Below are 138,263 nucleotides of genomic sequence, written 5' to 3' on the forward strand. Positions count from 1 at the left end.
CTATGCAGTGACAGGAAATTTTATTAATAAATGCTTTGAAATAATGCTAACTAGCCAATTTGTAGACATTTACAGCTTTTAAGTATAGAAAGGACTGAGCATTCTGTATGTTACAGAGCATTCAACCTGCTGCTTGTTTTAAATAGGGGTGAAGAATATGTGAGTTGTTGGTTTAAAAAAAAAAAAAGTGGAAGATTTATTACTTTGAATCATTTAAATTGTGATGTGCCTATGCTGTCTTCCTCTCAAGATGATGTATCTTTTTTAGTCCAGATAATTATAACTGCTTGCATTGTGAAGCTTGTAGTGTAAGTATTCCTTTTTAATTATGTGTAATTTCTAAATGTTTTAGGGTGTGCTGATGGAAACTCATATCCAGCTCCAACATATTGTAACCCCATTCCTTGGAAACCTGTACATGTGCCTTCTCCAAAGGAAGACAGAGTTCTTACAGTGAAGAAGAGTAAGAGACCTGTATCATGTCAGTCACATGCATCTTCGCCTATGGTAATTTATAAGCACAAGAGCAACCCTTGTGTTGGATCCTTGTGCAGAAAGCAGTTATAGTACAGCAAACAAAACTATTATGATCTTGAGTGAACTGTGCCATAAATGTGAAGTTATATGCAATTATATGTCCAAAACAGGCTGCTTTCTTATTATTATTTCTGTGAACAGGTTTTGTGTTTACAGCTAACTGACTGATCAGCTTTTTTATATGGTTTTTTAATATGTTGCATTTTAGTAAAAAAAAAAGGCATATTTAGCCAATCATAATGGGACTGTATCTCAATACTAATAAAACGCACAAGATTATTTCTTCCTTTCCTCCTCTTTTGTTGGTGAAGGAGTTTTTTTGTGTATGTGATTATTCTTTTGGGCAAAGTATTACTTGGTTATTTTAAAGATGCTAACTTATAACAGACTTTAAAACAATTCTTAATGTGGAAGGGATTCAAGGCCTGCATGCAGTTGCAGGGCTGTAATGTCATTCATATTGCAGGGATATAGTGGGATAGCTTACATCACTGGAGTGCTGCAATGGATGGTTGCAGGCTCTTTGAGGAAGCACAGGCTGGCACAGTGAGGAGGAGGGAGACCAGGAAGAACGCATGAAGTGTTGCCTGAGGACCGATCATTAGCCAGCTGAAACCTAATGAATTAAGATTACAAAGGGAGACCAATGTTGGACTGAGCATCTGCTACAGACCACCTGATCAGGAAGAAGTGTGTGACATGATTCAGGCAGTTGGAAAAAGCCTTAGGCTTCTATCCCAGAGTTTCAGGGAGACTTGAACCACCCTGAAATCTGCTGGAAAGGCTACACAGCAGGGCGCAAGCAGTCAAAGGGAGTTTCTGGAGAGCATTGGTACCTTCCTGAACTTCCTGACGTAGCTGGTAGAGGAGCTGACAAGGGGAGGCTCTTCACAGAACTTGATATGATGTACAAACATGGGAGAACTGGCCCGGGACGTGAAGGTTGGGGGCAGCCTTGCTATAATGACCGTTGGATGGTGGATTCAGGATCTTGGAACAAGTAGCAGGATCACAACCCTGAACTGGAGAGAGAAGAGCAGATTTTGTTCTGTTCAGGATCCTGCTTGCAAAAATCCCATAGAGTATGGTCAGGGAGAGAAGAAGAGTCCAGGAAAGCTGGTGATTTTCAAGGTTTGCTTCCTCCAAGCTCGAGGATGGTCTATCCCAAGGAACAGAAGGTCAAGGAAGAGTGGCAAAAAAGCTTGTGTAGATGAACAATGAACTCCAGACTAAATGTAAATACAAAAAGAAAGCATACAGAAGGGGACAGCAGGAACAGGTGACCCTGATGGAATATAGGAACGCTGTCCAAGTGTGCTGGGATGGGAACAGGAAAGCCAAAGCCTATCTAGATCTGAAACCAGTGGGGGATGTGAAAAGCAACAAGAAGGTCTTCTGTAGGCATATCATTTGCAAAAGGGAAATCGGGAGAAATGCGGGGTCACTGCCACGTGCCACATTTTGGCATGTAAGTTTTCTAATATATCAATTCTGCTTCTAATCCTAATCGGTTTTAATTTCTTCACGGCAAATAGCGAAAAATACTGAACTACCTTGTGTCAAATTTATACTTAAAACATTCCTTGTGCCCTTACTCGGAGTGATTCAGTTTATACAATATGCCTATGATTGTTCTTTCTAGATAATACCAAATGCTAACAAGACTGCAACATCTCTCAGTAGTTAATCTTAATAGTTTATTTGGTTTATATTTGTCAGTAGTTTATGATATGAATTAGTGTGAAGCCTCACATATTTAGACTTTCACAAAGTACTTCACATTCACCTATTAAAGCAGTGCAAAGGACATTATGCAATTGAGTTTAATTTTTCATTTTACATTGTGAAGTCATGAACATAAAACTATTCATCAGAATGAAAAGAAAGCAAAAATGCTTTGAAGAGCAATCTATTCTTCTTCTTCAAGTCAGTTCTGTCATTTTATTATAATAGTGGCTAAAAATAACTGAAATCAGGACTGCTGTATACTACAGTTTTAAATACAAACGGAAGCCTGTTTTACTATTTGAAGATCTATCGTTTAAGCTGACCAAAAAGAGAACAGCTAGTACAAGTATATTCACATATGGTGGGTGCACAGGCTGATCTGATGCATTTCACTTATGCTGTCACTAAGTTATCTAGGCTCCATAGTGTCAGTGACAGGTCTGTTCTTGTTACTTCTGTAACAGGGTGTAAATCAGGTGCCAAACATGTTCATGCATATTGAATACACAACATGGGTTATCATTATATTAGTTAATGGATGTCTGTTAAGACCACCTGGTTTTCTGAAGCCTAGTATTTGTCATAGGGCATATAGAGTAGAAACTTGTTTTTTAGTGCTGTATTTATTTAACAGTTTATTTTCCTGTTATTCTAATTTGTAAATAAAACAAAGACACCTAACAGAGCTCTCATGACAGACAATAAAAAACCCCGAGCAAGGCCCCTGCCGTGACTTGACAGAATGTTCTTTTAATGCTGCTTATAGGTTATTTCCGTATTCTAAAGTATGTAAAGCTTTTGGTTCGCTGCAGGTTGTGGTGTTGGTTTTAGGTTTTTTGGGGTTTTGTTTCTTTTTTTTTTTTTTTTAAAGGCAGCAATAATTTTAATGGTTTGTATGCTATTCTGTTCTGGTGTTTATTCGATATTAATTTTACTATACACACTTAAGAGAAGTCTGAACTCCATAAAATATCTGGAGTGTCAAACTATGTTAAGCAGGAGAACATGGGCTTCACAGAAGTCGTCAGAACATTATCTTGAGGATATAGAACTCTGTGTCTGGCTTTTTCTATAAGGACCTCCATGATGGATTGGTGTGAAAGTAGCGGTTTAATGGATTAGCTGTTAATCTCTCCGGCTAACCTTGCCATGTAGAGATGAGATGTCTAGTGAGAGTCAGAAGTCTGACAGTTGTATAGGCTACCAGAAGCTCATTAGTGTTTAGATGAAGGGACAGCATTTTACCGTAATGTAAATGATTAATTCTGAATTAGCTGACAGAGGTTTCTTGAGACTGTGATTTAGTTGAAGAGCCATGTACAATCATGTTAGTATGTTCTGTAATAGTTTTTCTGAAATAGCATGTGGCCACCAGTATAGGTATGTTGGTGTAATTACCTGAGTGTCTGCTTATGACTTTGTATATGTTTTAGCATTTATTTGCTTGTAGTGACATAAAATAGCCCTTTAAAGGAAGATAAGCATTGATAACATTTATATTAACAGAGTATGAAAAAATCTGTGGCTTGATTCTGCTGTAACACATTGTTGACAAGATATCTGTTGGCTTGAACAGTGATAAACGGCAATTTAACAGGGGTTCCTATGCTAACCCAAATAGAGTTGTCCTTCAGGATTGCATGTCTGCACCCAGGGTGAAGGGCTAAATAGATCTTAAACGTGTATTTGGTTCAGGAATGGGAGTATAGCAGTAAATGTTGAAGCGAAGTAGTTTTCTTGCAGATGCTTCAGCCAGAAAAGTTGAACTACTTGTTGGAATTCTGGTTTAGAGATATTAGAAAATACTTATAAGTATCCAAAGCCATTTATTCTTTTTTGCTGCCAACCAAAGATAGTGGGTTTTTTCCACCACCAAATTTTCTGTGGAAAGGTTTATCCTGTCTTCAGAATCAGAGCAACATTTCATTTGAAGACAGCCAGCTTCAAGTGGACTTACGACCCCTAAAATAGCAGATTTAAGATGAGGCTGTTGCTTTAGCTTATCTACAGCATTGTAAATACAAATTTACAATTACAAATAAGGTTAAGGCAAGATACCTCATGAGTGTACACGTTGGCTCTGATTCAATCAACATGATGGTTTTGCTGAGCAAAGAGGACAAATATTGTTTGTATTTTTTTCCAACAGGATTTCAACCACACGGTAAAATGGTCTGGCCTTGTAGCATAATTTAAGACTGTGTGCTGCAGAAAGCCATCATTTCATGCTGTTGTGGCAAATAATTTACACCATTCTTTCTCAGATGTTAGAAAGATAAAATCTTAACATTTTTTTGTAGCTTAAACAACGTTCTCTAGCCTTTCATGAAGTGCTCTCCTGAATTTCTCTGCTCATGAAACTTCACAGTAGATCGAGTTGCAGAATCTCAAATTACTCACTAGAAACAGTCCAAGATCTTGCATCTTGATGTCCATGCTGCTAAAATAATATGAGACTTAACCCCAGCTGATTTTCATCTTGTTTTTGCAGAACTTGTGGCTATAAGAATTCATAGACCACTTCAAAATCCTGGCTGCTGCATCCTTGTAGGATTCGCGACCTTTCCTCCTCCCTGTATGTCAGTCATAAATAGTGCCGTGCTCAACCTCACTGTGAAGGATTACATCCCCTGTGCGCTTTTACAGGTTTTGAAAATTACTGTATAGGCGCTCTGTAAGGTAGCGTGGCTTTCCAGTAACTGACACCTTCACACAGATGTTTTGGGGTTGGAAGACTGTGAGCAGTAAGAAGTCAAAGAAGAGCGTATGACCAGCAAGAGGCCACTGTTACTGTAGTCAGCCTTGCATCCTTAGGAAGTAGTTCTGTTAATGTAACGTAATACAACTTCACTGTTGAAAGCTTTGTTACTGGTTCTGGTGAGGAGCCAAGGCTTCACCTGAACCCAATACTTGCATCAGATTCTACTAATGTGCTTGTTAGTGTAATGTAGAATTGCAAAAATTATTTCTTAATCTGTCATTTTGAAAACCAGATCGAAGAGCAGTCAGTAGTCCTGATATAATTTTCTCTCTGAGATTTTTGTGAGTAAATACGGAAGATTTCACACTTTATTACTGTGGTCAAAAGGTGAGCGTTCCAGCCTGCTGCGCCCTGGGCAACATCGTGAGCTGTGTTTAAATTCAGTAATGAAAAGGAAATCTGAGCACCCTGATCTAGTAAAGTGTATAAACATTTGATTAAGTATGAATGTGTTAGAGAGATCATTGATAAAGCAGGGCTGAAGTGGTCATGCTTTCCTGGATTGAGGCCTAGGACCTAAAGCCTATTCAGTTAGCATAGCTTCCAATTCAGCTATATAGTGCTATGCCCATGTTTTCACACGTTACTCATTTTATAATGATCTATTAGACATTTCTCTAAAGTGGTAGCTAAGTAAGAGTACATTTTTTGCAAAATGTGAAGACTTTTTTTTTTTTTTTTCTTAATATCTGGTCTTAAATGTTTGCTTGGTCTAACTTGGTGCCTCAAACAGGAATTGGAAATGTTTAATTCGCAGGCAAATTTGAATTTACAGAAAACTGGCAGGGTGGGTGATTTGAAAAGTAAGATACTTGAAGCTATTAATGTCAAAATCTATTTTCCTGTGCTGTGGGCAGATGCAAGGGTGGATTCGATTATGTTAATGGTGATGATATTGTTACAAAGGACTCAGACTTTCTTTCTTTTACTGAAGTCCCGACTGAAATTATTTCAGTATTATTAGTGCTAAACAATGGTAAGTGGTTAACCCAGCTAGAAAAATATCATAATAGGTGCTTTTGTGTATAGCTTCTGTGAAAGGTGGGTCTTTTGACTTTCACTTGTTTAAACAATGCAAGGTTGTGTGTTTTGGGATTAAGGCAACAAGTTGTTAATAAGTAACCCAGCAATGCCGAAATGTTAATAGATGCTAGAGTGTGTTCTCCATAACTTGAGTCTGACTCCCTTTTGCATTCGTATGTCTTTCTACCTGTGCTAAGGCCAAATGTTCTCTGTGTGTTGTAAAAATCACAACCCTCAGCACTCCCATAAGAGATGACGAGAGGGACAACAGCGTGGCATCCTTTCTGTCAGCTTGTAGAGCCGTCAGAGTCAGAGTTTGAATGGGCGGGTAGGGAAGGTACTTGGTGTTGGACTTGCCTGAGACTTGGACTTACACATATAACCTGTAGATGACAGGTACAGATGGGAAGGAGGGCATTTTGATTGAGCGGTGTTGCCTTTATTCTTATAGATATTCATGCTTTCTTTGACACTGCTGACCTCTGAGCTCAGTGTTAAAATTACCATGGCACAATAACATTATTCTAAAAGCAAAAACACCCTATAACTTTTATTATGCAATGCCACTGTATGTGACAGCACAGGTATGAAATCAATAATTTATAGGTCCTTTTTGTTGAGGTGGTGATCAGGGTAAGAAAAAAGCTTTTCGGTTTCCCCTTTACATTGACACATGCATCCGTCTTAAAGTAATAGTTACTGAAAGCTATGTAGAGTATTTATCAGTACCCAGGAGGAAAGCAGGATGACTAGTATGCCTGAGTTCAGAGCCCTTCAAAGATACCAGTGTAGATCCACACTTCAGCCTTTGCTAGCAAAACTCTGAATCAAGATTTAGAGGATGGGTCCCAGGAATTCCTGTGGTGTTCTTGCAAGCGAGTGCCCTGGTTTAAAGGGCTAACAGCATGGTCTTGTATTTCCACTGCTCAGAAGCCATTTCTCGCTCTGTTAGGATGTCTGTTCCAATTGAGTGTACCTCACAGCCTGTTGGGTTAAGCGATGACAAATGTATAAAAGGACATGCGAAGTCTGCAAAAACAATTTCCATAGCAGATGGAACTGCCGGGGATGCAGGAAACCAAGATGAAAGGCAGATGGCAACTGAGGCTGCAGCTGTGAATGGGCAGAATATGATACCTATGTTGCATTATTTATTTTGCATGACATAGAAATGTACACAATGTTGAACGGGATCAAGTGGGTTATGGTGCTCATCCAGCACTCTCTTCTAAGCCATGCTATGCACAGTTTGTTAGAGGTGTATCAAAATTATCCCAAGCCAAGCGTGACTGACAACAGCTTGAAATACCTCATCAGTAGAATCTAGGCAGTGTGATATTTATTAAGCCAAAGCTGCTGCGCTGATACAGGGTGGGATATTCAACCTTCTGGTTAGCGCTTGTTTATAATGTTCCAGGCTACTGCAGCTGACATAAACTGTACGAAACTTACTTGTTTCCTGGTGTGTACTTCATCCTCAGCTGGCTTGCCAGAACTTGGTGCTGTTTCATATCCAAATTCTTGTACTCGTCAGGAAGGAAAATGGAAGGGTGAGTCTGTTTATCTGTACCAAGGTTCTTGGTGTAGAGAAGTGGTTAATATAACCCCAATGAATTTAGCAAGGAAAGTGTTTTCTTACTGGTTTAATCTGTTAATAATACAAAAAGTTACAGGAACTATGATTTGAAGAAACTCTTTGATCCAGGTGCTGCTGATGTTTTTATCTTTTTTGTTTGTTTGTTTGTTTTTTCCTTCCTGTTTTTTAAGCTGAAGTTGTTATCAAACTATTTGTAAAGTCTGTGTTAAATGTTAATCCGTTAAATGTTGACCATGGAACTATTTTCACTGTCATATTGGTTAAGCTGAACAGCTTTGAAAATTGATAAGATTTTATGTAATCTCCTGAATGTAGTGGACGCACTGGTCATGTTTCATGAGATTCCAACACAAACAAATCTTTGAAAAAAACTCCCTGCTTTTTTGTTATTTCAGGTGGTCTGGGTGTGTTGCTCATACATAAAATTGTTAGGGTTCTTCTCAGACTGCTTCAGAGGTATAATATTTCAGGATTAAAATGCTTAAACAGGAGTAAGGCAACTAGGCTTCAACATTATGCCTTTTAAAATTATTGAAAAGTGGCATTGCACCTTTCAACTTACCCTTAAGCCTTTGATACTTTTAAAGCATAAACTTCTTGTAAAGCAATTCAAATGTTTGGTATAGTCACTTAAAATATTAATCTACTTCGTGCCTCGTTCAGTGTTTTGAATGGTGATTTATGGTTAATTTGGTGTCCTTGCCAGAAATTCACAGAATTTGACCTCCCTCGGCCATTTCTGTTGAAACTCTTGTGTTTTTTGTTGAATAACTTAAAAGTATTAATGATGCCAGAGCCATTGGCCTATAAAATAAGATATGTTTCGGTCTCTGATCAATGAAATTTTATGTTTTGTATGCAACCTAAAATATTTCCAGCAGAAGGGATTAAACATCTCCAGGTAATATATTCTCCTTTGGCCACTAGGTCAGTTAGCTGAATACTCATGGGAGAAATGACTGGAATTCACTGGTAAGTGCTGAACATTGGGAAATAAAGTGTTTTGACTTGTTTCCCAGAGGTTTTGTGAAAAATCTCATTTAATTGTCTTATATTTTATTTATAGTAACAAAAATTGGTTTATGTCAGAAGTTTAATGTTGGGTGGACAATATTCTAGGGTTTTGATCTTGATCAGGGCAGTTTTAGCTTGTGTGTGGATGCAGTTTGAATGATACTTTGGGGAAAGGACTGAGGTGGGAAAATACGGTTCCACTACTAATACTAAAACCCGCATTATTTTTTAAACTCTGTCCCTTAGCATCTAAGTTACAGTTATGGTTTTGCTGGACATAGTTGGTTGGCAGGGTATGAATGCATGGAGGGTGACTCATATCTGTGCACTGCATCTTGTGTTTCCCTGTGTGGCCAGCAGAGAGGCTACCTAGGAAGAGAAATAGGATTAATTAGCATTTGGACTTTATTTGCAATAAAGGTATTGCAATACTGTGCTGCTATTCCCTTTTAATTTTGTGTATGTTCAGGCGTAAATTATGTTTCAGTCCTGCATAAAAAGAGTTTGCAATCTAGACTTTCTAGACCAAATTGCTGGTAAACAAAAACCACGCCTCACAAGTTAATGATACGATCTACAAAGTGTATCCAGGGGTTGGTTTGTTTTCTTCTTCCTTCTAATACTATGGAGCATTTTGGTTCTGTTTTATCTTGAGACTTGTTCAAGAGTAGAAACATGTATGAAATTATACTTTTATTTGCATAAAGATTTCAAATGTACTTCTCTTGGAGTCTTAATATATATATATAGTACGTGTATTTTTATATATATGAAAAACATTTGGCGGAGTTTTAGTGTTGCTTTGGTTTCTTAACACAAAAGGGAAGTAAAATGAATAATTATAAGCTTTTGAATCATGATCTCAAAAAATAATTCTTGTCTAGGTGCGCATAGTGTGTAGAATTACATAGTATACTCTTTAATTAACAAGACAATATACAGTGGGTAAATAATGCTGTCTTGTGATGAAATCAAAGAACTTGATTTAAAACTCCTGAGTTATATATCTGACTCTGACTCTTTGTTAGATCTAGGACAAGCTAAGTAACTCCTCTCTGCCAAAGTCAGAGCATGTCTGAAAGATACTAGCTTTCATAAATTAGCACTTTTGATTGCCAGGTAAAAACACACATATAAAACAGGGTGTAGGAGGCTGGAATAGCTGAGTGATAAAGGAGACTTCCAATTGTCTGGCTTATTTTATAATGGCTGGCATGTACAGTAGTACTTTAACTGCACTGATGATCCATTGCTATAAGAGGCACTGTCTCAAACAGATGCAATTAAATATTATCTAGAAACCAGATCACTACGTGTTTTCCATGACTGTTTTAATTGTGTTTCTAAGCCAGAAGTGCTGGACATAAAAAAAAAAAAAAAAAAAACCAACAACAAAAAACCCCCAAAAAACAAAAAACCAAAACCAAAGCAAAACAAAACAAAACAAAAAAACACAAACAAAACCCCAAAAACCCAGAAACCACCCACCTTTGGCAACCAAGGAAATTATAACCAATTGTATGTCCAATACCACACAAATAAGTGCTACATACAGAACAGTTATTACTTAGTAAAAGTTTTCCTGTCTCTTACCAGTTATAAAACATGGTAACTTTTCTAAACTTTTAAGTCCACCCCAAATCCCTTTGGTAGTTTTTTAGAGAAAGAAAAAACAAAAACCACAAGGCAAAAAAGAAAGAACCGCTCAACCAATCCCATATGAAACCTTGACTCACTGCAGCCTGAGGCGTAGTTTAGAATCCAGCTTTTATGGAAAGACAAGTTCTTCCTGTTGCTGCAGAAGGGAGGGGAGGGATGAAAGTCTGTGTCATGGATTTCCAATGCAACTTGATTTACAACGTCAAGGATAGGTCACAGCGCTGTGTGCATTCAGGAGTGGGCTTAAGTGCTGGTTTTTTCCTCAGGTGATCGACTTTTGATATGCCTCAAAGTGGGTGAATTTTGAGAAATTGCTCATCAGTTTAAATCGGATGTACATTTCCTAAAATTTATCTCAAGTAATCGGAGACAAAGGAAAAGCGAACATACTTGGTTCCAGTTTCACCTCACCTAACTTTAGACACCTGCCTGGTAAACTACTCCCACTATGTTCTTTTATATCAACGAATGCATGTTAGCATGCTTAGGGTCCAGCAATGGTCTCTGAAAAAGGCAAATTAATCTCTGTAAGTGTCTGTTTCTTTCCATTGTGTGTATAGCTACTGTCTTGGAGGGTATCTACCACGGAGGTCTCTGCCTCTTGGTCAGGTTTATCCTACCTGTGCCATTTCAGCTCACAGGTGCTGTAGCATTAGCTGAGACTTGAGATAAACTGTGTCTGTTATTACTGTCACTGTCACAACTTCATTACGAGTCTTGGTTTCGGTATTTTTTCATTAAAATCCCGTATTGAATTATAATCTCACGTTCATTTAAAAAAAAACACCACCACCACCTCAAAATAGTATGAGAACAGAGGAAGCTTGGTGGTATGATTTCTAAACTAATGCCCCAATACTTTACTGAGAATCAACTCACACATTTTGCGCTTTTTGGTGAGCAGTGCTACTAGTCAATCCAAACTAAATCTCTGTTTGTTTGGGTGCCAGTTCCTCCCAGACCTAAATTGCACCAGTCTATCAGATTGTAGCTGTTACTGGGTCTCATAGCTGTCATTTGCGCTGTCAGATGGAGACAGCCATGGAGCAGGTCTTAGAAGTATGAAGACATAATTTGCCTAAGTGGTTGTGGAGGTTTCTGGTAGGACAGAAGAGTTGCTAACAGCCCCATATGCTCAGTCCTTATGGAGTTTTCAGCATCACTTTGAGCAGGACCCAAATTTGTCACAAATCAATGAACAGTACGGATTGTGCATAATGAGGCCAGCAGCATTGTATGTTGCAAGAAAAGCAACATAACAAAGAGAAGAAACAAAAAAGTGTCTCCTCTTTACTCTGTAAAATTGCACACCCTGCAAATTGTCTGTAAAAGGAGTTTGGAAGATTATTGTTGTCAAGAAATCTGTATGAGACTCGTGAAGCTCGTGCAGTTGTGACGATGAGGTAGGTTGCTGATGACATGCATAAATTGTCAGCATATAGTTTACTGATGATAGTGCAGTATTGAGAGTTGTCATATGTGAAAAAACAGAAGGGTTGTTATGAAACCTAATTAACCTACTTATAAAAGAGATATCTTTGACAGCAGCGGTACAATACCCTGTATATCACCCTTGGTTTTGTTCACCATCACCAGGACTGTTACTCACCAATCCTACTAGATTACCTAACTATCCATCTCCTCACACTTTCCAGCAGCTGTGTGAACACCTTTAAAAATCCAGACATGCTGCAACTAGTGAAATGATTGGGAATTTCTGCGAAACCCTGGGTTAGGAGCCTCTGGCTGGGCTGCGATACAAGAGATTTGTCAGAAGTAATTTGATATGTAACCATAACTAATGATGGAATCCTAATCAATGTGAAGAAGAAACTCATAGACAACTGAAGTCTCAACTCGAGATTTACGGGATTTCCTCTTCTTTCAACCCAAAATTTTCTCACAACATCACAAAAAGCGAAGTTCACATACCAAAAAATCTGAAACTACCAGGTCAAACGTAAGCAATTAAACCTAAGCAATTAAAACCTAAGCAGTTTAGTAGGTCAAGGATGCCTGACCCAGCAAAAAGGCCAGCCAATGGGTAATGCAGGGCTGTCTCTGACTCAGCAGACGGCTGCATAAAGTGTAGGCGGAAAGACCGAGGGGTCTGTTTTCAAGGGGTTCTGACAAACAGAAATTCCTTCTAAGCCTTTCCTCCCCTACTAACATAGACAGTCTTGAACATAACAAGAATTATGTGGTTGGAAAACACCTTTTTTTTTTTTTTTTTTTTTTTTTCCCCCTGAATTTCTTGCATGGAAAAAATCTAAAAAATCCTGCCCCACTGCTCCTTTGTTAAAGAGTATTTCTTCTTCATGGAAGATACACGACATTACATTTGTTTTCCTTTGTATGTTCAATATATGCTACATATTGTGTAGAAAGGTGGATGTGAATTTGTTTAAAAGAAAAAAAAGGAATTTATAAAGACAATTATGTAAATAAGTCTGACTCATTTTCCAGTTCTGAGGAATCTGAATGTTTCTTATCGTTACCAACCCTTGCAAACCTTGATTTTTTATTTTTATATATATATATAAAATATATATTTTAATTTTGATTTTGATTATATTTTGATTTATATATAATCAAAGCAATATATTGATATTTTTTTTTAATCTCCATTTTTGGTTATGATAATTTGATAATTTCAACTGTGATTTGAAAGGGTACGTTTCTGTTTCTCAAATGTGATGAATGTGTCGCTGTTACGTCTTTCCTACGTATTCTTCCACACATGGTTTTCTGGCAGAATGTCAGGAGTTCTGCTCTCTGAACTAATTTGCTTGCTCTTTGTTTTATTATCCCCAAGAAGCAGGTTTGATCTATTTGAAGCCGATGATAGTAGATTGCTTGAACTGTGTTTGCCAGGCCCATAGGGAAAATAATTAGCTTGATTTTTTATTGATTCAGGGATTCAGCTGTTCCAGGTTTTTGTATTTTTTCTTTTTGTCAATACAGTTGCGGAAAACTTGTGTTTCCTTTAAAAAGAAAGGAAGGTTCAGGCATCTTGTGCCATGTGCTTCATCACAGTTTCTGAATTTTTATTGCAGTAAGTGTGGTCTGTAGTGACAAATGTGTCGGGTGTCTGTTTAATGGGTGGGATGTAATGCCTGACCTGTGCTGTCAGCCAAACCAGTAAACATTATTTCTCTCTTCTTATGGAACCAGGTCTTAACTAAACCAAGAACCTGCTAAAAGACCAGAACACTGCAATGCTACAAGCCTCCACGATTAGAAACATTACAGAATCAAACTTCGAACACCACCCAGAGACATCGATTAAAGGGTTTACCTTCTCTGTGTCAGGGGAAGGGGCAGCTGCAGAAGCACCAGCTGAGGTACGCATTTCCTAGTGGAACTGGAGTTTTTCCTTTCATTGCTGAGTGGAATGCAGGATATGGATACAGCTGGGTGTCTGAGATCCCCCACAGGTGGGGTTTGATGGAACACCTTTCCGCTTGTTTCTTTTCCTGAGAACTTTAGGAATTGTAAACATACAGTGAAGAAATTGTATGGTAATTATGCTGTTCTAGCAATGATCCTGGAGACTTCACTTATCTAATAACTAAACTCAACACTGTTTTGTTTGCGTAATGTTATTTTACTTGCAATATGTTTTTCATGCACTAGATGTCTTGATGCTCTGTAATATTCCGGACGTGGTATGATTCTTGGTAAACTGAGTCTTGAAAAAGAACCTGAGACATACCAAGATAGTTGAATTTTTTGGAACCATACTTGTTAGCCCAAGTCCCACCCATCTGAGAACCTTTTCTGGATTTAGGATCTAGAATGTATGTTCGTCATTGCCTGTTCTGTGATGGGGGATATGGCTACACAATTGTACCATGTAGCAGTAATTTTGCTTTTTAGGAAGGAATGCATACTTTTTGAATCTGAGAATGATTCTGGCAAACCAAACAATCCTCGCATCAATGCAAGCTCTGCAATGTTTGTCCAGTTCTGAATCCAGTGGAAGATTAATGTTACTGCTCCCATTAGCTTTAGGTTTTTATAGTATGTAATGGTTCAGCTTGATTTAGATAATAAAAAGATTGCAAAGCAAATGATGCAAAGAAAATATCGGTTAATCAGTGCATTAGGCAAACGTCAAGGAGTTTGACTCTAAAGAGATTTTCAATATATTCTGTTTAGATGGAAATACTGATAGAAATGAGTGTGACTTCTCTTTCATCTAGTTGAACTCTAGGTCCTAATGGATCTTTACGTTCTCTTGTCAGTGTTGGAAGCTCATTCTCCTCAACTGCTTTGAAAAGCAAATGTTTCATCTTCAGGACGCAGCATATTGCCTGCCTTCCAGGACTTCTCTTGTGGACTTGACTTCTTAACCCCTTAATCATATTTTCTTTATCTCTTATTTCTCCTCCCCCAAGGAAGTCTTGATGTTACAGGAAGGTAAGGGAATATGAGGACTTACCTTTTGTCCCTGTATCACCAGACCAGTGTAAAGGAGGGGTGCAACAATTAATGTACAGTCAGTCATGAGATAAGAACGAGTTTGGCACGGTCTTAACTACATATATAACGAATACAGTTATGGGTTTGCTTTTGATTTATTCAGGAAGGTAGTATGCTTCTCAGAGACGTTGCATATAAAGTTTTGTGTCGATATACATTCTTTCAACAAAATTTTTCCCGACTTCTTCAGACTAAGGAGGCAACTCTTCAGTCTTGCACGAGGTTCCTTTCATTGTTTGCATAAATCTTAGTCTGTGTGTTTTAATCTAACAAAGGCAGAGAGAGTTGATATTTAATTAGATTGTCAGATGCTTGATTTTCACAAAATATTTTATAAAATGTGGAAAGAATAAACTGCTATGGAAAGCAAGAATTTGACCTTACTGTTCTTCATAATGCTGAATGTTTATGCCTGGCTAAGTATTTACAAAAGAGCTAATCTGCACATTTTAAACAGGTTCGGAAAAATTAAAAGCAGCTGAGGAGAGCAGTTCAATATCTGGCAAAGGATCTGGCTGTATTTTCCAAAGCGTATCTCACATATATGATATACATGTGAAAGATAAGAATTTACATTCTGTGCATTAGATCAGCACGATGAAGGTAAAATGTCAAATCTCATGTCTAAATTTTTACATTTGTCCTTAGATCACAAATATTCAGGCTCCAGCTTGTAAAAACTTGAACATGTTAACATAGGCGTTAATTGTTTGTCATGTTTTTAAAATGTAAATCCTCATCTTGCATTGCCATCACTCGGAAGGGTGCTCACTGTCTCTAAGAATGAAAACCATGCTGTGGAGTTGGGGATCTAGCCTCTGGCACACACATTCAGGTAACAGAGGGCAGGAGACTTACCCCACTCAGCACTGTAGGGTTAGCCAGGGCTCTGCAGCATCCTCTGCTCCTGTGGCTACATGCTGTAGCTCCCTGGAAGAGCTCAATGGCTGCGAAGCTCACAAAATCCAGGTGAATGGAACCTTTGGAAAATGTTCTTTGGGTGATGGTTTACTTGATAGAATGAGCAAAAGGAGCTACAGACGTGCAGCCCTTTATTGTGCTCCCTGAATTCTTGGGTCACTGTCAGCCCTCAGCATTTCTTCTGGCTTGCTTTGTGCATTTCTTGCTCTGTTTTCCAGCTGTTGTCATGAGACATACAAAAATCCATAGAAGAACATGCTGTTACTAAAAAGATAACTTGTCAGAGTGAAAGGAAGATTTTTTTTTTCTCTTTGACACTGCTGTCAGCACATCTTTATATTTGATACTGGAGGGAGGAGGAATGTGCGTGGTTCCTGAGATCCAAGTTCCTCAGCAAAGGAGAGATTCATGTAAGAGACGGCAGGTGTCTGTTCTGAAATTTTGCATTTCAGGGGAACCAGATGCTTTGCAATGGGCTCTGCCCTTGCACTTCTGCACTGCAGGGTCCCACGGGGCCCATTCTTGACAAGCTCATTCAGATGCTACAGGTTAATAAAAGCCTCATTCCAGGTGATTTGGGTCTAACAGCCAGACAATTCTACCAATCTACATAAAAAGAGGTACGCCAGTAGGGCAAGAGAAAGCCAGCTGCCAATGGAGAGGACTGAGATGCTATTGTAGGTATGAGCCAATACTGTTCCAGGGCAGCTTCTGTAAGCACAAGGCTGCCTTCAAATGCAGCTAACAAAGCCAGATGCTGGCACAGTATCGTGTACCTATGCTCCAAGGAGTGCTGTATCTATTGGGAAAAAGCATAACTGTGCCAAATTTCAGTAAATGTTTCTTAACCAGGCTAAACCTGAGTTGCCTTTCCTTCCCTGACCTGTCTTGTTCAGTGATGTCCCACCCGGGACATGTATAAAGGTAGTATGTGTTGTTTGTTAATAGGGTACATGGCATGACTTCTCTGCATTACGGTTAATTTTTAGTTCACAGGATACTGATATAATCAAAATTGTTATGAAGAGTGGCACTGTTATTTGTTGCCCTCTAGCACTTAAGAAAGCATCAGATGAATAAAGGAAAAATTTTCCAAATTATCATTTTTCTGTGTCTGAAGGCAGATTTTTTTAAGACAGGAAACTGAGATTAATTTTAGAAAGAGGCCACAGTATACAGAACTAAAATATTTTGCTAAAATCAGAAATTACAGCTTTTAAAGTCTTGTGTAGATAATTCAAAATTCTGGAGTAAGATCCCTTTGCTGAAGCTATGAATTAAACTTGAACGTTAAAAATTAGGGTTGAGCAGAACTTTTGTGTGTTGTTACGTTTTGTACTTCATCAGGACTCCAAAGGGAGAAAATGATACAGCGCAGGGGAACTACCTCCGTTCTGAAGAAGAGCATCTTAGTTCGGTTTCCTTTTCCCTTTTGTACAAGTGTTTGAGAACAGCTCCGTGGTTTGATGGGATGGGAGAGGAGACACATGAATGAATGGTTTTGGAAAGATCAGCATCATCCTTCATGTTATAGGGCTGGGTAGATGTCAGAGGTGAAGGATTTCTGTCCTGATCGTGTTAAATAACTGGGTTTTCTATTATAATTACTGACTTCAGAAGAAATACATTGCAGCAACTGTTCTTTCTGTTTCCCTGCAGAGTTGTGTTTCTGTGAAATAACGCTGAGCAGTGTTACGCTGGCAGCATCGTCAACGCCGCCAGCGGGAGATGCAGTACGAGATGGTGAAGCAGCGTGTTGGTACAAGGGGCCATCAGCTGGGGTCAGCCTGCCGTACGGTCTGCGCCTCCTCGTGTGAGCCGTGGTTAGCTCTGTGCATTCGGCTTCTGTTTTGCGGGTGTCACCAACAGAGAAGAAAGAAATCAATATTCTGGGTGGATGATACTGAAATCCAGAACCAAAACACCAAGCTATCCCTGTTAACAGAAGCATCCAGTCCACTGACTTGCGTGGATTTAAAGTGAGGTCGTACAAAGAAGGTATGTCTTTATGGTGATCCTGTTTGCTGAGGCCTGTAGGAAGTGGTGGTTTATACTTTTAACCCCTTCTCTGGGGTTCGGTTTGAATGGCCTCTGCTTGTGCTCAGTGATTCTGGTCAGATGAGCCTGGATCCTGCCCAGCAGTATTCCTGGCAGGAGTTGACCTGAAGGAAGCAGTACAGCGAAGTATGATACTGTGCCAAAACCAACTGTTGTAACGGTTCATCCTCTGGCCACTCTATATCTGTGCATAACAAGTGCTTTCATTTTTATGCTTGAATTCTTCATGCATTAAGAGACATTTTACTGTTCTCCTCCTTGCCTCTGTGGTCTGGCTGCCAAATCTCACCTTCGCTGTTAAAACTGTTTGCTTCAGATAAAGACCTATCCAGCAGAGCATGGCAAAGTGCACACAGGTTTGGTGTCTTTTACCTGTTGATTTGCCCACCTCTGCCAGGATCTTTGGTAGCTTCTGCTGGAAGAGTCGTGTAAGCATAGCTATGTAGGTACGTATGTGCTCAAGACCTAGGAAGAGGGAAAGAAAAACTACCTTACATAGTTCTTGTCATGCTTTTATCTTTATTCATTTCTCTTTATTCAAACCTTCTAATGAAGTAAAGGTATGTTTAAAAAGAAAATCTTGTTAGTGTTGCTGCCAGCGGTAGGGCTTTCAGCTAGGATGGGATCCGGATTTCCGTGTACGTCTGTAGCACAAAGGCTGTAGGTAGCACCAACGGTGTTAGGGGGCAACAAAATTGACTTTTCTGACTGTGTGCCTGTCTGGAAGGCCAAGGGTGTTACGAATTTTTCCTGCAGGGAAGACAGAATGGCTGTGGATTGAGGAGTCTATAAGGCGATCCCATTCATTTACATGGAAAGTAGGACAACTGGTTTTCCTGCAAACAGGGTAAGAGTAATAACCAAAGGTTGCCTTGCTTTCAGCTGTCACCCTCATTCAGCTAGCACCAGACCCAGCAACTTTATCAAAGTTTTTCCCTTTTATTCACACTGCCACGACTTTGGCAACTGCCTAGATGTTGTCATCTTTGATGCAGCTGTCCTTTTCCCCCTAGCTTTTTCCTGTCCTGGTGTCACAGTTGCACACCCTGTTAGAATATTTCCCGGGAAACGCCTCTACTAATTCCTGAGCAAACCTGAGTACACTTTCTTCGGCGTGTAGGTGATGTGTCTGTGGTTCGGTTTGGCCTGGCCATCTCGACCATTTAGTTTGGATAGAGGGTGCCGTTGGCACTCATAGTTTGGACAGAACTTTGACTGGGCTGGTAACAGCTACTGAACATCCTGACGGAGTGTACGTGTAATTCAGATAGCCGTGGCCATCGTCCCCACGCTGCCATAGCTTTGTTGCCTCAAGTTAGTGTGTATTGGCATATCATGCCACCTTTGTTTATCTTTGCAAAGATCGCTATTTCTTCTCAATAGGTATCCATCCTGGTGGCATTATGCTCTGCATATAGATGTATAGGAAAGGGTCCGGTCATCTTCATCAGCAGCCATATAACCTGCAGTTTAGGTTACTGGGATTACACATACTCTGTTTCTACAGTGATAATTGGAGTGTAATGGATAATATCACTTCAGCTAAGGGCTGGGTGCAGATTCTGAACATGTTGATAACATCTCTGTAAGAAACTTCTTGTTGAAACTGTGTTGCCTGTACAGTTTGAATAAAAGTTTTTGAACTGCTAGTTTCAGGCCAGCCAGAATAACTCCATATTTCAAAGATGTTTAGAAGAGAAAATCTGCTAAAGCACCTTCCTTTTTGAGGTGCAAACGCGATAGGAGAAAGAGGGAATGCCTGCAGCCATTGACACTGCCTGCTGAACTGATTTTGACCATATAAGCTAATAAAGTTCAACTGTGAACGCTGTTTAAGCTTGTTCCAAAAGTGAAGTCATTTCTGGCATCTAAAGTGAGTCCTTGAAGCTTTAAAATCGTGGCTCTGTAAACTGGGTTCTTCTGCATTACAAATAAACTATTAGCATGCACCATTTAAGACGTGAACATGGGCTGTTTTGCTTCAACCCATATGCGCGGTTCAGAAGGTCAGGCATTACCGCAGTATCTCTCCTGTTATTTTAGGGCTCTCATGTGTTATGGTTGGCCCTGATCACATGGCATTTGGTTTCAGTTATTTTTCCATGGGTTTGGCTTTTAAGAATAGACACATTACAAGAAAAATCCAACAAGTGGTAAAGTTCGCAAAGACTGAGGGCTGTGATTGCTTTTAGACTGGAGCAGTTGAAAGGAGATAAGCATCTTGTTCTAAGGACTGTGGCTGTTTAATCTAAATATAGTGTATCTAAGTTACGGGTAACGGGGAGAGCAAAACTTCATGTGGGTTATGGGGTAGGGGAGAGGCAGAAGGAAAATAGAGGCAGTTAGTTTTGTAGTAGCCCTTACCAGCTTTATTACTTGGACCAACTGTTGCTAAATAATTTGAAATTTAGAGGCCAAATGTGAGAGAAACAGTGCTCTTCGTTGAAGTCAAGTCCAGTAATTAGTTTGATAAATAATACAAGGAATGGAAGAGGGATTCCCTTCTGGTGAAAATGCTGACCGTTTGATCCCCAGCTGTGGCTCATCATTTAAACTAGTGTTTTCCTTGTTTCTGTGGTTTTTACTGTAAGAAGTTTTTCCTAACCTCTGTATAAAGACCTGTGCAGCAAATGTAGGCACCCTTTGTTTAAAGAGTGCCTGGGGGGTAGAGTAAAAATTCCAGGGGCTGCATTTCAAAATGTATGTGGCTGTTTAAATGATCAAGTACTAGTAGTATTAAAAGGAGTGTGTGTCTTCTCTGTTGTCTCAGTACTGGAAATTTGCTTCGGGGCTTATAGGCTGGCCGTCTAAATGATGTGGTAAGATTTTTTTCAAAACCAGGAACTGCTTAATACTTCAGAAAATTTATTTGCCTCGGCCTCATTCCTAAAAATGCTTTTGAAAACAGAATGAAAGGCCAGCCTGAAAGAAGCGTATTTTGTGTAGCTGTGGATCGGTAGTGACTCTGTCTGGCTGCTGATGCAGAAACCTTAGAAGGCAAGGGAGACCTGAAGGAATGTGTGCTTAGGTCTTTCAGTCATAAGGAGGAGCGTTACATACACGTAAATCCAGAGAACGCGCAATTGTGTGAGGAACTGTGGATGTGTAGTCCTGAAAGACTGGTGGGTGTGGCGGGGTTTATTTAAGCTTTTCGTATTCTGCGGGACAAATCACTCAACAGAAGGTTGATGCTGCTGCCCTGATGCTCATGGCTGGTTCGTGTCTCACAGGAGCACGCCCGGAGGTCGATGAAAGGCAGAAATGCTTCATGAGAAGGGTCTCTCCGCTGTCTCCTACACCCCCTTGTACTTGGTGCTCGTGCTCCAGGGAAGGTGTGTTCTTGACTGGCTTTGTTTTCGTGTAACTAATTTTGTTTAAATACACATAACAATATCAACAGCCAAGATTTGTGTTTGTGGCAAAATTTGCCTCTTTTGTCGCTGTTACTCTAATCCACATGAAAACTTGATTCAATAATGCACTGTTTTGGTATTGTAGATTCATGGTACTTCCAGGAGGTTGGATGTGTGAAGATCCACTCATGGTTTATAATAACAAGAGCATAAATTTTTGAAGACATCTGACGTCTCTTGGATTTACTCTACGCACTTGTCTTAAAATGGTTGGAGTAGCCATACACTTAAACATGATACAACTTCTGCTCCGGAGAAGAGCACAACAGAGATCAAGTAGTACATCTACTGTAATATCTTTGTTATTATCTAAATTATCTAAAGTAATTAACATCTTTAGCTTCTCTCATTGCAGTATCAGACTGAAATTAGAGATGAAAAAGTTGCTGTCCTGGCCAAATACAGAGATGTAGTCTTTTTTACTTTGTACGTTAACAACAGCTTGGATGTGTTCCTTACCAATTCTCAGTCCTGACTGTTGCTCGTTGGACTTGTGTCACCATCAGAGGGAATTACTGAGTGAAAACCAGTAGCGTGTGTCAAATGGTTGAGCAGAGTAACAGGAGCTCGTCTGCGGTGGCGCTGGAGGAGCGCTGCCCTGAACCCGAGGGCACTGCTGTGTAACGAACAGTAGCTGCACCGTCTGAATATTGCTGATGAGAGCTCCACAGTGAAATGAGGACTAGAACTACAGGAACATAAATATTTCCTTGCTGTCTAAGGAAAGTAAGAACCAAGATTCCCAAAAGAATGTCTTTTTCTGATTATTTTTTTTTATTTCTGCGTAGTGTTGCCTAGTTTAACAAGGACTCAAAAGCTGACTGATTTAACTAAGGCCCCATTAAAATGGATTTTACTCTGGGTCACCTAGAGTTTAAGAAGTTCAGGAAGAAAGCAGAAGAAATATTTTTGTGTGTGCTTTCAGCACGCCTCTGCAGGGGCTCTGAGCGAATGAGCCCTTGTGTATGAAGGGCCGGATCCCTTGGACAGAGCCCGTGAAGCTGGGAGGGGAGAGAGGTACCTTGTTGTTAGTGGCAGGAAAGCTATTATTTGTTATCAGGCAAAACTTAAAAGTACGTAGAAGTCTCCAGAGAGAACGGGGATGTGAAAGTAGTGTCACGTTCATTAAGAAGTGTTTATCTTCTGCTTTTTTCCTGCTTGGCGGTATGAAAGTACAAAGACCCTTTCTCTTGTTTTCTCCAGTGTATTTTGTTAACCCGCGCCAATTCCAAATGATTTTTTTTCCTATCTTCTCGTGGTTTGTCTTCACCTTAAGAGAATTCCACCAAAAATGAAACACAAAAAGGCAAAAGGAGATAAGAGACACCATCCTATCTTCTCATAGCTGTCTTCAGTTTCGGGAAGGGATAGGTACCTGTGGGACTAGTTTCCTTAAGCTGAAGGGAACTTCCATTTGCATAGTGTATATTTGCAGTGGCTGAGGAGTCTGTGGTTATGGGTCTCCAGGACAAAATAGGAGGAATAAAAGCAACCTGAATTCTAGAAGTCATGGAGTTTTAGACTTTATTTTTGACCAGGATCAACTCACACTGAGAATTGTCCCCTTTTGTAATATGGTTGAGGCACAAGTTTATTTTCCTGGACGTTTTACTTAAGCCCCAGTGAGGAAGCGAGCTGATCCAGACTGAAATAAGCACTGGGCACAATTACACAGCACCAGCTCCAGCGGGGCGGTTCGGCTGGTCTTGCAAAATCTGGAATTTGGATAACTAATAGATATTCCCAGCTCTGATTTCCTTTGTGATGGTGGCTATAAATACTGCTCTAGAAAAAGAATGTTTGCAATACTTGAATACTGAGGATTTTAAAGTTCTATTTTGCCATAGGTATTGAATCTCTAAAGATTCTCGTTTTTAAGTATTTAAGTTTGTAGTATTTAAAGATTTAGTGTGAGGTGTTCTATAGACTCGATCCTCTTGATTTGCGTTCAGAAAAGTGGATTTTCCCTTTTCTCTGTACAGGAGAGAAAATATTAGGGCTAAAGATAATGGGCCAGATGATGAATTGAGTCTAAACTTCTGGTGTCTTGGGATTCTGGGGGTAACAAGGGGCCAGCAGGCACCTCTGCGTGTTGAAGCAGTCTTCAGATGTCTTGCTGAAAAAGTATACATTCAGTGTCAAAATTGGGAATAGTTTAATTTCTATAAATTGTGTTGTACAGCTGCTCAGGTTGGGTAACTTTGAAGGTTTGTTTAATACTAGAATCAGCACTCACAGTGATTGCCTTCCACAGCTCAGGCTTAGTTTAGGTCTAGCATGGCAAGGGATGTGGGAATGCGACCACAGAGCACGGTGCCTGCTATGCCAGGCATGAGCAGGGTCCCCTGTGCTAGAAATAGTCATGGGAATGGCAGGGTTGTTCTATTCTTTTGTCTTGTATGAACCACGGGCTATTGCTGGTTAGAAAGTTTCTGACAAAATGAGTCGATTCACTGAACTGGAATTGTTACCAAGAAAGATTCAGCTAGATGAGTCTCCTGCTTAGAGGATCTTTGGGTTAAAAAAAACCCCAAAAACCCAAGAAAAAAACCCCAACAATTTAAAAAGGCCCTTTGACGTTGCCATTCTGACATTTTCTCTTTTTTCTATTCCGGTGTTGAAATGCTGCTTTTGCTCAGATAAAGGAGGTCAAAATCTGAAGGAAACATTTCAAAAGCATGGGAAGCAAAGCTGCTCTCTCCAGCCGATCTGTTCATCCTGCATAGTTTGCGGATGTTTTTCCCTCCAAATTTTCAACCCCTTTTGTGGCAAGGAAAAATGTTTGAGTTCTTAGAGGCTGACAGGTTAGGAAAACTGTTTCCCTTGCTGCTCCCCCTGTAACTGTACAGCCCTTGTTGGAGACTGATAGTGCTGGGATGGCAGCCAGGACCGAGGCGGTCCGGGGGCTCCGGCTGGCAGCAGCGCTGACAAAGGAGCTGCTCTGAGATGCCTTTGTTTTGCTGTCATCAATGTCCCATTGTCTGCCAGGATAATTGCCCAGTTAATCCTAACTGGTGGGATAATTGTATAAAGCTCATGTCCAGTGTAAACAGGAAACAATAGACTTTCCTTATCTTTGATGGGCATGGAGTTCCCTCGACTCCCATCAGCCTTCCAGGATTGGCCCGTAATTGTTTACCACCAGGCAATGTGGGGTGACAAATTAACTTCGGGGACATGGGATCAAAGCCTAATCTCCTTTATTATTCAGGTGAAATCCCTAGGTTTAGGGCTTAATTTTACTGGATCTAAGGATTACTCCTAGTTAGACTGTATCCTATAGCTACAGCTGTCCAGCTGGTTTTTCTAACTTTGAAACAAATAGTTCCAAAAGTTCATGCTTTAACAAGTCTTTTCTCAGTTCTAATAGCAGTTCTGCTACTGTTAAAAGGTAATTTTTTTTATACTCACAATAAAGAGGACAATTACTGAGTAGTAATACAGTTTGCAGTATAAAAATCTTAGTATTACTATAGCAAATTCTCCAGCACTTGGTTTATATAGTGATTTTTAACCAGTCACTTAATTGATTACAATTATGAGAAGCAGTTCTAAAGGTAAAGTGTCTTATAGTAACTAAAAACCATGGGTAGTTTTTCCTCCTGTTTTAACACTTGAGATTTAAGGATGGGATTTGCTTTGCATTCTGGCGTTGGATATTGGTGCCCTGCAGCACCAGTGGGGCTGTTTGCTGGCTCCAGTGGGGCTGTTTGCTGGCTCCAGTGGGGCTGTTTGCTGGCTCCAGTGGGGCTGTTTGCTGGCTCCAGTGGGGCTGTTTGCTGGCTCCAGTGGGGCTGTTTGCTGGCTCCAGTGGGGCTGTTTGCTGGCTCCAGTGGGGCTGTTTGCTGGCTCCAGTGGGGCTGTTTGCTGGCTCCAGTGGGGCTGTTTGCTGGCTCCAGTGGGGCTGTTTGCTGGCTCCAGTGGGGCTGTTTGCACTGCTGAGTGTATCAACATGTGGCTCGCAGTAATTGTTGCAAGAGTTAGTGTGTGCAAACTGGTAAAATGTTGGTGAAAAATCAGACTGGGAAGATAAAGTCTCACTTTTGATTTTGGAGTTGAGTAGCACAGAACGGCATGAGCACATGTGCGGTCAGATGTTGGCCTGTGTCATGAGTGAGGGGGATGTGGTGGAAGCCGCCGGTGCACCTTCCTTACTGCCAGTTGCTTTGCTCCGTAAAGTCTCGCGTATTTCCTAGGCTTGCTAACCTCCAGGGAACCATGCTGGAAGTGTTGGCAGTAAATCGGGCTCTGACTAACAGAGAGCCACTGGGCTCCCTAGCCTTGAGCAGCAGATCCTTGCACGTTCTGATTTAGGTGATGCAGTGTGCACAAGGTCGCTGATAGTCTCTTCCCTCCAGTTTTCCAGCTACAGGTTTTGTGGTGGGTGGAGCTGAGCCAGTGGTGGAAGCGGCAGGGACATGCCTCACGGTCGCCCGAGGGCACTAGTTTAATTTGCCTGCAATTCCCACTTACGTTAATGGAAAGACATCTCAAAAATAGCTGAAGAAAAGGCATTTTAACGGGTTATGTAAAACCTCCGGATGACCTGGTATGTTAGGAAAGACTTTGGCAAGCGGTATAGAAATGTATCCTTTCGTCCTCAGACACCCTTTCCTTTCCCTTCCAGGGAACATCTTGTGGGTCCACAGAGAGTACTCCACTATTTATCAGTTTTGATTTTTCGTTAACCATGTTATCCCCTGTTCCATCCTTCTGGCTGGAAGCTCTGTACAGTGCTTCGTACACTACAGCTTGTTTGTTCCCATAAACCTTTCTGCCACCTTTTAATCATAAAAAATTTGGTTTCTTGAGTCACCTTAAAAAATTCCGGGAGTGCATCCAGGAGAATCAGTGAATCCACATTCCCGTCATCCATCCTTTTGAGGATTTTGCTTTACAATGCAACCAGCTTTTGAAATCTGTCGTGCTGGGCAGATCAACAAATCAGATCGACATCTTTGGTCATTTAGCTGTTCCCAGTCACTGTTGACAGAATGAGAGTGTGGGCTGCTACCTGTTGGGTAACTTTCTGGAATAAGGTGGATTTTGGAAGAAACGAAGGGGGTTTTTAACCAGCAGCACAACTCCAGTGAAACACTGCCTGTCAGGCAGGTTTCTAATGGTCTCTGGCCCCTTTCTCTGTCCAGCTCCTCCATCGCCAGGTCACTCTGAACGGTAGGTGACCTTCCCAAGCCATAGAAGCTGCATTGCCAGGGTTGTGCAGGAGGCAAGAACTCAGAAGCCCATGGCCTGGGCTGGGCCAAGGGTCCCGGCTGAAGCAGGAAGGGAACGGGGAGGTCTGGAAAGCTCTGACGGCCACTGAGCAGTTCTGAAATGCCGTTTTGTTAAAGCCTCTGGGTTCCCAGGCCAGCAGGCCACAAAGCTGCATGTGCAGTTAACAGTTTAGTTTCAGGAAAGAATTAGCGTTTCATCATATGTATGTACTTTGTCAGATACCTGGAAAATTTCCCCCCAAAATGGTGTAAACTGGAAGTCTTGAATGTGAGAGACATGCAGCAGTAACCAGCTGGGGAGAAATAGTGCAAGGTGCACTTGAACCTAAATTTCAGAAGTAGAACTTGCTATGCTAGTTTATGGCTAGTACTAGGATTTGTCCTGTTAGTCAGCCCACATACTTTTTCTCGTTCACAGCTGTGAATAAATGAAATTAAACATTCCATTACCATAACTTCTGCAAAGGATAGGCAGTAAATTAAGGCTATTGGTTTCACAGTATCTGCTGCTATCAGTTTCCTTGCTTTTCCCTTTCTGCTCTTTGTCTTTTCTGTTGCTGTGCTTGCTCTGTGAACTGGCAACCTGCTCTGTACAAGCTTAACATCGGTCAAAAGACATTAGTTCTGACGATGGTGTGTCTGCAGACCTTCCCACACACGGCTGCGACTGCCATGGCGTTCTAGGGAAGAGCCAGTAATATCTGGAGACCTTATTTAGGCCTCCTTGATGAAAAAAAAGCTACTAGCAGTGAACAGGGAACCAGGAGAGATGTTGAACAATAGCTGGGGCTATGTCCCAGCAGGGGTAGGTCAGAATCGGCATCCCCTGGCACTGTGTTCACACCTCCACAGCGCAGTGGTACAGCAGGGAAACAAGCTTTGCAGTTTTGCCTCGTGGATGGCTTTCAGACTTGGCTCAGAAAGGTGCCTCCTGGAACATGTGATGTGAAGCCTTACAAAGCCAGGCTGTGCCTGACTACAGCTGCTGGTGGAACGACTGCTGTCTCTCCTGATCTGCAAGCGTCGTTGGAATTTTCAGCTGCCTATTGCTGATGGCGTTGCTTTCTCCATGCGACTGTTTAAGGCTTGTTTTCCATGCTGATGCTCTTGGGTTCAAGCTTCCAGCTAGAAGTCAGACAACAAACGTTTGAGAGGAAGGAAGGACTTGTTGCGCTACTGCTCTAATTGCATGCAGAAGATGTAGGTTCAGGTTCTGGCTTTGCTACAGATTTCCGATGTGACCCCGCACAAACGTCCCGGTACATGAGTTGCCATAGCAAAACAGAGATATCGTTTCCTTCCTTCCACTGCCTGTCTCCCATACAAGCTTTTGAGGACAAACATTTTTACTGACAGTTTTACAGAGCAGTGTGTGATACAGTGTGGTCCTGACTTTTGGCTGGGGCCATGAGCTGCCTCCACATTACCAATAATAAACAAAAATAAAGCAGCCTTGTTCTGCAGTGATGACAGTCCTGGACTGTTGTCCAGGCAAGCCTGATGAGAAGCATATGCAGTGTCTAAAAGGTATTTTATCTCTTATTACCAACTCCCTGGCTCATCTAGCCTTCCAGTTATTCTCATGTAAAGAAACAGCAGGGCCAAAAGCCAGCGAGTGAAGCTGTATCTCCCTCCCTTTGCTTCTTGAGTGGGACATGCAGAAGTAGCAGCTGCTCCTCATATTCTGGCATCACGTTGATGCCCAAGTGCCCCTAGAGAGTGATCCCCAAGCCAGGGATGTGAAACCTGCAGCTGGACTAGTGTCTGTTCCTTCAGCGTGTGCCAACAGACATGACAGGAGGTTCATCCTGACCTGCATCTCCAGTGGGGGATGCACAGAATCAGCCACATGCTGGGGGTCATCTGTGAGGTGGGGACTAGGAACGGGACCATCTCTTGCGATGCTGCCCTGAATGCTGCTTTGGGTGTCAGCCGTGAGTGCATTTCCCGTGAGGTAGGTGTCAGAGTCTGTGATGTTTTAAACTGCTACAGAAAAACAGCCTTAAAAATATGATCACATATTTATCCGGAAACGAACTTTAAAAATATGGTGTTATGGGCAAGTATTTCCAGCCGCTGAGAGGGGAAAATGGCAACTGACCCCTTAGTCCACGTAAGTAGCACTGGCCTGGAAGTGAATGAGAATGATGCCCTGTGCTCTGAGGAAACTACGTAGGAAGAACTTTTTTAAGACACCTGTTAACAGTGTCTACACCGGGCACTTCTGTTAGACTGCTCACTTCTGTGGAAGATTGCAGGGGTCTCGGGGAGTTCTGTGGTGCGTAACGCAGAGCTCTGAGGGATTGATAGCAGGTAGGGAGCAGTTTGTGTTGGTCTGGTGATGCCTTAGCAAATACGCTTCGTTGTAAACAAGCCCGAGGACAGCTACCGCTGGTATTGGAGTGGTGTCTCCTAATGGCATGGTGGGATGCTAACAGAACAGTAATTCACAGGGAGGAGTGTCCTCTACAAAATTACAATGTCTCCCTTTTAAGCTCCTGGTATGTTTCTGGAGGTTTTCATCAGCCAGACGTTGGCACAATGTTGTTTATCTGAACTGAGGAGACCGCAGCTTGAAGTGATTGGAGGCCATTAGAGTTACAGCAGAGGGGAATATTTTAGGCACATTTGGGGGCTTTCAGAAATATGTTGACTAAGGAGACAGCACTGTGATCAGGTTCCAAGAAGAGCATATAAAAAACCTTATGAATTAAAATTAATTTCTATTCTGCATTTCTGCAGAATTTCTTTTCTAATAAAATGAGACAGGGAGGGGAAGATGCTTGCTTTTTAAGTAATTCCTGTCAGATACCTCTGCTGCCTTTCCCACCTGCCCATTTCCTTGTGTTTCCCAATGGGTAAAAGATCTCTTGCCCCTGCTGCCTGCCTGTGAACTCGTCACTGACATTCCCTCTCAACTTTCCTCCATTTTCCTTTCTTTGCAGTCCTCATCCTCCTTTTTCTTTCTGGTTGCTCTATTTCTTGTCCCTTTTTGCCTCCCCCTCTATATCCAGCATCACACTGTTTATTTTTGATTCTCCCTCCCCCGACGCAGGGGAATTCTTTCCACTCTGCTCCTTTCAGATCTACCTATGAGTGAATACGCTCTCGTCAAGGAGTCGTATTCTGAAGTGTTTGCTGTGCTGTCAGTGTTCCAGTTAATTAGAATTTCTGTAAAGGCTGTTGGAAGTCAGTTCAGTGCTTGAACACCTGTGACTTATGTACAAAAGGTTCTCAGTCATTCAAGTTCATATGACTAAAAATCATATTGTTAAAGGTCTTTGCAGGATCTGTGTGGACTCCAGGCCAACCGTAGACTTGCCACCATCAGATCCTGAAGCTCTCAGAGCTCTGGTTGTCAAAAGAGCCCAAAAGTAAGCGCTCAAGGCCAGGTTTCTGAAGCTCCATTGAGTTGTCTAACCGTCCCTGAAGCGGGAGCTTGCCTTCGGTGCTTGTTGCTGTGCAGTTGGGTTTGGTTACCTCGTTTTTCAAAGCTCTGTTGAGAACCTCTGCTTCCGTGTTTGTTGCAGAATCCAAACTTCACGATGAATCAATGGTAGAAGCCAGAAAGTGGAGGAAAAGCAGAGAAGAATGCTGTCACATGATGGCAAAGCAGGAAGGCAGTGCACGGAACTTGGTTCTGAGCGGTTTGTGACAATCAGCCAGGCACACAGGTTGGCCGGAGTGATTCCTTCATCTTCCAAAAGCAGAAACTAAGTTTGTGTTTAAATGTTGGATAAAAACTTTGCAGGAGCATATGTGCATTTGTGTGTCTTGACAAATAGTAACCAGCTTCCTGAGGAAGAGCTCTTGCTCCCAAACAAGCACCATGGACAACTTTCCTTACTCCCAAAGAGAGATATTTAACAATAAATTAATATTTACAAGGTGGGGTTCGCTCTGAAGTAAGAAGAATTAGATTTGTTGACCGTCCATGGGAGGATACTTTTCAGCTTTGAATGTGTTTTGCTATAAGATGAAATATACAACTTTTCTATAAGAAAGTTGTCAGTTACCACTGGATCAGTCGTAACTTTATTAGCCTTAGAACCATCCAGTGCTATTTGGAAGAATCTGCTTCATTTTCTATCTGCACATCTGCGTAGCAGCTGCAGGCACATACTTCCCAGGGGCTCAGTCTAATTTGTAGAATTACAGGGGTTGTGCCTGGCTATAGAGAAGGTCTATTAGTGTTGCTGATGTTGAGAATTTAGGCTTGATGCCTTCCACATGTTTGTTTTGTTTTGTTTTGTTAGTCTTTTTTTGGGTCCGTAATTAACCCTTTCAAGAAATTTTTCTTAAAGCAAGGTAACTATTGTATCATCTAATTCCTGATCAATCATTTTCAGGAGGCCACGGTTTGATACCGTGTCCTCTCAGAGTTTTTAACAACAGTGTCAGATGCACCGTGAACTCAGTTGGATTTTTTTTCCTCTCTCCCTCTTTCTCTTTCTTTTAATTGCATACAGAAATCAATTTCTCCGTTCCTGGAAAGCAGCCACTCTTAGAGAAATAACAGTTGACAGAAGAAGTGTGTAGGAAGCACGCAGAGAAGAATAGATCGGCCAAATTAAATCCTAAAAGGGACTTTGGGACGGCAGAGTGATGTTGACCAGATTTGAATTCGGTCAAGACACCAAACACAAGGCTTGGCTACAATATTCACCAGCCTGGTCCAAAGTGATGTGCAAGGCTGAGTTCTTTGCCTGCGGTAAATCAGCAGCGGCAGGGTCAGTCCAGCGGGCAGCTCCATGCAGATGGGCTCCTCGCCTCTCTGTTTCAGCCCAGCTGAAATCTACCATATGTTTATGTTCTGCAAGTGAAAAGCATCACGGGGGGAAAAAAATAATCCAACAAACCAACAACTGAAAAAAATTTTTTCCATTTTGGAACCTTTGGACAATATATCTGTTGTCTGGGGTCTGCCTGACCAGGGCTACTTGCCAGACTGGAACCTCAGAAAGAAAAGTGCCACCTACTGAATAACCGCTGCGGCATCCTGCCCTCTGCTGCGATAGCCCAGCCCCTCCGCTCCCCCAACGCTCCATGTCAGACACGGTCAGCGCTTGCAGGAGCCCTAGAGCTGAACTTCCAAGTGGGAAAAACATTGCCCTTGTGTGTGAGCTGGGCAGTATCGCTCGGTTGTCTTGTGCAAAGTGAAATGAGGCTTTTTAAAAATTATTTTGCTGAAGTTTGGGATTTGCTACCAGGAAAGAAATTGCAGCTGCGAAGAAAGCACTTTGTGTCAGGCTAGCTCTAAAAACATCAGCCTGTAAACCTAAGCCAGTTCTTTTCCTGCGAGATCTGCTTTTCATTAATCTGTGTTGATCTCAGTTGTTACGATACCTTCCCAGCGCCTTGTTTCGCTCCTGCCGCAGGGCCTGGGTTCCCGGGAAGAGCCACGGCTTGCCTGCCAGGTTACGGCCACCCGGTGCTGTTTGCATCACACCGAGCTGTCACAGTGCAAAGCGTGGTCTGCCGGCAAGTTTGGCACGAATAGCATGGAAATGGGATTCAGACAGACTTGGTGAGGTGTCATGAAAGCTGAACGTAAAACAGTCCAAAGAAAAGATTTGTTAACGTTTCCCAGTATTGTGGATGGTAAGTGTCATTGCGGAAAATAAATCTCAGTATTTTAATTGTTCCTCCGTTGAGAAGGTAAAGGCATATATTTTCTTCACCCATGAGATCAGGTTTATAGCTTCAGAAGGCTGTCTGTAGGGACAGGTGTTTGCATGGAGCAATGTGAGCAATCTGTTTCAAGGGAAAGGACGTGGCCTGTAGGTGTTACGCAGTTGGAGGGAAAGGTGTTAAGACGTTATTTGCAGGACCAGCAGCTGTGCATCATGGAACTTATTATTACATCCAGACTTTCTGTGACCATTCCCCATATGGATTCACTTCCTGTAAGGAATACAGATAACTTTTTGTATTTTCTAGTTAAAAGGGACTTCACAGTCTTTATAATGATCTAACTTGACTCTTGCTCTATATTTTCATATTCTCTGTATTACTTTCTCTTCCATTCTTTAGCTACACAGACATGTATATGTGTAAATTTTATTTTAATTTCATTGATTATGTGATTATGAAGAGGTAATTACTCAATCACAGAAATTTGTTTCTGGAATGGTCATTGAAACTTTTGATGAAGGAGGGAGCAAATTATTTTGTTTTCATCACCCAATTCATGCTTTCCAGTCAGCTTTCTATTCAGTGTGCCACAGCTAGTGAATTGTTCAAGACATTATTGAGGAGATGGTTTACCTGCTTTTTTTATGGGAAAAGGGTTTTTAATTCGATTATCTAAGCAATTTGATAATGTATTTCAAGTACAAAGGCAATTTTGAGAAAGTACTGTTCATTAACTGTATGTGGACTAACGATACCTGACATTGATCCGAAATCTGTTGTGCAAGATCCAAGTGCACTTCAGCCACGATTACCATAGTGATCCTGCTGAAATAATTGATTAGACTCCCATAATCTTCAGCGGAGCCAAGAATTCGTCTTTGAGGTCTTTAAGCCCCTCTTGCTCTGTTTCTCCTTAACATGTGCCCTCTCCCTTTCTGTCTTTCGCCCTAAATTCCCCAATCTATGTTTACAGGCTTACTTCCATCAGGAAAATGCAGCTATTCCTGTTCAGCAGCTTGCAGCGGTGTTTGCTAAAAAAATTAGGAGCAACGTAGGAACGGGGTATCAAATGTCCTAGGTGGCCTTAAAACTTTGTGTTAAACATTCAGAATATTTTTAAAGAGTATTTTGACATTTGAAATTACACTGCCTTTTCTTTGCTTGTGTTCTTTCTTCAAGCCCATAGTCTTATTCCTGACAAACTGAGCTAATTCCATAAGAATTGCTCAAGTGCGTGAAAGTACATGTTGGCAGGTGCGGCTGGAAGCTTGCCACGACATAAGTACCTACAATGGATTTAAGACTCTCTTGCCTACAGTTGAGGGTAGTTTTATTATTGATTTAGGTAAGAAAAAATATCAGGCCCAATGAAATAAATTAAAGATGACTAATCACATTTTTCCTGTTCGTTGTTTACCTGGCATTAATCATCTGTTCTTTAACTATCAGCTCATTATTTTATATTCTTTCAGCTGAATTTGTGCAAAAGAGATATATTCTCACATGCTGCGTAGCCATCTGTTTGCTCTGGCAAGTTTTGTAGTTGTGCCTTTCAGGGGGCTGCTGTGATGTTATGCAAACATGCCTGTTGGTTTGCTACACCGCCTCGGTCACCGCTGCAGCCGTGTTCTCTGTTCCAGCTCTCACATCTGTATCTCTGACTGTGTAACGTCCAAACTTAGGCCAACTCCATCGTGATTTGGAGAACTTCAAAACGAAAGGAAAAGATTAATGGTCATTTAATAACCTGTGACCAAAACTCTCTGCTTTGGTTGTCTTCATTGTTTAACATCAGTTGATGTATGTGTGAAAGAAAAAATGAAGTAATGGGAAGGAACTTGACTAAGTCAGGGGCTGTTTGGAAGTCAGATGCATTTCTGGTTTAGTGAGGGCCCGAAAAAGTAGCAGATCTGTGGGAAACGTGAAAATATGCGCATTAAAGCAAAGGGAGTCTCCATTGGTCAGCTTGACTAAAATACATGGGAAGATTATGCAGTGCTGCTTTTGTGGTCTGGAAAACAAATAAACATTGGGCCACATTCTTAGCACGTGCCTGTAAGCATAGCCCTTGAAGTCCGTGAGGTTACACCAGTACATTTGAGCTGAAATCTGCCCCACATACAGATAAAAGCGGTGATGACGGGTCATTTTTTATGACTGCATAGGTCCAGTTCAGGTTTCTGAAAAGCTGTGCTGTCACTACCAAGCACCTGCTGCCTTTTGACAGAATGAATAAAGGGATACAGGCTGCAATTATTATTATTCTATGGATATATTTTTTCCTACTCTCATATTGGTAGTGATATTGCTTGGATTTTATTTTTTTACTCCCCCTTTTTTTTTTTTCCCCCCTGCTAACAGCAAACTACATAAATGGATGCTTCTGCTAAGCTCGCAGTCCTGCAAAACTCAGCAATGGACTGCCCCAAACCCTGCGGTACCTGCTGTTTTGGGACAGCTCTTCAGTGATGGGTGCAAGTAAAATTGTTGGTTGGGAGAAGGAGAAGTCTCAGGCATGCAACAAAAATAGAAGAAAAGGTTGCCGTTTGGCTTTGCGCCACTCTGGGACAAAGTACTGCAGCACTTCACGATGTTTTTAAGGAAGTAGCTTTTTCTAGGTGGTTTTGAAAACAAAGTTTGAAGGCACTTAAGGCTTCTTAGGGAAAATTTTGACATTGGTCATGTGGTGCAGTGTAAATCAGGAGTAACTCGACTGAAAAAAATAGGGCCATGGTAGGAGGTACTGCACATTTTGTTTTTGCAGTATTGTATTTGCTAGTATAGAACACACACTTGGAAAGAAATATTACAGTGGCTTTATTTCCTTTAATAAGTATTGGAACATGAATTTTCTAGGGTGTTGTTTGTTTTTTTTATGTTGTGTTTTTTAAAAAATGTATTTATTTTCCAGTACTTCACTGTGGGGCAACCCATGAAATTTCTCAGTGAAAAAGTGCTCAGGGAATTCTAACAAGCCCCACTGGATAGCTGCACCAGTGTGCCAGGGAAAGGGTAAGGAGCATTTGCATTCAAAGCAAACCTTTGTGACATCAGGAAACATTAATTGAAAATTTAGTCAGATTATTGAAGGTGCGTGGCCTCACGAACTAAAAGTAGTTGAAGAAAATCAGAATTTTTGAACTAAATAGAAGAATATAGCATTCTGGGGAAAATACTGGCATTTGGTTTGCTTTAATGTTGGATCGAGATAGTCTTTTTTTTTTTTTTTGTCACTGTTGAGTCTGGATCTGGAATGCTGTTGTCACATCAGTGAGCTTCAGAAAAATGTTAGTAATCTGAAGCAAATTCAGGCAGAAGCAATACTATTCTTTTGTTTAAAGGCAGGGAAGAGTTCTTTTGTAAATGCAATAGAAAGCCTGTATTAATAGTTTGGCTAAAACACAGTTAATATTTTCCAGGTATCCATCACATGAATATATATCAGGGAGAATGACTGTTTATTTTTGTCTTGTTTGTAACTATTTGCCTTAACAGTCTCCGAGACAGAGGGTGATTTTTGCAAACTATTGAGAAACTGATATTAAAGTTTCTTACAAAGGTCTTTCTCTCCAAGGAGTTAGCTGTGGCTGATCTCGTGCACCTTGCAGCTATACAGAGGCAATTGTTAGACAAGCGTTGCCCTCCACCGGGAGAGGGATCGGATGGATTTGGGAAAAGCCCCTCCAGCTCCTGCTCTGTGTGTCTGAAAGCATTTCTTCTCTTAGGATGATTTTTGGGAAGCACAGGGCTCTTGACACCCCTCAGTGGGCATCTCCAAGTTGTCCCTAGGAGGTTTTGTCCTCACTGGGTATAAAACAGGCCATATGTCTGCTCCTAAAACCAGAGCAGACTCTCCACTGCTGCGTGCAACTTGTTGGCAAATTGCTGTGCCACCAGGACAAATTTGCTGGAATCGGTGTGCAAATGTCCGTGGCAAATCTCCAGACTTACTGAAACTTTCCTTCTCATATAATTCACAGCAATTCTTGAAAGCTTCCCAACTTTTTCCTATGTTGCTATTTTTATTTTGAATGGGAAAGGGGGAAAGAGCATATGAACAGTACCAGATGTAGACACCTTTTATGTAAAATTATACTCTGCTCTTCTAATAGCGCACAGAGATGAATTCATGATATGCGTTGGCATCACTATACGGGCTGCATTCACAGCCTGATGTGAAATTGATTCCAAACCAAACATTGGTATTGCAGCTGGGAGAAAATGCCTTGGTGAGCTGTCTGTGTACAGACTGCATTTGCAGAATAATGATGGCAATGCCTCGCCTACCATGTTCACTTCCAAAAAACCAAGATAGCTTCCAATTTTTCCTAAGCCTATTTTGGGAAACAGCAGTTCTTGGCTCTTCAAGAATCCGTGCTAGGAACTTAATTGGCTCATTAGAAAGACTAATTTGGCAAATCAAATCATAATGTTTTATCCAAGCTTTACGGTTTAATTTAATTTTGAGTAATTTTCAAGGCACTTGGAAAGCCAGCTGCAATCAAGGATGTTGTGAATGGCAGCTCCAGGCACGCTGGGGAGCTGGCTGCACCAGCAGCAGAGGCCTGGACTGGTTCCTCCCCAGCGTGTGAGGAACAGCACATGGGGTCCAGAGCACAATCCCCAGCGGCTGGTGGATGAGACCTTCTCTAGAGGAAGACCCCTTGGCGGCAAAAGGCATCTGGCAGCTCGGTTGTGGTTGTGTATCTGGATACAAGGGCTCTCCAAATAGCACAGGAACACCTGAAACAGCGGCAGGCGATGGCCTGATCATTCACCTGTGGACACAGATGCTCTCCCTTCCCTTTGCAGTTCACCCCGAGCTGAGGCTGAGGGGTTTGTAACGTAAACTGCAGGTGTTTACTGACCGTAACCACACCGTGTTTTGAGGACTCTACAGTGAGCCCACTGGGGTCAGACATTTACAACTATCAGCTTCTAAACCACTTACCGGAGTCGCAATCCAGTGATTGTGTCTGATGGACAGTGGAGTTGTGTTTGATGAACATGCCTGGTTTGAGCAGTTTCCTAATATGCTGTTCAGTTTATACAGCGCTGTACTCATCGCTTCCTTAAATTGCAGCTGCCTTTGTACCTGCTACGTTGACATGCGCTGTATGAGCAACCCTCTGCAGGGGATATTGCCATTTAAACCAAGAGCTTGCATGTTTCTATCTGTTCGAAACTCCTATGAGTCTAAAGCACTTTTGATTAAAAGATATGTAGAAATTCTTGGCTCTCAGTAACTACATCTCTCTCTCTCTCCTTCCATTTTCTGGGAGGGATATTTCTACATCACCTGCTGTGTTGGCCCATGAGTCCTCCAGTGGTTTAAATGATCTGGAAAATATATTTCAAGATAAATCTGTTACAGTTTAGTTGATACTGGAGTTTAAGTAATAGGCAAGCTAACGAAAAGAGTGGTGGTCACAGAGCAAAACAAGTAATGGGTGATGGCTTTTTTGGTTCGGTTGTTTTTTTGTTTGGTTGTTTTGTTGGGGTTTTGGTAGTTTGGGTTTTTTTGGTGGTTTTTTTTTTTTTTTCTTTTACGCCAACACTCAGGAGGAGACATTCACTTCTGAACTACTTTGCTCCATGTATTAGAAAGAACAATGTGATAAGATTTAACTGAGGAAGACACTGGGTGTTTTCCCCAAACAGGGCAAGTTCATGGTTTGATGCTGGTTCCTGTCTGAAGTGAATATTTAAGCAACTGAATGGAGCATTTGTATAAAGGCAGCTTCTTGAGCATCCAAAATACTACATCTATTTGTAAAGTACTGGCAAAGGATATTTGAAGTACTTAATATTCAGTGATACAAGTCCCTGCAGTAACAAGTTGTTTGTATCTACAATTACCATGTGGAGTTGAACCAAAGACCAAGCAAAGCTTTCCGTGCCTGTAAAGGTTTATGCTTGTACTTCTTTCTTATTTTAACAGAATTTTATACAGCAGATGATGGGCACTGTGTATTTTGGAAAATGAAAGCAATTACCGCTTTAATAAACATTCAGCAGAATGTGATTATTTCAGCCCACCTGCAGGTGACTTTTTTAATCCATAATGCAAACAGTTACAAAGATACTCTAATCACCTGCAGGAAAAGCAAAACAAACAAAAACACAGTAGGAAAAGCCAATTTTTGATTAAGCCAGTGGAACTGAGACTAGCCAAAGCAAGCTGTGTGACACAACAGGAATGGAGAGGCCCGGTGCTAGGTTAGCCTCAGGAAACTTACTGGAGTTTGCAAGTAAATTTGGATCCAATATACTCTTTGTTAACCACCCGTTCCAGGATTCTCAGATGTAAGAAAAGTTAACCTCCTAATTACAGATGGGATAAGATACCACGCTGTCTCTTTTAACAACCCTGACTTGAGTACGGTCAGGATTTCAAAATAGCTAAATTTCTGGGAGCTGGATATTGGTAAAAGGATGATCTCACCTGGTCTTCTCTTTTCTTCCTCTTTTCTTTCTATAATATGGCAACTTTGAATCTTCTTATGGAAGTCTCAAAAGTGCTGACTCGGGCAGCACCCTCTGACATAAGTAACTGTGTGGCCTCGTACACATCGAGAAACTTTGCAGTTTCCCTGTTCTGTAATTTTCCTGGGCTAAAGAAGGAACACCACAAATATTCTGTCTGGGAAGGTAGTCTGGTCCTGTTTTTGCCAGTCTACGTGTTCCTTTAGCATTTATGTCTGTATCTCACTACGTATGTCTACAGTGGTACCCACCGTACTGCTAATGATGGCAGTTACTTTTGGGACTATGTGATTAACTTGTAGTGTGGAACAGCATCGCTAGGGCAGCCTGAGCCATACTCATAGCTTTGTTTCTCCTTTTATTTTTTATTTATTTTTTTTTTTTACTCATAGCCTTATTTTACTCTTCCTCCATGGTTTTGTTTCTTCTTTAACTCATATGTTGCCATTTCTATATCTTTGCACTGTGATGTGGCCAAAGTTTAGAATAGGTATGTACGTGTTGATTTTAATCTGTTCTCGCAAAAGGTCTGCAATTAATTTTGACTCAGCATTTGTTAAATTTTATGCAGTCTATTTCTAAACACCTCTCAAAGCTACGCTAACTTTTAAACAATGCTCATTTTAAAAAGAAGAATGTTACAGACCATGCCCAGTTGGTACAACATTGGAGCTAGGTATGATCCATCCTTTCTCATTGTAAAACACGTAGTTTGAATATGATTTAAGTCATAAACCAAAGTTTATTCGTCACGTTCTGAATGGTTGCTGCCTACTCAAAGAACGTGTTTGCTTGCTTGTAGCCAGTAGTCTCTTAACTGCTAATATAGGTTGCTGTCTTGCCTGTGAAGACTACAGAGAGCACCTCCTCAAGCTCTGTGATCTAACGGGAAGGTGAAGCAGCCGGTGCTGGAGAGCAGTGCTGCTCGGGCAGCAAGCCAGGCACAGCCCCAAACTGTGCTGAGTCACAGGAGGCCAAATGATGGGCTCAGACTGCCACCCCAAAATGTTTGGCTTTTCTGTGTTTTCTCTCATGTGATTTGCAAAAGCCACTGTGCCAGCACATCCCACTCAAAACCCGAAGTGCCAAGCCACCGCTCTTGGAATGGCAGCATCCCTTAGCACCTGTGTTCTAGCCACAAGCATAAAGCTGAGACCCCTGGTGGATCCCAGCACCTGATCACCTGAGCCTGTGAACCGCCATACAACACGTAACATCTGTGTAAGCCACCAAACTTTTTTTTTTCCCCATGTCTCCCAGTGCCCCACACACCACAGAAAATTTGGTGATGGCTTCATTGCTAAAGCAAGGACTGCGACAGCACACAAGAAGTCCTAACTGCAAAAGGTCACGCAAAGGCTGGTGGGGGGACTGAAAAACATGGTTTTTTGGAGACTGCAAGCATCTTAGGTCCACAGATATTTGTTTGGCAGGTCTGACAGTGGGAGGCGTAGCTTGCCTCCTGCTCCCTCTGATATGGAGGAAAAATTCTACAAGAGCCCAGACTGGGTGCTCAGTAAAGCTTTGTACCATTTGCTAAACCACATGTAAGTGCTTCATATAATTTAAAAAAAAACATTGACTTGCTTCAGGACGATACTGGTTGTGTGTGTTTTAAGCAAATAAAAAATACTGAGCTTAGTTAACAAACACAAAGGGGTTAAAACTTAGTAGCGCAGCACATTCTTTGGGGAAAAAAAATGTAGGGAGGAGAGCTGTGGTACCTGATTTGTTTATTTTTGCAGCTGAGGTTTTTTCCTCTTAGGACCCAGTGTGCCGGAGCAGTGCTCCGTGTACAGAAGGTTCATTTACAGTGGCAGGCAGGCAGCTGCGCTCTGAGCTCTGTTCAGTTTGTGTTATGATGGATGACTTGAGTGGGAGACGTGAAGAGTGAATTAACAGCTTTAGTAAAAACACATTGTTTGTCTTCCCATTGACTTTCCACTTTGCCTTACCTTGCTGTCTTACCTCCCTCGGGTCGCCGTTCTCGTCTGCCTTGCTCTCAGCTTGTGTCTCCTGTCTTTCAGGACTGCTTTCCTGCCTTGTTTTTGTTGCTGGGCTTGCTTTCTTTGTTTGTTTGTTTGTTGTTTTTTTTCTTTTCTTTTTCCCCAAGCTAGTTTGTTGAAGAAATTAGAAATCATTGCTTCAGTTGCCTGTGGTCTGGGTGGAGGCATGCTTCCCGGCCAGGACACTGTTCTCTGTGTGGAGACCTCAGGAATCCAGCAATGCCCCTGTTGGTGAATAATTCATATCTGGAGGAAGAGAAGCCTTCAAACACCTTTTCCAGCTGGGTCTGTCTTAAAAGGCAGCTGAGGGAGGTTGCCAGCACCTTCCACTTGCTTCCCAGTGATAACTGGTTTGGCTCACCAGCCACAGAAGGGGTTTAGGCTGCCCCTTAGCAAGTCCCACTCCGGCTTACAGCCAGCCACCGAGTGCAGGCAAGGCAGGGCAGACCTGTCTCTGGAGAAGACAGCTGGGGAGGTAGAGCTTATGTGAAGGGTAGTCAGGCTGTTAGGATTGTCACTAGGAATCTGGGAGGCTGGTGTGCAGTATCTGTGGTAACAGAAAACCATCACTGTCCCGCAGAGGAATGCCCTATCGGGTTTTATTTCTTCCTTTTTCTTTCCTTGTAGTACCTAGACATGTGCTATAGAAGATGACTAACTCTTAGTGGGGAATAAAGTGAATTATAACACCCCTAACCTGAGATGTATGGAACTGGAAGATTTGCATTCTTGTCTTTGTTTATTTAAATGTTGAATGCCACAGAAAAATAGGGACCTGAACAGATCCTGTACTTTCTTCCCCAATGCAATATTTATGTATCCCATATAAAGCCCATATCTGGCTTTATTCTTGGACATCTGCCATGATGAACACCCTGTAGTCTGATGCATTCTTGGCTTCCACTATTCCAAATGTGAGAAGTTTTTTCTTAAGTTTCTTAATTCTTGAGTATGCTGTAATGAAATATAATCCCCGTTACTTTTATTCATGACATGTCTTGAGAACAGATTTCCTTTCCTTTCTGTGACATCCTTTTATGTTCTTTAATATAATATATTTTATATTATTTATACACTGTATATATAACATATGCTATACATATTATATATATTAATGCAACATAATAATAAATTATATTTATTTTATGTTCTACTTAGCTCCTACACTCTCATTTACAGGTTAAGCAGTCCAAGTGATGTCCTGGTTTTCATCCAACTTACATCCAGTCCAACAGCTCCTATTCTTTCCTGAAACACAACACCCTGAAATTAAGTGCTGAACTCCATCTGAGTGGGCTGGAAGTGACACTTCTCACCGGAGCCCAACAGATTGTACACTGCCTATACATCCCAGTGTGACGTTCCCCTCTTCCAGGTCTTCCTTTACCCAGCCTGTAGTTCCCTGGTTGGTGTGCATGAGGCTCTTTGTTCCTGTGTACTCATAGCACCTTGCACTTGTTCTTACCGAAGAGCAGCCTCTTCTTTAAGGTATGCCCTCCAACTTTTGGTTGCCCCTCCTTATCGTCATGTTGTTTGTCAATTAATAACCTCATTGTTCCACTCTCCTGACTGTAGGCTACCTGCTCCTAGTCATGTAGTCATAGGAAAAATCCTATGGCAATCCCTGGCAGAGTCCTAGCTTCCATTTACATTTAACATTGATAACTTTATCTTTTCCTACTAATTTTGTACCTGACCTATTACATTTTAATCTAGGACATGGTTGGTTGGGTGGTGTATTATAAGAGAATATGAAAAGCTTTACCAAAGTAAAACTATGTGATATATTCTCTTCTGCATACCCACAAGACCTAATACGCTGTCATAGATGAAAACTAGAACAGTTTGATGTTATTTACCCTTAGCATAGGTTCACACTCCCTGCCGCTCATGGAGCTCTTTTTAGTGCTTATAAATAGAGTGTTCAATTACATGTGCCAGTGTATTTTTGATAAATGAAGTGTGCTGTCAGGCCTGCAATTTTTTTGCTCCTTTGTAAGAATAATCACCATTTTCACTCTTCCGCAGTTTTCTGCTATATTATTAATCCTCCATAGATTTCCACAGATAAGCAATTGCCATGGGACTCTGAGATTTCCCAAGTTTTCCTAAGGGTTTCGTATATCTTAGCCTGAGTTAAAAGTATTTGACTTACCCAAGTACTCTCTACCCTGTTCTTTACTTGTTCTTGCCTCTTAGGATTACCTAAAATTGCTATTTAATTCTGATTTACCTTCTGAAATTGAGTGTATAAAAAAGCTTTAAGTACTTTGGTCTTCTCAATACTATCTGTCAATGGATCTGTATTGGCTTAGTGGACAAACATTCTTCTTAGAATTTCTCAGGTTACTACCGTATGTATTATGATATAAGCTGCTGCTTTGTAGGGACTCATTTGCATGCTTTAGGATAGGAAAAATATTATTTTTTCTTATCAAAAGCTGAACTAATAATGTATTCACTAGCCAAGCCTTAAAATCTCAAATACACCAATATTCATGGGGGCAAAAAAAAAGAGAGAATTTGTAACCTTTTCTGTGTGATGTGGGAGTGTAGCTAAACACATGTAGACAATCAATATCTGGGAAACAATTGTGTAGCTGACACACTGTTTGCTTATTGTTCTTCATCCAGGGGTTGGCGGATCGCTGTGTCAAATCACATTAACTACAACATTAGCGCTGTGTGTCAATTTTGAAATCTGATGGGATTCAATTCCCTCAAGTCGGATGTACACTGAAGCAGAGGTGGGCTGTGATATTTTTAGTTTATTGGGTAGACATGGACATGTAGTGCAGCATCCCAAAAGATGAGAATTGCAGTGAATCACATGGGAGTCTTTTGCTGCCAGGCATAAGAGTGTATGTGAGACTACAGCAAATGAGGTGTTGGTTAAGTTTTGTTATTGCCTGCTGGGCCTTTGGTGTCAATTTAATAATGAAGCACTGAACCAGTAATATCTGTGAGGGAAAAGTAGTACAGCCGTTGAATTTTCCTGCTGGTGACATGACTACTTGTCTCTTTTACTGAATCATTTTTGCTGCAGTTTGGGAGTGTGCACATGAAATTAGGCTGCAAAGAGAGCAAATATACCATTAACAGAGCTGAACAGAGAAGATAACTTAGCAGTAACTTGTGAAGTGACCACTTCTGATGACAGTGTCACCTGCATATATAAGCTGAGTCTAAACAGTAGCTGAAATATATATATCTTAAGAATGACCTGGCTTTCTTCTTTTCTTTTTCTTTTTTTTTTTTTTTTTTTTTTTTTTATAAATCTCACATGAAAGTCAAACTATTTCAGTTACAGTCCTACTGTTTTCAAATTAATTGAAGTTAGGGCAAAAGGATACTCAAAGGTGAAGTTTTGGTCTTACTTTTTTGGTTTTTTTTTTTGTTTGTTCTTAGGTAGCAGAATAGGTAGATGGTTTCTATTTAGTATTTTATTATTTATTAGGAGAGCATGTGAAAATGAAGAATTTCTTATCTGCAAAGCAGTAGTGATCTCTTTTTCCCATGATCATTAAAGCCGTGTGAATTTGATTCTGTAAATGTGGCACTGAAAAATAAACAGTTCCTCCTGACAGATAGTCTAGTTCAGTAGAGAAACTGGTGAACACATCTTTTCGAAATTGAAGTTATGCTTTGGATGCTATGTATGAGGCTGTTTTCAAAACTGTGTGTTTTGAAATACGATGAGTATAAAACTAGTTGTAGTTACTAATTACAGTTTGTCTTTCGGGAAGAAAGGAAAGGGCTCTGATGGGCAAGGCACTGTACAAACTCACAGCATCTGCACAGATGTTATCACAGAACCATGGGCCGAAGGGATTGGGAAAGATCAGAGTTTGTCGTGCTGCCCCAAGGCAGGATTAAATAACTATCCCTGAAAGATGTTTGTCTAACTCATTCTTGAAGGCCTCCAAGGATGGACACTCCACAGCTTCCCAGGACAATTTTTTACTTACTTTTAAGTGAAGAATAACTTGAGTTATTTACTGGATTTATTAGTTATTCAGTTATTTTATGAAGTTTACTGCTTCACTACTCATCCTGTTAGAGAACTTCTTTCCATCATGTTTAACATAAATTTATTTTATTACAGTTGAAGCTTTTTATTTCTTTTCCTAGCTACCAAAAATATTGGAAAAGAGATTATTTGCTCCCTCCTGCAGCAGCCTTTGAACCCTGTTACTGTAGTGCTCCTTTCCTCTATCTCCTTTCACTTTTTGGCTAGGTGACAGAATTAATTCAGGCTCTTCTGGTGTCTTGGCCACGCTGGGCCTCTGCTTGCCCTCTCGTGGCTTTCTCAGAAGTCTTCCCTGGTACCTTGCTTTGCCCAATGTGGAGCCGACGTGGGGTGCCGTACCAAAGCAGGATGCTGTTCTTCAGCCGGGGCATGGCGATGGTGAAGGACGGCTGCGTGGCCGTTGGCTCTGCTCCTCTTCACGTCCTAGTGAGGAGTTTGTTTTTTTTGTAACAGATTCCGTGGTTGACTCATGCTGGTGTGATCCATTACAACCTCCAAGGCCCATTATGAAAAGGAACATGCCTAAGCCTGGCTAATCGCTCCCTACTTTGGATTTGTGGAGCTGATTAATCCTCCCTGAGTGCAGTACTTCTGTTTTGCCCAGAGAGACTCGAGGTGGATTTTCCAGCTAGAAGAGGGTTGAGGTAGGGAAGAATAAAGTTGCTTAGTCAAGATTGCCCAGGGAGCACGGGGAAGAGCCAGGAATCCTTTCTGACTGACCTCCGGAGGCCTCATCTGCAGAGGCTCCTCCCTGGGTTTAATGGAAAATCATTGAGTTGGACCCTGAAAATACAGCAGTCTCCAATACGTTTTCAATCTGACTTATTTTCACTCATTGCTGGTTTTATGGCCCTCACTAACGAGACCCAACGAGGCCAGCCCTTGCCAGCCATCTATCACAACTTCCCGTGCATTTGCTCTACACATGGCACTATTTATAACTGCGCACTGAAGGCAGAAATTGTTAATATTGTAACATGTAAATGTTGTGTGAATTAGTAGCTTTTGCAGGCAGACAGCCCGATTTTTGTCCTGTGATTAACAGCCGTTCTCTGTTTTCCTTAATGAGAAAACCAGCCAGGCACGTAGAGCCAGCCGTTGGTATTTGTCGTGCTCCTCTCCGGCTATGTGTTGAAGGAAAGAGAGGAAAAGTGGGAATACCATGAAACTGGTAAACTGACTCTCCTTTAAGAAAGCTGGTTAGCTGCAGAGTTTTCAAATTGAGTTTCCCCAGGTGATATTCCAGAGGGAGTTGTTTGGTGGTAAGCGCTCCAGAATACCTGGCTGTTTCATGGAGTTCTTTCATGGGAACAACATCCTTTAGGAAATCTGAGCAGTTACCTAAATGTGAGGTGCTGAGTGATTTTTAAATATACAGTGCTTAAAATAAAAGTTGCAAGCAAGCAAAAGGACCAGGTAACAAGTAAGAAAGTTGGTGTGACAACGGACGAGGTAGGCATAAAGCGGGAATACAGTCTGCCGGGTAGGACACAGCAGCATATACAGCTTTGTTGTCTGTGGTGCTGTGGTTTGAAATGTTTAGCTTGAGTCTGATGCTGGTGATTAGAAACATGCTGTTTGTTATGGAAAGAGCCAAATGCACTCTATTGTATTCTGTTCTGGTTTTTAAACTGCACCCATCGTTGTGGTCACCAGCTTCTTGAAACATTGAGATATTTTTCACAGCACAATGTTTTTCTAAGTGTTATCTAGCTTTATCTGTACAGTTGCAAGTGGTTCAAGTTATACCTGCTGTCAAGTTGCTGCTTGTCTTCTCCCAGAATATATGGATTCTGGATTTACAAGGTTTTATTTGGTTTCTGGTCTGGAAAAGAGCTTTGCTTGCAAGTAAACCATTATTTAAAATGCTGCCAGGGCTGCGTACGGCCTTTGGGGTGTAAGTGTGCTCAGGTAGGTAGCTCAGCTACAGGCAAAGGTTAGAACGCAAGTGAAAATGGTCACACCGGCCGGCGCTTTGCAGTTTCATTTCTTCTATGGTGTAATGAGACACTTTGGCTCTTGTGTAAGTTCATGTTTCCATTTGGGATGCTAAAAGAGCCCTGGTGTATTAGATGCAGCTGCATAAAGGAACAGATCTATCCCAGAATTTGGAGGATGAATCTTGATACAGTTTCATTCTTCCAATAAAAAATACTACATGTTTGTGCTGTATTTATCCTCGGTGACCATGAAAATTCTTGCCAGGCATTATTGTCTCCATGCTTTCTGAGGCAGAAGTCTGGCCAGGTGTAAATTTATCACTGATGTTCTAGCTACAGCTAAAACCATGGCTGCCCTAGTCAGCGCTGTGTGTCCTTGTCACCTTCCTGTATTGCTGCATTGCTTCTGTGCCCTTTCGCTAGGGAGCTTCCACAATTGGTCTTTAAACATGCAAAAGGAAGGAGAAAAGGGACATCCATTTAAATGATTTGTGTACTACTTAATGATGCTTGCAGTGTTCCTGTGTTCTGCACCTCATGTATATTAATTAAACATCCCAGTGTACTTATGTGATTTACCCTTGGAGTCAATGAAAAAAACATCCCCTTGATTTTAGCAATCTCAAAATATAGCTCACTGGATGACATAAGTTTTTCTTGATGTTCCTGATTCCCAGCATGGCTGTAAAACTTGGATAAAAAGGAGCCAGAACCTCTAACCGCAGCATGCCCTTCTAATTAACTGTTTTTCAGTTCCTATTTAATTCGTTCCCAGCTGAGCACTAGACAATAATCTCAGCACTAGAAAATAATTTTAACACTACAAACTAATCTTTTTTTTTATTTTTTCAATTAGAGGTCACATTTACGAAAAAATCCAACACCCTGCAATTTTGTACTTGCAATCTGCTGGAGGGTACAAATAAGTGAATTTCGATTTCATTATACTTGACAATGCAGTCATACTCTCCTTTTGATAACTCAGGATTTACTGCTAAAATAACTGGGGAGATAATGAGAGGCATAGTTAGGTGCCAGTGCTTTTGCCTGATAATGAGGAGGGAATTAAGCTTTTTGTCAGTTTGCAGTTTTCTAGTTTGGCCTTGGCCTTGGCAATTGGCACATGTGAAGCAGATAAACGCTCAGCATTCCCTGCGCTGCCGTGCCCTGGGCTGTGCACACCATGCACCCCTGGAGCTCCTCCATCCCTCTTTTCTCCTCTTTTGCTCCCGCCACAGTTTTCACATCTGCCACGGTCCAGAGGACCTGGTTGGTATTTATTTTCTTCTCCCCTAATCTCTCTCTCTTCATTCTCCCTTCTTCTTTCCCCTCCTGAATGCCAAACTCTAAACCTTCATTTTCCACTTCACTTTGACTTCACCTCCCTCTTCTCCTCCACCAGCCTCTAGCCGGTCTTCCCTCCTGCCTGCTGCAGCCTTCTCTGAAGGGCAGCGGTGTGAGCCTGCTCCTCCCTTCCTCCGTCACCTCGGTGTTTCTTGCTCGCTGCAAAGCCAGTCACTCAGCATGTCAGCAGGTTACTCTCCTGTTAAAAGGACAGGACGAGCACACGTGGTAGATGAGACTGAGATGGAAGTGGTCCCTGGCTGACAGTTTTTAGATCCATTGGACGGTTAAGATAGAGCTAGTTGAAAGTATTGGAGGTATGCTTGTTTAGATACATTAAACTTTGTTTCTCCTTGCTGTTTTCTGAATTCCTGCTGATTGTGAGCACAACCTGGTGCTTTGGCATGGGTCAAATCTGAAGACCAGGCTACGCCTGCCAGGCTGCATGCATTGCATACATTGCTGTTTGTAGAGGCTGGGCTGGTAGGTGCGTGGCCATTAACAGACTGTCAAAGTAGTGTTAAAATCTAGTTTTAGTAGTGTAATTTTAATCCAAGCCAAGTCTTCTGCACATTTTGACCGAGCAGTTGACCTAGACCATCCCTGGATTTTTCAGTTTGGTAATTTTGACAAAAAAAAGCCCCGCAAACAAACCAAAACCTTGCAGCCTTTTCAATGCACGCTAACCCTTTCTATGCTCTCTATAGAAATACATATAAACTTCTGACCTCTCTATAATCTTTTTTTTTTTTCTCCACCACACACTCACTCTTTGCCAAATTTCCAAATATGATTGAAACTTGTAAAAGCTTCACAGTAGTTTTATTGCAAGAATACTCACGATTGGCTCTAAAAGAGTCAAAGCTTAAAATAAATGTTAAATGTCGATCCATTGGAAGTCAGTAAACCCCCTGTGTGTTTTTGCACTTGTATGTTGAAAGCATTGGTGTATGTCTTCTGGATGGGCATACCTTTCATCGTGCTGATGATGGAAGAAGGTATGACAATATAGCAAGGTATCATTGCGCTAATAAGCACTTGAAAACAGCTCAACAGGGTTGTGAGGTCTGTGAATGGCATGGGAGGTGTCTAAGATTTGGTCTCATAAGGAGGCCAGGATTTGGTCTCATGAGGAGGCCAGTATCTGGTCTTATGAGGAGAAGAGGATCTGACCCTACAGGCTGCAGCTGGTGGTCTGCAGGACCCTGAGACCATGGACCCCCTCCTGGTGCCTCCTCGTTCTCAGGGACCTGAGCAGGGCAGCTGTGCTGCGGCAGGCACAGCATGGTGCTCTCTGGGTTGTGGAGAGAAGATGGCGTGTGGCCAGTTTCTGGCTCTCTGCTACTTTACTCCTGAAGCAGAGGGGCTGTCCAGGTCACCCTGCCCACTTTTGTGGGGTGAAGGGGCAGAGGAGGTGGGAGGTGAGGCTGCTCGGGTGGACGGGGCAGGTCGGCCCTGCGGGCACTGCGTTTCCTGAGGGTGCTGGCATGGCTGCTTCAGTAGCGCCGGGTGCCCTGCACACGCGAGGTTACAGCCGTGCTGCAGCAGCACCACGCTGCCCACTGATTGCGTGTTCGGGTGGGTGTGCGTGTAAAGGGTGGGGAGAAAAATCATTTGGCAATGTGTTAGTGAGCTTCCCAGATTCAGATCTGAGCTGCTGTGATCAGATTCTGCAGTTAGAAGTGTGGAAACTAGCTAAATCTGCTAAAAATCCTGCTATCTTCACTAGAAGGCCAGTGAGACCACCTAATCTCGAGAGCCTGCCATCGCCTTGTGATTATATCTTACAGACTTGGCTGCTCCCACATGGAAGAAATGCCTCCGCTCAGATTTGGCTTCGGTTCAGATGCCAGTTCTCACGAGGGCTAAATTTACATCTGGGTTTGAACAGGCACGCAGTGGGCCAGCAACCCCACCCAGCCGTCATGTTTTCACCTCAGCGTGGGGTGAGAAGAACAGGGCTCGCTTTTTCCCTTCCCGCTGCTTTTAATTCCCTGGCTGCTCGCTCCCTGAAGTGGATTGCAGGTGTTCGGTGGGGCCTGGGCTTTCACCGTGTGGCTTGCAGTCAGCGCTGGCCCGGGCCGGCTGCAGGGCTCGGCCAGGCTGCCTGAAGGCTGGTGACAAAGCACCCGTGGGCATCAGCCGCAGTTGCACCGCCGTGTTGCACGTGCCATTTTCCAACCTGTAAGCGCTGCCGAATATTCCTGCCAGCAGTAACACAGAGAAAGCTGATTCAAAAGCAGGCTGCGAGCCCCCGGGAGCCCTCATGGCCAGCAGGTAGAAAGGATGAAGGGGTAGCAATAAGGAAAAGAATGTTAGTAAAAGAATAAGAAAGCAGTTTCCGCCTCAGAATATAACCGGTGATTATAATGAAGACCAGAGTGGTGCTGGTGAGAAGATCATTTGCACCTCCTGGTGGCAAATAATAATAATAATATTAAAAAAATCTTAAAAAAAAAGTCCAGATCAGCTGTTCATACATTTACTATGCTATAATGAGTCTGCTCAGAATAACCTGTAATAAGACGGCAGCAAAGTCCTGAAAACTATGTCTTATAGGAATGAAAATTAGATATAACAAAAGCAACGTGTTCAAGAGTTGGAGCTCTGCATGTCACTTGAGAATCAAAAATAGAGCCACGAGAAGTGGGATGTTCCTTCTAAAAGCCAGACTTCCAATTAAACCGTCTGAATACTCATATTTTCAGGGTTTATTTTGCAAAGGAGCACAGTGATGCAAAGCAAACCCAGGAAATTCTTGTATAAATGTGCAACACAACGGGCAGTATGTGTTGTCTGCTGTTTCACCTGCACTGAGGCAATATACCTGCGAATATAAGACAGCAGAAAAATGCTGGTTGCATTAGAATAGTACTCTGCAGCCTTGGCATCGCAGCTCCAGGGATGGGGTTTGGCTCTGAGCTGCAGGCTTCCAATGTGTCTCTGGCTCCTGGGACTCTGTCTGCCATGTGCAAAATTTTGCCAGGTCCTTTTTGAAGCTGCAAGATGCCGTTGTAGTAAGTCCCAAAGAAGGTAATAAGTACCTGTGGAGTATGAATATCTCTAGGGACTCCCTAGCAGTGTGTTTTCATATTCTTCTTGCTGTGGGTGGCCTGAATACTGCCATGAAAGAACTTAAGTTTTGAAGTAATCAATCAGATAACAATAAAGTACAGGACTTTCAATTTCTTCAGACATTGCAATCATTGTAGTAGCTGGACTTTTGAAAATCCCCCTGATGACAGTTGTATTGAAAAATGGTTTGTTTTGTTTTTTTTTTTTTTAAAAAATAATCCTCCGCGCCCCCATTGTTTTGATCTTCTTAAACTTTTATGGGTCTCCAAGAAGTTAGGAGGGGCTGGTAACTGTAATTTGGAAGCGTGACTTGAAAAATATTCGATGTTCAATCCCAATTGTGTAAAGTTAGGGCAGAGTGGAAAGGTATAGACGTGAGCTTTTCAGTCGGGTCATAACTCATCAGTCAACTCAGTAGTGACCTTGCAAGCTCAGTAAGAAGCTCGCTTACAGGATGCAAGCCTTTGTTGATGTTTTTTAATGTAAATGAGACAAATGATTGTGTAGATTTCTCTCTGGGTTTCACAGCTTGGGCTCACAACTGACCCGATCACCACTGAAAAGCCAGCTGATTTATGCTGGTCATGGGATACAATTCTTGGGATGCCGTAAGTATGCTTGTAAACAGGGGGTTACAATGGAAAGAAAAACGGTTTTCCTATTATAACTTTATTTTGGGCACTGGTCTAAGCGCCATCTCACGTACAGTATTGTTTTATAGGTATACCTTTCAAGTAGAGACAAGGTCTCCAAGTCACTAACAAAGAAACAGGGTGAGGTGGTTGACTAATGCAGGCAAAACCTTGCATCTTATCTAATCCTGCCTGGAGAGTGTTGCTAAGGACTGCGGTGGTGCCACACACATGAGGCTGGGCAGGGGCCTGGGAGTGTCTGTGAGCGCTTGGTAAAAGCCTCCTTGACTTTTGGGCGCTGGAGGGATGGCTGAGCTGAAGTGCCAGTTTAGCGCCAGGTCAGTTGGAATTCACTGGAAAGCAGTAGGTGAATGAATGCACCAGGTGGCTCGGAACTGAAGAGCGTATGGTGTGTTTTAAGCTTGGTAACAAGCTTTGGTTTGTGGAAGTTGACTACAGTTTCTGCAGCTGCAAATATGGATGCTCAGAGGATATTCTCATAGGGAGAGAATGTGCATGCTTTAGGAAAAAAAAAAAAAAAGGCTCACGAGCCTCCACTCCATTGCTGGAGTCAATTGCAAGAGGTGGGACAGTGAGATCACTTGCTAGAATCGGTTCCAGCAACGCGATGTTTGGCAGTACAAACGCCCACTCGTCTATAGTCGCTGAGTCTGTCGCAGGGTGCTGGGTGGCACCCTCCTCGCAGGGGTGCCTGGTGTGTGGGAAGAAGGGAGAATGTCTAGCAAGCTGTGTTCAGAGCCTTGCTGCCTGGTCCTCCGCCCCCAGTGCGGCTGGCCCTAGCCACAAACTGCAATGCCACCGTCCCTGGGGTCGTATCCATACTGAGCGTCACAGGTACTGGCAGGCGGCACTCAGTGCTGTGTGGGAAGGCTGCCTAACCCAGCTCCTTCCCAGCCAGCACAGCTCGTGACTTTCATACTGGCAAACTCCAAATGTAAAATAAGACGACGTGCAGCAAGGGTCTGGAGTCTCCTTGGTCCTTTGCTCGCTGCTTGGTGTGCGCAGGGCCACCGCTGCCCAGTGGCAGCAGCAGTGCCAGCGGCCGCCGGCAGCTGGGATCTGCGGTACCTGGTGTATTTGGGCTCTTCCTCATAGGCAGCAGGGCTGTGTGCCCTGGGTCTCAGGGCTGCTTCAGCCCAGCTTCTCTCGGCTTCCTGGTGACCTAGGTGTCAGAACACCTTTGAAATGTCAGTCTGTGATCTTGTGGTGAGCGCACGCTGGAAATGAATAATGTTTTTCGTGCATGATTTGTATTTTGTGCAGTATAAAAATTGATGGAAATTTTTTTGTGTTCAACAGCTCCAGAAATACCCACCAGGAAACAGAGTTTCTACGGAAAAAGAGTGATTGCTTTTATTATGCATGAGCACAAGGACACCTTTCTCCAGTCTTCCCAAACAAACTTCTCACACTTTATAGTTTCTATGTGCCTGATATTATAACATTTATATTCTTTTAGAGCAGGTTTTGGGAACGCATGGCATTTAGAAAGTAGACAACATGTACAGGTCTATATAGCTGTATGCACTAGGAAATATTTACAGAAATTTCGTGTTATGTTCTGGTAACCGTAACTGTTGACCAAATAGCACCCATTGCAGTCATAAGCTAGCTGGTTTTAATTCGGCCAGGATTTGATGCCAACAGGTGCCCCAGGTTCACAGCCTGAGGAAGGGCTGCTCTCCTTGCACTGTGCATCCACAGCTCACTGTAAATGCAGGATTTGCATACACTGTACCATCCGCTGCCAGCACAATTAGTGGTAATGTGAATGGCGATCTTAAAATAGCATATGCTGAAAACATATCTCTGCAGACTATTTAGCAGGAGAATTTCATTGCAATTTTTTTTTTTTTCCAGGTAAAAATCAGTTTCTGTGTTTACAGCTGATAACCAGGTTAGCATCATGATAATTTCCTAAATAGTTGACGTGATCTTCTCTGAAACCTTAGAAGCCAGTCATGCTTATAATGAACAGCAGAGTTTGCCTGATGTTTTATATAGTCTATTTAAGGTCATTGTTATGCTTTAATGTTTTGTTTTGCTTTTTAAAACAAATAGCACAGGCTGGAAAAGAAACATAGGGGTTCCTTTCTATACTTGCTACCTGTTCTGTTCAACAGCATCGCACTGACAGATGAGCAAGCTCTATAGGAGCTAAATCTGCTTTAAATAATCGTTCAACGGGAAGTTGCTAATTAGGATCTGAAGTTAGAAATCCTATCAAAGAAAAAGTGCTTTGTGAGGTGGACAGCTGGGATAAGTGGGACATAAAAAGGAAGGCAGGAACTCGGGAAGTTGGGAAGTGCTTTCTTCTGGGAGTTGAATGAGTCAAGAAAGTCATACTCGGGTGGAAAAGATGGAGTGCAATCCTGAATACTAAAATGCATGAGCAATAATGTCGCCTTCTGGATATTTACAGTAATCTTTCTGCTATTCTCATCATTGGAAAAACCTCAGCTGGACTTCTCTGGCGTTGCAGTTCCAGAGGATGTGGACCAGTTGGAAAGAGCCCAAAGAGAAGCACAATTAGAGGTCTCGGATGTGACCGAGGAGGTAAGAGCTAATCGTGTTACATGTTTCAGCTTTTAGAGGAGAAGACTTTGGGCAACATAGGGGTGATCCTCAAGTATGCAGGAGGGCAGGATCAAGCTGTAAAAAGGACAGAAATAGTCTTTCCTAAAAGCCCATGGTTTATTTCATAGGACCTTTTGATCTCGCACTACAGGAAGAAAGATATAGGTTAAAGAATAGCGAAAAGCTTTCTAACAGTAGAGTTCTAAATGGAAATACTGGAGTTTCTGTCTTTGAAGGTCTTTAAAAACACAGTAGACAAATCTGTCATGAATGATTTAGGTATAGATGATCCTGCCCAGGGCAGGGGGATAGGATAAATCAGACTACTTCATATGAGGTATTTTCTTTCCCTGATTTTCTGTGATTCCACATTGAGGTTATGCTGACTTTACATGTGTTTGGATCAGATCCATTACTCTTGTCTGAGTCACATTCCAGGACAGGATTTTAGAAAGGGCTTTGAAAAACTTCAGTGTGATTTGGGTGCCTGCTTCCCTTTTTATCCTTTTGAGAATCCTAGCCTGTGAAAGTATTCTTCCAGCCAAAGCCAGATAATTTTCTGTATGTTGATATTTAAGTCCTCTGGCTAAATCTTTGTTTCCATGAAATGTTTCTGCCTGCTCCAACATGCCCTTGTGCATTAAATTGCTATTTTTCTGGATGAATCATGCTGAGAACATTCAACATATCAAGCTGGGTGTAAAAATGTGCAGTCAGAATGTGAACTAATCAACAGCAGCTCTTGTATTTCTTCTTTACGTGCAAAAAGGACCATTTCCAGATCTCTCCACTGGCTCTGGGTAACCCAAATATCTGAGTGAACAATAAACTGACCCAACCAGCAGACAGCCCCATGGGAAGCAGAGGTTTGGCAAAGGCTTACTAATCTAGCATGAAAACAGAACAGATTTTAAATGAATAAAGTAAACAACATTGTGAAATTCTGTTGATACTTTCTTATGAGCTGTGCATAGCGTCTGTGCTTTTTGCCTCATCCATGCTCTCTGTTGTCTACACATTTGGACCTCCTGTTGGCTGCTGCAACTGTTTTTCTGGTGCTCTTTGATGTCCCCTCAGTACTTGTCTTGTGCAGTGTTGCTCCATGGATTTCTCCAAAGAGTCTTTTCCATCTTTCTTCATGTTTTACATCAAGAATGAGGAGCAAGTTACATTGGGGTTAGGAAGTCAAGTGACTACACTTAAGTGCGAGCCTAAAAGCTCCACAACTGAAATGTGCCTGTCCTCTGCATAACAGCCGAGGAGCAGGTTATTAACCCGGGAGCCTGGTGTGCTGCTGCTTAGGCGAAGGGACTTGAGTTCATATTACTCACAAGTGTACTTTCTACACAAGAAAAAGAGGGAGTAGAGTTGTTCCTCAGCCCTTCTTCTCAAGCTGGGTCTCACTTTGGAGAGGGCACGCCTAGGGCAGGAGAAGAAAGAGGCACAAGCATGAGTTGGTTGCCCTGTGAGGAAGGGATGTTAAAAGGAGAGAGTCTGCTTGCAACTGAGCCATTGAAGTACTTGCCAGGGCGCAGGGTTGAACCACAGAGGACCTGTAAATTGGGTTTTCCACAGCCTGAAGGAATATGAGAACCATCAGCTCATCATACGAACCACGTTATAAAAGAAAAAAAATATTAATCTGTCAACTACAGATCGTAGGCACTTCAGAGCAGAAAGCTGTTCTGAGCTCACGATGATCTGGATCTCACACCTAGATGACTTATGGCTCTCAGTCTGGGAAAGATTATTTCAGGGAAGTTTCCCTCTTGTGCATTCCCTGCTTGTCAGTTGGATGCCTTCCCCATGCCTCCCTTGCCCTCTTTCAGGAGAACTTCACTGCAGGCACCTCTCTGGATTTGCTGCATAAGGGAGATGTGGGGAATGCCTGAAGACCACTGGAGGTAGGTGCACTTTGCCAAGCCCCAGCCTGCAGAAGTCCCCCTGCAAATTGGTGCCCAGACTGTCACTTTCAGCACTCTCCACTGTTCTGTAAGGCTGCTTTGCTTGCTTTTCTCCTGTGCTTTGCAGACCTTCCTGTGCTATATATGCTTCCCTTTCCTCTTCTTATCATGCTATATAGTCCTTGCTTGCATCAGCTTCCCGCTTCCTTATTGGTTCTTAATCCAGTTTAACTCCTCTTTTTGCTGTTAGTGGTTGCCTACATATTCCCCTGTGGGCTCTTCTGGCAACACACACTTTGAAGCTCAGAGCTGCGCTGATCAGCGCCCATGCGGTGTGCCAGGCACGCTGCATCTCCCCCAGCTCTCGCGCCCCAGAAGCACAGGGCAGTGCCTCTCTTGCTCTTTCAGGGCTTGGGACAAGGTGTCCCTGCACGCCTGGCCCACCGCTCCCTTCAGAGCGGCCAGCCTTGCACGTGCCCGCTTGGTTTTTTCTTAAGCCTCCGTGCCCCGGCGTTGGCGGCATCTGTGACTAAGTGTCAGCCCCGTTGGGTTGTGGTGAGGCAGGCAGGTCTAACTAGCTGCCTGACCACAGCCCGTCTGCCCAAACACGAGGCTGGCCCGTGAGCCTGCCTGGCTGCCCAGCGGTGCAACCAGAACCCCACCAGCTGCTTGGGGCTACTGGGTGCTGCTTTGAACCCCAACCACGGAGGACTGCCCGGGTCCTGCTTCCTTGATGGTTCTTGCTCCCGCTTGTCCTGTGCCTATAGCACAGCATCCCTGGCTGCAAACAGCGCTCCTGCCCTCCATCAGGCTCCTGCCCTCCCTCCAGCCCTATCTAACCTTAACACAGGTTCTGTACATGGATGGCAGCCGACGACCTGCAGCATGGTTAAGCTCTCCTGATGTTCAGCAGGGAGATGGTTTAAAGGGTGAACCGTTATGTGCCAGAAAACACACTGCTGTGTGCTCCTCCAGGAGCCGTGGCTGTCATCACCCTCGCAGCGCTCGCTGTGACATTGGCACATGACCTATGCTGAGGTTGGCATGAAAACTCTTGGTCTGTCTTTCCAAATCAAGTGGCTTTGGCCTGCTTTCCGTTACACTGGCAGCACCGTGGCATTGGCACAGCCAGCCCTGCTGCTCCCCTGCGGGGGTGCAGCCTCGGCCAGCACCCCAGCAGCAGCTACCATGCTGCCAGTGCTCCCACCCGTGTGGCCTCCGGACCCCAATCAAGGGACCACGAGGCTCTGTGTAAGGTCATTGTCTCTCCCCAGGACAGCCTCTTAGCAGCTGGTGGCAAGATGAGGACACCCTGGAAAGGGGACTGTGACAGCTCCACAAGACAGTGTCTCCAAGCCTTGAAGTCCAGGTCGCTGTTTGATCCGGCAGCAGTACTGGACTGCTGCACTTACAGACAAGTCCTAGAGACCCTGATCTCATCCCATAGCCTCAATTCTCATGAACAAAATGTTTATTTAACTTGCTACTAGATATTTCATTATCTTGTCGGTATTATTTTATCTCTTAAAGTCCATTTTTTAAATTTAAGTTCATGCAATACAGTATTTTCAAAATGAAATGTCCTGACTTTTCAGGACAAAATATTGTGACTTCTGTGGTGAAATTATTTCTCCAAAATTATGTATTCGTGAAGGATTTTGCTCGCTCAAAGCTTGCTGTTAAAGATCCTTCTTTCTAAACACTTCTCCCTCTGTACTGCTGGGCAGAGAAACTAGACAAGGTCAAGCTTTAAGTCTGGGTGGATTCTGGTGTCCTGACTTCTGCAGATGTTTGCTAAATCAAGCTGTAAGCAATTCAAGGAAAGCATCTGTCTTTGTGAAGCACAGTATGTCTTCATCTGCTGCTTGACCCACAGCCTTTCAGAATATAGCTCCTTTCTCGTTTTTCTTTGGGTGTCCTCCAGCTCTACTGTATTTTCCATTTCATCTCCTTCAGCAGTGTGACTAAGCACCTCTTGAGGCTTAGTCTATGACATGGTCAGTTCATTTGAGTTGATATTTTCTGGGAGTTATACAGCTGGACTCTGGTTTTTAAGTTTCCCTTTACCCAGTAATTTTTTTTCCCCTTGGAATAGCTGAAGGAAATGCACACAAACTAAAATCTGCATGTGGTTTTACTTGGAACACTTAACGAGAGGCATTGATCTATGTGTTTCTAGTCTGTTTCTACAACAAAATGTTATTCTGAATTCTGTACAGACCTTCCCTTACATTTGCAAAAGTGAAGATATTTGGCAATTACAATTTCAGCCAGAAAGCAATACATTCTGAGCAGTTCTGGAACATCATATTCATGTACTTTCCTCTTTCTGCCATCCAGATCCTCTTTTAATGAGGGAAAGACATTGGTGGTCATGCTTTGTGTTCCCAAGGTGCCTTGGCTCCCAGAAGCTCTCCCCATATTCTCTTCCAGGCTTTCCAGGCGCGTTAACAAACATCCATTGCTGCATAGACAGAGGCAGCCTTTATGGTTTTTGCCATGATTAAACTTGGCAAGATTGACATATTGGATTTAAGAGAAAGAGTCTGGGTTAAAGTGCAGGCTGGACTACCAGGAAAAAGCAGGAAAAAACCCCAGCCCCAGGCAGAGCGAAGGCAGGTTGACTGCTGGAGGTGCAGTCCTCTGCTGCCCCAGCTTGGGCTGGATGGTTTCAGGCAAGCCTACCTTTGATCTCAGACTCTCATGGTTGCTAAACTTTACTCACACATTGATGTCAGTAGGATTATGTGTGAGGTTAAATTAGATTAATAAGTGTTTGCTAAATTGGAGCTTTGGACGTGCTCCTGGAGAGCACACGAAGGACATTGTTGTGGGCAGCTGGAGTCACAGCCATGAGTCATGCCACTTGATGAGAAACAAGGAGCATCTGTTAATGGCAGGTGCTCTGAGAGCAAAATAAAGTTCAGCACAAAAGCCTGGTTTCTCATTTCTTCGGTGTACCCAGGCCCATTTGCTTCTGATTAAACCTGTTTTTCTTCACACAGCTGCGATTTCCAATCACGGTACCCTGGGGCACCTGGGTGCTAACATCCCTGGTGTGTGCTGGCTTCTCCCTGCAGTTTGCTGACTTGTAGCTCTGTGGCCGGGGAAACTGCAGCCTTCCTCCCATCAGTGGGTAAGTGTGTTTGCCTTATCCATATCTATACATCTGAGAATTTTAAGTAGTTGCTCCACGTGTTTTTTAGTCGATCAGATTTGTGCTGTACTGTGCATCTGAATGGAAATTTGCTGACTGTGTTTGGTTTTTGGTCTCCAGGCACTCGGAGAGCTTGGCTATTCCTGTTAGAGTTCATGGAGAAAGATCCTGCCTACTTAAAGTCAGCGTTGTTGGCTTCGATAAATCAAGAAAGTTTGTGCATTAAAGGATTTTCCAGGTTGTTTGTTTTCCAGGCTGTTCAGAGCCTCCAGAAGCGTTTTTAGTTAGCATGTAACAGTCAGCTTTTAATGTAGGCTGCTGTGAGATGGAGGAGGAGATTGAGCAATGTGTGAAAGGCGGTTTACTTGTTCTCCCAGAAAGGACTCAAAATAGCAATTTGTGGTTTGGATGTGAAGTGTGAAGAGGTTATCTGACTGACCTGGGATCACGCAGGGTCTCTGCAGTAGGACTAGAAAACATTTTGCTATCTTCCAGTGCAGTGCTGCACCTAGTGATGTATGGAACAGCAATGAACCCTTCAGTGACCTTTATTACAAAACCAGGCTCTTAGGTACCTTTCTCCTTTTTCTGAGTTTTTGTAGGCTACTATCACCATATTCATGTTCACTGCTTCTTAAACCGTGATTTATTAAAGTGGTATTAACTAATCCAAGAGCTACTGAGAACCTCTGCTCAAACTAGCAAATGCTTTTCTTTGATTTTGGATGCAAGTTAATGGAGCCATGAGAGACTGGTAATACTCTGAGCGTCTATGGCTTAACCACAGAAGTGTTATACCTGTGCTATCCTGCTCGAGGTTTGGTGTTCCCTAGTGCTTCAAGGACTGGTAGGAAGCCGAGTTGGAATGGCAGGGTTGGGTGGTTGTTGCGCACAGGGCTGAATGTGACCTATAGGCAATGTTGTTTTGTAACTTCTGAGAATGCAGATGGCAAGGCTAGGGGAGAGGAAACTGTAGGATGGGTAAAGAAAGTGGATAATCTTTAGCTGGGCTAACAAACTGCATATCTGCGATACAAAGCTGAATTTCTTCCCTCTTTCAAGTGGACTTGTAGTGTAAATGATCAGGGAAACTTGGGTCGAGGCTCTGTAAAGCACCGTATTTGTCATCTTGCCTTTCTACTGCGTTTTTTTTTGTTTTCAGCTGGGAGGTATAGCACCCCAAAATATGATCTCCACCTGTTAGGACAGCACTTAGTGGTAGAAACAGATCTCCACATGATTTGCACCAAACTTTGTCATAAAAATTCATACGCTCAAAGAACGAAGCATTTAATTTTGAATGCTTGCAATGCAAAAAGCAGACTTTGGGGTAGAAAAGGTATCAGAGTGAGTGTATTCACCAAGAGGTTCACCACGTTTTTTCCTCGGTATGGTTTCAGAATAGCCTAAGACCAAAAGAGAGGCCCCCGTAACTTCCCTGCAGCAGGCTCCTGCGGATGCAATCACAGCAGGGGCTGACTGAGGTGTGAGCCCTGAGATGGTCTGTAATATAGTTATCGGAGTCTGGTTTCCTTCATTAACCTTTGACCTCCAAATACCTGGGTTGAGACATGGCAATGTTGTTTGATAACAGAAGAAAGCACAGGGGTAGTTAAAACTGCACTCTTGGTTGTCACCGCCTTGTTTACCTAAGGCGTGTGATGATGGTCAGGGGACAGGCGTTGACAAACATTAGAAGGATTTTTTTCTGAGGAAAAGCTAAGCATGAGAATAGGGGGGATGTGGCTGAAGATGAGTTTTGCTTTGCATATCTTAGCAGTGGGTTAGAGAGGATGGAAGTTGGAAGTGAGACTTTGGCTATCTAGTTATCTGAGGAAATAAAAGATTTACTCTTCTCTGACCTATATTTCTGGTAAGATGTGGGTTTGTGGGTAAATTCAGACTTTTTCTTGTTGTTGCTAGCAAATGCAATGTTAAAGTACACACACAAAAATTGCTGTTAGAGTAAGCCAGAAGTAGCTGTATCTCCATCAGAAAAATCAGTTCTTTGATAGTGGTATCTTTGTAGCTTTCTCTCTTCCCCCTTTCCCCTTCACATCTGGGGATGTGGTTACCCCTCACCTCTGTCAGCTGCCTCCGCTCAGGGAACCCCCTGGCAGGCTGGAGCAAACCGGGCAGCTCCACGTTACGTGACTCCTGGTCGCCTGTTTTGGGTAATGAGGAAGTGTCCAGTACTCCACTTGGTTTTGGGTAGTTACAGAGTCCCCTTAGGCCCTATGACATGTGATGTGGAGTAGATTAATCTCAGGACTGCCCTTTTCCATGCTGGATCAGTGCTGAAAGCAGCCAAGACTGGGAATCACAGTTGAAATCCAATAGTCGAAATCTCCCAAGGTCTTTGGGAGATACTGTCTTCTGATTTTTATGATTCACATCCCTCCAACCTGAGTGAGGTGACAACATGGATTTGGGTAATCTGTTTTCCAGGATTTTTCTTAAGTAGTCAGAACTGAAGTAATACTCTCCAGAAAGCATCAGTACTCTGTAGTGGCTGTTGGGGAGAGGATGTCAAGTAGAAATCTTGAGAACTTCTTTCATGTTACTACTCTTTCATCAAAACTTCTCATTAACCTACCATTCAGATTAACTTGCCATTGACCTAATTTTCTTATGTCTTTTTAAATGATGTTGCATTTCACCCTGGAATGAAGCACAGTGCTGCTAAAACTCTTTTAATTTATATTGTGTTTGACAGAGCAGCTCTGATTTTTGGGTGAAGGTGTTCTTGCAGTTATGTCGAGCTCTGTAAGGAGTTTACAACAATCACAAAAGCAGTGAGATTTGAGAGATCAGATTAAACCCCAGGAGCTGCCGTTAAAGCTCATTGAAGCAAAGGGCAGGGCTTCTGGTGACCCATTAATCTCTGCATCTGCCCCCGCATACATGGGAGTTTGGAGTTTGCAGGAAGGTGCATGCCCTATGCCAGGAATGAATAGTATGTGGTCTTGACAATGCATTTAGCCTCCTCCGCATGCAGGAATGAGAGCCCAAGTAGCTTGTCCCTTATCTTATGTGTTTGTCCCTTGCTTGTCACCCTGTCAATTGCCAGCGCTGCTAGTCTGGCTCATGTTTTAGATGGCCTCTCGACCTTTGACTGTTTAGTTGACGTGTCTGCAAAATGATGCTTTTGGTAGAGTTTTTGCATACTTGGGATCTGAAACAGAAGGAAAAACTTAGGGACTGAATCTGAGGTGTTGAAATGAGTTTGTTTTTTTTTTTTTCTCAATCAAAAATTCTTTTTATGCTATATGAAAATGAATAAAAATACATGTTAAGCCTTAGCTCTTCGACAAAACTGCCCAAGAAACCTGTAAGAAAGATTTAATGAGAATGTGTTGATGAACATGTGTTCTCTTTGTCTTTAGCCCTGAATTAATTTCTGGATTTTTATTTGTCTGCGTGGGGATTGATAGCTCTCTTGATTTAGAGGTGTTTAACATTGCCTTTCAAGAGTAACCAAATCTGCACATCTGAGGTAGCATGTTCTCCTCCAAGTCAGAAGGAATAAATTGTTTAACAGCTGCTCATTCTTCGTTTACTAACCAGTACATCCTAGATGAAGATTTTCAGTATTTTGTTCTGGATTGCTTAGCCACATCCTTGTATTTGGTCAGGTTCCTGTGTTTAAGTGAACCGTGTTGCATTCAGCATGTCAGCTTCTAGGACAGTGTTTGAAAGAAACAGTTCTAACTGTTTTGAGGCATACAACATTCAGGTCTGTTGAGGGTATCGTAGCATTGACGGTTGTCTTTCAGGGCTATAAAACGTTTGAAATGTTTTTGTATGGTGCTATGTACAGCAACTGATGTGCATTTAGAAGGCATATTTAGAATAACATCAAGTATTAAAATAATGGCTTTGAAAAAGCTGGATGAATTTTTAAAACGTTATTTTGCTGTGAATTGATCTTCTAGAAATTTCCACAGGAGTTACGATGCCATTAGCAGTGTGCATTGTGTCAAGGAGGTCCTGAGCACCATGAGCTTGCTGTGCTCTTATCAGGGAATAGACAAAATGGAAGCCTTTCCTCTTCCCTGGATGCACTGAAGCATTTAGAGTTAAAATGTTCTAGGCAACTGCTAGAGAAACATTCCTCACTGTGTGCCACCTCTGTGAGCAAAAAATATGAGCCCAAATAAAAATATGAGGCCAAATAAAAAGCAGAGTATTCATAATGAACAGTCTCTTAAATATTTCCCTTTTAATCAAGGTCAGAAAGTATTTACTGTATTCGCACGTGCCCAGGCCTCCCCATTGTCACACCTAACTGTTGAAATGAAGAAGCGTTCATGCTATGGCATGGTGAGATGGGAAACAGTCGTGGTTTGGGATGATACAGGCTAGATGGGAGGCCAGCAAGATATATTTAATTTCAAAAGATGATTTGAAAAACCAGTTTCTCAGCGATACCTGTAGGGGTTATCTTCCTTCTGGGCACGGTGTAATCAAACGTGCCACAGTTTTTCCTGCTGTTTTCTTGTTTGGAAATGGACATTAAAAAGCACCGTATGGCTGAACTTCCCTTTGTACTGTGTCGTGAAACAAGGCAAGGAGATTGATAACGGAGTTCAGTTGTCTGAAAATGCATTTCAGTGAGTTTTTTTAAGACAGACGTATTTTCACATCAAGTGAAAGCAAGTAATGCAGGACGTTTCAGACAGAAACCTGCATGGTAACTGCAGGTGAAAACTTCTGAGGACCTTCTTTGACACTGTTACTCATATCTCTGAATACTAAGATGTAGCAGTTCACACTAGCATCGTGCCAAGCATGTGAAAATGAACATCTCTGCCAGCGAAGAACTTCAGTGTGTGTGTGTGTGTGTATATATATATATATGATCTCCTTTTGAAAGCAAAGCCCCAATTACAGGTGTTCTGTTATGTTGTTGTTTTTTTTTTATTTATTATGCCATGGTTCTCACCTGTTAGAATAAGCCATTTAGAGAAAAAAAAAACCTCAGAAAATACAACTTAAACTGAATCTTTAAATGAGCCAAAGAAATACTTAATCTTGAAAACCAACAAGAACATGTCCCACATCCTTGAATTTACAGACTGATTTTTTTTTTTTTTTTTTTTTTTTTAAAACTTTGAAAGATTAAGTACTTCTTTCCCAAATACTCACCCGAAAGTACTTTGTGGGAGAGCCAGTTAATTGTTACTGCTTCAGGGAACTTTAAGTAAAAAACACTGAGGCTGTTTTAATGATCTTATTGCTGAAAATATATGGTTCTATTGTCTCTATTTTGCATGCTAAGTCCCGAGAAAGTTTTGAAGGACTGTGAAGAACAAGGTTATTACAACTACCTTCACTGGAATTCTGCTTTATTATAACAGTTGTTCGAAACTGTTTAGGCAACTGGGAACCATCATAAGTTTTAATAAAGTTTAATTAAATTCAATTAGGTTTGTTGCTTCTTTGTGCATTTAATTTTCCAACAGATAAGATATATAGATAAATATAAAAATGTGTACGTATGCTGTATCTATATATAGATATACAGATATATCTGCACACACAATTTATGGAATTACTAATAAGTAATTAACACATGAAAGTTGCAATATATAATTACTACCTCCCAAGTAAAAACATAATAAATGTTTCTGAAAGGTACTGGACAGGTCATTCTGTGTTGTAATAATCCCCCAGGTATGGTTTTGTACTCGGATGACAGCTAGGTATCGTACAAATAACACATAGCTGTGCAGTACATACCTGTGCCCATCTTGCCGTCTCCTTTTCTGATGATGAAGTTACCTGAAGGTACCAGCCGGTTGCAGAGATCCAGGTGGCACCGCAGGTTCAGGCTCTGAGGCACGTTTCTGGATGGGCGATTTAGCTGCAAGTCTGTGATGGGAATCAAGCAAACGGCATAGCTCTGCCTCCTCACACTTTCTGCCTGCAAACAAGATGGTAGGAGCTGAAGAAAATCTTTCTAGTAAATAGGTAATGTGATTAACTGGTGTACAATTCACGGTCAGTCTGCAGAGGGATCAAAGATGGGGAATGGGACATATGGACAAAAGCAGGCATGAGCCGCTGGCTCCATGGGGCGGTTGTGCTGCTCGCCTTCCCGGCCAGCCCAGTGTCGGGCAAGCTGCAGCACTGGGCTGTTGGGAGACTAGGAGTGAACTGATGGAACGTTTGGAGTTCGATGTTCCCAAGCCTCCTCATCTACACCCAGAATCTAAGGAGAATATAGATCATTTGTTCTCTCTCAGCCTGACTGCTGATGAAAAGCAGTCTTCTACTTTCATGTGTTAGCCTGCAGTGAAGGGAAAAAGAGTTTGTGCTTGAGTCCAAGTATAGGTTTTTTAATTTATTCATCAGCTGAAAGAATTAATGGTTATAGTTTGTGAACATATTGAAGCCTCAACTAGTTGTAGTGTTTGGTTTTTTTAAAAAAAAAAAACACATTATGCAATATGCCAAGTAGAAAAGTTGATTTAAAAAACCCACAATAATAAAAAAACCTTCCCAGAGTGATGAAGACTGTTATACAGGGCTGTCATTTGGTGCCAACGTGATTTTCCAGTGATCTTGAAAACAAAGAGTGAGGGAACACTGAACAGTAGGCTGTCTCAACAAGTGCGCGTGTGAAACATGTTTTTTCTTCCCCTGCCCAGTCAAAAGCTCGTGTTATTCACACACCTTTGGGGCAATTATTTGAAAAGTTATTTAGCTCCCTGTGCGTTTCTCATCCATGGATGTTTCCAAGGCAGTTGTGGGCAGAATGCAGCAGGGCTGGGAGCAAGCTGCTTTGTTTGCTGGCCGCTTAGGGTGGGCAGAGCGATGGCAGAATGATGTACAGCTGTGGGGCACGTGGTCGATGTAATGAGAGGGGTAGGCGGTTAATAAACACATGAAACCTGGTGCAGTGATGCTGTAGAAATGCCAGGCCCGCCTGAGGTGTCAACACACCAGTTTTAAATTTTTAAATGACATGCAAGTGTCTTCTTTCTATACCCAGTGTATGCTGGGTGAAAACAGCTGGGTTTATTTACAGTTGGTTTCCTTTCCCCACTGACCCCCCAATTTTTTTATCCTTACCAAACTTTCATCGTGGAGACAAGGAGCCTTCAGTGAACCTTGGAGAGCAAAAGCTTTGCCCTGAAACTCATGGTGTTACTGGTAAGCTTGCTCTGGTCCTGGTGAGATCCTTGGAGCAGAGACAGTCTCAATTTTTGGTGGTGCCAAAGCCTAGTGCTTCTGTCATGCGAAATGTAATTCTGGTATGTTAAAGGACCAGCTTCTCTGCTTTGAGTCTGAAGAGATTTTCTTGTAATAAATAACTCCTCAGAGAGGTGGCACTGGCCTGAGTGAACTAGAGAGAAATCCAGTTTCTGCGGCTCCCCTAAATGTGGGAGTGTTGGTGCTTGGCCAGCTTGGTGATGTGAGCTGCACAGAGGCATACCTGGACTTTCCCCAGGGGCAAAAATGCACTGCTTAGCTCCTGCTTAGTGAAATGTGTGGTGTCAGGCGTTTGCCAGCACCGTCGGCTTGGATTGCATCTAAATGCATCCGAAGGAACAAGGACGTGGTGGAGTCGTGCGGCTGCTGGCACCGTGCCTCTTGAGCCAGTGCCTGGGGTTCAGCTGTGGGGTAAGGCTCCTGGCTTCAGCGGGGCTGTTCTGAGCTTGCAGGTGCAACGCCTGCTCCGGTGCCTTGATGCAGAGGAGTCCCGGCTTCCTCGGGAGCTCCCGCGGGGAAGATGCTGCAAGACGTGTGTTTGTGAGCATTGAGTGGGATAAAGTAGAACAACGCGGACCCACCATGGGCCTTTCTGCAGCATCTCTGCTGCTTGCGAGGGAAGCTTTGTGAGGGCAGTGAATGCCCTCCAGTGGCAGAAAATAGGTAAATAGGTTGATTCCGTTTGTTTTCCATAACTGATAACTAATTGGTGTATATAGTCCAATTCCAGTTTATAGCTGTGTCCCCTTACAGGGTAGCAGTGCAGTATTAGTGAGTGTCCCTGTCTCTGGTCTTGCAGTTCACAACAGGGCGCAGCAAAAAGCTTAAGCTCAGCTGAGATCTTTACTTTTACATAAGGATGAATGAAATAGTTACTTTTATATAAGGCAGTGGGCCTGAGGTCAGTGAGAGGATGCTCTTACTAACAACCTTGTGTTGCTGAAGGTCATGTAATCAGACTGTGCAGCTTCAGGAGCTGCCTGTTGATACAGTCGTGTTTGCCGGAGCATACACCGGGAAGGGGGGCATCCAGCGTGCTGCAGCCAGCAGGCAGAGATGGGGAGAATGGGAAATGTGGGGTCTGAAGGCGTGAATCTCTTCCACAGAGAGGTTTTACGCAAGTGTGGAGGTTTTGTGTTGGTTTTGATTGTGTTTTTGTTTTTTAAATAGTGCTGCCATAATGTGTCCAGGCATGTTTGTGGGTCAGAGCAATTAAGATTTTTCTTGCTAGTTTACAATGTGGAAACATCCTTTAGAGGGCACTGAACACGCTGCAGCCTATTTGCATCTTTGTCATGGAATAATCCTCTGGTAATACAGAGACCACATGGGGTGGAAATGTACTTGATCCACCCTGCATGTCAAACTCAGCACAGGTTTATAAACAAATAAGAAGCTTTTCTAACCATAAGTCAAAACCCCAAGAAGGGCTTGAATACCCCCACAGTGCTGACCCCAATGTGCCTGTTCAGTGAAGTTGTTTCCCCAGCCTGCGTCTTGGTGTCCCAAGCCTGGGGGAACTGCAAGGCACGTGCAGCAGGGCCAGCCACCGATGTTTATGTCAAAAAGTCCGTCGTGCTTGAGTGTTGTCTTAGGAGGAACAATTATCTAAGTGTTCATTAGAGAAAGTGGACCCGTAAGCCATTAGCTCCACTGTTCCTACATCCCAGGTTCATGTATGGGAATGCATCCATCTGATCATGGTCTCTGTGGCTGGGGGCTTTGTCTTGTTCCATGTTTTAGCTTGTTTGGATAGCCAGGCATCCAGTGCCCAGCCTGCGCTCTGTATAGGCCAGTGGCCTGGAAGTTGAAAACTGGCATCAAGGACGGAGTCCAGCCCAACATATTTTCCACTCTGAGTTGGCCAGAGTTCAGACATCTGGAAATCAAAATATCATGAGCATCTTTAAAAACAAAATTGAGCAGTGCGGCTTTTTTTTCCCTTTCTCCCTGCACCCCCCCCCGCCCCCCTCCCCCCGCCACCTTGTGAAGCACAGCCCTTATAAATATTCTGACAACAGTGACCTCAGAAAGGGCTGATGCTGATGTGTCTTTTCTCTCTGGTCACTCTCTGCCATGCCCGGTCTGGCTCCATGCTAGATTGCTCTGTGGCGGGAAGACAGTTGTCTTGATTAAGACTTTTCAGTCGTCTTAAATAAAGTTACCTTGTTATTTGCAACACTTAGAGTCTTCCTTCCAAACAAAAGGATGATACCCCGAGATCTAAAGTAATATTTTTGGGTGATACAGAGGCTGCCCTTTTGGAGAAGAGATCAAGCTGTGCTGCGTGTGCTATGTGAATATCAGTACAGGTAAAAGAAGTAATTTGTACTTTAAATGACCCTGGATGTTTTCTCTGGAAATATTGCTTTTCCAGGAAGAATTTTCTGGGTTCATCATCATTTGGTGATGGCCCAGGAAAGAGTGAGATCAGGAACTGATGCAAAGGTTAGTGCAAGACACACAAGTCTCTTGTAAACTGTGGCTGGTTTGCTATGTAAGCTTAGTACAAGTTATTTAGCATTTCCCCCGCCTCCTTGAGTGCCTCTGTGTAACCAGCTACGCAGGGGTTTGCTGTTTAACCGTGCATCGCTCATGAGGGTTTCACTAAAATATCTATTGGAAAGAGACAAAGAATCTTCATAGTATTTGTGTTAGTTCTCAAGTGCTCTAAGAGCTGTGCTTTCCTTCCTGATTTTGGCAGATTGTTGATTTTACCCTTCAAATGTTTTGCTCGGTTCAGCAAGCAAATATAAAGACTTTTCTATTTTATTCTAGGAAATGCAAAAATCTATTGGATTAAATGAAAGAATTACCAAGTATATTTAATTAAAAACACTGGTTATCTTTCTTTTGATTTAAAGGACTTTGCAAAGTTGATAAAGAAACTGAGTTGTATAGAGTTAATCAGAGAAAACAAAATCTTTTTTCTTTTTTCTTTTAAATAATTTAGTATTACTTTTTCATTTTTTTGGCCTTTGAGGCTAGTATTATGAACACTTGTAACACATAGAAGTATATGAAGACAAATAATATTATTAGCAATTCAAGAGCAGAAAAGATCCTCAGTTAAGGAAAAACATATTTCTGCTTTCTCCAGATTGGTTTCCAAAGGCAATTTCCACCTCGATCCAAATGATATTTGTCTGCTGTTGAAGGCAGTCACATTGCAAGTCATAAGCCAAAATGTTCTTCACAAGATGCTCTGACGGAGCCAATTTCATGCTTATAGATTGCAGCTGAGTGTTAAAGTTTTGTGTTTCAAACACAAAGTGTAACAGCATGTTCATACTGCACAACTCAAATAATACAAGCGGCCAAAAAGTGAGTTCTGTTGACTTTTCTGTTGAAAACTTATGTTCTCAAAGGTCATCAGTCAATATTGCCTTGTGTGTGCTCGTGTGTATCGACAGGGTGTTGGGCTACGAGGAAAACATGAGCTCGTGTTGACACAGTGTTACTTGGAGGAAAAGGTACGTATCTGCTGCAAGAGTCATGTTTAGTAAGAGGAGTAGCACTCCACACCATTACTCATTTGCAATCAAGCACCGCGGTTAATTTGCTCAAACAGCAGATCGCAGCCTCCTGGGACGCCCTGCTGCACCATCGGCCCTGACCTGGCCAGGCTGGGGCACGCAGTGAAAGCAGCAAAACCAGGGACTTTTGCCCTGTTTGGTCCCGATAACGCTGCCCAGGGCCTGGCCTCAATGGGGACGTGGGACAAAGCTTTCAGGTTTCAGGCTGCCTCTGCTCGCTGCAGCCCCAGGGGGAGGATGTAGGCTGAGGATGCAGGCTCTGAGCATCGGCTGGACCAAAAGTTGACCAGCCTTTGGCTTTAACTCTGCTGAGCCCTGGCTCCGAGAGCTAAGGATTCCTCCTCTAGCACTGACCTCCTGGTAGCAGGGGTGTCCTCTCACAGATATACCGATCACTCAGGCAGCAATGCCAAGTTGCTGCAGCTGCCCATGTCCTCAGATAGACCGTGCGCTCCTGTTCCCTGCAGTGGTCATCACTGGGATTAGTAAAGTCCAAGCAAGTTTTAATGAGTGCTTATCTGCATGTCCAGCCAGCTTCAGGGTCACACCGGTACCCTGACACCAAAGGTTATGTTGACCCAGAAAGGAACTGGAGTACATCCAAACTGCTTCACGCTCAGCTCACTGATGTATTCTAATTAATAGGGCAGCTGCAGCAGCGCTGAGTTTTGAACTCGGGGTTTTTCATTCCCGGTTTAATGTCTGTGCATAACACTGCGATAGACATCTCTCGTGCGGTTTTGTGGTTTAGGATGTTACCCTTGCCTTTTACTGAGCAGTGTTGTGTCCCTCGCACAAATCCTTGGGTCAGTGTCCACAGGCAAGAGCATGAGCAAGACCTCGAGTGGTGAAAGGAAGCCTTGCTGTTTCAGATCTTCTTTGTCCTTCATTTAATTTAATTTCTTTTCTTTTTTTTGGGGGGGAGGGGTTTAATGTTCTGAAACAATGTCCTGTGCAGGAAAGGAATCCCTGAGCTTATGCTGTTTCTATGTTCAACAACCCTTTTTGATAGAGCACTTTGCCTGCTGCAGAAGGAGTGGTGAGGGATGTGTTTATGAGCAAGGATGGTCATGCATGGCAGCAGAAAATCTGAGCTCATCCCATCTCTCTTTCCTAAACAAGAGCCTGAAAATACTGCCAAAACCGCTCACTGCAAAACATAGAATTTGGCTCCTTGGCCACGTAAAAGCTGACTGGAGCTATGCCTCTGCTCAAAATGCTTTCAGATTTATAGGCTGTGTGGACTAGATAAAAATACTTGGAGGGGAAAAGGAGGCTTTGAGGGATTATTGACTCTTCACCTTATTACGGACAAATAAACCTACGGGTAAAAAGAGAACAGAAATGTGTTTACTCGGAGACATTTGATCTGATAGGGAGAGGCAGCTGCAGAGCCAAATGTGCCCTGCATGCTGTCTAATCTCCAGGAGATCTGGGCTGCAGGTCAGACCCATTAGTCAGACCCTAACCCCACTGAAGCCTCCTGTAGAAGGTAAAAAATGTCCGAGAAGACTGTGGTGATGCTTACTAATCCTTGGCTGTGCTATGGTGACTTTTTCAAGTTGGGTCCATGACTGGGAAACCCCATTTCTAACCTATGTAAGCCAATGCTAATACGCACCAGGTCACCAGTGCTTTCAGTAGCTTTGGGCTTCTGTGTGCCCTGCAGCGGGGACCGAGCTGTGTGCGGCTGAAAGGCACCAAGAGCAGAGCAAGGCTGAGATGGATGCCAGAGCTCCCCCCGCTTTTCATAAGACACAGGTTGTGCCTGACATGGGTTGCTTCTCCCCGCTGGGGAAGCCGTAGCAGGTGTGGCTGGTGCTTTGAACATCTGCATGAGTGTCTGGTGTAGCATCCAAGCCTGTGGGTGTGCACCGAGCTGCTGGGGAGCTATCTGCTGGCTTTGGTCCCTGGGATGATGCTGGTACCACTCTGCTCAGCTCTGGGATGCTGGTGGGTCAGGTCGGGCATGGTGCCAGGGGTGCAGGCAAAAGTGGTCCTGGGCCCCCAGGGCAGCTGGACTTGGGAGCAGGTGCCTTGGAAGCTTTGAAATCAAACAGTGGGATGGGCACGTCATAAGTCTGGGCACCCTCCTGTACAGGCAGAGGTGGGGAGGCTGTTAACCAAAGCTCTGGAGCGAGATGCTGAAGGTCTGTGGTGGGTCCTGCTCTGGATGACACCTCCCAGTCTGTCCCCTGGTGCGTGTGTCCTGTGACCCCATCCGCACATGGATGTGCTGCTCCGGGTGCTGGGCTGCAGCCCTCTGGGCAGTGCACAGGTGAAGGGTTTTTTAACCACTGAACCAGGTTTGCTGCGGTAGGTCCTGGGCTGTGTGGCTTTCCCAATTAATGTTTAAAGTGGATGGTTTGATGAGGGGCATGTGCATCCGTAATGTAGGAGAGTATTCCCGAGGTACCTACCATTGGGTTTCAAAGGGAATAGTTCAGCGCAAAGACAGACATGTTGTTGTGCTTCCTCGTGGGAATCAATTGGACATGTAGAAAGGAAAGATTGGTTCCTTTGCTGCTCTTGTGACCGTTCAGTTTGGAGCTGTAGGGCGGGCTGGGACTGCTGATGGCCAGGTGAGGTTTGACCAGAGCATGGCGTGAGGACGTCATGTGTCTGGGCGCTAGTGCCAGCTCAGCATGGTGCTCTGCCACAAGCAAGTGGGTGAGACCAAAGCTCTGCGAGTAAATGTGTGGGCACTGAAAGCACTCTCACCGAAATGGAGATGAGTCTTGCTGAAGTGTCTCTTCTTCATGCAGCTCACAAAAATCTGGTTGCAAATGAACCACTTGCTGTACGGACAGCGGGATAACATGGGAGAAGTGGAACACGCTTACAGCTCCTCTGCTATGACCTGTGCCACGTGTGGAAGGAGGAATGCTCCAAGTGGGCATTTGCAGTGATGCTGAAACCAGGACATAGCCAGAATAAAGAGCCCAATAGGAACACAGGATTCCTGGACACATGCACAAGCTGGAAACATCTCATCCTTGCTGTGCTGTTTCTGAATGCCTCCTGTGTCAAATCTGAAGGAAAGCTGCACGGTTTGCTGTCACTAGCAGTGTGACTGGTTCCCCTGGGGAGTGAGCAGCACCATGCCCAGCTGTGACCTTCCTCTCCAGAGCAGATAGTAAATGGCTGGGGGAACTCTGCATGTAGGAGCTCCAGGAAATGAAGGACTGGAAAATGAGGCATCAGGTTGGGAGCATGGTGCCGCCATGCATGGGCGCCCAACTTCTCTATAATTCATGCTCAATAATTATCTCAAGGGGAAATCCATATTCCTAGCCACATTTGGGCTAAGAGGGGTATTGGGCAAGCTTGGTGCACACCCAAAATGACTACCAGACTAGGATAAATTTGCTACTAACAGAGCAGATGTGACCAAAACTGACCTGAAGAGCTTGGCTTCACAAAAAAACCTGCATCCTTCATCACACTGTCATTTGGTTGACTCCTTCCAGTTAGAGGTTTCGTAAAATACTAATGGCTGAGGTTGCCTGCAGTGTGGTGATGGAGTTTCTCAACCCAGATGCATCTGGGTGGCTAAGTCTGTGAGCATCCCCTGGGGCTGCTAGAAGGGTGTCCCATCTCATCACCTGCAGGTAAACCTGAGGCCAATTTACTACAGGGAAAACAAACAGAACAGGTATTCAGATCTTGGTACGTGGTCCAAGCAGTACTTAATATTAATAGGAGTCTTCTCCACTGGTACTGGTGGCTTTGGGCTTGGCCCTTGGCAGGGGAAGTCTGAGGGCACTGATCGCTCCTTTTTTGCCCCTAATGTGCTGGTCCCAGGAGGTCTTTAAGTGCCTGTGCTGGTGAAACAAAACATCTTCAGTGCTGTGGGTAGTCCTCCTATCAGCCAAAATAGGCCACTTTCAGGGGGGAAAAAAAACCTAAAAAAAATCAAAGCTACTGGAAGTATGTATATTTCTAAGTGGCTACAGCCTTTCTATAGTCTTTTCATTCTTTAGCATTTTTCCGTGAGTCATCAACAGCACTTCTTATTTGTGATGTGTGCAGTAGGTACCTGTGGCTTGTCCTGGGGTGGGCAGCCCTGGTTTCCCCAGGGGTCAGGGAGAGCTCCTGATGCACAAGAAGCTGCTGGGAGCAGCTTCTCACCAGGCATCCCTGTCAGCAAGTGATCCCGTGAAGGACTGTTGGTGCTACTTGTCTTTAAAGTCACAGTGTTATGATTAAATGAATCTGTAACCCTTCCTAACTGGGGCTTCTGCTGTTTCGGGGCTCCTTCCACTGTCAGAGTTTGCAGCAATTCTAATGCGAGGGAGAGCAGCCATTGGGAGGACCCTATACCAGAAACGCAGCTGGCTGCAGAGACATGTGCAGGACAGCCCACTCCTAAAGTGCAGCTCCCCGTGGGTGCTCTGGCATCATTAATTACCCCAAAGTAATTTTGCAGTTTCACTGTCTTCAGCCTGCCCTTGCAATGGCAGCTGATGCCGGGAGACTGGCTCGCAGTGCTGCTGCCTGCACCCCTGGACAGCCCTTTACCCTACGTGGTGCGCGGCTCTGCAGAGGATCCATACCTTAGGATAAAACATCCCTTCCCCAATGCATCAGCCATAAAAGGAAAAATGTTGGTGTCCTGGCTCCCTGAGATGCCCTGAGTCTGTCCGTGAGGGTACCACCAGAAGCCATGGGATGGTGAAGGGTTCCCCGCCCCTGTGAGCTGCTTTGAACAGGAACGTAGAAAATGTCAGGGATGATCACCAAGCTGGGAACGGTAAGTATTAAGTGGAAAACTTTCAGGGGGCTTTTCAGCTCCTCGGCACAGGAATGTGATAAATCATCCGCAAAGTGCTTTTCCAGCAGATGTGGCTGTACAATGTGCGGTGCATCTGACAGCAAACATCTGTCCAGGCTGCAGCAAAAATGTGGTCTGTTTTTCCAATCATGTTGGTTTACCTTACTCATCTGATGGAGATGAAATTCCCCTGAACCTTGGCTTCCCCTTGGCTGTGGTTCTTCTCGGCTGAGCTCCCCCCGTCCCGGCACCAGGGCAGGGATGGGGAGCAGACCGAGGGCTGCTGCAGCCACCAGCCGGGGGGGGGGGGGGGGGGGGGCAGGGCTGGCGCGAGGCTTCTAGCCCCGGGGGGATTTGAAGATTAAACTTCAGTTATGAGAATTTAACTTGGCTCAATTTGAATTGGGTTGCGGGTTGCATCCAAAAATGGAACAGGATTTACTGTCTTCCTCCGGCTAGGGCAAGGCTGTAATCTCACCAGCCATGCTTTGTCTTGCCGGACCTTAGTGGATCTCTCACAAGATGTTGGATCTCATTACGTTTCCACAAACTTCATCTGAATTCCCATAAAAGCAACTGAAGACCCAATACCCAAGGCCCCAGTTGGACCGCAGGCGTAGCCCTGCCCGTCAGCTTCTGGCCCTCGCTTGGTTCCCATGCAAAGAAGATGGCTTTGTGCTTTAGCTCCTGTTTGTGTCACTGCTGCGATGAGGTCACAAATTGGGGAAAGAAATTCAAACCACCAAGTGGAAATCTTCTAGGCTGGTTAAATCCCAGGCTGGGAAAGGAGCTCTTCACACTGAAGGTGTAGCCGTAAGCAGGCTCTGAAATACGTGACGTAACCCCTCTGTTGCATCTTCTTACTGAAAAAGAATTAATCTTATTGGGGAAAACCCCCCAAAACAAAACCAAAAACACTCAGAAGCAAATCCTTAGCTCTGGAGAGAAGTGAGGTGCACTAGAGGAGGCAATGTTTGCCCTCTGCCACCAATGGTTCCTTTAGCCGATAGCTACTCATTATGAAAAAAACAATTAAATTATGCTTTTAAAATTATTAACGATGGAAATAATGGCAACGGGTAAAAGGTAAATAGTATGGAAAGCATATAACTTATAAATAAAATATCCAGAGTTAAAGAACCTAGTGGATTGCATGCCTTTGGGCAAAGGGACGACGTTGTGAGGGCAGGGGAGTGATGGAGTCAAGGAGAAGTTGCAACCACCACGCACAGAACTGCCTCCGCGTGCCTGTAAGGGAGCCGCCGCCACATGGTGCTGGGGAAACGTGAAAGGATGAGGAAAGGCTCTTCCTAACTCTTTGCAGTTGCCAAAAAATAATCTAGTGATCTGGCTGCGTAGTGCATGTTTTTCTTGGCAATCTTGTAGAGGAGCCAAGAAAATGAATGGGTCAGGCTTTCCTCCTACCGACCCCCTGCCAGTGCGCTTGTCAAAGTGAAGCCAAAGCTGCAAGGGAGCAGCATGGCAAGGCTGAGTTGTGAACGCAGGACTGGAGGTGGCAAAGGACCGCAGTCAGCTCCGGCCTCAGGTGCTTGGAAGGGCAGGAGCTGAGGTACGCTGTGCAGCGCTGCAGCAGCCGCCTGCTCCTCGCCTGCTTCCTTTCAAGGGCATCGTACGGCCCTTAGCACATTTTCATAACAACATTCCTCTTTGATTAAAGAGAAAAAGCAGGGCAAGATTTCAGAAATTGAGTATGGCATACTCTGAAAATTGCTGTATCTTTTCCGTGTCTGTTGCTCTGTGATCTTTGCTGCTTTGAATGCTTCTAAAAATAACTTGAAAGAGACGCATAGCTCGATTATTGCCAACACAAGTAGTTATTGATCTAAATGACTGCCTGGAAAGAAAGGATGATAGAGAAACCATGCTCTGCTATCCACATGTTTAGACCTCCTGCCTTATTTTGCTTGAGCTAATGGGGAAAGACATGTATCGTGGCACGGCAACAAAGAAAACACTCTGTCTGCTTTAAAGTTACTGGGCACTTTTACATATTAAAAGAAAAAAAAAATCATCAAAAAGACATAAAACATTGGACTTGAGATATGTTTTGCTAACTAAACTGGCTCGTATCCTACAAAACGCCCCAAAGGAGCTCCCAGTCCTTTGGTTGACCAGATGCCCTTGAGGCGATGTGAGCAGTCTTGGGACCATGCCGAATCACTGTGACTCTGCTGAAGATCCTTTTAATTAGTGCGGGGAAACAGTAGCTCGTTGATTGCTGCTGCTGCTTTTCTTGTTCCCCAGCACCGTCCTGCTGGAGATGTTGCAGGAGGCCGGGAGTTGTGCCTTTCCCCTCCCTTGTGCCCCTGGGAGGAGCGGCTGCAAGATGCCCTCGCTCCTTGCTCTTCAGATCTCATCCCGCGTCTGATAAGGAGGTTGGTTCCAGGCAGAAACACCCCGTACAGCTGCCATGGCTGTGCTCCAGTTAAAGTCTGATGCTATGGCTATTTTCTAGGGATGATGTAGCCAGTTCCCTGGCTTTGATGATTTCCTTTTCTAGTCTTCAATCAGACGTTGCATAGAAAGGTTTCGTAGGAGGGGTGGCGATTTGTTTTCTTTTTGTGTTGGTGTGGGATGGATTTTTTGTTTGGTTGGGGCTTTTTTTTGTTTACTTTTAAAAGGGGATTTTTGTGCTTTTTCTGCTTCTCAGTCTTTACCATGGTTTTTTGTGCTACTGGACTGGCATAACAGAGTGGAGGCATCTTTTATTGTAAATTTAAAATGTGTGTACTAAATAGATTTCTTATATTAGCTTTTACCAAAAGTGATTTCAGATTTCCAGCATGAAATTTTCTAATATGGACTTGCCCTAAAGCAACAGCTTTATGAATGTGTAGATTAGGATAAAAACACATTTGCCTTAGGAAGAATTTGAGATGATACCCCTAAGTACTTTCTCTGATTTGTGTCAAGCACAGTACAGAATAAATATGTATTTTCTAGGAGAAATTCGTTGTATATGTGATGAAAGGCTGCATTTAATTTGCTGTGCATTTACAGAAGGGTGGCTTTTAAGCACTGGTATGTGCTCTGTACTCTGTCAACTTGTACAAATAACTTAGAAGCTGAAAGTCTTTTAGAGTAAGGAAGAATCAGTCACAAAGCGATCATTAGTTTAATGAGCATAGCTACTTCTCCAACTTAGAGTAAAAGTGAATACAGCAAATAAACTTCAATCTACCAATGGAATTTGAGCCTGATGGCTGAATGTCTTTTTGCATAGAAATACCTGACAAGCGTTAGGGAGCAGCTAGTGCCTGCATTTCCCATGGCTTTGGAACGGCGTCTATTTGCCCTAACCCGTCACCTTTTACCCTGCCATCAGATCAATGGGAACCCTGTTTAAAAGGTGCTGGTATGATGCAACCCCATGACAGCAGCTGCACGTTGGAGGGCTGCCGGCGGAGCCGTGCGCCCTGCGGTGCGTTAGGCAGAGCTGTGTGCTGGGAAAGCAGTGGGGACCAGCCTTCTCGTCCTCATCACAGCCCGTACAGCCCCTGTGGGATGCAGGACTGCATCTGCCTTTACACCTGTGTCTGCCTGCGTGTACATAGACACACAAATACTATTTGTGTATGTACAGCTATATCTGGACACCTATATAGCAATATATTTCAACTTGCAAAGCTAGGCAGTTAATCCATCTTTCTTCCCCCAACAGCCATTTGGAAATCTCTCCAGACTCGGGTTTACTGCCTACCCAGCCCAAAGCTGGCATGCACAGCAGTGGCTAAAGCAGAGCTGGGCTGTGGTGATCGACACAGATGGGAGTGTACTGATGTGCCCAAGATGCTACTTGTTTTCAGCAAGCTTTAAACACTAGCTGGAAATATGGTATATAAAAAAATATTTTAAAATTTGCACGTGAGAACAATGCCATGGGATTGGAGCCAGTACCCATTGCTACAAAATCCAGTGCCAGGTGAAGAAAGATAGGGCAAAAGAGAAAAGGAATTTGCAAATAATAAAAGGAATATGTATCTTTCCTGTTTCTCCACCTGTGCTCAGAGCCCACCAGACGCAGCTGGCTGGCTGGTTGGTGTATCACAAACAGCACAAAGATAACATGGTGCTATAGCTTCTGGAGTACAGCCAGCTAAGTGAAATCGTGGCTGTTAGCACCCTCTGGACACAGCCCAAAGGTTCCTCAGAGTTGTCTTGCAAACACCTCTTACCAGCTGATTTTTCTCTAGTACGGTAGGGGCAGTTGGGTCTGCCGTGCTGGGTGACCTGCACATGTCACTGTGGCAGCCGACCAGAAGCTAGAGCCATCTGAAAGCTTTGCCATCTCATTCTTCAGTGTGGATTTGGAGACAAAAGGGAAATAAACCCATTTGGGGCTTCTTCTATTATTTAGCCTGACCAGGCATCGGTGCAATCATCAGATCTACTACACGGATAGTGACAGAAACACTCTCTTTTCCCAGTGTGGCTACAGCAGACACAAAGGTGTTTAGAATTAAAATTTGTGATGTAGATAGTAGCTGGATCCCAGAAGCTGAGTAGAGAGTTTGCAGCCAGAAATGTAAGTTTTGATCGTGCTCAGGCTTGTGTGGGTTGTCCAGCCCTTTTCCTGTTAGACTGGACATCATGCCACAGCTCACAGGGATTAGGTTTTGTTTGCGCAGGACTTCGCGCAAACTGACAAACAGTTGCGACCATTATTTGTACTCCATTCTGCAGGAAATACTTTGCTGAATATATAGTAGCTACGATTATATTTATATACAATATAAAAGGAATTACATACTGCAAATTGCAGGCAAGTAGGGTGATTGTGCTGTTGGGAACCTGGAGGCACAGCACTCCTACACCTGCCCATCTTGCCTGTGTATGTGGCATATGCCTGTGGTCTGCAATGCCTTTTTTTTTTTTAAAAAAAAATACTATGTTCTTTTATTTAATGTCGATACTACGTATTTTTGGGAAATGCGGTTCAGTTCAAGGAGGTACGGGTATATAACACACAACATATCTCAGGCATAAAGTTAGGAACTTCAGGGATCTCTTGTGGGAGTTTTTAATAGGGTGTATGTCACTGAGAAAAAATTCCAGCAATGCAAAATTAGGTCCGTTAAAAGCCTTGATTAATTCTGGGGCTTTTTTTTTTGGTTGTTTTTTGTTTTCCCCACAACTGTTCAAAGCTATGAGTTTAGTTGTATTTTAACGATGTAAGTATATGGGACAAACCTGAATGGATCCAGGTCTAATCATATTTACAAATATTTGTAAATAACAAAAATGACTTCGTATCTGTGTGCAAGACGTTATGTGTGAGATGAGGTACAACCTCAAGACAGTAATCAGTTCCGTAAAAGCTTTTAATAAACAGAAATGCCAATAAAAGAGTTTTTAGAAAAGTACAGAATAAAAGCAGAAAATATCTCTCCCCTATTAACCATTGGTATAAATCCCAAGATGTCTGGTTTTAACATTATAAATGGCAATCTTCACTCAATAGTTATATGGAAAATATCACAGTTAAAGCACAGCACTGCTGGTGTCTTAGAGAATACACGCATTAACTTTTCCTCATCTTTTCCCCCTTTTATAGCAAAGGCAAAAAATACTTTCCATGTTCCCAAAATTAATTATTAAAGGAGGCACCGAGAAATCAAATTACCACTAAAATCCAATTTTGTTACACTATATCTTAATGTCATAACTTTGATAAGAACATTTCACTATTTACTAGAGAGGAATGGATTTCAACCACACTGTGCTAGTTTAGTTTTGTTTTATTATTAATTATTTTATTTGATTATTCAGCTGAGATACCTGTTGACTGTAAATGATGAGTGGAAGTGTTTGCAAGCTGGTGTTAGCTCCTCGCTCATGTTGAAGGGTTTTGTGTCGACACATTTAATTCTGCAGTTATTTAATTCTGGAGTAACAGTTCTGTTGTTTTAGCCTGCTATGAAAAGACTAGGAATTCTTTGACTTTCAGGGAATAGTTTGAAAATGAAGAGTGGGACAGAGCAATCTGGGGGTGGAAGTGTGGTTATTTTGTTAGGCTTGCAGCACGGGGGAGAGGGCATCCCATTAGCTCGGCACCTATAAGGACAGTAAAAAAGAAACTGTGGACATACTGTTGGGTATAAGAATAAGACTTTCAAAATTCTTTTTCTTTCAAATTGGCATATGAATATAGGGGAAAAAAACCCCACTACTTTGGCTGCAGTAATTTTTTTAATAGCGTAATCTCTATTCAGAATGCAACCTAGAAGGAAAGACCCTGCAGACCAAGTCTATCAGAGGTGTGTGCTCTTTTATTTGGTAGAACAAAAATGGATCTGAGGTCAGTTGCCACTTCTCTGTCAGGTGCGGAGCCAATAACCACCTCTTGTGCTTGGTGGTTTCCAGCCACCGAGCAGCACCAGCATTCCTCCTCCTGACCTTACTCAAAAGTCTGTCTGTTCTGCAGATATTAATTACTTCTGTGCACAGCATCTGATGGGATTTCTGACCCTATCTGTGGCCTCTACACTGAGATTTATTTCTATTCCTAATGCAGCGGAAAATTAATATGATGCATTCTCTGGTAGCTCTATTGTTTCTGAGCTTATGGATTTAGAAACGTTGGAAAAATTATTTGTGGCTGTGAAAGTCATCACATGTACCACGGGAGAGGCACAATGCAGCATCTGTTGAATAAGATCTTGCATTAAAGTGGAGGTCTACCTGGAGAAGCGTGTATATAAAAATAACTCCACAGCAGTGGTTGTTTATTTTGATAGTGAATTTTAGTTATGATTTATGCAATAAAGAATGCCGCTCAGAAAACAGAGGAAGGTGCTGTTCATAACAAGTCTTTAGTAAGTAATACTTGAAGCTTTTTCTAGTTGCTGCCCTCCAAGCTTTCTAGGGAGGGCAGGTGTGCTTGTAGAGGCGAAGGAAGGCATTGTGATACCCAGCCACCCTGGCGAAGACTTTCAAGACATTTTGCACCCTGATTTTAAAAAACAAATGAACCCACAGAGGTAGCAATGCCTTTTACAGACTGAAAGACCAGGGTACAGGTAAATGTTAAATTGTTATAAACAACAGTTTTCTTAGCTTATGGAACTCAGACAGAGATATATATATATATGTGATGTTAGCTTCTGGAAACACGATTTTAAAACTTTTTTGTTGTTGTTGAGGTTAGTCAATCTATGTTTTGCTCATTCTAGTTAGAAGAGAGCTCAGTCCCTATGCAGGACCCTCTTCCTGAGGAGCCGGAGCCTTGACATGACCACATCCCAGTCTGCATAGGCACCTTCCAGGTGACGAGTCACTTCTGAGTCCGACGGGAAGCTTTGGCGACCATGAAGCACACGCCAGTTATCAAATGTCACTATGTCTCCTATAAAGAGATTGCATCAAGGTTTGATATTTGGTCTGTTGCAGACAGATAATGTGGAGGTGGATTTGTATCAATGCTGATGGAGCAATAATTTCAAGTAGCTTGGCTGGAGATGTACGGAAATGACACAGTAATTTTAATTCAGCTGCTCATGCTCAACCAGAGAGGGCAGGCCCCTTTCAATCTCTGCTGCTTTTCCTGTACAACCAGGAGTTAAAAAGCAGAGCGGTAGGGGAGCCCATACTGAGAAAAGCAGAGCATGAGGGGAAAGGCGACTACAGCAAATCCACGGGAAGGTTAAAAACAGTAAAAGCCAGTAGGATGGTTTTTATTTGATCAGCTGGCTACTCTTTGTGCTATACACATCCTGCATTACTGTCCCTGTTAAGAGAATTTTATGAGAACAAAGTCAAGCCACTGAAAGTTGGGAAATCACCTCATGAAGGCTAGCATGCCATTTTAATTCTTCTCCCTGGTGTGCCACCATTATGATAAATCTCTAATTAAATAACCTTATAGTCTTTCTTTCCTTCTCCCCCTCCCCTCTACCACCCTTTCGGTGTGTTAATTGATGGCATGGATAGTGCTAATGTAATGTGAGGTACTTTGGTTTACCATTTATTATGTGATCTTATAAATTATTTCATTGCGTGTTCCCAATAGAGAGATATTAATTTCCTGATAGACATTTTAAAGAAACTACCATCACCGTACACGCGGCAGTCAGATCTGCTAATGAATTTACTTTTTTAACATCTCTTGAGAGATGAGGGACCGTTCATATCTTAATTTTACAGCTAAGGAAGGAAAGAACAGAGATTAAGGCCGAAGTAGTTAAATATATGCATAGACTGACTTTTAAAGAGTAAAGGACATTTCTGGGGCATGTTTTACGTTCAAAAACACAGCCCTGTACAACTCCAGCTGAAGTTTAGAGCACTCTGTTCTTCTGCAGATCTGCCTCCAGACACCTTGTATAGGCCACCCAGAAAAAGCAGCAGAGCAGCAGTGCCCTTCGGCAATTCATCCAGCACGATGCTGGCATTTGGTGTCTAAGCAAAGACGATAACTGAATTCCCCCCGGCACTGTTCAGCTGCCTTCAGCGTTATGCACGTTACGCATCAGCATCATCCTGGAGATGCTGTGCAACTCCTGCAGCCATCGGGAAGGGGCCTCACTAACCAACTGAAGTGTCATGAAGGAATTGTTTGGCTTAATGGCTGTACTCTGCATCAAATGAAGCAGAAGGAAAAGTATGTGATTGTGTATCATGTAACAAACAGACACTGAGCTGGGATGGCCCAGCAGTCTTACACATGATTTCCCATCTGTGGTGCTATCGCTATGACAAGTTACAATTTCCTATGTGGTATGGGTAAGCGCTATTCTCCCCCACCTTTTTTTGTTCTTTCTCCTTTATACTGTAAGAATGGCAAAAGAAATCTGTAACGTGAACATAAGGATGCACTATGAAATAAAACAGGTGATGGAAGGACTGAGATTTCCTCTCGGTACCAGTGCTAACAATGCTCAAGTGTTTTGGCTGTTAGGAAAAACATGGGAAAATCATTGCGAGGAGAGGCAATTTACTGACCTGGTTTCAGCTTGTAAGTAAACTTGTGTTCTGCGCTGTTTAATAAATCATCAAATTCCTTTAGAGCTGCATAAAACGGCCTCACTTTTTCAGCCGGTATGTCAAACACCGTGTCTCTTGTTGCATTATTATAATTGATGCGAACTGCTTCGCCCCTGGAATCCACGCTATGAAACACAGAAGGAAAGGGAATGTATTATGTCGTTACTAAAACATGTTAAGATGGTTAAACAACAAATGAACTCTCCTGCTGGGATTTCAGTATGTTTTTATAGTGAAATTCAGATTGGTATTGGGTTGGGTTTTGATAACTAAACCTAACTAGGAAAAGGGAGAATGCGGAGAAAGTGTAGGTGCTTAACGTGCTAAAAAAATTAATCTATTTTCTATACTCCTCAGCTGTAGAATCATCAATTTTTTCAGTTCAGCAGATTATGAAAATTTGTGTTTGATCTTTTCATAGTATATAGTTCTTAATCGGAACGCTTCAAATGATGACCTCTCTTTGCGTGATGCAAATGTGCATCTGCTGGAATTTAGGAACAGCCCCAGCTGCTGTTAACCTGTGGCAGCACCTAGAAGCTGCTCTGATTACCAGCACTTCTTGCTAGTGTGTGGCAAAACCGAATCAGGCAAGCAGTGGTACACAGCACAGAAGTCATACACTGGCAAAAAAACCCCGAACCCAACCAACCCAGCCCCCCAGACCCCTCCAAATACCCGCAGACCAAGCTGAACCAGCCTTTCCCCACAAGGTGGCAGGAACAGACCTTCTCCTACCAACATGCGAGCCACCACACAACAGGGGATTTATTTTCCCATGGTGTTGAAACTACTCACTCTATAATCCTTTGTTTACATTGCACAGCAAAATCACAGAAGTCCACCCCTATATCTGTATAGTCTACAGCAGTAGAGGTCAGGATCTGATATGCCTGAGGGTTTTGTTTCTTCAGCATCCTGGATACGTGAAATCCATCGACGACTTGGCTTTCACCTCCTGCAGCCGTTTGCTTTATACAATGGAGAAACTGAACCTGGAAGGAGTTAACATCTTGTTACGAAACGAATTAGCTTGCATATTTAACAGTTCATTAGTATCGGTTCCTTCCTATCTGTGGTTCTGGGCTTTTGGGGTTGTTTTCCCATTTTTTTTCAGGGAAAGACTGAGTTCCCATTACTGCTGCTTCACAGCACCCTGCCACCGCTGTCCCAAAGGCAGAAAATTAATGTTCATAAACTGCATCCCGGCTGGGACGCCTTCAAATGCTTGCAGCCTGCAGGTCAGCTGCTGGGCCTGGGGCTCGCTTCTTTCCTTCGAGTCCCTCTTTGTGCCAGTAACAGCATTTTAAACGCATTTCAGTCTCATCTCACCAAGGAGGATTGTCTTGAGGAAACAAAACCTGCTGTGAATTATCTGCTCACAGAGGGGAATAGGTGGCTGTCACAGGAGGCAACGGGCCCGGCGTCTCTGTGCCCAGGTAGGGTTAAGAAAGTTTCATTCCACTTCACAGCAAACTTGCCCAGGTGTAAGACAGGGCAGAAGGCGTGAATTGGGCTCTTGGTGGCACCGGTGTCAATCTGAGACGCTGACACGGCGGTAAAGCTGCCTGCGGCATCAGTCCAGCATCACGCAAAGCGCGACCGTTCATCTTAGCCACACCACACAAAACACGGAGCGTTCACCTCTCCCTTCTGTGATGGTGAATTATTTTGGAGACCACCAGGAGGAGGGAAAAGACAAACCCCAATAAAAAAAACCACTGGAAGAGAAAGGAGCAGAGAACAGGGCTCGTCCCAGAGCCCCCCACCCGCTGGATCTGCAGACCCTGAAGATGATGACGAGGGGGGAAACTGATTGAACCGACAGTGTAGAAGGGCAGCTTGTTTGGAAAGGACATCAGCTACTTTATTCGTGTGATGAAGCAGCTTCCCGCCCTCCCCTGTACTCCTTTTGGCCATCAAGCTGTGGGGAGGACTGGGGCCTCCCGCTGAAGCGAGCAGGAGGCAACAAGCTCTTTGCTTTTGCGGGTGCCTCGCGCAGGGTGGGCACAGCCTGGCACTGCCAAGCAGGGCAGCCGTGCCCTACGTCACGGTCAGCGACGTTGGAAAAGTTGAAAGGGAGAATTTAGTGCAAATGAGAATTTAGTTTTACATTCTAGAGAGCTCATGTTTCTGCTAGATCTAACCGTCAGTTGTGGTTTGCTTGGGGTTTTTGTTTTCAACAGGACACCTCCTAGAAAAATAGTTGCCAGATGAAAACCTAGGAAATCTAAAAAATACTTCTATGGAACAGTTCTGAAACTAATCATCGTCTGTTCCAAACCATTTCTTCACATACTTGTCATAAATATGTCTTAAGAATTCAACTATTGTGTAATAACTAGATAAATAAAGAAAACTACACGTTCAGGACAATGTTAAAAAATAATTCAATGTGCTTTAATACTTTTATTTCTTACAAACATTTCTTGAATGAGAAAGGTTACGCTCTTTTTCTATCGTTCCATAGCAGTGTGAGGTTTGGCATGGACAAGACAGTGAGCTAAAAGCCCTGTTCCATTCTTACTCCGCGCTAATGAACAGGATGCTAGTGTGAAGTATTTGGTACTCGCGGATAACTCACGGTGGCTTTTGGTTTGATGATAGAAACAACTGATACAAAGTACTCCACAACATTAGAAAGGGAAGGTTTATGGGAGCAAACTTTTCCAGGGTTATCTTTGCTCCTTTGTACGTGTCCCTACTACTTTCCAGTTCTCTGCTGAGTTATGTGGCTTAGACTCTGATATGACAGGGACAAGGTGAAAACTTTTTTTCTCTGGTGGTTGCCAAGCTTTACGGAATGCGCCGCTTTTTTTTTGTCTAGTATGAAAGGGTAAATAAGTGTCTAACTTGAATCAATTCACAGAAAACAGAATATAGCATCTTATTCATATTTCCTCTAGTAAGGTCCCCTTTTAAGGTGAACAGATGAGTCCTAAAATGTCACCACTTGACTATAGCATTTAGACACCTAGCTTTTTTAATATAATGAAAGCAGTACCAAGAGCACCTACAGGACCCTGATGTTCTCTCGTGTGGTAAAATTCTTGATATTTTGTGACTGTCATTTAAAAATTATGGGCTACATAATGGACTTGTTATGCAGAACTTGCATCATAATGTGTATCTTGCATACCCATGTGTATGTAGGTCGTTACAGGCAGATTAGTATTTTGTTATTTTCGCATTGCTCTTTTAAGACCCAATCCCGTCACTGCATGCTAACCGTATTCCGCGCTATAAGAACATTTCCTTCTCCCTTTTGTGTTGTCAGTGGATTCGCCTTACCCCAGGTGGATGCTGCAGAACAGGGTAATCAGTGTGAAAACACAGTTTCCCGGTGGTGTAAGCGACGTTGTTAGCATCTGCTTTGTCCTGCACTTGCCAAGTTGGTCTTTGCAATGAAAGGGAAAAGAGAAAACTTGTTAGAACAGCCAGCCAGCATGCCAGACAGTGCACACTGAATCCATGAGATCGTGGTCATTCCATCTTTGAACATGAAAATATTGTAAAATTATAAGGAAATAATGATTTAACAGTGTCTCCCCACCCCGGCACAGAAGGCTTGTTTTGGCAGTCCTAGATTCAAGCTAGAAACTGAAGTGTGCCAAGGGACGTCTGGCCCCAATGTAACATCTAAAACGATGGATTTCCAGTGGCCATTTGTTTTGGTACATAGCGTCTGTCTTGAAATTTGACAAAATGCAGTAAGAAAGTACACTGACAAAAAAAAAAAAAAAAAAAAGGTCTTATTTCTATGACAAAGATGTGAATACCTCATGTTGCAGCAGAATCAAAATCTGTTCCGAGTGACACACTGTGCAGGGGAATTTCAGACCAAGAACCGCACGTTTTGTTTGCACAGAGTTCACGCGGCTGAGGACGGTCCGCAGCAGATGCTGTGTTATGTCCGTGTTACCGACCCAGACATTTGTCTGGAAAAGTCTTAAGTCACCATACACAGCCCGTGTAATCACAGGAGCACAAGTGGTTTAAAAAAAAATACAAAACTCATTTTCCCTTGTCAAATACTACAGACCAAATATATTATGTTTCGGATGGTGTGTCTCTCGCATTACTTCTTATGAATAGTTTTTTAAAAAAATAGGCTAAAGAACACGCAGACAAAAATTATTTATATATATTATATAAACACTTTTGTTCTAGGAGCGGTATTTAGAATAGAAACAACGTAAAATGCTAAAATGAAATTTCTGAAAATGCTGGGGGGAAGCCCCCTCGCATATGATTTGCAAATGTGTTTAACTGCCTGAGAGAAATAATTTTTATGACTTGGTACAGCACATATTCCTCAGTACATGACTTCAGTACTCAAGTATGATAATTTCAGCCACACTTCCACAGTTCCCAGTTTTACAGCCGAAAAATAGCCCATTATATCATCCTCATCATTAGTACTGAAGGTAGGTAGGTTCACTATATCTTTAATTTAAAAGGCTCGGCTGTCACTTGATGGTTCTAGAAGAATTTAACCCATTTTAATGGCCACATTATATGTAATACAGTTTCTGGAATGGTAGTATTTTATAAAACCATTGTAAGGTTTTGCCAAAGCGGTCGGTGCTTTTGTGCTGTTAGGCTTAGAGAGGGGCGCTGCACCTGGGAACCTTCCTGCCAGGCAAGGAGCTTCGCTCGGAGCTCCAGTTACTGGCCTGGGGGCAGCGATGCTAACAGAGAACTCAGCACCGAACGTGGAAAAAACCAGCCTTGCCTTGGCAAAGTCTCAGCTGAGCTGGAGTATCAAGTCAGACACAGGGAGGGAGCATGAGAAGGAAGAAAATGTGGGTGATGTCAGAGGACTCCTGGCCTTAGGGGGAGCAGAGTGGGGCAGAATGGTTTATGGTTCAGTAATTAGAGGCAGGTTTCAACATCAGTTTCTCAGGCCGGTTGACAGAGGAGGAAATTTGGCACCAGGCAGGCGTAGTAATTTTTTGCATGAAGTGACAATGTGGGCTCAGCCTCCCTGAGCAGAAAACTGGCCCATCTGTTAGATCCACTGTCTTGCAAACCCACCACGCTAGGAACTGAAGCCATGCTCGAATCATGTCTTGCACTTCATTAAAAACCTAAGCCTCGTTCATAAGAGATTTGGGACCCGTGTCCTTGCCTGGGAGGTGCAGATGGTTTGGCAATTGTGGGAGTTGTGGGAGCACTGGGGAAGCCCTTTGTGCCACCCCAAGCCCTGGACAAGGCTTCAGGACCGGGAAGGAGCACAAGTCTAGGGTGAGAGAAGTCGAGCAATGAGTTGTGGTATGACAGGAGACTTCGTTCATGGAGTTGTGCCTCCATAATGTAAAAGAAAAGGTTAATTTAAAAGTGTGGAACCTCTTGACATTCTTATATGGCTGATACAGTGAATGTGTCTGCTTTTTAAAGTAATGACATTTTAGGTAGCATGTAGCAAACAGACACCTAGACGAGAAAAAAGGCTTTTGTTGTTTCCATGTGTCAGGGTTACATTCGTTGCAGGTACATTTCAGTTTAAAATTCATGGCCCTGTTGAGGTAATGTTTTATTTGGCAAGCTTGCCAATTCCGAATTTATCCTTTTATTTCTAATATTCGGTAGGCATTGTATCTGGCTGCTAGTGAAATAGCAAGGGAATTACCCAAAGTTATTTTATTACAGTTGTAAAACCCACCTCAGAATTGATGCTAGTAAGAAATGAACTTCTGTTTTAGAGCTGAAGACATGGACTGTAAAATGCTGCTCTAAGTCTGTTATTAAGACTGAAAACTCAGTGGAGTTTCTGCTACTGCAAGAAATATTTAAGAGCAACACGACCAGGCACTACAATAACTACAGCTAAAAATCAAACAGGTTAAATTAGAAGAAAAGATGCTACAGGGAAAGAGTTTTTTTTCTTCTCTGTAATGTTTTTAGGCTGAGTTCCAGCTATACATAGTAAAAAAAAAAAAAAAAAAGAAACCAACAAACTTTGTTCCTTATAAAACAGCCCTACCAAATATCCAAAATGAAGCCAAAAGCATTGAAGTCTTTTTTTGAGACTTCATGTGATGAATTACACATTTAACAAACACTGTTTATTAGGCTGTTTGAATACAGTTCTCTAACCATTTTCTGATACGTTTAGTATGTTACCACTTCACACACATCTGTACTGCACCATTTGAAACTAGTTTTGGCACTTTATCTTTTAAAAATACTTTATGAATGATTTCTTAAACCACTGCACGTAACAACTCAAAGTTTACACACGAATCTGCTTGTATTTTCCAATGTTTTAGGATTTGCTCCCTTTTTCCCCCCACCCTGAGCAGAGCACTTAGGGAAAAAAACACAAGGTCTAAAGGGTCATTTATAATATATCTCAAAGCAGTAATCATTAACATCACCAGTATGGTGGTTAGATTAGCTACACATTGCTGAAGAGGTCAGGCTGCAAACGTGTGCCTCTGCACATGTGCATGGGCCCAGGGAGGAAGGAGACTCGATAGCCATGCAGCAAAGTGGAGATGGTGTAGTATTTTGCAACCCAACTTTCTGTGCACAGCCCTTGCCGTTAAAGAAACTCCTCTTAAAGAGAGATAAAAAAATAAACCAACAACTCCTCACAATGCACAGAGAGCTCAACGCTTGGAAGCAGCGTTTTGCCAGCAAAGTGCCCACACGCAGCAAGTGACACTTGCTTTTGTAAAGTGTTTCCCATAGACTTCATCCAATCTGAAGAACTCAGTGACAGGGGCAGGCAGTATCCTTCTAATGACTCGTATGAGCTTTGGGTCAAGGTTTATCTATTTCGGTAACAAACTCATCTTGCACAGCTCCTCGGCAGGCCAGCTGTGCTGTATGGTGCTGGCAGCTTGCCCCTGTGCTGCCGTGTGAGTTGGTATGCTTTTGGTGTAGCCTTAGCAGAGGCATCCTCACAGTGCATCCTGGAGACAGCTACACCCTTTGTGACCTCTGAACGGGTGAGGTGAAAGCTGGGATGTAGGGAATAGCACACCCACCCCCCATCATCCCTCAGCTCGGCTCTGAACTCTGGAGCAGGCTGCCTGTGTGCGTACAGTTACTTTCTCTCCTTGCAAGTTGGCAACATTCTGAAAAAGAAAGTGCGTTCAACACTTTATGTTCTCCCCCTAAAAATCTTGGCTCTGCTAATAGGCACATTGTCTCTCACACACCCTACCCCCTTTACCACCGTGCCTTTCCTTTAGCGCTGGAGCATCCACTCTGCTCCCAGAGCCGGACCATACGCCACATGTTGGCTTCACCTGGTGGCAGCTGCATTTTGTTTCTTGAAATCCAGACTACTCTGCAAAACTGGTCTTTGGATGTCAGGCTATCTTGGACCTTAATTTATTCAGATTTTAATATTGCAAAATCAATCTAATCAGACACAGAAATGTAATTAGCAACTGTCAAATGACCAAGAGTAGATCTACCCATGGTGGCTCAATTGGGATGGTGTAAGACTTCAAGGCTTTCAATTACTGAAATTATTAATTCAAAGATTATTTGTTTAAAAGCAAATAGAAAAAAACCCAAAACTGAACTGGATATTCCAACTATGTTTTCCTTTAAATGCAGAACTTGTAATGAATTGGAAGATTTCCCTAACATTGAAACTCTCTTTCTGCAGCCTAGTAAGTCCAGGAATTAGCAAATATGTTTTGGAAAAGCAAAGAAAATGATAACATTTTATCATTCCTTTATTGTGAACCCTAACAGTTAAGGAAAATAAAAAATAAGGTTTAATCAACGCCAATAGTGAAGTTGGTTTAAACAGTGAAAGAAGCTCTAACCATTACTTGCTCAAATGGTGTGGACCAAGGTCACGTTTCAACCTTGATCTTGTACGGAACATTAATGGGTGGGAGTTTCTTTGTAGGATGTATTAAAACACATTTAAATATATATCTATCTCTATCTCAAACACTCAGAATTTATCCTGACAAATTACTTCTATTGAAACCATCTTTAAAGAGAGTAAACATTAATTCAAGCTGACTTTAAATAAGGTGAAGCATTTAATAATCTTTACTGATTATAACTGTATTAGGGAAAAGTCAGTGAGTGGTAAGACTAAGGTTTTTTTAATTAGAAAAAAAGAACAACAATCTGATGACACACCTGATAAACTGGCAAGTCTCCCTAGGGCAGCCTAAACCTCATTAGCTGAACTCGGGCAAGGACAGTATATCCTCACTGTTAATGCACATTTATAAAGTAAGGGACTTTTCAGTCTCTCAAACAGCAGAGTTATCACAAACTGGGTGCTGCAGACAGTTTCAGACCGGTGGCTGGCATTTCAAACAGCAAGGATGGTTAGGAGCTGAGGCAGGGGGCCAGGCAGGGTGGTAGATGTTTCTTTAATCTTACAATGGTGCCGAGTTCAATATAAGACGTTTTCGAATTGCCTTAGTGACAGGCATGGTACAGGGCACAGCAGATGGACAACAGGTGAAACACAGTGGGCTGCCATGTCAAGAACATTAGTCTAGATAATGTTATAGATAGAAGATTTAGAGATCATTTCCAGTTTTAGAATCTAGGAACTACTTCTAGATCCAGCTCTCAGTCCCTGGAACTTAGGAAAGCCACTAAAGGTTCTGTTGTAACCTAAGCACAAATTCATGGTGCATGTCAAAGGTCCTGTATGGTGGTGGTGGGGTTATTGGTATTGATTTTTAAGGGGTTTTGGGTTGTTTAGTTGGTTGGTTGGTTTGGCTTTCCTAACTCAAAATGCTTGTGCAGCTGTCTGGATACAAACAGAACAAATGTTTCATCCTCTAGATACAGAGGAAATCTGTGAATCGGATATCCCTAAGAATCTCCTTGTATCTGTTATTAGGATCATGTCAAAACAGAAATAGAAAGCAGTAGTATTTTCATAACGATGAAAGTTTAAAATAGGCTGCCAAATGTAGAAGTGCTTGACATTAAGAATGCTTTTTTTAACATTAGAAAAAATATCCTAGCACTGGATGAGGTTTTTGAGTCAAGCAGGGGGTTCTGTTCCCATTTATTTAGGTAGGATTAACCTGACTGCATCCCAATTAATGTTGAAAACCACTTTTCCTTCTGGCACAGTAAACAGAAAGAGGAAACCACACCTTAGTGAAAGTGTATTATCTTAACTACCCTAGTACATTTATATGTTACTCCCTTTAAAGCTTTGCAAATATTTATTATGGCTGCTGGAAATGGCAAAAAAAAGCTTCATAATATTAACATTATAAAAAATTCCATCCTGTCCTCTTGGAAGACAATAAAAAAAAATTAATTAAAAATGCCATTCTCACAGGCTGTTCTACGTCCTATGAGTTCACTTCAGTTTCTGCCAATTTCTGAAAAATTTCTTGAGGCAGCTTTCCTGATTTGAAGCGGGGGGACTGAAATTCTGCACAAACCGGTTGACTTTCAACATAAATGAAACAAAAATGAAGGACTGTTCAGAAGCAACTTATACACTGCTAGACATTGCTAGTATATCAGAATAGCAATTTCTCTGCCTCTTGGAAATTGTTTACTAAATCTAAAAACCGGCAGCATCACTGACGTCTTTTCCCATAGCTGATGATGGAGAAATACTTGCAAAATGAATATGTAACAGTAAGACTTAATAAGCATCATAGGTTGAAAAAGGGACCTTTCGTTCACCTTCCCTTCGCCTCATAATTAACATTCTGAGTTAATGTATTTTTCGTGGTGTCACGGTGCTGCTTTGTACCTCACCTGCATTACGTGTGCCAGCAGGGATCGTATGTGCCTCCACGCAGGAGTGTGCAGGGGCAGATCTTTCCTCCTGACTTGCAGTCTCGAGGGACTGTGGTATTTCTGGCGAAGGTTGAATTTTTTTTCCCACTTCCATTTATTTAAGTTTTTTTTTTTTTTTAAGGCAAGGGAGAAGCCCCTGGTTATTGCACACGTGGTTTGTTAGCTTATTCTCTGAACTGGAGGTAAAATCCAAGTGAAGGAGAACTCTTGCCATAATTTTTATTATCTTTTTCTGTTACAGGGGAGAAGGGACCTTTACAGAGAGTGAGGGACAGTGCAATACGTTAGCTATGACACTGCTCCTTCGCTTAGCTAGATGGAGGTCACTGCCTCAGCTTAGCAAGATGTGAGCTACCATCATCATTTGCTTACTCGCCTAGTAGGTGCTTGAGGAGGCAGGCGTTCATTTATCACCTCTGGGCATCAAAATGATGATTTACAGGTTCCTGCTTGCACTCCTGCAGGCTGAGCTCTTCCTTTTGCAAAAAGAAAAGCAGTTGAAAGCAGTGAAACAGGTACTCTGACCATCTTCTTGGTGATGTGAGACACAACGTCATCACCTAAGTATTACCTATTTCCATGACTCAAACTCAGGCTAAGAGAAAGTTTCAGTACAGATAGATTCCAATGTTCAGAAGGGGACTGGATTAGGGATTTTTGATTTTGTTCTGTGGTATATGTAAGTAGCTTTTTTGTGATTATCTTTTATTTGATGTAATCTGTTTTCAGGCATTTTTCCTTCTCTCGGCAGTTAGTATTATTGCTGCTTTTCTTCACATACCCTACCTGTGACAGCAAAGCAGTTCTCTCACACAAAATATTAATTGATGGCCATATTTTGTAACACACAAAGAAAAAAAATCACCTTGCTTTATGAAATTAATCCACAAAACAGGTCCAGCAAGCTGAATTGAAGTACATTAGCGGTGATTCCATAGCCAGCAAAGCACAGATATTAAAACCCAAACTCACCCATAGAAGGTAAGACGCAGGAACCCGATCCTGTGGCCAAGTTTAACCAGCTCTCCCTGCCTGGCAGCAGCTCCCGTGAGCAGCACGATCCCGACTCTTTTCAGGGTGCACAGCCACTTGTATGTGCTTTCGTCGTTGTACATGACTTCTTCAAAAGGCAGTTTGGGAAGCTGCAGGTCTGAGCCCCAGTGCTGGCATTCTGAAAGGGAAAAGCACAGGGAAGCACGTGCTGAAGCTGGTTTAGCACCGAAGCTCAGGGCACAGGTGGAGGGTGGAGGGGGTGGGATTTACACACAGTTGTGAATCCACCCCCAACCCCGCAGTCAGAGGCACCTGGGACTGGGTCCTGAGGCTGCGCCGAGAACCAGCAGTCGGTATCGTGAAGTTCAGCAAAGCGTTGTAGTCAAATCTTAACCTGGAAGCTGAAGGAAAGACCATTTGAAAGGGAGATTTTTGTTAACTACATTAGAAACGTGCATATTCATTTTTCTGTCTGTAGCAGTGAACCACAAGAGTGAAATTTTGAAACTAAGACTGTTTTTGAATGTTTCTTGTCTAGGATAAAATACCATGGAGCACCGCAACATCTCCCCCAGACGTGTCGCTGTATGGACATATAACAACTAGCAGATTATATTCCTGATGAAGGAACAGGAGAAGACGCATCAGTATAACGGCTTGGAAGCAGAGTAACTACATGAATTGCAAAAATGTATGTTTTGCAATTTTTAAAATTTGAAAAAAGAAAACTGCAAAAATTTTCTGTTGTAGATTTGTCTTCATCAGATCATATTCTGTTATATTAAACTTTGCAGGATGGTGTTAATCCTTGTCTGTCTGCAGATTATTATTTTTTTTTTTGTGAGCTTTTGACTTATTTCTGGAAGATGCAAAGACGTTAATAAAACCCGAGCGCTGCCAGAAGGTAAAGAAAATGATAGAGTGATTGTGTGATGAGCAAGAAATTATGTCATGCCCAATCTCGGACAAAATTAATTATAGGAGCGTACGACTGTGGAATAGCGGTAAAGCAGCCACACCATAACCAGCCCCTAAACAGCCCCTGTGCAGGAGGAGCCCCAGGGCCGCTGCTGGGAGCAGGCACCGACCTGCAGAAGGAAACTGCCCCCCAGCTCTTCCCTTCTCCCCCCCCGAGCAGCGCAGGCGGCCAGCGCAGCCCCCAGGGCTGGCGGGGCGGGGAAATGGGGGCAGCGGCAAGGGAGAGGCCGCGCAGCCTCGTCCTGCAGGGGTGTCCCCCCGCCCCAGCTGGGGGCAGCTGGGCCGGCCTGTGAGTGGGTCCCTGCCACGAGTGGGTCCCTGCCGAGAGTGGGTCCCCGCCGAGAGTGGGTCCCTGCCGAGAGTGGGTCCCTGCCCTGAGTGGGTCCCTGCCCACAGCTGTACCTGCACCTTCAGACGCAGCTGGGGGCAGCCCGAGCGCCCGGGCGCTCCTGCGGGCACAGCCGTGCCCTGAGACCGTGCCAGGGTCACCCGAGGACAATCAGTCAGCCCTGGGGGGTACTCGAGGTCAAACCGGAGTTGTGCAAGGTCAAACTGAGGCCCCTGGGGTTACTCGAGGTGAAACCAGGGTTACCAGAGGTCAAACTGAGGCCCCCGGGGTTACTTGAGGTCAAACTGCCTTTTTTAGGAACACGCCGGGGTCATCTGAGGACACCAATTAGCATATGGGGTTACTAGAGGTCAACTTTACCCAAAATCTTGGACTCAGGGGTCATCTGAGGACAACCACTTAGCCCCCGGGGGGTTACTAGGGGGCAAACCGGGGTTACTCGAGGTCAAACTGAGGCCCCCGAGGTTATTTGAGGTCAACTTGAGGTTACTAGAGATCAAATCGAGGCCCCCGAGGTTACCAGAGGTCAAACTGAGGCCCCCGGGGTTACTTGAGGTCAAACTGCCTTTTTTAGGAACACGCCGGGGTCATCTGAGGACACCAATTAGCATATGGGGTTACTAGAGGTCAACTTTACCCAAAATCTTGGACTCAGGGGTCATCTGAGGACAACCACTTAGCCCCCGGGGGGTTACTAGGGGGCAAACCGGGGTTACTCGAGGTCAAACTGAGGCCCCCGAGGTTATTTGAGGTCAACTTGAGGTTACTAGAGATCAAATCGAGGCCCCCGAGGTTACCAGAGGTCAAACTGAGGCCCCCGGGGTTACTTGAGGTCAAACTGCCTTTTTTAGGAACACGCCGGGGTCATCTGAGGACACCAATTAGCATATGGGGTTACTAGAGGTCAACTTTACCCAAATCTTGGACTCAGGGGTCATCTGAGGACAACCACTTAGCCCCCGGGGGGTTACTAGAGGGGCAAACCGGGGTTACTCGAGGTCAAACTGAGGCCCCCGGGGTTATTTGAGGTCAACTTGAGGTTACTAGAGATCAAATCGAGGCCCCCGAGGTTACCAGAGGTCAAACTGAGGCCCCCGGGGTTACTTGAGGTCAAACTGCCTTTTTTAGGAACACGCCGGGGTCATCTGAGGACACCAATTAGCATATGGGGTTACTAGAGGTCAACTTTACCCAAAATCTTGGACTCAGGGGTCATCTGAGGACAACCACTTAGCCCCCGGGGGGTTACTAGAGGGCAAACCGGGGTTACTCGAGGTCAAACTGAGGCCCCCGGGGTTATTTGAGGTCAACTTGAGGTTACTAGAGATCAAATCGAGGCCCCCGAGGTTACCAGAGGTCAAACTGAGGCCCCCGGGGTTACTTGAGGTCAAACTGCCTTTTTTAGGAACACGCCGGGGTCATCTGAGGACACCAATTAGCATATGGGGTTACTAGAGGTCAACTTTACCCAAAATCTTGGACTCAGGGGTCATCTGAGGACAACCACTTAGCCCCCGGGGGGTTACTAGAGGGCAAACCGGGGTTACTCGAGGTCAAACTGAGGCCCCCGGGGTTATTTGAGGTCAACTTGAGGTTACTAGAGATCAAATCGAGGCCCCCGAGGTTACCAGAGGTCAAACTGAGGCCCCCGGGGTTACTTGAGGTCAAACTGCCTTTTTTAGGAACACGCCGGGGTCATCTGAGGACACCAATTAGCATATGGGGTTACTAGAGGTCAACTTTACCCAAAATCTTGGACTCAGGGGTCATCTGAGGACAACCACTTAGCCCCCGGGGGGTTACTAGGGGGCAAACCGGGGTTACTCGAGGTCAAACTGAGGCCCCCGGGGTTATTTGAGGTCAACTTGAGGTTACTAGAGATCAAATCGAGGCCCCCGAGGTTACCAGAGGTCAAACTGAGGCCCCCGGGGTTACTTGAGGTCAAACTGCCTTTTTTAGGAACACGCCGGGGTCATCTGAGGACACCAATTAGCATATGGGGTTACTAGAGGTCAACTTTACCCAAAATCTTGGACTCAGGGGTCATCTGAGGACAACCACTTAGCCCCCGGGGGGTTACTAGGGGGCAAACCGGGGTTACTCGAGGTCAAACTGAGGCCCCCGAGGTTATTTGAGGTCAACTTGAGGTTACTAGAGATCAAATCGAGGCCCCCGAGGTTACCAGAGGTCAAACTGAGGCCCCCGGGGTTACTTGAGGTCAAACTGCCTTTTTTAGGAACACGCCGGGGTCATCTGAGGACACCAATTAGCATATGGGGTTACTAGAGGTCAACTTTACCCAAAATCTTGGACTCAGGGGTCATCTGAGGACAACCACTTAGCCCCCGGGGGGTTACTAGGGGGCAAACCGGGGTTACTCGAGGTCAAACTGAGGCCCCCGGGGTTATTTGAGGTCAACTTGAGGTTACTAGAGATCAAATCGAGGCCCCCGAGGTTACCAGAGGTCAAACTGAGGCCCCCGGGGTTACTTGAGGTCAAACTGCCTTTTTTAGGAACACGCCGGGGTCATCTGAGGACACCAATTAGCATATGGGGTTACTAGAGGTCAACTTTACCCAAAATCTTGGACTCAGGGGTCATCTGAGGACAACCACTTAGCCCCCGGGGGGTTACTAGAGGGCAAACCGGGGTTACTCGAGGTCAAACTGAGGCCCCCGGGGTTATTTGAGGTCAACTTGAGGTTACTAGAGATCAAATCGAGGCCCCCGAGGTTACCAGAGGTCAAACTGAGGCCCCCGGGGTTACTTGAGGTCAAACTGCCTTTTTTAGGAACACGCCGGGGTCATCTGAGGACACCAATTAGCATATGGGGTTACTAGAGGTCAACTTTACCCAAAATCTTGGACTCAGGGGTCATCTGAGGACAACCACTTAGCCCCCGGGGGGTTACTAGAGGGCAAACCGGGGTTACTCGAGGTCAAACTGAGGCCCCCGGGGTTATTTGAGGTCAACTTGAGGTTACTAGAGATCAAATCGAGGCCCCCGAGGTTACCAGAGGTCAAACTGAGGCCCCCGGGGTTACTTGAGGTCAAACTGCCTTTTTTAGGAACACGCCGGGGTCATCTGAGGACACCAATTAGCATATGGGGTTACTAGAGGTCAACTTTACCCAAAATCTTGGACTCAGGGGTCATCTGAGGACAACCACTTAGCCCCCGGGGGGTTACTAGGGGGCAAACCGGGGTTACTCGAGGTCAAACTGAGGCCCCCGGGGTTATTTGAGGTCAACTTGAGGTTACTAGAGATCAAATCGAGGCCCCCGAGGTTACCAGAGGTCAAACTGAGGCCCCCGGGGTTACTTGAGGTCAAACTGCCTTTTTTAGGAACACGCCGGGGTCATCTGAGGACACCAATTAGCATATGGGGTTACTAGAGGTCAACTTTACCCAAAATCTTGGACTCAGGGGTCATCTGAGGACAACCACTTAGCCCCCGGGGGGTTACTAGAGGGCAAACCGGGGTTACTCGAGGTCAAACTGAGGCCCCTGGGGTTATTTGAGGTCAACTTGAGGTTACTAGAGGTCAAATCGAGGCCCTGGGGGTTATATGAGGTTAAACTTGCCCTCTATTGCCCTCCCAGATGAAGTACAACCTCTGGCCCATTATTTATGTGTCCCTGCTGATGTGCATGAACCATTTTGCAACGCAGAGCAGAGCTGGAAGAGCTTCCTACCACTGGCGCTGCCTCCCACTTCCCTCTAGGTGTATTTTGCTTGTTTGTTTGTAACGTTGGTAAACCTTAACCATGTGGGATGGGGTTTTCTATGGCAGCATCCACCAAAAAGTTTCAGCAACAGCCGAAGTGGATCCAGAGCCTACAGCTGTGAAGATAAATCTACATCAGCCAAGTCAAAATTTTCACACTGGCTTAGTGGAGTAGCTTCAGTGCTTTTATTCTTTCAAGTGTCAATTTTGGCATGTAAGTTGGTCACATCTTAGGAACGTACACTGGCTATTCCTGTGAAACTTGTCAAGTTTGGCCAGTGCTTACAGCTTTGGAAAATATCACCTTGCAGATGCTCCACAGACATTTTTTTCAGTTTGGCAGCAAAATTGTCCCAATATTCCTTTCACCCTGAGCAGGCTCCACAGCTGGGGTGAAGGATATAGCAGCACCACTGCAAAACACAGATGAGGAAAGTAATATCTGTGTAAAATTAGCACACTCACATGAAACAAGGCCAAATACAGACCATCTGTGTGTTTCAAAAATTGTGTAATTCTAACTTCAAACTTCCATTCCCCTGGGACTCATCTCACCTGTCGCCTTCAGAATATTCTGAAGTACGAAAAGAGATATAATAATGATAAATAATACTGAGAAATCATAATGGTAAATAATACTAATACTAATAATATGATTGCTCTTCCCCAAGTGATGGGACGTGTCACTGACTTTCCCAGAGTGATGTATAACCGAGAATCAGCCCAATATTCATACTTTCCATTATTTCACAAATAATTTTCCACAAATTCAAATTACATTCATCTCATACCATTAGCATACAAGAGATTTAGAAAAAAATACTGATTGACTCATTTGTCCATGTGGAGAAGCTACGACAAATCGGGATGCTGCAGGAAGAACCTCTTTGTTAGCCATCTATTTAAAACTACTCCAGTCAGGTACATTTTAACATTTTCAGACACATTTGAAATCAAATTAATTTCTTTCAATAAAAGGCAGTGCTATAGCCACTCATTAGTACAGGCAAAGCCACATAATAACTAAACACCACATTTCTTTATTTTGGCCTCAGTATTCATAGGCCAAGATCAGTTTGTTAAAATAATAAAGATTGTTCCCCCCAGCCCATTTCCACCCCCCCCCTTCCAGACTAACCCTGCCAGACAACCCTAAAACAGGTATCACCTAAGTTTTAATGGCTCCAGTGCATTCAGCCAGGAACTCAAGGGATCGGTAATGTAAGACAGAAAGCAAAAAGGCAGGAAATTAATCATGGAACCCAAAGCACAGCTTCTCACCAGGACACTTTCTGGACTTTGCCAGTTCTTAATGCAATTAATTTTAATTTAATTTGTCTGTGCTACTGGCAGAGGACACTGGAAGCCACAGTTGTGGGTCACATTGGATACTTTACCACGAAAGGTGACTTTCCTCCACAGCTGAAAGATCTCCAGAGAAAGTCCTAAAATACCACGTGGTGTCCCTGGATCACTGAGCCCATCCTGGTCTTCTGTTTATTCATGGAGCATTTAAAATGGTACAGGGAGTTTAACATAGAACCGGGTTTAAAGCCAAGTGAAATGGCTGCCCGTGCACCTGAAAGAAAGCTGCTACAGGGACTCTGTAGTGATGTTATTGTTAACAAGCTGCATTTGTAAGCATTGTTAGTAAATTAAAAATGAAACAACTACAGGTTTACCAGTGTAAATGAATCTTAGGTCAAGATACAGCTTTTATTAAGCTGCCTTGCTAGAAGGCATCAGCAGTAATTGTTTTTTCCCTTGCATTTGCACTACTATTGTCTACGTATATTTATGATACCAGATACACACCCCACACATACCAGTAGCTCTAATATGGAAAAAGTTGTTATTAACAAGTGGTACTATTTCCTCAGAAACTGGTGTTTCTGTTGTAAAGCTGTTTTTAATGCTTATAACCGTAGCAAAAGATAATCTTTTGGGCTGACTATTTTTTCATGCCAAAGATTTCTTTCTTTGAATCTATGGAGAGAACAGTCAAGTCAAAAGGCTTGGCTGTACCTTAGAACAGAACTGAGCACGGCAGTACACTTTTTGCTCATGTTTGAAAAAAAAGTCCAGCAAAGGCTCTAATTCCTCTGATTTTAGTGACTGAGGCAATGTGAGAAATACATTTTGGTGAATCCCCCCCTACCCCAAGCTTGCTGAGGTCCAAGTCCACGAGGAGACTTGGTAGCAGACCTTCCTACAGCTTCCCAGCTGCAAGTGTCCCCACCGCTGTGCTGCCCAGGCACCTGCCTAGCCGCTGCCGGAGGCTGCCTGTGGATGCGGCCATCTGGGGAGAGACGAGAAGGAAAGATGAGGATGAGCTGAGCCATTCCCCTGCTCTCCGTTAAAGCCTCTGTCCCAGGCCCCTGAGAGGGGAAGAGGTGAACTGAACAGTGCGAGAAGCTGTCTAGGGAGGAGGAGGTGCATTACCTGGGGAAAAACTCAGGGAAGCTGAAGTGGGGACACTGACTGGTAGGAAGAAGGTGACTCTGGAGACTGAGTAAAAACTGCTGCTGGCTGCAGGGGAAACTGGAGCCAAGGAAGAGGAGCTAGGCTACCTGCTTGGCAACGACAGTTAATAGTTTAGTGACAGCAGCCTGGTGCTGGGAGCTGAAAACAAAGTGAGAGACCTCCAGAAGACACTGAGGCTGTCCTAACGGAATGACCAGAGCACAGACCCTTTTCCTCCCCTTTTGCATAAATAGCCAGAAAACGGCAGCAGATGCCTGGCACTGAGACACAACCAGCGACCCCTCACAGGTAAGGTCTGGAGTTAAAACACTGCCCAGGGAGCAGCGTAATTTATTTCCTGAGGGGTGTACAGAGCAGAAGGTGCTGAGAGGAGGGATGGCCCCGGCCCAGAGCGCCACTGCTGCCGAGCTCCCAGGTTCCGCACAGACCTCTGCCCTGCTCCTACCTCACACACTGCTGCTACCCCCTGAAACGTTTGCACGGTGCATTTAGTTCTAATTCACAGGAAAAAATACTTTATCACTGAACAGAGAGCATGCAAGCCTTTATAACCCCGCACCATGACAGCACTCTGTCCCCTCCACAGATTTCAGCTGGGCTGGCTGCGGCAGCCACCGCTCACAGAGCTGCCAAGTGCCGCAGCTCAGCCGATTTCAGAAGCCGAAGAGCCCTGGTGATGGCGATACTACAGCCCCTTCGGTAACAACGCTGGGGCTGACATATTTGAGACTTTTTGTAGGGTATTAATAACTGTGTGTTAACTTGCAGGATGAGGAAATGAGGCGTGATCTGCCCGCTTGACCTGAAAAGCAGCGCTGCTGGCAGGTACCAAAGACCACTGGGACAGATACACCTGCCCTTCGACGTTACTGTAATGCACAGAAAGAGGTGTGAGGTATTTACCTTCTCCCCTGTATGAAAGAGCTATTTCAGATTTCTGTTCCCCGAATACAACACTCCCTTGCTCTCTTCTCATTAATTTCCACTTGTAATGTCTCACAAGTTTGCCAGTTTAGTGGTTTGTATGCACGAATAAACACATACACACATTCAAACTGAAGATGTCACACAGCAATGGGTAAACAGAACAAAGATGCTATCTTTCTTTTTTTTCTTCATAAATTTTGCATTGATTTTAGTATTTTGGAAAACTTAAAAAAAATAGTGTTTTAAGTCAAGCATTCTCTTGGATGTTGAATCAGAGCTCTTATTCTTACAGTAAAGATGTAATTTGGTTTTCCCTCGCTTTTATGTATTTAATTTGAAGCTGCTTATTCTTAAGAGAGCGCACAATAAAGCGTGAAAGGATTTTATCTATTTCATAGAATAACTGTTTTGTTTAAATCACATCTGCATCAGAGTTTACTTGGTATTTTATCTAATTTTCAGTTAACTTGCCCAATCATTGATCACAGAGATTACGCACTAGAAACGAGATCATAAACATTGCAAAATTCAGATGGCATAATTTATAAAACATCTATATGTCTCTCTATTCCAAAATCCTTTCAGCGGACAGGAGTAATAAAAACTATTCCAAGCAGGTTTCAGAATGAGAGCTCCGGGGATTCCACCTGGTGACTGAGGGACATGCTGTACTTCAAAAAGATGTAAAGAGCCAGGTTTGGGGGGTTCTTTTTCTTCTCTCTAGATATAGGTACCAAGTACAAAATGCAACGTGCTCATGAAAAAAGCAAACCCAGACACTACATAGTTACACATTTTTCAACAGTTGCAAAGTCTGCAAATTTCCAGCCAGTGGTGCTCCTCTCCCCTTTGGCTAAGGCTGGTTAAAGACTGTCCAAGAAACACAACGCACATACCCAAATAGAAGCTATCCACACAGACCATCTTTTATACTCTACCTCGTGTTTCAAAGCTGTTGTATGATTGACAAGCTGTTGAATTTCACAACATGTTCTCAAAAGGAAAAAAGGTGCAATCCTTGAGGAGAGATGTAATCTCACCTCATTAAATTCCTTTTGGAGACCACTCCATGGCCTGCTACTCACTGCTCCAGTGTGTTTAACTCAATATACATCCTTTCACACACCTGATGTATGGGTGAAAAATAAAATATGAATGTTCTCCTCCTTCTCTGTTAAAAGTTATGAAATTTAAATAGCTTTAGGTATGCTGTGTGAACTGCCAAGAATATCCCTTGAAAGGCAAATTCAAGCTTCAGTGTTGGTGCAGGTAAATAACCACGTGAAAACTAATGGAATAGTTAAGTTTCATCTTTTCCTTCCTAATCTTTCTTGCTGTCTTGCTAATAAATATTTTCCCAATCTTCCTTACATAAAACAAGGGGTAGAGGAATTTTAGTATTTCAAGGAATGCACCAACAGGTCTTCCCCCACTTTGGGATATAAATGTATGTACCTGGAATTTAACTACAGCTCCAGGAGCCCCAGGCGTCCCCGAGTACACGGACTGTAGACTCCTCTTGTTCAAATTCCCAGTTCCCACCGTGCTTGCTAAAGGTTCCACCTAACACCGGGATGCCCCTTCTGCAGCCAATGGTGTTGGGTTTTGGGGTGGTTTTGGCTTTCGTTGCAAACACCCGCTTTGCAACAGCACTGCAAAACGGTGCACACTCAGCATACCCGCCTGGGACTGCCAACCCCTAGAGCAGATCTGGGGAGAACGTTCCAGCAACAGCCACCCAGCTGGCCTTCGTCCCCACCAGACCCCCTGCGGGGGAGGCTCTCACTTGGCCTCACATCTCCAGCCCTACGGAGCCGATTCAGACTGTTTCTGTATGTAACATGCAAAAGCAGTCTTTTCTCTGTGTAAAAACAATCGGTGATGTGAATCCCGCCACGTACTGGGAATTTATCCTTTCCCAGACCCTGCAGTGTATCCAGGAGTCAACACTGCCTACTGGCTGAGATGTTTAAGCTTTACAGTACCACTACAACATGGAAATTGCAAAATTTCAAGGAAACAGAACTGTTCACTGATACTCTCCAGGCAGCTATTAAAACTGTCAAACAGTTCAAATAAAGCAGCTTCTTAGGCATTTTTCAATGTTTAGCTATTCTGTATTAAAAAAAAAAAAAACAAAAAAAACCCCCAAAAAACCAACAAACACCAAAACAAAACAAAGATAGAAAGTGGTAAATACAGTTAAATCCTGCCTGGCCAGGCTATAAACTCTGTTCTCAAAGTTCCAGTTTTCCCACAGGAATTCACTTCCAGTGAGAAGTGCAGCCAGCGTCCTTAGTAGTTTGTGTTTGTTTTTCTTTTTAAAAGTGTAGGCTGGTACACAAATTCTTATAAATCCTACCTCATGTTTCAGAGAAGAAAGGCTCCAAGTTCCCAGCCCTTCAGTGGCATCTTGATGCAGCCAAGAGCTTAGTCTTTCAGCTACTGCAGGAGTAACCTTTCCCCCTTGACATTTGCCAATGTACTCTGTAATGACACATGCCAAAAGCTGAAAATGGCTTTTGTACAGCCCTAAGTATTACTAATCTTGGGAAATGTTTGAAACGCAGCAGCAGTTGGTATCTGGGAGGAAAAAAATCCAGTGCAGCTTGTAAAGTTGTTGATATTAAAACATGGCTCACCTCAGGTCTTAAAATCTTCCTTTTAATTTGAAACATTTTATAGTTTATCTGAGCTCCAATTTTTACCTATTCTGAACAGCATTAAGAAAACCTGTTCACATAGGTTCACATGCTTTTGTATAGTGATGTATCCACCATGAACATGGAAACAAACGGTTCCTCCTCTCGCTCCCCCTGCTCCCTGCACTTGAATCATTCACTGTTTCTAGACTAGTGATCATGCACAGTGCTTTCCAATGGGCACTTTGTAGTCTTTCTTCATGTATAGTGCCCAAAATTGACACACGCTCTGGAAACCTTACTCCATCAACAGGAGCAGAAGGACTATTTGATCTTTTCTGCAGGTTAGGCTTCTCTTTGGGCTCAGCTGAAAGCAATGTCAGCCCTGAGCCCAAAAGTCTGCCAGCATAGGCTCAGATTCAGCCTGTGATCAGCACCAAGCCCACCCCACGCGGGCGGTCCTTTCTCTATCTTGCACTCAAACAGCTGCCGAGCTGCAGCATCCCACAGGAAACCCTGGTGCCATGACTGTGGTTGCTAAAGAAATATGATGGAGTTAAACTGCAGAGAGTGGTTTGGCTTAGATGCTTTTACTACATTGCTGCTGGAGCCTGAGCATTAGGCTAGATGAACAGGTCACCAGACTCATTAAAGCATTAAAGCATTTTTTACATTTTTACCATTTCTCCTATTTGCCAAGGTCATTTAGAACTGCAACCCTGATCCTTCAACACATTTCCAGTCAATCTCTGGTTGGTGTCATCTGCAAGTTTAATGCGGTTATTTCTTTCTATCATAGTCATGGATGAAAATAAGGAACAGTATTTCAGAAAGCACAGACCTTCGCAAAGCCCATCTTGATATATCGTTCTGCCTTGACGGTAAACCATTACAGCTACTCTTTGACTGTTTTTTAAAGATGACACGTTTCCTTAGCGCATTCATGAAAATTTCATATGCAACAGTGACAAACGCTTTATGCTAAGAATATGAATCTGACCACTTTTTTTAATACTAAATATGCCAAAGAAAACAATGAAAAACAATCAAAAGACAAAGTTGCATACTCAGAGCACAAGCCAAACCACTGTCTTCACTACACAGCATAAAACTTTCAAAATATTAGAAAGGCATAATCACCCTGAACAGAAGAAGCAGATAAAATTTCAGAGCCATAACTAAAATAAAGTGGTTCGTTTGCAGGAATAAAGCCACAGAAAATGGGGTGAAACTTGCAGCATTTACATACCAGCTCAAGGCTGAAAGTGTAATAAATGTTTTTATTATTAGCAAAGTGGAAATTGGCTGAGAATCATACTGCCTTCCTGCAGCTGACTATCGGATGATTACTTATACCAGGTGCATACAGTAAATTGCAGAGTAGATTATATGGGGACTTCCTCATCATTTTAGCACAGAATTTCCTACAGCCTTTTTAATCTTTATGCTTTACATATTAGTAATTTTAGGGGTTTTTTGAGGGAGATCTTTGAGCTTGATTCAAACATATGGGCACCAGTTTTAATCCTTCTAGTAGCTGCAACAGATCGGAGGTCTGATTTCTAACACTGATGTCTGACATACACATGAACTATTTTTAAACAACTCCTATTTATTTGCATGAAAAGCAGGGAAGGAATTCTCCTGACTGGTCCCAGAGACCATTACAGCCAGGTAAGTCCAACAGTAGTAGGACAGAGACAAGTAATAGGGCTACACTAAAATAGGCAGCATTTATAAAGATCTCCTTCTCCACAGTCCCAGACAAAAATGTTAGTATGCTGCCCAATATTTACAACTTGACAAATTATCAGGTCCATAATTCTTTGGAAAAGGGACAGGAAAGCATACATCATAAAACCAAAAAAGAAAAGATCCTGTGATGTGAAGATATTTAAGTTCTTCCATTTAACAATATTTTTAAGAAGTCTATATAAAAGTCTTTGAAAATTCTGCATCCCACAGGGCATGTTATTCTCTCATATACTGAACAAAAGGAACTTTATTCCCATTTTTATCCACAAAGACCCTTCAGCCTGAAAATCTATCAAGAAGCTGCACTGAACAGAGACTGTATTTCTTGCCAGTCTTTCCTGGTGGTAATTGATCCCACTCATGTTCTTCATTATTTTATCATGTCAGCATAGCATGTTTTCTCCCGCTGCGTAACCACAGTTCATATAGTTTCCATTGTACTACAGTAGAAATCTAAGAACATACGGGCTGAAAGCTGAAGGGGTAAGAAAGATAGGAATGAGCCATTAGTGCCTGGGTAGCCTTAGGTCTCACTTGCACAGCACAGCTGCAGTAGCCAGGTTAAAAATCTTGATGTTTACAAAGGTAGCTGAACAATTCGTAAGGGACAAAACCAAAGGCTTTGTAGAATTATTTTGTGTCTTCATTGATCATTCACATTATGACTAATAAAGCTACAGATCTACAAGCTTTGCAAAATGGTAAGAATTAAATGTGTTTGAAAGAATTAATGAGTCACCGTCTCTTTCAATTTCAGAAAAATAAAATGGGGGTGCAGGGGAGAAAAAAAGAATCCCATTTCTTGATCAGACTGGGTTAGTCATAAAAAGTCACCTATACTGGACTTTGCACAAAATGAGAAGATGGCCTTTGCTCAGTTCCTGCAGATGGCATACAGGCATCAATGAACACTCGGAATTATTCAGCATTTACTGTGCAAGCTGGGTCAGTGCTGGTTAAAGCTTTCTGTACTGGAGTCATGTGGGAAAGGAAGTCTAGACAGCATAGATTAATTTCCTTAATCTAAAATTAATTTGTCTACAATGTGTGCTTTAATGTTTGCTGAAGGCCAAGTGTATTTTTGCTGTATTGTGAATTATGTCTATGGCACCCTAAATTGTGGTGCAGCTCTTATTAATTACTACAGGATAAATTTTCAAATGACCGAACTCTTTTAGTAAAATATAACTTTTAACTTCTTCCTCTTGAAATTATAATCTCTCAGGACCTAACAGAGAAATGGAAAGCACTACTGATGCTGTTAACATTCTGACTCAAACTTTGGTGGAGCTGGATACACGCCCAGCATCATTTTATCACATTTTAAAGGACAATCATAATCTGAAATCTTTAACCTCAAGTTAAAACCTTAACCTAACCTAAGGTCAAAAATATTAAGTAGCACCAGGTACTACCTCTGCTGAATCTTCTTCTCTACCCAAAAGGAAAATATAACTGTGATGTTATTGAACTTTTTTTTCTCCCACATCCTGTTGATGGGATGCCAGTGTGCTGGAAAATAATCCTCAGCAAAAGCAATGTCATGAGAGGCTGGGTACTGGAAAGCACCTGTATACTCAATGTCTTCCACAAGCTTCCTCCACCACACACACAATCTGAGTTACAGAGAGACTGCACGAGGTAGTAAATCACTCCTGTAAAGTTCGTTGGGGAGGACACAAGTAAACAGGAGGGGAAAAAAAGTTATCTTTGAAACACCATAGCTGGAGAAGTAGAAGATGGCTCTTTTGTTGCTCTTATAAACAAATATCAGACTTTGCATACTACACAGACAGGATCTGGCAGTGTTTTTAAAAGCAGAATCTTGATGTATTGCCACAGAGCTATAAGAGCTATTTATAGTCACTTCCATCATGCAGTGCAAATCTGACCTACTCTTCTGTGGGGAGCTGACCCTGGCTGGGGGCTGGTGCCCACCCAAGCTCTGTCAGTGCCCTCCTCAGCCGGGCAGGGGAGAGGGAGCACAGCACCAGGCTGGTGGGTCGGGACAGGACAGGGAGATCGCTCCTACCATCGCTGTCACGGGCGAAACAGACTCAACTGGGGGAAAACTACTGTGATACCATTCAGATCAGAGCAGGGTAATGAGAAATACGAACAAATCTCAGAACACCTTCTCCCCACCCTTCCCTTCCTCTCAGGCTCAGCTTCACTCCCGATTTCCCTCCCGCCTCCCCCGAGCGGCGCAGGGGGATGGGAATGGGGGCTGCGGTCAGTCCATCCCACCCCACGGTGTCTCCGCCGCTCCTTCCTCCTCACGCCCTGCCCCTGCTCCAGCCTGGGGTCCCTCCCACGGGAGACAATCCTCTACACACTCCTCCGGCGTGAGCCCTTCCCCCGGCCGCAGCCCCTCACCCCCTGCCCCGGCGTGGGTCCCCCCCGGTGGGTGCCGTCCTTCAGGCCCAGCCTGCTCCGGCGTGGGCCCCCCCGGGTCACGCGTCCTGCCAGCGACCCTGCCCCAGCCTGGGCTGCCCAGGGGGTCACAGCCCCGTCGGGCACCCCCTGCCCCGGCGTGGGGCTCTGCCCCCCCATACCCTCCGTGGGCTGGGGGCACAGCCTGCCCCGCCGGGGGCTTCCCATGGGCTGCCAGGAACCTCTGCTGCGGCGCCTGGAGCCCTCCTGCTCCTGCTGCACCGGCCTCAGTGTCAGCTGTTGCTCTCACAGTCTCACTCCTCTCTTCAACTGGTTTTTTTTTGTGCAGATTTCCCCCCCACCACTTCTTAAACACGCTATCCCAGAGGCACTACCACCATTGCTGATGGGCTCAGCCTCGGCCAGTGGTGGGTCCGTCTCAGAGCCATCTGGCACCGGCTCTGTTGGACATGGGGGAAGCTTCTGGCATCTTCTCACAGAAGCCACCCCTGTTGCCCCCTGCTGCCAAAACCTTGACATACAACCCACTATGTCTTCTTTTTGGATTTGACATATGACTAACATCTTTCTTTTTGAATCAGAAATGATGAAAAAACATAAAAGCAACACCCAAAGCAAGTAACTTACTTTCAAAAAGACAGAAAAAAAGAGGTAGCCACAGCTACCCCAATGTCAGCAGTGAAGGTTAACCTCAAACTACAGCAGCCTAGTGTGCTTGCTCTTGTATTTGTTGAACCAGCACGCAGGGCTGGCATTCCATCTCATTGTCCGTAATACTATCCTGCTGGGATATGATTAGCTACTTAAGGGCCTGTAATTTCCAGTGTGTGACTCCACTGACCAGAAGGAAGCAAATTCTAAACCTACCCTGATACACAATGAGAAACAGGTCTTAAACAGCCAGCCAGCAAACTCACACACTTTGTAACTGTAGCCTTTTTTTGCAACAGAAACCTGAGAAAAGCTGGGAGAAGCTGTCCGCCACAAGGAGCCAGCTCTGCTCTGAGAAGTGAGAAAGAGCAGAACGACACTACTGAGCAAAGCCAGAGTTAACGCGGGCCCTTACTTAGTACAACTTCTATAAACATATTTCTTCAGATATGGCATGGAAAACAGAATTTACAAAAGCATTGCCCAAAGAATAAAACATGTCTTTGGGGTATATTTTACCTGGACCACTCCAGTGCAGAAGAGCGGTAGCCAGTGGGAGTACTGGCCCCCAAAACAAGCATTGTATTTAGATGCTGAGAGCAAGCACTGTGTAAATGTGTGTGTGTGTAGCCAAATCACAGCCACTTAGACCTCATAATAGGGAGAGAAAAGTAGCATTACATCTGAAATCTCAGTTATTGATACCTTTCGCTAATAAACAACCAGAGATGTAGACTAATTTGCCTGGGCATTAATTAAAGCAGCACTCAATTTACATTGTTCCCCTCAAAAGGCTACAAAACATCTTGCTAGCTTCCACAGCACCTTCATTTTCCCAAATAAATTTCTTACTACATGAGAAATCAAGTCTAGTTTCCCTGAATGAGGTTTGCATCTTCACCACGTTCATTCTGGGAACATGCCCAACCCTCTGAAATAGTAAACAGTGTAGTTTACTCTTGCCAGAGTTAAAGTAGACACGAACTTTTATATCACTAGGGGAAAAAAAGTTCCACTCCAAACAAAGAAGAGTCTGTTACAGGATCCACTGAAATGAACAGAAATATTACTCATCACTTAAGTTTTAAGCCAGTTATAAAAGGCTGAATCTTAAGAACTTACTTTTGTTTAGGAGAGCATGTGCTAAGAGCTAAGGCATATTTGACCTACAGAAATTTGGAAAGCTTACTGGCCCTTTCAGTTGTTCCTAATGTGCCAAAGCTCAGATGCAGGAGATACCTAGGGCCACATATTTTCCCATTTCTCATCTTTCAGGGAAAAAACCCAAACCAACAAAATTTCTTTTCTTTGTTAGAATATAAACCACATGAATAAAGGAGCACAAACCAATCACAGATTTGCCTTTTGCTGAACTCCGAGGAAACTGATACCTGGATCTGAGTTTCACGCCATCAGCCTGCCTCTAGTTTCTTTTTCCTGAAGTAATATCCTGTTTTAACGGATACTGTTTTAACTCTGAATACAGACCCACAAATGTCTGCAAGAGCAAATCTCACAGGAACACTGTCAAGAGCAACAGCAGAAATCTTACAGGTTTTCACACATCTCATGCTTGCAATCTGAAAGGCTGCCAAAGGAATGATGGTGTTCGTCATGACAAACCTAGTGGACCTATAATTATTGACTCAGACGGGTGAGTCATTTGTACTGGGTAAACGTTACACTGCCCGTTGCACAAAATGCTTCATGACCCACAGTCAGCTCCTGCAATAAGTGTGGGACACGGCGCAAACACAGCCTGAACTTCAGCACTAGACGCTGCTAAGCAACACGGTTACTTTTTAACAGGTGGCCACAGAAAGGGAAAAATTATTTTGGTTATAACTCCCTTCCAATTCTGAATGATCTTTCTAAATCCAAGAATTTAAATAATTTAAACAGCACACGCACACTTGCATTTTCACATACACCACTGCTGGTCCACAAAACTCATTTTTGAGACCTACTGACCCTTTCTGGAAAGAAAAGGCTCTCAGGAAAGTAAACACAGCCCAACCAGTTGAAGTCTTCACAGGTCCTGAGGTTAGAAAAGGGAATGGGTAACCACAGGCTCCTGTTGAGCATGCACAGCCTGGCACTGAGCACCAAGAGCAGCTGCCACTGCTCCAGCTGGGTAGACCTGGTCCTCACACAAGTGGCTTACAGCTGGGACTGTCACCGTCAGATTATTTGTATTTGGAACAAACATTAGAGATATGCTTTGAATTCCTACCTGGTAAAAATAAATTTTCTCGCATTTCTGCTCTGGCTTCTTCAGAGAAGCACCGTTTTTTCAACCACTCAGCTTCATATTCACTTGCGTGTTCATCAGGCCACGTAATAGAGATCTTCCAGTATAAAAGAAAAGATAATTTTAAACAAAAAAAAATCAGAAAACATCACCTAGAACAAGAAACTCCTTTAGAAACTGCAGAAATTGTAATATTTAGATCAATAATATCACAGTTAAGCTTTTCCTGGAGCATAATGTAAAACAAGTAATGAAAACCCAACCTGAACATCATCCAAATTCTGACACCTTTTATAAATGCTTATTTCTACATGAACTCATGACCTAATTTCCTGTTTTGTGTGGGCTGCTTTCACTGTGGGAGCTGTGCTTAGCAGAAAGAGGAGAACCAGGGAAGTTGGCACATATCACTGGGGAGAATGCTTCACCACCACTCAAAGAGAGAAAAAATGCCTTCCAAAACACTGACAGCTCATCAAAAAAGGACAAGACAGACAGGCAAAAAAGAAATGATAGGAGAGAAATCGCTCCCCTAGTTATGAAAAGTCTGCCCTCTTTGAAATAAATTTAAAAAAGGCATTGTTTTTTGTTTTTTTTAATCCAGAAAAAACCATGGAAATAAAGCATATGCCTTTGCTTGTCATGAACTGCAAGAGCTCAGTGCAGCACATGATCTCAGCTGAATTCTCAAGGCTGTCCAGCAGATACTGATTCCCACGCCACATAATTCCACCCATTGACATGATGTGCTCTCCTCAGTTTCTGAGTATAAGTGGAAGCAGGCATTCCCTCTACTATTTTAACACATTTGCCTATTCAAATAATGAATTTATATGGCATTAATTCTAGTAACAATCAATCAATGTGGGAGCCCGGAATTCCTCAGTACAGACCTTCACCCTGCAGCTGAGCCATGCTCCCGTCTGGGTCAGCCTCTGCAAACACCCTGCAAACCCAGCCTGCAACGAGCCTGCCCCAGCTGCTGCAGCCTTGACTGCTGCATCTTTAACACATTTAAAACATCTTTAAGTGTAAAATGAAGGAAATGATTTTGCATATCAAAGGAGCAATGTATTGCTTTTAATATAACCCATAAAATTGAAATTATATATAAGGTTTTTATGTGGCAGGAAAGATTAAAATTCACAGGGAGGGCAGTTCCTGTCCTCTCTTGCCCAACAGCCTTCTCTTTTTCATGAACAAGTGTCAGATGCAGATAAAGACACCGGGCCAGCTCTGAATATTGGGTTCAACTTTGGTTTTGAGTGCTTGCTCCAAGATGAAGTATTTTGCACATTGGAAATGAGTTAAAGTGGTATTTTTGTTAGGGACCAAGGCCACCATCACTTTGCCACTTTTTTTTTTTATTATTTTCAAGCCATTTACTTAGAGAACAAAGGGGGGGGGGGGAGGAAGTGCAAGGGTAATTAAATCTGTGGGGAATGCCTACATTTTCTTTTCAATGTCTAGTGATGAAGAAATACACAGCAGAATTTTTAAAAGCACAATTACAGTCTAAAACCTGAAGCCTGGGTTTCTGCAGCCTCTGCATAACATCTGTAAAGTGAAGTCTCATATAAAAGTGGGAAGATCTGAGCTTCCCGGGCTCTAATTTACAGACTAACAAGCATTGTTAGACAGGTTTCACGAGAGGAAAAAAAAGGTTTGCTTCAAATACCTTTCTTCTATCTGCCACAGCAACTTCCTTCACCACGATGTTCACGTCCAGGTCCTCGATGAGCAGCCTGCGTGCCTTTGCCGAGCGCAGGAAGCACTGGGGACACTGGCAGTTGTCCCTCAGCCAGACGCAGGGGTAGCGGCTCTCGCTCCCGTCCTCCCACTCCACACGGATAAAATGACCCGTGTCCAAAGCTTCCACCTTCTGTATCCCCAGGTTCATGCTGAGCGACTGGGTGGCGTGGACCAGCGGTGCCGTGGTCCCGGCGAGCAGGCTCCTGCCCTTCTGTGCCGGCTGCAGGCAGCACACCCTGCTCCTGGGGACTTTGGCCCTCGGCAGGAGGTTAGCCACCACCCTCCACATTTTGGGTGCTTTAATGAAATCGTTGCAGGGAGAACGCCTTCGTGGACTACCTAAAACACCCAGAAGAGCATTCTATTACAGAAGGAGTCAGTAGAGCAAAAAGACCATTTTAAGATGATTCTCTTCCCTCCTTCTTTAGACCTTTAGGAATATTCACTATCTGTTGCTCACATTTTTTGAGGCGCAAAGGGTGTACTCAGACCCATCTATTAAAAAAATAGCTTAGTTTTGCAGGGCTTCAGTTTCATTCATCATCTTGTGTATCTTTTGTTTCTGCAGTCTGTTCAGTATGTATTGCACAAATAGCCCCTTTTAAAAAAACACCCTGAGATTAATCCCACAAATCCAAGGTAGAGGTTACTACCAACCATGTTCAAAAGCTGAAGTACACATACCTTAATTCCTGCTGTGGAAACTATGGAAAAGAGAGCACAGAATCCACCTCCCTGCAAGGAAAAGCTTTTTAAATGTGACTTCAGCTACAGCAATAGAGTTCTGCAAGAGCCTCCTTCTTTCGCAGCTGGACTGCTTTCTATCGATACACTCTTTTATTTAAAGCTAGCTGCGTACTGCACTGCAGAAAGATGATGCATCCAAATTTTAGAAAAGAAGTTCTGGCCTAATGTTTTTCTTACTCAGAAAAATATTTGGTCTCCCGCTGAATCAATAAGTCATTACATATATTTTAATAGACTGCTCAACCATTTAAAATATTGCACATTTATTCAGTATTTTTTTCTGTTGTTTTTGTTCTTGAGATCACAGGGCAAATATTGATCCCTTGCCAGGGCCAGGGTCTCCCCAGTTGCCTTTGCACAGGGAAACCTCATTGGCTTCAGTATTTTGACTCACTAAGACCTATTTGAGTTATCAGAAGGTTTTTGAAATTTTTCCTTTGCTACAAGTTAGAACTGCGTTATACAGGACCCTTGGGTCTCGTTTTTATTTCATTTGATTAAGTATAGCAAAGCAGAATACTGATTTCTACTTTCTCCTGTTTGCCTGCAGTAGCCTCATTGGAACCCGGTAATTACCAACCTTCACTTGCAATGCAGTCCAAGCCACAGCTATGCTGCTGTGCGTACAGATTTAAACACCTTTTATCCAAAAATGGCTTCATATCCAGATTGAATAACTTTCCTTTTATATATATATATAAAATATGTGCACAAACATATGCATGTAAATATATATGTATGTGTATCTCCACCTTAATTCTAAAGCATTACTCAAGTACTGCAATATTCCTCCTAACTGTACAAATATTTACACTGCAGGACTGGCTGCAGCATCCTTCTGAAATTTCTTGAACAGAGTTTTATTATGTACGACTGCAAAGATGTGGTACGTTTTAGGGTTTTTAACAGGTGATAATTGGATACTTACTCTAACCTCTGTGAAACAAGACAAGTACTGGAACATAATGAAGCTTTCCAATAGACTGAAACTTTAGAATATCTGGTTAAAAAAAAAAGAAGAGCATGATCATTTTAACATTCTGTAAACTCTCGCTACATCTGTACTGCTTTCAGGATAGTTCTCTGTTCAAGGCAGCGGATTACCTGATGGTAATAGATAAGATCCACAGATACACTTAAGCAACCAAAATATAGTTTAGATTTAATTAGGACAATTAAGATGCAGAAGCTCAAGGCACGAAACCATTGCCTAATTGCCTAGGCTACTCAGAGGCTGTTGATACCTGCCCTTCTGCATACAAAATTATCTGAATCCCTTTAAATGCTAATACTACCCATATCCAACATGAAGCAGACAGAACTGAGCACCCTCAGCAAGTACCCCTCCTCCAGTTTACCTAAGATGGGTGAACAGATAGCTGTACACCGGAGAACCTCGCAAGTCACAACAGGGTAAGCGAGATTAGAAAATGCCTGACACCTGGACAAAGCTGAATTGTCCAGCACAAAGCATGGCATTCACATCCACTGGAATTTAAGAATGCTGCAAGAAAGCGTATAAACAACATAAATGGTCGGATCAATTTATTCCACCGGTATTTCAGTGTATAAGGATTTCAAGCACAAAACACTCTTCCCAGAACCAGCTACCCAGCACCTTTGGGGATATGGAAGCTTTTCTCCGTCTGCTAAATATATGTAGGTATTCCTGTAGGTATCTGCTTAAAACAAGACCACGAGAACCAGAATTTGGTTCTGAAGTTTAAGGCCACCAGGAAGCTCCTCTGGCTTACTGGAGTGGGCCAGGGGAAATTCTGAGAACTGGATATACATAATACACCAACCTAAGTAGCTCATTACAAAGTTTGTCATAATGTAGTTCATAGATTCATTACATCTGCCTATCCAGTAGTTCACATACTGGTTTAGTACACAATTTTCTCATCTTACTTAAGTGGTTTGCCAAATAATTAAAGTGTATTTCACATGCTTAGTGTTCAAGCAAAGGCTCTTAACTTTAACTTTGGCATGGATCTAATAACTACCTGGATGTTGTATATGAATTTACTGTATATTTTTTTTTCTCCCAAATGGCAAAACAAGGTACTGGAAAAAATATGTAAGCCTTTACTTTCTCAGTGTCTCTCAGGGAAGATTCATCACTAAACTTGCCAGATTCAAAAGGCTTCTGGGCATCTCCTATTTTATCATTCAATTAAGAAATCTGAACTTGTTTCTACAAGATTCATCATAGCACCAGGGGTAATAGAAAACCACATCAGATTTTTTTTTTTTTTTTTTTAATGGCAAGAAACTGAGGGGAGTTTATTGTCTTCCTATCACAGAAGTTGCTTAACTGGCATTTGTTCACCTGGTAAATGGAGAGCTTAGTCACATCAATTGCATGTCAAGCAAAATACTCTCAGTCCATGACAGCAAGTTTTGTAAATGCTTTGGAACAAAAGGTCAACCTAAAAAAAGCAGATGCAACCAATCCTTCCAGACACAATCTTAGATTAAAAAAAAAAAAAAAAGAAGAAAACTTTTGGAAGTTACTGACATGAGATACACGTAATTTATGTTACAATGGGGAAGACTGTAAGCCAGATGGGAATTTTCAGCTCTGCTTGAATGCGAGAAGCTTGTACAGCAGAGTTCACCTCACTAATTTCAGACATGTACCACAGTGACCTGCCCCTGAGCATCACATGCACCACTTCCAACACTCCTAACAGACCCATCTGGATCACAATTCAGCTGGCTTTTTCAGAAACCTGCTTTAGGATGAGATGAACTGAACTCTTTTTTTTCTCCTCTCCAATAACTACAAAAAGAGCCTCAGTGACTAGTTCCAACGTGGATGTTACACCATCCGTTTACATTCAGCAAGACTACTTCTCATGAATTTTTTGTTTAACTGATACTTTTGTTCACAGACAATTATTGCTATGTACAATTCATTAAACCCTATACTGCTGGGAGAATCGTGGATGGTGGCAGCCCTAAACTTCACTGCCACATAGACAAAGCCTACACTCCTATCAGCAGTACCCCTGTTGCACAAGACTGTAGCTCTTAGTGTCATCAGTCAAATCTATTGTTGATCACAAAGTAATCTCTTGAAATACTTCCATTCTTAATAGGCAGAATCTGAAAGAGCCACTGCATCCTGCAGAGAGAGGGGAGGATCTCCTTCACAGGTTGCAGCAGGAGCCTTTGATACGTGTAGGATAGGAAACGATTCCGCTCGACACTTTCCAATCCTAATAAAAGTCATTATATGTGGCTCATTAAATATGCAACTCTACCTTGTCTACTGTTACTCTGCTCCAAGTCATATTCAGCTCTTTCATTTATGTCTATTTATTGAAGTCAATGAACTTGTACCTGCATAACATTGCTGTTAATTAGAAGAGAATTGGGCCCTCCAGCTCCAATGTTATTCAGTTTGCTGGCTACAGAAGAGGAAGCATGAAAATTATTATAGCAAAAAGATTTCCCTTGTGGTGAGGTTAAGCATTTACTGTTTACATACACTGCAGCTTTTGCATTAAACTTCTGTCTTTGCTGTAACGCAATTGTTTCAGTTAGCCACCTACCCAGAGAAATCTTGTAACAATAAAAAGGCTGTTTATTGTTTTCCTTGAGTTATTCATATCATAGTGTCATTATTAAAACAAAATGACAAATGACAATGATTAAAAATATCTGCTACACCATGCCCTCCAGATGTTTTTCTTCTTAGATACACAAATTAGATCTGCAAGTCTAGGTTTTGTCTCATACACACAGCACCACAGAAGTGACTTCTCCCTTCAGCAGGATTTTTTCTGGTTTGCATCAGTGGAGTGGCAACAAATTCTGAGTCAAGCTCTCCACAGAGCCCACCCGGCATGTCTTCACTAGATAACTCCAGTAAGGCATTTCACACCAGCTGGGGCTTTGTCACCACTGCTATGGTGCCCAGCCTTCCCAGCTGGCGCCTGTGTGCCAGGTGAGCATCAGGCACATCGAGTCTGCTCTTTCTCACCTGCACTGTGCAAGACCTGGACGGTCAGGCTATCCAGCTGCAAGGTAGACACAGCACCCAGGGACTCTGACCATCCTGGGGACCAGCAGCATGGGGGAAGAGGGTAAGCAATAGCTCCAGGTGCAAGGAAGCTTGGTGCTGGCATTCCTCCTTTCTGGAGCAATGGATGACAGAACCCATAGAGCTGGGATGAAACATTCCTCAAGTAGCACTAGCAAAGCCTTAGCTGCCACATGGGCAAGAAACCCCTGTCTGGTGGCTCTGCCCATTTCCAGCATGCTGTACGGAAAGGAAAGGTGTCCATTTTGCATAACTGTGTGTTATTCCTGATTTCTAATTAAGTGATTTTTCTTTGTGTTGAACATGTATAGGACATTAAGGTCAGCCCGCAAATGGCAGCAAAGAACTCAAAATGTTCCAGAAAATCCTGCAATTGCATGCTTAAAAGTACCACAGAAAAGCCAACCTTCCCGCTCAATGGCGAAGAAAACATTCTTTCTCCTTTAACAGTAAATATCTGTAAATGCTGTAACTGGGCAAAATGACCATTTCCATCCCTGATCATTTGCAGAACTATAACTACTACATTATACTGCTGTCTTCCCAAAACCTTGAAGTTAAATGCTACAGAAATACAACTTTATGTCTCAAAAAACCGGCAGTCCAAGACAGTTGAGCTGCTGGTAAAGAAAACCAAATCCAAATACCTGGTGCTGATGGTGCCATGGCCCTGCAGAAAACACATCTCCTGTTTTAGGAGGCTACTGAAGATGCCTAATGGAATCAATCACGACGTGGATTTTTTTATCACGCTCAGCCTAGTTTTTCAGTTCATGACAGTTATTTAGAGGTTTGCCTTGTTATTTCTTTTTTTTCCTTTTGTTTTTACATAAATGTGAGATGCTGATCTCAAATCAATGGAGGTTAAATTGCCAGTAAGAGTTTCAAGAGTTTTTATCCCCTTGCTCCCTCAACATTTTCAGGCACTTACCCCCATGCTGCTATTGTATACTTGAAGTTGCATTCTGTACTAAACTACGAGCAGAACTCATCGGTTTGCCTAAAGCCAGCATGCTCATAACCACAATCGAATGGAAAGGTAGCTGACAACACAAAGCAAATTCTTTGCATTACAGCTCTCCACATTTCTTGTCTCTAAATCACTGTTATCTGTGAGCCTAGAAGACACCATATGTAACTCTGCTGTCAGTCACCAGAGATCACATTCATGTAGTTTAAAACAAACGCTACCAATGGCTCCTACAAGTCACACCATCCCACGTGAACACCGTCCCAAGCTCAGGCTCATGGATTTTCTGTGCACATTGTCATTATTCGCTTGTAACCCTCAGCACCACGAGGGCTGGCCAGGATGTGGACCGGCAATTGTGACGGAAGGCAACCCCCACCACTCGGTGGCTGTGCCCCTGGGCTCTCCCAGCTCCTCAGTTAAGTGCCAGTCCTCACTATTTTCTTTCTCAAAAGATCTGTCTGCTTTAGTCTCCTTCAAACCTCACCTCACCAGGCACCACCCAGACCCCCCGTTTGCTGACAGCAGCAGCATGTCCACCAGCTTTACCGGCACAGCTACTGAATTCTGGTGAATGGCACGTTTAAGACTGCTGAGCTGCTTCGGGTAAGGGCCGTTCTCCTCACAGGGGGTTAAGAAGCTGCAGAGAAACCAATGGAATTTTGTGTCATAACCAAGTTGTAGCTATGCCTTCAAGCCAGCTTGCTGCACCAGGTGCTGGTTGCCTCACGGCCCGGTGTCACAGCCCCACAGAGGGTGTCACAGCCCCACATAGGGAGTCATGGCCCTGTGGAGGGTGCCACAGCCACACAGGGTGTCATGGCCCCACGGTGGGTGTCACAGCCCCACACGAGGCATCATGGCCCCGTGGAGGGTGTTACAACCCCGCAGAGAGCGTCATGGCACTGTGGAGGGTGCCACAGCCCCACGCAGGGCATCACAGCCCCGTGGAGGGCATCATGGCCCCACAAAGAGCGTCACGGCCCCACGCAGGGTGTCCCGGCCGCCAGCAGCGCAGGCCCCGCGTGGCTCCCACGGCCGCTCCGTGCCTTGAAGCGCTGCCCGGGCACCGCCCGCCGCCCGCTCCCCGCAGCGCCCGCGCCCCGCCCCGCCGCAAAACGCGCCCCCGCCGCTGCTCCCGGACCCGACCCGCAGCGGGTACGTACCGCACCGGACACCGCCCTGCGCGCCGCACCGCCGCGGGGCTGCCCGTAACGTCCCTCCCGGCCGGGGCCCGCCCGCGGGGAGCCGCCCCCGCCCCCACCTGCGCCCCGGGCTGCGGGAGGCGGCCCCGCAGCGCCGAGGAGGTGAGACCGGCGCCCCCACGGCCGCGCCCCCCGCCGGGAGGGACGTTATGGCCGGTGCGTTCCCGCCCCCCGGCCCGGGTCCCCGCACCGGCTGCCCGCTGCCCCCTCGGCGGGGCACGGCCCGGCCCGGCCGCTGGCTGCAGCCCCCGCGGTGTGCCCCGGGGAGCCTGTGCAGGGGTCTCTTTCAGCCTAAGGGGGATCTTCAGCCCTCTGAACACGCCGGAGAGAACCGGGCTCGGCCGGCTCCTTGTGACCGTGCCCTTGGCTCAGGGATGGATTTTGCAAAGGCCTTTGGCCTTGGCTTGAGGGCGAAGGGGTGGGAAGGGCCGTTTCCCCTGGCTGCTGTTCCCGGTGTGTAACCAGCTCCTCCCTGGTCAGAGCAAGGAACCTCCTTGGACCAAGAAGCGAGGAGGAAACGTACCGCAGCGCAGCGTGTCCTGGCTGGCCTTGCTGGGTGGGCTGAGACATGTGCCCCTACAACAGAAGCAGAGAGAGACAGAAAAAAGAAGAAAAAAAATCCCAAAGCCCCAACAAACCCAAATTCCCCTCCACCCAACAACTGAGGTCTTTACATGCCAGGTGTAGCCTACAGCGAACTTCATAAAAAATAAAAGATGGCCTTCACAGGGAAGGTTTAGTGGGATTGCGGCCTAACAGAGCCCATGCTGTGGCACAAACCAGCCCAGCTGCCCCAGGCGGAGCAGCCCTTGCCCGCACCCTCCCAGTTAAGGGTGCTGAGCTGTGCCGGCAGCCCGCACCCTCCCAGTTAAGGATGCTGAGCTGTGCCAGGAGTGGCGTGGCCAGCAGGGCTGGGGCAGTGCTGGTCCCCCTGCGCTGGGCACTGGGGCGGCCGCCCCTCGAGCCCTGGGCTCAGCTCTGGGCCCCTCGTGCCAGGGGGACGCGGAGGGGCTGGAGCGTGTCCAGAGCCGGGCAGGGGCTGGGGAAGGGGCTGGGGCACAAGGCTGGGGGGGGACGGCGGGGGGAGCTGGGGGGGTCCAGCCCTGAGAGGAGGGGGCTCGGGGGGACCCGATGGCTCCCTACAGCTGCCTGGCAGGGGCTGCAGCGAGGGGCATGGCACTCACTTCTAAGTAACAGGTGATTGAATAAGAAAAAAAACAGCCTCAAATTGCGCCGGGGAGGTTTAGATGGGATTTTAGAAACAATGTCTTCACCAAAAGGGTGATCAAGCACTGCCACAGGCTGCCCAGGGAAGTGGTGGAATCACCATCCCTGGAGGTGTTTAAAAGACGTGTGGATGCGGCACTTGGGGACATAGGTTAGTGGTGGGCTTGGCAGTGTTACATTAACAGTAGGACTCAATGATCTTAGAGGTCTTTTCCAACCTAAATGATTCTGTGATTCTACGAGATGATTTTACTGTCAGGCAAGTCTTGTGATCAGCAAGCTTCAGGCAGATGAGCTTCCTGGGAATAAATTTAAGAACAGCATTAACATGCCCTCATTATTTAGTGCCCAATACCTGCTGACTAGCAAATGCGTTAACTCTGCAGTTACTTGAACAGTGTGTTCCTCATGGTTGGGGGGAGGGAGGTCCTAAGAGACAGAAATATGGTTGTGCCACTGAAGGCAACATTGGGACGTTAGCACCTACCAAGTTTTGGCTGGAGTGGCCCATGTTGACCTTCAAGTTTTCAGCTTGCACTGGGCTGGAATCCCCAACTTCTTCAGTACGCATAAGCTGGTGGCATGGCTGACATGAAAAAGAAGAGCTGAACTAAGACATAAAAGGAAAACCTTTATTTTCCTCCTGATGGGAAGCTCTTTCCCAGAGGCACCTGCTCCACTGGACACCCAGCGGCTGTATTGTGGTCTGCAGAGCACCCAGAAAAGTCCTGGTGCCTCAGTATAACCAAGAAAGGGAAAACCTTCAACATAAAGTTTGCCTAAGCAGCACTTTTCACAGACAGTAAAGCATTCATAAAGACGAAAAGCTGGCTAGTCGGATGGAAACAAGTACATGCAGAAGTGAAAATATTCAATGACTGTTTAGAGACTGTCTAAGCATTTTGGCAGTTAGAAACAGCTAAGACGGAGTCTGCGACTTATAGGAAATGAAATATTTTTGTTGGTAGTTATCATTTAACATCTTCAATATAAAACAACCCTAACGTGCCAAAGTAGTGCTGTAATGCATGGAGTTGGATGCATTACTTTCTTTTAAGGAAAGGGTGGTAGGAATTAGTTGCTTTCAAATTAGGTCCCAAATCCATTTTCCACCTTTCTTTCACATTCTTGCCATGTTTTTTTTCCCCATTTTCTCTATGGAACACACATACTCTTGGTAGTCATGGCTGTCTTCCTGGTTTGGTTTCTTTATTTATTTTAGTTTTTACTAAGTAACTCGCGTAATACTTTCCCTCCCTGCTCCCTCCATTGAAATACATTATTTGAAACTAAGAGCTTGAAAATTCCAATTATTTTCAAGGTTTCATAGATTGGATGTCTGTTGGCAGATAACTGGGTTCATTTCATATATATTCTTTACAAAATTTATACTGTTTACAAATTGCTTTGTTTATTTATTCCTGAGTTTTAAGTAAAGTAACCTTCATTACAAAAAAAAAAAAATCAAACCAAAACCATACATACCTTAATTGCTAATCTGCAAGTGGTAGCTCTGAGGAAGAGCTGTGTGAACATTTTGCTGGTGCTGAACATAGCTTGTTGCTTGAGAAGCCACAGTTTTTAATTTTGCCTCTTTGTTTTTATTTTAGAACTAGTGCACACCCTATTAAATGCATACTGGCCAAAAGAAAACTTTTTATATTGTTTGTTTATAATTAATTTATTATTTTTGCTAATCAAAAGGAGAATCAAGTGCATTTATTTTGTGTGGAGAACCGAATCAAATTGTGTCTAAATAATGTATTTAAAGGTTTTTAATGAGTGAAATCTGTTATGAACGTGAACTAAGTATATAAGCATACATATAAATCCCCATCAGGCTGAAAATAAAAGAACCAGAAGAAATTATGTTTAGACATTAGGAAGAAAAGCTGTACATATACCAATAATAGAGATTTTTTTTTTTTTTTTTTTACCAAGCCAAAAGGGGAACATTTTGAAGTACTATAAGCATAATAAGGAGGGTGTGAGAATGGAAACGGTCATAAGTCTCATTCAGTAACTGGAGCTCAGAGGTGCTTGCAATACTGGGTCTTTATTTTTATAAGGACTGTTACATAATACGCAAGTGGAAAAGTATCCTGAGTGGAAATAAAAACAAACTGCCTTCAAGGTGACATAACTCAGAAAAATATAAATCATTAGTGTTGTGCCTGTGTTTGCTGCATATCCATAAAAGAAAGAATTTTAAGAGGTATGTCAGAAGTGCTACACAGTGGAAATCTGGACCTTGTTTATTTTACTGTGCATTTACGTGCCTTTTTACTGTCACAACCAACATGGTTTTGCTGAACCCTGTAGCACACTATCAATTTACTGATTCGCTTTGGGCTTTGCTCTGTCGCTGTCACTCATAGGGGGAGGTACGATATCATGGGGGTGAAGCCATAGGTTTCCATGTGACTACAAGTCTATGCAGTAAGTTACCACCAAATACATTGAAGGTTGGCAGCAATTAGTAGGTAAAGGGCATTGCAAAATTTAAAGTTACAGGCTAACATGCAAAGAGCATAAGAAGCAGACCTTCCTTAGGAAGCAAACTCTGGTGTTCAGCCAATAAATTTGTTACGTTGACATAACATTATAAGGCTATGAACTAGACTAGTATTCCCAGTGGTCTCAGACATACCAACAATAATGACGTTTTCCTGGTCCTGTGAGCATCAGCTCTGCGCGCAGGCTGGGGGCATGTAAGCAGCAGCTTGGAGCAGGTCTGTGGGGCAGGGCAGGCTGAAGTGTAGCTTAGAAACACAGAGAAATTAATACTAAATTCAGTAAGACAGTATAAGCAAATTAATACCATGCAGCCTGCAAATGGTTGTGGAACCAGACACAGTGAAAAGGTGATTAGGGTAGGAGCTATAAATAAATATATATGTAGCACAGTCAAATGCCTGGCTAGCTGAAAACCCTAATTGCCACAGAACTATAAATGTCAGAAATGAAAACTGGGCCTGGTTGCAAATTAGCTTCCAGGGTAAAGGAGCACAGGGTGAACTTCAGTTCATTCTTGATGTACAGTCAGATTTATTGCTCTGTGCTCATATCATGAAAAACCTGAGCATGGTTTACCTGTTGTCCATTCAGTTGTCCCTGCCCACCCACCCCCATCCCCCCCACTCCCAGGGTTATTCTTCTGAAATTAGAGGATATGCAAGATATATTTAAAATTACAAACTTGATAGCATCCTGAGCTGTGTGCTGACCCAGTTATGAACTAACTTGTGTTTTGTTGTGCCTCTGTTAGAGTCCAGAGTTAGTAAGTATATTACTCTGTAAGAAAGCATCAAAACATAAAAATAATTTGCAATTAACATATGCACTTAATTTACTCTGAATTTTAATACAAATCTCAGTTAAATCACATTAAATCAGAAGCAAATTCATATTCATTAAGAAGGACAAAGCCTGCTGTCAAGGAAAGTTGACCGCTCCTGATTAACCAAAGAGTTGTCAACACAGAAAGCATATGGGAAAGAATTCTTTATCATTACCCAGGTAAAAGCATAATAAGCTCTTAGATTTAAGTAAAAAAGCTAAGAACCTAAGACCAAAGGCCCACTGAATTAATTGTCTTGGACCTAGCACTAAACTGAAAATCTTGATCAAGTTATTTTTGAAAAGAGACGATAGGTAGATAGGAAAAAAAAAACACCACCTTGCAGTTTGGACAGTCTGTCTATAGTAAAATCCCTATTATTTACAGTAAAACTAATTTATGTTGGTAACTCTTGTCACAGTGAAATGTTTGCAGCGTGGAAAAAGTATGGGAAAATACTTGCCAATATTTAGCACTGCTAACGAATCTCTCCCTAAGCCAACCTTCTCCAAGGACACCCTCCCACCCCCCCCGAAAAAGTTCAGACACAATCCATTACTACTACATCGGCAGTTTCTGAGCACTTAAAAGGGGTATACATACGGCCAAAGGAAGGTTGTCATCTGAGAAAATACGATACACTTGGCATTGTCTTTCCCCATGAAGGAATGTTAATGGCATGTTGGAGACTGTCAGCGATACCTCCCCAAGGTAAGGCAGTTTTCAAGGACGAATGGCTCTACAAGCCATGAATGACTCTGTCCAAGCCACATCATTAAAAATGTAATGATTATGGAGACCATATGTTTTTCGTGTTACAGAATTCGTCATTAAATCCTGCCTTTTCCAGTCGTAAACTGATCTCGTAGGCAGGATGACAACTCTATGAAGAAAATAAAATAAGCAGAGAGTTACAGTCTTTTTGTATGTATATATTCTAATAAAGGCTTTTTTTAAAAGCATGTAGTGGGGTCAGTATTTTTGCCAGTTTCACATACTTCAGGAATGAAATACAGACCCACAAATTGTTCAATTTTTGCTAATGGCTCGCCAAAAATCAAAGTAATAGAGAAGAAATTCCCCAGTGGGCTGTAAGTAAAAATACATTTTAAAAGATAGAAAAAATGCCAGATTTTGAACATACAGGATTACTTCATGAATAGTGGCTGTCAAATACATTTAACTAAACAACACCTCTCTGTTAGCTGAAAACTTAGGTGAAGTCACACGAAGCCCATCTAAATAGACAACTGACCAACTGCAACAGATGTACCCAGCAGAATTTCTCCACAGAATACGTGTTTTCTGTGTGAGACTATAGCCAGAGCTGACGCTTTCTCTGTAGCTCCCCAGGTTGTTTCCATTGACTAAGGCAAGTCTATTTTTTGCTTCTGAGGTACGTATGTTGGCAACCCACGTCTCAGCACGTGACAACTACAGAAGTATCAGCTGAGCTTCAGACAACTCATACACCCGGCTTGGCGCGCCCAGGATTTTTGAGAGGCTTACTGTGTTTTTGAAAAACTTTGGAAGCCACAATTTGTAACACCCCCACACACCCCCCGCTAAGTTCTTAGCCATGGACTTGAGACAAGGCAGGCACAGCCTTTTCTTTCCCAAGTTTTCATCGGTGCTGATGTGAGAGCACGGTGTGCTCCGTGCTCACACTCTGAGCTTCTCCCTCTCCACGTCGGTGCCAGTGAATGAGAATGTCCACAGCAGAGCACTACTGTCTTCAAAAGTTACCTGGAGAGGAGCAGAGGTGCATCTCCTAATGCCTTGCTTTGACTCTTGAGGAGTTAAATCACAGGCTGAGCAGCAAAGAAAACTTAAGTAAGCTCTCTGTGACTGTTCCAGCATCCAGTGCTGATCGTTATTTTGCTTCAGAAAACACTGATGCCTTCTCTTCAGTACCATCAACTCTAATAAATTCAGAAAACAGTACCTGTTTTGAAAATCTTCAGTACATCACAAAAAAAAAAAAAAAAGACCAAGTCAGCTTAACCTTGGTTCAAACTTCTGCATTAAAAAAAAAAGGAAAGGAAAAAAAAAAAAAAAAGAGCCCAATACTGATGCAATGTTTAAACACAACAGGAGGAGCTATTGGGTCAAAATAGCTGCTACAATCATCCTTTTAAAGCTCTCTGCTTAAAAATCCTTACTGAGTTTTCAGTGATATAAAAAGGCCTTTACCATTTGCAATAGGCTGCATAAAACCAGAAGATCTTAATCTGTTTTTCTTAAATAAGTTTTATCAAATAAAAAAGCTAAAGCGGAAGATAATTTTAAGATTGCAAAGAGAGTTGCAATGTAGCTTTCATAGTTTTTAAAGAGCTATTTTGACTTTAAAACTTTACACTGCTGGCCATCACTAAACACCCAGTTCCTGCAGGCACTGCAGATTTATAAAAGCCATTTAATGTACCAGCTCTGACTCAAAATTGATTTATTTAATGGATACATTTAATATACATGTTTGCTTAGACCAGCCAAAATTATATAAATCAAATCCTACTAGATTTAAAAGTCCTAAAAGAGTTTTGTACTGGCTTCACAGTTCAACCTTCACAGTAAGGTTGGCCTTTTTTACTAAACATGTGAACTTACGTGTAGGCCAGACTCAGATGTACGCATTTTCTTTTTGAAAGAGAACATCTAAAGCCTTTTATAATCAATGTTACAGAGCAGAGTTCTGATTTTGTTTCTATTTCAAATATAAAAATGTTTATACTTTGCTGAAACATATGTCAATGGAGACATTTATCAAAATGTTCATATTTGTCATAGTGTGGATTTTAACGAAATGGGTTTGTTTCATCAGATAACAACTTATAGACAGGGTATTGAGCAGAACGAGTGATAACATTATGTCTCCACAGGTCACATAATCTCCTTTTCAAAGCAGCGCCCTGCAAACATTGCCTCTCCTGGTATGCCGTGTACGTTGAGATAGTTTGAGCTTGACTAAAAGTTTGCTACTGCCCACAGAATAGCCAAGCTGCTTCAAGCTTATTCACGATGCTATGGCTTACGCTGCTACTACTACTACTACTACTACTACTACTATTTTTCTATATTATGGTTCGAATACCGCTCTCATGTGGCTAACAGCCCAGCATGGCCTGCCATTTGAGTTTCTTTTCTGATGTTTACAATTCACGTTATATCTGTTAACTCAGCAAGTGGGTAAGCAGAGACTAAAACTCCTTTTAAGAGGCACCTGCGCACAAATAGAACCTCATGACATCTTTGGTACCTACTTCTAAACAGGTAAGATTCCAAGAGAAAGGAGAGACTGGACGTGAATGAGACCCTCAGATACTTCTAGGGTTTGGTCCATCCCACAAATGCTATATGGTTTGCTGTGGTAGTGGGCAGACAACTCAGTGACTCAGGTGGCCCTTTTCGCTCTTGTGTTGTGCTAGCCAATGCTAGCGGCAAGCAAAGTATCACAAATTAAAATAATTTTTAAGACCTAGACCCTGTCCCCTGTCATGCCTTCTAACTTGACGACATACTCGAAAACAACACTGAGCAGTTCCACTGAAGTCTATAAATAAAATGTTTCATTTTCTTCAGGCAGGTCCTCAAAGATACTGGGGATCTAAAGGTGCCAGTGGACATCTAAGGTATCCTGGTGGGAGCTATACCGCACTGCCTTTAGGGAAAGTGAGCTGCCTGGGTGGTCCAGACATTCCGTAAGCACCTACCTTCATCAGACATTTCTTGGTGCCTTCAGCACTCTGGCCCCAGGCGACTTACGTTGACCCACTGCCTTGCTGGGTACCTTACAGACTGGACGGTCTGCAGACCAAAGTATAACTGAACATGAGCAGGGTTAACAAGATCAGACCTCAAATGTGCCAACAGTTGCTCTTCCAGTGCCGTGGGCTTGCTAGTTTCTTGAAAAGGCTTTGGAACTCATAAAATATCCGCCCTACGTACCCTCCTGTATCATTACTTTTAATGAAACTTGCTTACCTCTGGGGTCTGTAAGTTTTTATTTGTTTTTACTAAAAAAGCGAGTTATTTCATTTGGCAGGGTCTACATACAATTTCTGCTGAAAACACACATTACAACAGCATGTTCTAAATCAAGAGCATCTCGAGCAGAACAGTAAAAAAGAAGTATGCTTCCACATCATTTTCAGATATTTATTAAAACAACATAGGAACTTTTTGTCATCCAAACAGTGATTCTGCCTGCAGTATCTGTAACCTAGTAGCTGTATTACCCCAAACGGACAATTAGATAACAACGAGTCTACAAACCCAAACAATCCTCCTTCTCCTTCCCCTTCCCACGAGGCACTTCTGCTATTGTCTAGGCGCACCGATAGTTTTATTAATAGCATAGCTAGCAAAAGTACAAAGGCACCAACAAGAAGCGTCACTGTGGTGGCACAGGCCAAACCTTTTCGTCTGCTTTGGAAACGTGCTTTTAGAAACCTGGCTCTCACGTTTGGGATCTGAAACAGGCATCGCTGCTGGGGCTCCTTCTTCAAATCCACATCAGCATTCTTAGGATTTGACATAAGCCCTTCTGGCTGGCTCGCGGGGTTACAATAGAGTCACAGATAGACAAGCCTGGAGGGTACAAATCCTGCCAGAATAGATCCCGGCTTTCAAGCGGACATCCCGGCTTTCAGGGGCGCAGCGGAGCGCTGGGGGTGCGCGGCGTACAGAGCGTTATACACGGTTAGGGAGGCGACAGCGGCCAGCGGCTGGCGGTGGGGGCCGGGAGCAGCACCAGCAGCTGCGGCACGGGATGTGGGGCGGCGGGGACCCCCACACCTGCCTCCCCCCCCCCGTCCCCCCGGCAGGGCGGGGGGACCAGAAAGCCACCTTGGCTTTGTAACGCTGGATGAACGCTATACGCAGGGTAATTCCTTAAATATGCGATATTAACTTAAACATACCTCTGACCTCCCGCTTTATAAAAAGGCGTTAATTGTTTAGGAAGTCAAAGGCAATAAATAAGTTTTTGTTTGTGTCTTTTGGTGTTTTTTTTCCCCGGGGCATCGGTGCCGCCCCAGCCGGGCCGGCTGCGGCTCAGGCGCGGAGATAGTCGTTCTTGAGGCGGCTGAGGCGGGCGCCGTGGCTGCGGACGGTGAGGGCCAGCAGGTCGTGCTTGTCCCGCAGCCCGCTGGAGATGTGGCGGGTCTCCCGCAGCAGGGCGCGGGCGTGCAGCAGCAGCCCCACGAAGCTGTCGCCCAGGCGGGCCTCCTCCCGGCCGCCCTGCTCCTGGCCCTGGCGGAACTTGCCCTCCAGCTCGCTCAGCGAGCGGTCCGAGCTGGAGTAGGCGTCGCTGATCTGGGCGGACTCGCGGCGCAGGTAGGTGCTGTAGCTCTCCTCCCCGTCCAGGTCGTAGGAGATGCTCTTGCCGATGCCCTCCAGCACCCGGCCCGCGTCCTCCACCTGCCGGCCCAGCACCGTCAGCTCCTCCCGCAGGCTCAGCCCGCCGCCGCCCGCCGCCGCCGCGCCGCACCGCCGCTGCTCGCTCACCCTGAAGAGCAGCTGGCACCGCTCGGGGTCGTCGTTCTCCTCGTAGTCCCCATCGGGGACGAAGTAGTGGTGCAGGGTCCCGTTGGACATCTCGGGGTACAGCGGCCCCTCGAAGTACCCGCGGCAGAGGCTGCAGAGGCAGCCCAGCCACAGCAGGCGCAGCGCTGCCGGCATGCTGCGGCGGGCGGCGGGCAGCCTACAGCCGGCCGGGCCCCCGCTGCCCCCGGCCGCGCCGCCCACGCCCCATGGGGCTGCCCGGCCCCGCTGCGCTGCGCTGCGCTGCGGGCCGGCCGGGATGCGCGGCGCAGGCCTGGCCCGCTCTGGGCGGGGGACGCCGCACTGCCCGCCTTAAAAGCCGGGGGGAGGGGGGGCGGGGAGCGGCCCCCGCGCCGGGCCGGGCCGCCCCCCGCCCCGGACTTCGCCCCCCGCCCCGGGCATGGACCGGGGCACCGCCCCGGGGGGACACACGGGGCGGCGCGTACCCCCGCCCCCGGGCATCGACCCCCACACCGGCACCTCCCCTCGTTCCCCCCTTTGCGAAGGGCCGCGGTGGGGGCAGCAGCCCCCGCCCCCCGCCCAGGCCAGACCCGGGGGAGGAAGGTGGGGGTCCGAGCACAAGGTGTAGGGCGCAGACAGGGAGGTGAGATGCAAAATCTGCCCTTAAACAAAACGTCAGGCGCGGCTGAGGAAAATCCAGGTGCAGTCCGCTCTGTAAAACCTCCGGCGTTTCTCCCTCCTGATACATTATTCCACGGGAATCCAGTAGCTGTGTTACAGCGGGGTCGGTCCCTGTACGAAACCTGTGTAAATCTGTCCTTACTCTGTTTGGGTTCTTAAATCAAGGTGAGATCACAAAAGGTCTGTAAAGTTACCGGCTCTTTTCACAGCATCTTTCCTCTTCCACGGAAAAAAATCAGCTAGCAGAGGTTGTACCAGACCCTGCAGTCAGCCAGAGTGAAGGCTCCTGCTGCTGTTCGTGAGGGCTTTGCATGCAAAAATATTTATGACGCCTCTTTAATGTAAATACTTTAGCTGCCATCCTGATACTTTCTGCGTGATGCAAATAGCTACGATGGTTACAGTTAACTTCATTGGGAAAGAGGCCTGACTCTTAGCTTGTAGCTCTGCTTTTTCCACCGTTACGCTGGGCACTGTAGAATGTAGAGCCTGAAGGGACTCGGGGGACTTTGGCTTTACCATTTCTTATGGTGACGTGACTTTAGACACCTTTAGGCTTCCAAACACAGTCTCGAGCCCGTTCCCTTGCAGCAGCTTCGTTCTGTAGCCACAGGCTGTCCCGTCTCCGGGCGCACGTGGGGCCGATAGCCCACTGCAGGGATCGGCTGCTATTCTCCTGCTCCAGCACGTCGAGCTCCACTGCCTGCTCCCTTTTTCTTCTCTTCCCCTGGCCCCACATCCCTGCCCATGGTGGCTGCCTGTTCTGCCCCCGTTACCTGTGGGCAGGTTCCTGGGAGCTCGCTGGTGGGCTTTGCAACACGGCCAGGCCCTTTCAGGGATGACACAGCCGCACCCGGTGCAAGCTCCCACTGTCAGCGTGGCCCTAACGCTGCACGATAACCTGTGCTATCAGCCTTCCCCGGCATTGACTTCAGAGCCTGCCGGAGCGCTTTACGTAAGCACAGAAGGTCATAAGACTAACAAACACCAAGAAACATGAGCAAAAAATAAACCTACCGGTCAGCCAAGCAACAAAACCCTAACCCCGAGGCAGCAAGGGTCACAGCTGGACCCTTCCCTTACTCCATTGCTTCACAGCAGTCGTTCCGAGCCCTGGAGTCAGCGATGGCCACGTGCATGTACACCTCAAGATGAGCCATGTTTGCAAGAGTCCAGGCATCTTCTTTTGCGCTGCTGAGAACCCAGGCCAGACAGGCTATCCAAACAGAAACACTCCACACATTTGGAAACATTTTAAATTTGTAATTAAGTTCAGAAAACACTCATATAAATAGGTTGGATTAGGCTAAGCTTTTGTGCTTCAGCTTTCTATAAAAGGTTTAAAGCTTATTCAACTGAGCCCGCTTGGCATTTGTCCTTGGCCTGTGTTTGCCAACAGGGGCTCTTTCAAACAATTTTATTCCCAGGATGCTCTTGTTTCACCTAATATTTTATTGGGTTCCCAATTCTTTGCCAGCCATAGTACTTTATCTACAGAAGTTTCCACCCAGGCTGGTGTTCCTGCCAGCTGACTGGTTTGGCTGATGCTTGGTTTGTGGTGGACTCCACTTTTGAGGTCTTTTGATGGAAGTACCGCGCTGTAAATCACTCGGCTATAGCTTTGTCAGCATGGTTATGCTTTCACCAGTGCCACAGTGGGTAAAAAGAATTCAGCCTTAGTAAATCCTTTTTCTCCATCTCTTCAAACATTCAGAGACTAAGAGGTGTCTGTTGCTCCCTCCTGCAGCTGCCGACTCCCAGCCACTGCTGTTTTCAATCCACGACACATTATCTGAGTTTTATTTAAATTTTACATCAAAATAGCTTCTCCCCAAGTAACCCACTTGGAATGTCTGCTTCTGAAGGAAGTCTGCGGTACGGGATCTGCAGCCTTGGTGACTCAGTGGGCAAAGATTTGGTAAAAGCTGGAACTTGCTGAAAGGTACACAACAGCCTGATCCGAGGCAATACCTATTATGGTTCAGGATTACAACCCAACAGAATCCTAAGTGTCAACTGAAAAGCACCAAACAATGGAAAAGATGTAGGCTTACGTCGACAGAACAATACTGTGCATGAGTAGCTGTTATTCAGTCCAAAATGACGTGTAAAAGGCAAAAGTCTTGAGAATGCACCAAGATAATCTAATATGAATACCCTTCAACTGTCCATAAAACCACGTGCGTACAAATGAAAATCATATATATATATATTATTCTTTTGAAAGACACACACTGAAAGTAACGATTACCTTTATCCATCAAGACCGGGGCTGAAGGGTCAGACATGTTCAACACAGTTAATGGCATTAGGAACTCCACAGCAATGGCTGAAATAACATAAAAATAGTGTTAACAAAGAGTTTTACAAAGTAATTTCTGGCATTATCTAGAAGGCACAGAGGGCAATAAAACTGAAGGAGGACAGAAGGGATTTCTCAGGAATACCAGAAACGCGGGGTGGAGAGAAGCAGGGAGGAGAGCGAGCTGTTTTCTGCTGAATGTTGCATTTTCTGCTGGGAACCCATAGGGGTAGTTTGACTGAGATCAGATATCTGGGGAGCTTTTGGGATGCATCCAAGAAACAGCTGTGCCTTGTGGCATGCTCCCATGAAGGCCCTCATTGAAATCCTGGTATTGTCAAAAGGCCCATTGATTTCAGCGTGACAGTATTTTACCCTCCGTGCCTGCTCAAGCATTTTAAAATTCCCTTTGCATAAAATGAGGGAAAAATACTGAAAACAAAATTAAAGCGGCATACTGATACTGTCTTTTTTCCAAATACTTGGCATGATACACTCTGCTGTGGTAAAGCCATTGTTTTTCCACTGAACCGCTTTAGGTTTATAGTACTATAAAGAATTGCAGAATTTACTCTGCATGACCTCTCCTGCAACAGCACCAACTGGGCCAGAAACTGCCTATAACTGATGGCAAATATGCAGCTTGGCACTGGGCTTCAGGTGATGCTCACATAATTTTCCCCTGCCAGCAGTGCTTCATTTCTGGTTCTTGGCTTACGCAGGCTTGCTATTTCTGTCGCAGATCACGGTAAACCTTGCAGCATCAGAATGTTTCAGATATAAATGGCCGTTAATTTGGAGAACAGATATATGTTATATGGTCCTAAAGGCCCCACAGGCTTTAGGGTATAAATGTTGTTTTCTGACTACTGGCTTCTGTTTTCCTGCTGGGAACTGTTCTATAGCTTTACATAAAGATACCTTGTTTAAACATGAGACTAACAAGTATGTGTGTGTAATTTCTAATTGTAGGGTGTAGCACTAAACACTCAAATGGCATCAAGTGAGGTGGGCATGAAATAGCCCATGAAAGAATAATGCCAGGGTTTTTTTGTAGGAAAATTGCCATAGGAATATGCCAGCAATTCTGCAGAATAGAAAAAAAAATTGTAGAATGAAACTTTTATAATGCACTTAATATTCATGCAGTAGAACTTTGGAATGCAACAGAAATTAGGACTGAATACGCCACAGCATGAACCATACTGAATGTTCCAGGACCACCATGCTTATCTGCTGTTACACTGAAATTTTGAATTTGTCAGAACGGTGCACTTAATTCAGAATTGGAACAGCTGGACAAGACATTTCTCCGATACCAATTTGTGGAGAAAACAACTTTGCTGTTAGCTTACGTTGAAGGCTGGCAGATGGCAATAACCTTTTTCTTCTTCATAGGTTTCAGGCTGAAAGCTCAGCTGTGTCTGGGCATAGAGTTCTCTGAGTCCTTTAGCGCCGGCCCTTCTTGGATAAGCAAGACGAAGAGCCAAATCCAAAAAACACGAGTAGCTGTAGGAAGTATTGGGTATGAGGCTGGATGTGAATAATAGAAAGGGTCTGTCAGGCTGGTTGTGTCAGAAGAATATACAATTAGTACTGAATCTGCTTCAGCTTCAGCCAACATCAAAACGAGCTCAACCTTGGCAGAAAAATACAGAAAGAGATTTTACCGCAGCCTGGCTGTGTAGCAGGTGCTGGTTTACTTTATATAAATACAATTTTCTTCAAGAAAAAAACTGAGGATGCGCTCAGGTTATTTTTGAAAAGAGAAGTGATGCATCTGAACGCTTCCTAAGAAGGGAAGAGATTAAAAGAGAGATGAAGAAGGGTGAATAATTACTGGTATTATAATACTAGCGCCATTTCTGTCTGTTGATGAAAACCCTTGAACCCCAAAAGGAGTATCACTAGCATTTCTTCAGCAAGGTTCCTGAAGTGGAAATAATAACACTTCCTCAGTGGAAATGAAAACACTTAAAAAAGCATCATTATTGGCCTGCACGTGGAGAAGTTTCCCCATGACTGTAAATGTGGCTTGTTACAGAGACAGTCTATCGTGCTGCTAAAATGTTGATTTGATTTTCAGTCCTGTCTGTGTTATTTTTAATGCTCTATGTGAACGTGAAAAGGCTGTATGTGAAAACATACACTTTGCAGATGTTACAGAAACATAGTTCACTAATTATTCATAATAATGCATTCTCCTTGCCTCTAACCTGTTAGAAGTAAAATAAGATTTATTTGGAGTTTTTAAAAGACCCTGACTTTTCTTCTCTTTCTTTCTCTCCCTCTCGCAAAATAGAGCAAGCTTATGATCTGACATGTTCTGCTCAGGCAGAGTTGGAAAAGAATTTGAATAAAAGCCTTGGAAGCAACCTAGGAGAGTCTGGTGGAGGAATGCTGATGTCATTCCCAATGGGAATCCATTGATACAGTTGCTCAGGATTTGCAGTCCTGTGATCTAATGTATTCATCTGAGGCAGGGTCTTAAAAACATCTAAATTTTCTGAAAGCTGAACCTTCACGCCTATTCTCTAGGCCGGTTCCCCAACATTTTAAGCAGATTTTACAGCGCATAATTTCCAGCTTTGCCACCTTTATAAGGATGGCATTTTCTCATTTACACACATAAACTTATGTATTAAAATCAGGTATGAATTTGTGAATAAAAGCTAGATCCTGACACATTTTATTCTGGTTAGTCATCAAATTTCCTCTGCTCACTGGACCCTTTAGAGTCCCTGATTGTAAATTTAGAGTGGGAGCCTACATGTTCGGGGCTAACCAACTGCATGTACTTTTGTTAAACACGTCTCTGAAATGGTTTAGCCTTTCTATTCTCTGCCTTAGATAAAAGTGAAATATTTATATAATAGTATCCTTTGTCAGATAAAAGTGAGAGAAGATGGAAAAAAAATATCCTGGGATTTAGCTGGTTTAAACTCCTCTCACCCATACCTTTCCCAATGTAGCAATTAAAGAATAAAACAAAACATGCTTCTATAGTAAAATTCACTTGTATTCCCAGATCTGTTTTTTAGGAGTTGGAAAATGTCCTTTTTGTATCCCAAAACATTCAACTTGGATTTTTATTTAGGTGTTTTTAACGGTGTATTAAATTTAAAACTAGGCTGACTCTGTTTGAGCAGCTTAAAACCAAGCATATGGTTTCAATTGAATTATACCAAAAATTTCCCTGTTAAAAAAAATAAAAATAATTCCCTTTAACAAACATTCTTATAAAATTCTGCTTGAAGAAGCAGGTGAGGGGGCACTATTTACAGTCAGCCCTATATTTATTTTTGTGCAGTCACGGTTGACTGTTCCACAGGTTTTTAATGACTCGCTGCACACAGAGCACTCTTTCAGCAGCCCTAACACTGCGTTATTCTCCCCTGCTTGAGGTTGGTGCAGAGTATCGATAGGGAATGTATACCTCCTGCTAGGATTTATGACTTCTTTTCAGAACGGGGGTGACTTAGGAGCTGGCATTGGAGCTGAATTGCTCGTGGCTTTGCGGGCACTCCTGCAGAGGATGCGATGGGTGCTGGTGGGACTTGCCTCGGCCGCTCGACCTGGAGCCCCAGCGCGGTCATTTGCTACAACTGGCTTTGACCCAATGTGTGCGGGTGTCCTGCAGAGCTGCAGGAACACTACCTGCCTGTTTCCACATTTACAGTCAGGAAGCAAAGACATATAACCTGCTTTAATGGAAAGAAGCTGGATGGAGTAAAGCTTGCAGGTTAATTTAGGCTTAGGAAATATGGCTCATCCAGCTTGGATGCCTTGGATAAGAAAGCCCCA

The 138,263-nt window shown here is 43.6% G+C and overlaps 3 protein-coding genes and 3 long non-coding RNA genes across 9 annotated transcripts in view; 2 read left to right on the forward strand and 4 right to left on the reverse strand.

Moving 5' to 3' along the window:
• CCDC34 (coiled-coil domain containing 34) overlaps window positions 1-823 on the forward strand; it is a 21,457-nt gene extending 20,634 nt beyond the window's left edge. Inside the window, exon 6 of the mRNA XM_037402990.1 lies at window positions 353-823. Coding sequence (XP_037258887.1) covers window positions 353-567 — 215 coding nt within the window. The 3' untranslated portion in view covers window positions 568-823. The remainder of the gene's footprint in view (window positions 1-352) is intronic.
• A 52,558-nt stretch (window positions 824-53,381) lies between these two features.
• Window positions 53,382-96,000, forward strand: LOC119154275. Of its 2 annotated transcripts, XR_005106420.1 has the most exons (5): window positions 53,382-53,495; window positions 54,021-54,154; window positions 56,005-56,079; window positions 59,085-59,215; window positions 95,064-96,000. It is a non-coding gene; the product is annotated as an uncharacterized LOC119154275 (long non-coding RNA). The 2 variants fall into 2 exon arrangements; XR_005106419.1 differs by lacking the exons at window positions 53,382-53,495; window positions 56,005-56,079 and having other exon boundaries at window positions 54,046-54,154.
• LOC119154276 lies at window positions 54,153-70,472 on the reverse strand. Its single transcript, XR_005106421.1, has 3 exons — window positions 70,345-70,472; window positions 64,979-65,162; window positions 54,153-55,595 (listed from the first exon to the last, which is right to left on the reverse strand). It is a non-coding gene; the product is annotated as an uncharacterized LOC119154276 (long non-coding RNA).
• Window positions 80,089-121,479, reverse strand: BBOX1 (gamma-butyrobetaine hydroxylase 1). 3 transcript variants are annotated; one of them, XM_037401613.1, is made up of 10 exons: window positions 121,369-121,472; window positions 116,110-116,181; window positions 115,119-115,169; window positions 114,361-114,773; window positions 112,665-112,779; window positions 94,505-94,703; window positions 87,059-87,164; window positions 84,566-84,762; window positions 83,726-83,892; window positions 80,089-82,130 (listed from the first exon to the last, which is right to left on the reverse strand). In XM_037401613.1, exons 4-10 carry the CDS (start codon window positions 114,721-114,723, stop codon window positions 81,970-81,972), a joined length of 1,308 nt encoding a protein of 435 aa, XP_037257510.1. In that variant the 5' UTR covers window positions 114,724-114,773; window positions 115,119-115,169; window positions 116,110-116,181; window positions 121,369-121,472; the 3' UTR covers window positions 80,089-81,969. The 3 variants fall into 3 exon arrangements, with proteins under 3 accessions (XP_037257510.1, XP_037257511.1, XP_037257509.1); XM_037401614.1 differs by lacking the exon at window positions 115,119-115,169 and having other exon boundaries at window positions 80,089-80,839; window positions 121,369-121,479; XM_037401612.1 differs by lacking the exon at window positions 115,119-115,169.
• LOC119154274 lies at window positions 99,725-109,531 on the reverse strand. Its single transcript, XR_005106418.1, has 2 exons — window positions 105,352-109,531; window positions 99,725-99,991 (listed from the first exon to the last, which is right to left on the reverse strand). It is a non-coding gene; the product is annotated as an uncharacterized LOC119154274 (long non-coding RNA).
• Window positions 121,480-130,115: 8,636 nt separating the features above from the next.
• Window positions 130,116-131,795, reverse strand: FIBIN (fin bud initiation factor homolog). Its single transcript, XM_037403381.1, has one exon. The coding sequence runs from the start codon at window positions 131,651-131,653 to the stop codon at window positions 131,027-131,029; it is 627 nt and encodes a 208-aa protein (XP_037259278.1). The 5' UTR covers window positions 131,654-131,795; the 3' UTR covers window positions 130,116-131,026.
• Window positions 131,796-138,263: the final 6,468 nt, after the last annotated feature.

The sequence above is a fragment of the Falco rusticolus genome, chromosome 10, assembly GCF_015220075.1.
Source record: "Falco rusticolus isolate bFalRus1 chromosome 10, bFalRus1.pri, whole genome shotgun sequence".
Lineage (NCBI taxonomy): Eukaryota > Metazoa > Chordata > Aves > Falconiformes > Falconidae > Falco > Falco rusticolus.

Bases quoted from the DNA above. Each gene is read 5' to 3' on its own strand.
- FIBIN (XM_037403381.1), bottom strand. From the start codon at position 131,653: ATGCCGGCAGCGCTGCGCCTGCTGTGGCTGGGCTGCCTCTGCAGCCTC.
- BBOX1 (XM_037401612.1), bottom strand. From the start codon at position 114,723: ATGTGGAGGGTGGTGGCTAACCTCCTGCCGAGGGCCAAAGTCCCCAGG. The intron at 94,704-112,664 runs GTAGGAATTCAA...TTTCCCTTTCAG, and splicing joins AGAAAATTTATTTTTACCAG to AATGCCAGCACTGGGGCTCA. The intron at 87,165-94,504 runs GTGAGTTTGGGT...TTCATTGCAAAG, and splicing joins CTGCGTCTTACCTTCTATGG to ACCAACTTGGCAAGTGCAGG.